The sequence below is a fragment of the Carassius carassius genome, chromosome 13, assembly GCF_963082965.1.
Source record: "Carassius carassius chromosome 13, fCarCar2.1, whole genome shotgun sequence".
Taxonomy (NCBI): domain Eukaryota; kingdom Metazoa; phylum Chordata; class Actinopteri; order Cypriniformes; family Cyprinidae; genus Carassius; species Carassius carassius.
The window spans coordinates 4,774,492-4,918,670 of record NC_081767.1 but is presented as its reverse complement, the minus strand read 5'-3'; the positions used below and the strand labels follow the sequence as shown (position 1 = coordinate 4,918,670).

Here is a 144,179-nt window from a genome sequence, read left to right as displayed (position 1 = left end):
TCTAATGTTGTAAAGTATCTACCACCTGCCAATGACGCAAACAGGTCCTGCGGTTTTGGCAAAGGATATTTATCCACCACTAACCAGGGGTTAATGTTAACCTTGTAATCGCCACAAATACGTACGTCACCATTTGTCTATGGTATACACACACGATGGGTGCTGCCCATTCAGTGTACTCAATCGGCGTAATAATACCCTGATTTTCCAACAGATGTAACTGTTTGTCCACTGTGTCTTTTATGGCATTAGGAGCTGTTCTGCACTTGAATAATTTTGGAATGGCATTTTCAACAATTTACAATTTGGCACATACCTCTGAAATTACTCCTTGATCAGAGTTAGGGTTATGGTTAGGGTTAGGCCTCTTACCCTTACCCTAACCCTAAACATGGATGAGTATTTCTCAGACAATTCACTAACTGGATCTGCCATATAATTCATTCTAGACCAGTGTAGTGGTAAGCACTGAATCCAGTTTCTTCCCATGAGGCTTGGCCCTTTACCCTAAGACACCAGTAAGACCAGTTTTTTCTGACTGTTCCTTACATGTCACTGTAACCATGAATTGACCTAACAGTGTAATTTGCTCTGAGGAGTAGGTCCTTAAGGTTACATCACAAGGCAGAAATTTAATTTTTTTTAACCTTTTTTCTGTATAAAGTAGCTGCTCCTCTAGCAACCTCCATCTTTACCTTGACACCATTTCATCGGATCATTACCATGTATGGTTTTACATACTCACTGTTCCCTTTTAATGCAAACAGTCCACAGTCCTTATCCATATCTGACTGCTGCCACGCAGCCTCCACGATGGGCTGATTCAAACCCTTACTGGAGTCTGAGTCCAGTGGTTGTACTAACTGATCTGCGCTCCATTCATCCTTTGAAGTATTGGGCGTAATCTTCATTCTGTCACAGACACGCCAGGCTCCAACACCATTCAATCACAACGCACTCCCACACCTGAGTACTGATCACACACACCTGCCCCTCGTCAGCACCCTAATCTACTGGCACATAAAAGACACTCATACACACACAGCCACTGTCTGGTCTTGTTCGCATCTAGGGCTTGCCTACCTGCTTACTTCAAGGACTACCAGTGTATACTTACATGTCTCCAGCGATTCCACTCGCGTGTGTGCGTTCGTTCATGTTCGTTCATCCTTCAATGACTACGTTTACATGCTGTTAAAATTCGGGTTATGGTCGGGTTAAGGTCACTATTTGGGTTTCTGAAACATTCGGGATAACCCGTTTACATGCGTGAGCAGAGAGAGTTACTCCTGTATGCATGGAATGTGTAATCAGTCGCCAATCCCGATGTAAACGGCGACGCACGGTTAGCGTCTGGACGTGTGGACAGCAAGACGCAATATGCGTCATTTCCGAATCTTCTTCCTGTATCCAAAGACAACAACAACAGCAGCAGCAGCAGGCGGATAATGAATAGTTTGGGGCAGATAGCGATAGTCTTTGTTTGCGCTTTGGCGCTGGTACTAATCCACCAGCAGCACATGACACTACTGTGCCTCTATACTGCACGCGGGGTTTTTTTATGCGCCGTCTCTACTCAAAAGACCAAGATTCCTTGCGAATGGAACATGCGCAGAACACACATTTTGATGGGGATATGCCGAAACGCGTTTACAAGACCAAATATTTGGGTTAGAAAAGGGGTACCCTAGGTATAATATCCCGGTTTTTAAAAACCGGAATGGCATTTTCAACAATTTACAATTTGGCACATACCTCTGAAATTACTCCTTGATCAGAGTTAGGGTTATGGTTAGGGTTAGGCCTCTTACCCTTACCCTAACCCTAAACATGGATGAGTATTTCTCAGACAATTCACTAACTGGATCTGCCATATAATTCATTCTAGACCAGTGTAGTGGTAAGCACTGAATCCAGTTTCTTCCCATGAGGCTTGGCCCTTTACCCTAAGACACCAGTAAGACCAGTTTTTTCTGACTGTTCCTTACATGTCACTGTAACCATGAATTGACCTAACAGTGTAATTTGCTCTGAGGAGTAGGTCCTTAAGGTTACATCACAAGGCAGAAATTTAATTTTTTTTAACCTTTTTTCTGTATAAAGTAGCTGCTCCTCTAGCAACCTCCATCTTTACCTTGACACCATTTCATCGGATCATTACCATGTATGGTTTTACATACTCACTGTTCCCTTTTAATGCAAACAGTCCACAGTCCTTATCCATATCTGACTGCTGCCACGCAGCCTCCACGATGGGCTGATTCAAACCCTTACTGGAGTCTGAGTCCAGTGGTTGTACTAACTGATCTGCGCTCCATTCATCCTTTGAAGTATTGGGCGTAATCTTCATTCTGTCACAGACACGCCAGGCTCCAACACCATTCAATCACAACGCACTCCCACACCTGAGTACTGATCACACACACCTGCCCCTCGTCAGCACCCTAATCTACTGGCACATAAAAGACACTCATACACACACAGCCACTGTCTGGTCTTGTTCGCATCTAGGGCTTGCCTACCTGCTTACTTCAAGGACTACCAGTGTATACTTACATGTCTCCAGCGATTCCACTCGCGTGTGTGCGTTCGTTCATGTTCGTTCATCCTTCAATGACTACGTTTACATGCTGTTAAAATTCGGGTTATGGTCGGGTTAAGGTCACTATTTGGGTTTCTGAAACATTCGGGATAACCCGTTTACATGCGTGAGCAGAGAGAGTTACTCCTGTATGCATGGAATGTGTAATCAGTCGCCAATCCCGATGTAAACGGCGACGCACGGTTAGCGTCTGGACGTGTGGACAGCAAGACGCAATATGCGTCATTTCCGAATCTTCTTCCTGTATCCAAAGACAACAACAACAGCAGCAGCAGCAGGCGGATAATGAATAGTTTGGGGCAGATAGCGATAGTCTTTGTTTGCGCTTTGGCGCTGGTACTAATCCACCAGCAGCACATGACACTACTGTGCCTCTATACTGCACGCGGGGTTTTTTTTATGCGCCGTCTCTACTCAAAAGACCAAGATTCCTTGCGAATGGAACATGCGCAGAACACACATTTTGATGGGGATATGCCGAAACGCGTTTACAAGACCAAATATTTGGGTTAGAAAAGGGGTACCCTAGGTATAATATCCCGGTTTTTAAAAACCGGGATATGAGCATATCCGGGTTTTTGCCGGTGTTTACATGGCCGTGCGCGACTGGGTTATTGCTAATATCCCGGTTTTGAACGGGTTATTGGCTGCATGTAAACGCAGTCAATGTCTCAACTCCTCTAATGCCACTTGGATCTCTACTCTGCTCAATTCAAAGGACAGTATCATTGCACTATCACTCATCAGTCACCATTGCCACTGCTATTTAACTCACCTGTTTTCACTATCCCATCTGCTTGTGTCAATAAACCACCTTACCTGTGATCTCCCGTCTCCGACCCATCTGTACTGTAACACCATCTTGACCACATCACAATTTCTCCTTCATTGACTCCTTCAGTAGAAGTTTATTTCGTCTTGCTTTCCCAAAATGGCTTATTCACGGCTTGTGACTTGGTGAAACAGGTTCTGTTTTTCTCTGGTCCTTTCTGTGGCATGGCATTTTTAAAGGCACGCTCCAGATGTCCTTTTTTTTTCCACAGGCTCGGCATTGAAAGTCTTTGTATTTGCAACTGGATTCCCCATTCAGCTGTTTTTGTGCACTAAAACTATATCTTTCAAGACATTTTTCTTAGGTATATAGAAGTCTCTGAGCACTTTCAAAATGTCATCTAATGATGATTCTGATGGTCTTTTCGGTGCCAATAAATCCTTGAGCAACGAAAATTTCTTTTCACTGCACAGACAGAAAAACAGCGTATTTCCAGTCTTCCTCAATTATGTTGGCCTCCACAAACTGTGCAAAACGCTCTTCATAATCCGCGGAGCTCTCGGCAACTTTTATGAAACAAAGGCCCGATTCCGTGATAATCACTGCCATCTTTGCTGACTTCAAGTCCTTCTCTTTCATTAATGATCTCATCCTCATCAGCAAATTGTTGTGGCTGAGCAGCCACCTGTGGGATTTCGAAGAAGCAGAAAGGTCATTTTTAAGGACTCATTGAAGCCACGGTTAAGAGAAAGACAAAAGTTTAATAACGTCTTGGTGGCTATGCACCCAAACATCAACAAGCTAGCCAGCTCAAAAGTAAATATCCACCAGCAGTTGGCACTAGTGCTCTTCTTTGTTTAACACATACTGTGATACGTGTCCCGAGCTCTCATCAGCGTCGCCCTGGAAACTGAGCAGTCACACCTGCACCTGCTCGTCACGGGCTGAGTGGCCACACCTGCGCCCCATCAAGCTCTGGCTACATAAACCCAGCAAACTAACGCAGATGTGAGAGATGTCTCCGCAAGACTCGCCTAACCCGATCTTCTATTGTTTCTACAGAGAGCAGTGTGTGGCCGCCAGCCCCACCGCACAGAGCACCAGTTGAAGAGGAAGTCGAGCACAGAGCACCAAACCGCCTCACGCCAACCCCCTTTCACCGCCTTTTCATTAATAAAATCCACCCTTCGGGGAAATTCCCTGCATCCTCGCGTTGTGTCCTTCTTCACCCCACCACACTGGTGGAGAATGTGGGCAGGACAGTGAAGAAGTCATCAACGGCCCCTCCACACGCAGTGTTACCCCTTTTGGACTGGTTTGGATTTTTATTTTTATTTGTCTCCTTTCCCCTGTGGCTCACGTGCCTTCTCTGTTTCCCCCAGGTGGCGCTCCTCCCCCAAGGATGGAAGAGCTGCTGAAACACCTCACCGAGGTGAACATCCGCCAGCAGCAAATTATGGGGCCCATGGCCTCCCGGCAAGGGGAAACTGAATGTGAGCTCGCCGCGCTCCATCTGGCCACTGCCCCGAGAACTCCACTACCTGACTCCCGTGTCCAGGCAACGCAGTTGCTGCCCAAAATGTGCACGGTTACGTAACGATGTATCTCCAGACGTCAGAGACTATGGCCAAACGAGAGGTTTTGCCCAAGGATGAGTAGGCACGGATCGTTGCCCTGCTGTTAACAGGAGGGGCACAACGGTCATACTTTGCGCTTCCTCCGGAACAAAGCGCTTCCTACGAGGAGTTGAGGAAGGAGATACTGGGCCGGATGGGGCTATCGCCGATCAGCGCCGCCCAACTCTTCAATGAGTGGACCTTCGACCCACAGCACCCCACTCTCTGGGACGACCTTGGCTGGCAGGCTGCGCCGTGCACATGGAGAATGCGGGTGGAAGTGAAAGTAAATGGCCGCCCGTTCCTCGCCCTTCTTGACTCCAGCAGTGTGGTCAGCCTGGTCAAGATGTCGGTCCTACTTCCGCGAGCTGAAGCCAAAACGAAGCTGCCCATCACCTGTGTGCATGGTGACACCCGAGAAGTACCTGCGTGGTGGGTTACCATCGCTGTGCAAGAGGAAGCCGAGAACTGCGCACCAAGCTGCCTAACGCCAACCCCCTTTCACAGCCTTTTCATTAATAAAATCCACCCTTCGGGGAACTTCCCTGCATCCTTGCGTCGTGTCCTTCTTCGCCCCGACACAATATATAACAGATCTTCCTGAAAAACTATCTATGCCATATGGTCCTTATACAACTCAATAATCCCCAAAACATAATTTTGATATGTTCTTAACATTAAATACACCACACTGTAGGCCTAATATGTTCAGAACTTCCTGGCCATACTTTCATTTTATATAACATACAGATGTATTCTACACCCTATGAGCTCTAGAGGCAGCAGGAAGGAAATTTGTTTGCTAGACGTTCCTATATGATGTAGTGTACAATTCTTACTGGATAAACTACTACACCACCCTTTGCAATGCAACTATATAATGTGTGAATGTAATAATAAACTTCATTATGCTCTAATGATTCAAGTGCAGACTGCCCCAGATAGCATGTAGTAATCGGCCTGAGCTCTCCTGCTCTGTGGCACCCTCGGCTCAGACTCGGCATCGGCGAGTGTTATCTAGGCCGAGTGTTTTAAATGTGACTTAATACCTTTACTGTATCTTATAATGCTAAAGCGTTAGTTCACCCAAAAATGAAAATTATGTCATTAATAACTCACCCTCATGTCGTTCCAAACCAGTAAGACCTACATTTATTTTCGGAACACAGTGTAAGATATTTTAGATTTAGTCTGAGAGCTCTCAGTCCCCGAGAAGAGTCCGTCTGCAGACTGCAAGACAGGGGCGTTAACTTGAAGTTGGCGTACCTTAACGAAAGAGGCGTAACTTGATGTTGTTCAAATCACACAGAACCACGCGAGATGTCAAAACGAGATTTTGTCGGGATGCGTTCGAAACCGCATACCATTTAATTAGGCACTTAATTTCAAGTACTAACTTAACGAGCGCTAAAAGAGTACATACTCTACAGCCTAAATGAGTATGTATGAAGTATGAATGCAATTTGTATATCATCATCCGCTATGTTGATCATGTGACCTACAAAGTTAAAACAAGCACAAAAAACTTAAAAGATATAAGTGACAGGTTTAATTAATGTATTTGTAAGTATCTTGATAATGAAGAACATTGCCCATGTTGTAGTCTTGTTGAAGAAACGGCTGCCTTTTTATTTTGTGATTGTAGTATAGCCAATACTGTTGATTTAAATTTTTTATATTTTTTAACTCCACTAATGTGATCAAGTGTTATCCTTAAAGCATTTTTTGATTATTAGAGAAAACCCAAATTCGTTATCTCTTGAATATTTTTTTCAATTATTTTACGTGAAAAAATGTCTTGTATAGTATCTCATACTTTGATGAAAATCATTATTATGATTGTTAATTGTTAGATACAACCGTCTTACCATGATCTTTTATGTAATAATTTGGCAATAACAATAAAAAAGAGGGTCAGGTGCACAAACACCACACAGCGACTCTGCAATATCTGCACCAAGGGTACTTGGATCAGCTGCTCGAAGATCTCACCTTTGGAGAAGACTGTTGATTTGATTAGTTGATTAGTTGATTAGTTAAACTAATGCAGTTGATGTGAATACATCAATTTTCAGTCAAGCAATTAATACATGAGTGGATAAAATATTTAGATTTTATTTACTGAGAACAAAAAAACATGCCTAAATGATTAAAACAATGTATAAAAGTTAGCATGACAATAAATGCATAGATGTACAAGTCAACAACACATGAAACAAAGCGTCATTCAAACTTATTGTTCTAACAATCATGTATTTACAGATGGTGAACCCAACATCCTCCTGCCATCTGAACACAGCTGATACAGTTCTGCTGCTGCACTTCACAATCTCACTCTTCTCAATGGGGATGTCGTTGAGCAACAGGATGAGGAAGACCTTGATGATGGCTCTCTGAACCACACAACCTTGAAGCTAGAGCAGGGGAACACTTGCAGGACAATCTGACTGCTGTGTCTGCTCCAAACTTTCGTGTGTCTGCACCCCATGAGCACGACTACCTGAAAAACATTTACACAGAGTTTACAAGTACATGCATTGATTTAGTACTTTTGTAGTGGGCTAAACCACTGAAGTAGTTCAAATTTATAAATACATTATAAATTTATCCAAAGTGACTTATAGTGCATTCAGACTAACAGTTTTTACCTAACATGTGTTCCCTGGTATTCAAACTGAGGATGAAGACACCACAGTAGCATCTGGTCCTGATGAGGCAGAAAAGGGCAGGTGGAGTGAGGGAGCATCTCATCTGTGACTCTCGATCATTTCCAGGATGATGCTGTGGTCTTCTCCATCCTCAGTGCACACACCAGTCTACGGACATTTTCATGTCCTACAAAAATACACATACACAATACAAAAAGTCATTACATTATTCTTTTGTTTCAGGTTTTCCCTTTTTTCACCTTTCCTTGCAGGTCCTGCTCCACCACAAAAGATCTGCAGCAAATGCACAGAAATCAACAATAAGAAAAGAGGTTTAATAGTTGTTTAAAATTACATTAAAATAAAATAAAACTAAAAAGATTTAAAATGTTTCATTTATTTTTGTAGTGTAGCTACTTACACAAATCCTTTGATGGCAGCATTCCTTCATCAGTTTCTCTGCAGCAGGTAAACACACGTGTCTCATCTGTCTCTGTAACATCCAGACAAGAGTCAGTCTCCTCTGTCATGTATCTGTGATATACTGCATTTACATGTTGAGTTAATAACTGATGTAACTCACTTTTTATCCAACACAAATGTTCCTTAAATTATCAATTTTGCAAATGGACAAATAAAATAGATAACTTATGTTTAGTTACTTTACGTAGATTTGTTTAGTTACATGACTTACACTCATCTAAAGCAGTGTTGACAAAAGTGAATTCTACACAATGTCACACACACACATCGCTCAGACACCTGTTTCATGTCTGTTAGATGTGCTCATCTACAATACTTATCAAATGTTATCCAGTCAGATGATAAATAGACGTTTAGATTAAGCCTGTGAATCCTGGGGATAACGTCTTTAGACCTTTTGCTTATATGTTGCTTACTTTACGCCTTAGTTTTAATAAATTATAAACTCCAAAAACAATACCACTGTATGAAAATGACTTATACACTTCAATTTAAATAATTATTTCTGGGGAAAAAAATATTCTCACCGTTGTCTCTCACAGACAAACAAAAAAATAACAAAAACAACAACCTATCAATGACACTACTCATGTGTTTCCTGGTGATTGTACAGTACGTTACTAGAGTAACAGAGATACGTTTAAGACTCCGTTTGGATGACTGCGCTGTCAATCACGGTATGGCGCAGCCTGCTATTCTCAAAGATAATTAACTGAGTGCGCTGAATATGCCATGCAAAGGGACAGACAATTACGCAAAAAGCGTAACAGTTTTTCCGCCTATTGCGTAACACGCTCTCACTCGGTCCATTCAGTACTTTCTGTTTGTGTTCCTGACGCCGTCAACAGGAGTGCATTCATCAGCCTCAGCAGCAACTGGAGCTGGGAGGAGTTGGCAGGTACGGTGTTGTCTGACCTTATTTAGGCCATAACAACATCATACACGACAGCGTGTTGAATAATAACCGCCGTCTCGTTTTTTTGCCCACGGGAAAAGTCGATTTTGAAACCCACGGCCACTGTTAGCGGCTTGCTGATTCACTTGTTTTCCTGCATTTGCTGGACAGGTTAAAAAACGGGACAGGTGGACTTTAGGTCGTAAACCACGAACCCACTTTAGCGATGGACATTACCGTGGTTTTGGGCTGCTCTCTGGGTGCTGTACTTGGGGCTGTGATCCTTGCATCTTATAAACTGGGCTTACTTTACCAGCTGTTTCATAAGGTATGGGACATTGTGACAAATCTGCATTATAATATATAAACATTTCACAACGTAGTTTGACATCTATCTATCTATCTAGTAGTGACTTTCACAATAATAATAACATGCATGTTTAATAACTATAAAATAATTGTAAATTACCAGGTGAAGAAGCACAGTTTTGCACAAGGGTGTGTGTCAGGTGTACAAGAGTATGGCTACTCTTGCGTAACAACAAAAGCAGGACTTGGGTTATTGTTGATTTATTTATGTATTTTCACCAACAACAAAAAAAAGGTGCTGTAATGCTCTAATAACAGGCCTGCTGTCACCTGGCCAGACTCCCAACACTAACCAATTTTTCACCTATTTTAAACATTTGTATTGCATTGCCAGAAATGTATATCACCGCTTATGGTTTTGTTTGTAAGGAATAAGTAAACAAGTAAAACCGGTAATGAGTGTCTGGAGAAACCCTGTCTAGTTTATTTTTTTGGAAGAACAAAGGAACAAAATAAGATTTGACTGGCATTATTTTTTTTTAAACATTTCCAAAGTCAAATGACAGCTTTGTGTGAAAACAGATTGAATTGAACTTTGTTAGTAGTTTTTACTTACTGATGATTTTCAGCTCCAGTGAGCTGCTAACTGCTCTGATTGGATCGTGTGAGTTGAATTCAAATATCAAATCAGTCTGTTTCGGGAACAAATTATTCATAGTATTTGTAAATGTACAAATAATAAATGATCGACTGATCCATTAAGAAAGATCTGACAAATGATGCATTAATTATTAAAAGTTGGCATGATTTTTTTTTTATAAATGCATGCTTTAGGTCTTCTTGTGATCTTTTTGACCTCACAATGTTTAATCAAAATGTCATAACTGGACCTAGACTTCTTTTCCAATCATTTAGTCCCTTAAAACTGCTCCTGCAAGCTCACGTTCATCTGCCTCCCGTTCTCAACATCCAATCAGCAACTGATTCATAGAACCAAGTCCGGCCCTAATGTTTTCCGTCACACTTGGAAGCATTGAAAATAAAAAAAAATGGTGTATAAAGATTTCACTCAGAAATTAGTAGTAAATTTCACAAAAAACAACAATTTGAGCAAGTAACATTGCATTAAATATGACATTTTGTAGTAGAAAGACTACAATAGTATTTTATCGTAAAATGTACTACAATAATCTTTGTTTTATTTACAACTTCTGCAATCTTTTTTTCCCCATAAGTTACATTATGAATGAAAGTATCTGTTGCTACATCTGTTTCATTGCAACTTTAATATTCATCATTCCCAGACTGAGACACAGAGCCCTCGACATGGAGGAGAGAGCGTGGCGGAGGTTTTGCGAGCTCATGGGGTCAAATTTGTCTTCACGTTGGTAGGAGGACACATCTCACCCATCCTGGTGGCCTGTGAGAAACTGGGCATCCGCATTGTTGACACACGCCACGAGGCCACAGCTGTGTTTGCTGCTGATGCCGTAGCAAGACTTTCCGGTAAGACTGAATCAAACGACAGAAAAGCGGACACATCATGTTAGAAGAAGTAGGAGAAGCTGATAATCGTTGGTTTTGCTGCTATAGGTACAGTTGGTGTGGCTGCGGTGACGGCGGGGCCAGGACTGACGAACACAGTGACTGCGGTGAAGAACGCTCAGATGGCCGAATCACCGCTGCTTCTGATTGGTGGTGCCGCTGCTACTCTCTTACAGGTCAGGAAGTGCTGTACAGACTGTGAGTCACGTGCACTTCATGTGCATGTCACCTGCATGTTTGCTCTGTGCTCTGGTTGGCTTATACTTCTATACCTTGATTTTCGGGGAACTAGCCTTGAAACATGATAGCAAGGATTTGATTTTTAAAATTAAACCTGTATGACTGTTTGGTAGTTAACAAGTTTGATATCCATTTTATGGAAGCACCCAAAAGTCGCAGACAATGAAAAATATGATTATGACAATTATTACAATTTCAAGTCATTGGTGTGGAAAGGCTTTTAATGATTTGAATTTCAGTGTAATAATTGTTGGGTGTCAGCTGCATCATACTCTTTATTCATTGGTCATCAGTATTATGTCTGATGGTTTCTTTGCAGGGAAGAGGTGCACTTCAAGATATTGACCAAATGTCCCTCTTCAAGCCTCTCTGTAAGTTCTGTGCATCAGTGAGGACCGTGAGAGAAATTGTTCCCACTGTCAGAAAAGCCTTGGCCATCGCACAGTCTGGCACACCAGGTACATCTGCGTACATTTGTGCAAATCCAAGGAAATTTAGTTTTTTGGTGGGTAACTTTATGAATTGAACTATATATATATAATAATTTTTTCTTCTTTTTTTTCATTCAATTCATATAATGTTACCCAGCAAAAACATAAATATGAATTTAATTATATATAATAATTATTATTATTTTTATTTATTATTTCAGTTTAATTCCTATGAAAACAAAAAATCCTTGGATTTGCACAAATCATATTAATAGAATGTTTCAATGTCAAAATAGCAAATTTCATACATGTACTTTATACATTCATACATGTTTTTTTGTTTCATCTCATTGAGCAACTTGAATTGCATTTCTAAGTTATATAATTATATGTAAATGAGTGCTGTTTGTAATTCTGTAGTATAATTCTACAGTGTTTTTTCTTTTCTTTTCCACAGGCCCAGTGTTTATAGAGTTTCCCATAGACACACTGTACCCTTACCATGTGGTGGAGAAAGAGTCTGCCCCTAAAAACACTCCCAAAGGTCTGATGGGGAGAATCATTGCATGGTATAATCATTTCTCACTATCGGCTTGCTGTGATAGTCGGTGCTGACGGTGATACAGCTGCAACACCAGTTACGTCACTTGCCCACTGCCGCACTGGCCCCCGCCATTTTTTTATAGTAATGGCAATCATTTAGTTAAGTTAGAGAACAGACACTACAGTTAAAAACTGAACGTGGCTGCTCAATGCAGTGAACCGAATGACAGTCGTATCACAGATCAGCAGCAGCAGTCAGATTTCATTTATCACGCGAGCTGACTGACAAGAAGAGTGAGATGAGACAGGCAAAACCATGGCAGAAGATTTAGTTTCAAACAAAATGCAAAAGCACCTAGCTGTTTGGCTATATATATACAGTACAGACCAAAAGATTGGAAACATTACTATTTTTAATGTTTTTGAAAGAAGTTTCTTCTGCTCATCAAGCCTGCATTTATTTGATCAAAAATACAGAAAAAAATGTAATATTGTGATATATTATTACAATTTAAAATAATTGTTTTTAAATTTATTATACTTTAAATTATAATTTATTTCTGTGATGCAAAGCTGAATTTTTAGGATCATTATCACATGATCCTTTAGAAATCATTCTAATATGATGATTCATTATCAAAGTTGGAAACAGTTCTGCTGCTTAATATTTTTTCAGAACATGTGATACTTTTTTATGATACTTTGATGAATAAAAAGTAAAAAAAGAAGAAGCTATGTTTTTAAAATATAAATATTTTGTAATAACAATATACACTACTGGTCAGTAATTTTTTTTTCTCTTTTTTTAATAAAATCAATACTTTTATTCAGCAAGGATGTGTTAAATTAATAAAAAGTGATAGTAAAGAAAATATATTATTAGAATATATATTATTCGAATTTTTATTTTATTTTGAATAAATGCAGTTCTTTTTAACCTTTTATTCATCAAATATATTAGATAGCAGAATTGTTTCCAACACCCATAATAAATCAGAATATTAGAATGATTTCTAAATGATCATGTGATAGACTGGATGTTACATGTGACACTGAAGACTGAAGGCTATTTTTTTTAAAGTATATTCGAATAGAAAACTATTATTTTAAGTTGTAATAATAATTCACAATATTACTGTTTTTTTCTGTATTTTTGATCAAATAAATGCAGGCTTGATGAGCAGAAGAAACTTCTTTCAAAAACATTAAAAATAGTAATGTTTCCAAACTTTTGGTCTGTACTGTATATATATATATTTGCCATTTATCTAAAGTGATTTTGTAAGTTGTTTCTTATTTATAAGGTTCCACAGTGTAAGCTGATTTTTTTTACTGTATTTAATCTTTATGTAATTTATTTATTTTTATTTATCAAAGTGTATGCCGTGCCTCCAAGCTTTCTTGTACGTTTTGCTAATAAATGTTTTGTTTCTTATTTATTTGGTTGCGCAGTGTTTGCTTATTTTTATTTATTAAATTTTTTTTTTACATTTAAACTTTGTGTAAGTTATTTATATTATATTAAGCCTAGAGCATGGTGTATTTTTGTTCGGTTAGTTAACAAAAGTTCTATGTTTAATATAAGTGAGTTTGTTGTTGTCCTTTCAAGCAACTGACTCCGAATTGCCTCTAAAGTGAAAGTAAAATGCGCGCGGGCATTTAGAAGCTGTTTAAAAGTGAAGGAAAGTCCCCACCCCACGGTGATACCATTATTACCGGTATTGCCACACGTTAATTAAATTTCTTCTCTGTCACAACCCTACTATTCACATACTGTTATTCCTGCACTTGATGTTGTTATTAAATGACAAATGATGTTTTTTAATAACTTTCTTTAGCATGACTGAAACAGCTGTCATTCTTGTCATCCCATAGGTATCTCCAGAATCATTTATCAAACTTGTTTGCTGGAGCATGGGAGACATGTGATCTGTCCCCACTTCCTGTTCACATCCCACATGCCACAGAGGATGAGGTGAAACTTCTCTACCCTGTGTGGCATATATAGTATTGGAAGATAGACAGTAGATGCAACTGATCATGTTAATGATAATGACACAAGATTTTATCATCATCATCATCAAGTCTCAATATAACACATAACATAAACTAGATAGATCACTAACTTGTAAGAGTAGTCTAAATATTTTATGTAACCGACCCCAGTAAAGAAACCTCAAGAAATCTAAAGGGGAAATGTTGAAATGTTGACTTCTGCACCAAATACAGAAGATAAGATCACATTGCACTTGAGTGGCTCTTCACCCTTTACTCTTCCCAGGTCCAAAGGTGTGTGGAATTGGTGAGCAGAGCCAAGAAACCCGTCATACTGTTAGGCAGTCAGGCGACATTGCCCCCTACACCAGCAGATGATGTCAGGTAAATGGAGTAGCCTTCTCTTCAGATGTTCATTGAACAGTTCACGGGTCACATTGTCAAGTCTGTAAAACTCTGACCTTTGGGTCACTAGTCCAGATTTACCCACTACAACACCTCCTGTAAATTACAGTAATGTTGACATATTACACGAATCCATAAATTGCCAGTCAAAAATGTGGGCACACCTGCTCAATGTATGAGATAAAGTGTGAAGAATAAGATTTTGTAGTGAACAAAAATTCTAAATACATCAATACCATCCATGTTTCTTCTTCTTTAGTATCACTCACAATATTTTATCTAGATTCATGAAACCAGTCCTGGGACGCTTTAAAACAGTACTGAAAACAGTCATGTATGGTGACTTCACCTTCCACTGTCCATTTTATCCATTCATTTTTTTTATTTTTGTCTATGTAAATGCACAGGCACATCTGTGTAAAAGTTATTTACAAATGACATTTGACCAAAATCATTTCTAAGAAACATAAATTGAGTATGTGTGTCCAGAATTTCCAAACCAAACCAACAACAACCACTGATTTACATCATTATTCAAAAGCACCCATAACCTATGACTGAAGTCAATTTTTTTGATATTTTTTGCCCTCTATGCTTCTGTCACAGAAAGGCCTTAGAATCTTTAGGCATTCCCTGCTTCCTGGGTGGAATGTCCCGAGGGATGCTGGGAAAGAACAGTCCACTTCACATTAGACAGAACAGGAGAGATGCCTTGAAAGAGGCTGACCTTGTGCTGCTGGCAGGTGGGCAACATCACCACTCACTGAACAGTTGGAATATGTGCAGGACCCTGGGTTTTGCATAGTTAGGGCCCGAGCACCGCGGTGCAAAGACCCTACCGGTATTGCTTAGTTTAATAGTTCTTGTTCCTGAATGTGTTTGTTTTGGTGCATAGGCACGGTGTGTGATTTCAGACTGAGTTACGGTAGAGTACTGAACAGACGGAGCAAAATCATCGCCGTCAACAGAGACAGGAGTCAGCTACTGAAGAACTCAGACATGTTCTGGAAGCCAACAGTGGCTATTCAAGGTGAACAACTACATTTTTCTTTTACATAATATATTAAAACACATAAAAATGTAACTATAACATAAGGAGATAAAATACATTTTTACAAAACAGTGACAAAATACATTTGCATTAAAGTGCTCATATTATACTAATTTACAACATTCTAATATTTTGGGGTGTGCTAGAATAAAATACATTATGTTTCTCACACTGTGCTCTTTTCACCCTCTTCCTGAAATGCACTTACCCAACTGAGTGGGCCAGAGTAACTAGTGTGCAGACATAATGCAAATGTATAAAATGGTGACATAGCTATTTCATGTAAATAATGGTAGGACTACAACAAAGTGTTTTCCTATTGGAGAGATACTTTTAACACTAAAGAAACACTAAATTAAAGCATATTAGATACCTTAATACTAATAACTCTGTAAGCAGTTAATCAACTAATTCACTAAAATGAAACTATATCATGTATCCTGTTATTTAACAAGGTTTCCTTTTCCAACTTATTTAGGCGATGCTGGTTCTTTCCTCCTGCGTCTCTCAAAAGCCCTGAAGGGACACAGATGTCCAGAGGAATGGCCTAGGAGCCTGAAAGAGGGAGATGCCATCAAAGAGAAAGCTAACAGGTGATCTTACCTCTCCTGCTTGGATTCTCAGTCTCTAGAGAAAGAATCAGGCCTACACTGCATGGCCGAAAACATACAATCAAATATTTGCCAGTATTCCCTCCTGTTAATTAGAAGCGATGTCTGTCCATATTCTTTTGGCTACGTTTGATGTCTTCTACCCGTTTAGTTTCTCATAATGCCCATGTTTGCCTTCAGAGCAAAAGCGGATGAGAAGACAGAGAGGCATGTGAACCCTCTGAGTGTTTTGCATCGTGTGGATGAGCTCTTGGCTGAGGACAGCATCATAGTGGCTGATGGGGGTGATTTTGTCGGCAGCGCTGCATATATCATGAGACCACGGGGCCCGATCCGCTGGCTGGACCCAGGTTAGCCGTCACACACGAAACCAGTGTTAAGTCTGTAGACTGTGAACATTTGAACAACTTTAAAAGAATCCACAAAACAATTCTGATTCTATAGAATATAATTATCCATAGAATAGAATCATCCTCTATTATTTCTGAACTCTTATGGAAGTTTTTTTTTTAATGTTCACAGTTCTAAGCTGACTCAGGCTTCTTTGAATTTACAAACCCCCACACATACTGTACATTCATTACACACACTTATCCATTTTTTTCATTTAAAACAAACAAAACCTAAAAATATTATCCCCAGCGGTTCTCAATTCCAGTCCTCGTGCAAACCCTAGTATAAAAAGAAGTAACTTATATAATTTTAAATCAAGACATGATCATTATTATTTCTTTCATGTAAAGTGATTTGTGCTGCGCAGCGTCTTTAAACACGGACAACTGTGACATCATATACCTCTGTAAATTAATACAATTTAAATTCACGTCTCGCACACTTCAGTGCACTTTGATTGGAACATATACGGTCGCTTCGAACTGGAATCATGCTGCAATATCATGTGATGTCCACTTCGCAGGGCACTTACGTTCTGATAGAACAAACGTCTGAAGCGCTAAGAGAAACGTACAAAATTTGCAGAGCAGAGGGGCGCGAGGACTGGAATTGAGAACCGCTGAGTTAAAGCAATACCAGATTATTTTTAGGCACTGCGTAATATCACTGTGCCTGCTGCACCCATGGTACGGCCACAAAGTTCATTGATTATTACGTCGGAATGAGAGTATAGTTCCTAGCCATATCGGCCTAGAAAAATTACATTTTCCATTTTCAGTCCATCTTAGTACACGATATAACTACAAAAGAGTTCGATTTTAAATAGGAAAAATATAGAAACTCCTTGGTCATTTTTGAGCGAGATGCTAGCGGTCTAATCAGATTCAATGATCTATGCTAAGCTAAGCTAAAAGTGCTACTGCTAGACCCGGAGATCGGCTGAATGGATTCGAAAATTGTAAAACTCAACTGTTTAACTCTAGGTGACTTGGAAAATGAGCCTATTTTCAAAAATAGTGGAGGGTTCCTTTCAGAGTCCAGCTGTGAAGGGAGATGATGCTGATGACGACGTTTCGAAAAAGTAGTTATACGTATAAGACTACCCAAACCTTAAATATTAATTACTAATACACAAACAATCAGTTCCACTAAAAAAGAAAAGAGAACCACATTCAGATCACTTTCCATAATTCGCACCACTGTAGTCTCTACTTTCAGGTCAGGTTGCTGTCCATCCAAATCTCACTAGCCAATGAGAGTAGACTGTTTTTAAGCCCGCCCACGTGAGATTTTTGTGCCATTATGGTTAGGGTGACCATATGCGCCATTTATACGAGACACGTCCCAGCCAGGATTTTAATAATGCCTAAAACATCCAGAGCAGTTTGACCAATAGCATGCAGGTATTGTACATAATCGACCAATCGTGGGGCTGCGTGTGAGAAGGTGAGATCTAGAGGGGATGCAAATATGCGCACGTGTTTGTTCGTTCGATTGACTTGAAGTGTTGCTGCACACAAATCCAAAAAAAAAAAGTGCGCCACAATGCTTCAAGTCAAACGAACGAACAATCATGTGAAAGGAATTCGAAAGCATGAGGAGCCGTCTGCTCTGCTCTTTATAGCATTCATGAATGTTACACAACGATCAACCTGCACAGTGCAAATAGCCAAAACCTGGATATTTTAGGCAATATTAAAATCCTGGCTGGGATGTGTCCCCTATGAACGGCGTATATGGTCACCCTAATTATGGTGCATGAAACGTTGCAGAGCATAAAAACTTCAAAGTGTACTAGAATTGTGGCAGCATATTCATAATCCACGATTTTGCCATTTTATTTGAATAACATGTTTCAGTGTTTTCATTTTCAGAGTGTTATTATAGTTTTGGAAATTTCTTGAAAAGTCAAATTTAGTTTTGGTACAAATCTAATTCCACAACAATTTCTAGCTCTGACAATCCACTCAAAGTGTTTGTGTTCATCATGACTTGTGGCTTGTCTTTGCACCAGGGGCCTTTGGGACTCTGGGTGTTGGAGGAGGGTTTGCTCTTGGAGCAAAGCTTTGTCGTCCTGAGTCTGAGGTAAGGTCTTAATCTCAGCGTGAAATAATTTTTTTTTTTTTCAGAGCACCAATTTAGTCACAATTCAACCCTAGTCACATTATTGGGGTGAAAAACAGCTAATATCTTGTTGACAGGTATGGATCGTTTACGGCGATGGTTCCCTCGGATATAGCGTGGCTGAATTTGATACCTTCACACGTCACAAGGTTAGCAACTTTAACAAACATAACAAGCCTTTAAAGCACTGATTGCAACTTTTACAACATCAAGTTCAGAATGTATTCAAAAATGTATTAATCTATGCATACCTCGTCTAGGTCTTCCAAATTACAAATTAAGATGCCTGAAATGACTAAATTAAAAGATTTCTTGCACTGAAAGTCCATTGAAACTTTGGCTTTGCACTTTCAATGGAGGGAATGATAAAATAAGAGAATATTATAAATATTTTCATTTGTGTTCTGATAAACAAAATGTATATTGTAACTTTGTTTGTTATAACCAACTTTAATATTTTTTGTGGAAACTGATGCTGGAATATGGCTTCAAAAACATCCTCGCTGTGGCTTCCACCTGCTTTTCTCTTGAAAACTTGTATTGACTCCCTTGTCGTCTCACGTCAGACCCCAGTGATCGCTCTGGTGGGAAATGATGCATGCTGGAGTCAGATCTCCAGAGAACAAGTGCCTATGCTCGGGAGCAACGTGGCCTGCGGTCTTGCCTTTACAGGTGAGAGAGGCTTTGGCACCTTCATTAAATGGTTATTTACTGCATGTTTAAATGTCAATGCTATGTTTAGAATCTGCAGTAAAACGTTGTCTTCCGATCAACAAAAATGTTTCATATTATGATCAAGCTCTTTTCTAAAGTGAAATATTGTATGTTGAACATTCATAGTGATGAGTTGCATCATGTGCTGTTCTGTTCCATTTCCTACTTGCAGATTATCATATTGTAGCCGACGGTTATGGGGGCAAAGGTTACCTGATTGGCCGAGAGGATGAGTCGCAACTTGATGACATCATTAAAAAGGCGCAGAAGGAGTCTAGAGAGGGAAAGGCCATTCTGCTGAATGTTCTGATTGGAAAGACCAGCTTTAGGGAAGGTTCAATCTCAGTTTAGAGAGAAACACTGTGCACCATCCTGCCTAGATACCCAAAGTCTTTCTTGTGTTGTAATGCTTAAAATATGCCACAGGACACACCCCTTATATGGATTCAGCAGCTTTTTAAAAAGAGATCAAAGCAAAATATCAGATGTTCGAAAAAGTTTCGTCCGTTATGTTGTGACTAATACAATGTTCAAAGCAAAACTCTAAAGAACAAGTCTCGGTCATAGTTCATCCCAAAACCAAAATAAGTAAATGATATGATGTAAAAAAAAAAAAAGAATCTTGTGTTTTGGATCATTAAGAATTTTTTTCAAGTACGACATTACATATTCCCCCAACTCTCATTACCTTAAAGCAAAAAAGGGAAAAAATAATGATATATCATTGAAATTGTATTTTAAAAAGAATTTGTATACAATGGTAGTATTTCTTGTTCTTTAATTTATGCAACAAAAAAAAATTTAAATGACGTACTGGGCAGTATGTAATATTACATTGTACAGTAATAAAAATATATATTCATAAATATTGTCATTACTGTACTATTTCGGGCTGAAATGTGAGCTTGGACATGTTTTGCAAGTACTTTTTTCATTGAGCTGAAAAGGAACAAGCACAGTGCCTTTACTATGTACAATATTTTGTAAAATACTAGTAAAATCTGAATCCATTTCAAGATTTACAGTGTGATGGTCCAGTAAATTTTATATATATATATATATATATATATATATATATATATATATATATACAGTATATATCACTTTATATATGACTTTATTGACATAATAATAATAATGCAACAACGGAATACTTGCGTGTGTTATGTGAAGGTTTCTGCTTTATATAGTGGAGAACCGGTAATTACTGAATGTTAAACTGGTCTTGTTCAGAATAATTTTTGCTAGAAATAATTTTCCAAAAACAGCATCTGCTGCTATTTTGGACATTAATATTTCACTAAGTAATGAATCAAATGGATCTGTGTTTGTTTATCTAGAAATATCAATCTAAACCAAAGTAATATCCTAACAAATACTTGGAAATGCAGTCCTGTTTTTGCTGCAGTATCACACCTGGATATACCATAATAACTCTCCTCGGTTTGTGTTTGATCACTGCAGCATCACCTACAAAATGACCATTTGGATATGGCTACATAATTTATCAACATTTAATAAATGTAATAAAATCCCTAAAGAACAGTCTTACAATTGTTTTTGCTTTTTTTCCTCAAAACACGAGCCACTAGATGTCAGACAGACTATGCATCTACTAACCCATGAGGAATCATTCATCAGCTAGTAGTAAATACTACCTGTGTTAAATAAATTCTGAAGAATTTGGTAAAAAAAAAAAAAAAGTCTGATAAGACCGTAAGAATGTACCTCCAAATCCTTAAAAAACAAAAAACAACATCACTTTTGCATCTGCTCATACCCAGAAATCACTTAAAATTTAAAAAGATTCTTGACTTGTCTGAGGGTACAAAACATACACACTTTCACCTAATCTCATGTTAATCTTGAGTACCTATAGAGTAGTACTGCATCCTTCATATCTCCAAAAAGTCTTTAGTTTTATCATATTTATAAAAGAAAAATACAGCTTTCAGATTCTCTCCGGAAAAGCTGAGCTCCTGGAGGCGTGCTGTGGGCGGAGCTATAATACTGATGTTTCGTGTTGTTTCCATTAATATGTATTCACTTATGTGCTGATTTCCAACAAAAGACAGAAATATGATGCAATTGTACTTTCATGAATGGGGTCTTTTATCACAGGGACGGCTCCATGTTTTAATAGCAAACGATGTGCAAATCCAGCGTCGACTTGGGCCTTGTTTATAAAACATTCGTCACTCAAATGACCAGAACACACAAACACACTTGATACACTTGCTGCCCCCGGAAAAACTAACTGCATCCACTGTTCATTTAACTCTGGCTTCTTGGGGAAGCTGAACAGGGTAAACTTTCCCTCACATCCAAAAACACACTTATTTGGAGACATTCTCGAACAAATCCTATACAGTGCTGCAGACGATTTCCAGATGAAGCGTGTTGATGTGCGCGGTCTCGCTCTCATCTGGTCAATGTGTGCGTGGGTGCGCTTTTCCGAGAGAAATGCTCATATAAGTAGTTCCACTCTCATCTACGTCATTAAATCCACGATAGAAAAAAAAAAAACTGCCGAAACTTGTATCAACCCGGAAGTAAGATTTTCAGCACAGAAATTCTGTGTTATTCTTCTGAATTATTTTTTAAAACTTTGGCCATGTTTAGCATGAGAACCCATCTCTTTAACACTGTGAACAACTCTGAATACATAAAACACCATTGCACCCCCCCCCCCCCCTTTAATGAATTACCAAAAAATATTCATATCAAAGAAATATGTGGATAATAGCTACTTTGAACAAAACCCACTTTTATCTTATGACAAAGTATGTGAATTAGTGGTCATAATACAGGAATTTCTAACTTCAGTACCTTGAAAAATATCAGTGTCAAGGTACCTGTGAACCGGAAATTGCAACTGACTTCAGTGTTGTGATGTATTTCCAAGTGAAACGACATATTGAATAAAGAGCAGGGTTTTATTGTGGTACACCTCCAGTCTACCTCTTGCTCATAGCAGATTCACGGTTGGATAGAAGTAGCTAAAGGGGTCCTATTATGCTGTTTTATAAAGACTTGATTTTGTTTTGGGGATGTAGTACAAGAACATGCTCTCATGCTTGGTGGTTCGATAAACACATTATTTCTCACATAATTTACATAATTACAGTACCTTTTCCCCAACAAACGTCTCAATTAGTACCGGGTTCGATGAAGGTCCGCCTTCCGAAAAACAAAATGTGCTGTGATTGGCGAACAGCTTAAACTGTGTTTCAGTACTGCCCCGCCCCTTGCCAAAGCAGTCACACTGGACTTTTCATTCCATTGACTTCCATTCATACGCATGCGAATGCATTTCGCTGTGTTCCAAATTTCAAGTTTGGTGAACTCTTACCTGCGAATTCACATTACGCGAAGACATGTGACCAGTAGAAGATCGATACGTCACTGCGTGACCTCTCTGCACAGAAATTAAAAAATGCTTATTTTAGCTGTAGCGCAGCGTCCTATTTTATATAATACATATTTAAAAGATTACAAAAAAAAAAAAAAAGGAGGCTGCATGATTCACAGTGTCAATGGAAACAAGAGCAGATGGTACATTTGAATGAGGACACTTCTTATAATTTTTTCTCTCTTAGTGTGTATATATTTATATAGAGAGAGCTACAGAAAGTGCAATATAATAAGACGCATTCGACACCGTCGCAAAAGACACAGTACAAGCACATATTAATCCATGTTGTGATAACTGAGGGGAAACCGTTATTTCTTGCTCCCGCCCATGTTCGCAGCAGCGTCCGAAATAATTTAGCACGTTCAAAGTCTAGTGTGACCACCTCTTAAGGATGGCATCAATATTTCCATAACATTTAGAGCCAGATTCAGACCCTGAGATGTTGCAGTTTGCTAATCGCAAAGCCTGCGATGTGGACGCGATATTACTATTATATATTATTATATAGCACATGCATGACTGCAGCCTTACTAACCAATAGAGTGAGCACACCTACATTTTCCCCAATCAGCACTGCTCTAGCCAACGGCGTAAACACCATAGACTGTTTAAAAACATGTCCGTGACTTCATCCGTAGACTCCTGAAGAGCGTTTTTGAAGCTTAAAGTGTGCAGAGCGGGCCGTTGCCATCTTGGCAGCGTGTCACCGCACGACTCTCCCGGACAATCGAAAACAAAACAAAAACAAAGCAGATGAGAGAGAGAAGCCGCATTTCCCCCGCAGGAACTTTACCCAGGAACTAGGGACTCTGGGCTAGTACTCGGTGTGTTTCCACCGCAGGAACCAGGAACTAAAAAAAGTTCCGGGTAAAAAAATGCCCCTCAGAAAGTCCCAGCTGGCAAGGTATTACTTTTTCAAAGCACCCTCACCTCGGACCTTCTGATATGTGCCGCTGGCTCTGATGTCTCTTTAGTGGTTAAACATAAAGTATAATTTGTTTTAGGTAAATCTAACTTGTAATCTTTGGTCTGTATTCAATTTATCTATATGTTAAAATAAAAATAAAAAGAAACAATTGACATAATATTTTGTTTTATTGTAATGGCTGTATATATACACATTTCCCTGAGCTAAGTACATTTCTGCTGCTATTATTATTTTTAAATGAAAAAAGAAGGAGGCAGTGGTATTTGATATTCATTTCGTTTTATTGTAAATATATACAGTGAGGAAAATTCCAGTAGCCATGGCGAGCATAGTAGGGATGTTATCAAGCACGCTGCTGTTTGCAGTTTTAACAGATTTGCATCGTCGCGGACATCACGCTCCCTAGTCGAATGCGCAAAGTCTGAACTACCGAGGATGCAAGTCCAAAATTTGCGTACTTTCTATTGAGAAACGCACACAGACCTACGTCACCAGACTATTTGCCTAATCTTTCTAGTACTTTATGCTGCGTTCCAGGCAGATTTTTGAGCCTGTAAATCACGACTTCAAACCACGACTCATGACTTTGTAGCGTTCCAGGCAAGTCATGCCAAACTTCCTGGGCGCAATGAATTGTTGTAGATTATTTATTTTATTGCAATGTTTTATTGTCCTAAAATAATTTTTTCAATGTGTACCACTTGCATAAACACTGCATCCGTAGGCAATATTATCCGTAGGGGATGCCATTGTTGTTTCACGGGTAATGTGACGTCAGCGTTTATGCAAGTGGTACACGTAAAAACAAAAAAAAAAAGGTTTTAGGACAATGTAACGTTGCAATAAAATTAATAATAATCTAGCTACAATTCCTTGCGCCCAGGGAGTTTGGCATGACTTGCCTGAAACGGTACAAAGTCATTAGTCGTGGTTTGAAATCGTGACTTACGAGCTCAAAAACCTGCCTGGAATGCAGCAATAGTTCCTGGGGAAAAAAAATACTGGTACAATTGTTTCGGATAATTCTGGTGGATATGCGGCAATAGAAAACTTATCTTTGTGTCGCGGCTGACACAGAAGAGTGTACGCTGCTTGTGTTCAGCGGATATTCTCCAAAATGGTGCTACGGTGATGCTGAGAGAAACAGAGGAGATATTTGAATAAAATCTTTGTTTTTGTTTTCTTCACATACAAAAAATATTCTCGCCCCTTCATAATGTTTCAGGACCTTGACAGTGTATGGATTCCAGTCCTTCAGCATTCAGTCTGAAGGTCTGGCTACACGAGACTTCTACTCTGGTCAACTATAAGGGTTTAAATGTTTGTGTGATTGTATCAGTCTGGCAGAATTAAACCTTCCTATAGTTACTAGAACTAAAACGTCCTAGTTCCTGCAGTGCAAACAAGCCAAAAAGCTTCCGCCAATAGTTCTAGGAACAATGAAAGATTCCTCTGGTGCAAAGCTCCTATAGACACCAGTGATGCAAAGTTTGATTTATTTCTGCGAAATTTCTGGTTCTTTTCGGATAGATCGGCTCATTAAGCCAGTTTAAAAAGGCGATACATCGGTTCCTGATGTCAACAATAACGTCTCTATGCATTTCTTTTCTAACATCTCAACTCATAACAAATGTTCTATCAATGAAAAAATCAAATAAGTAATTTGTGTCAACACACATCGAAACATTAAAAAATACAGTTATTTGTGTGAAAAATATGGCTGATTATTGCCATATATTCAGGGGTGGGTCTACATGGTGGCCAGGGGTGGTCCTTGAAATTTGGCTGACCACCCTTTTGGTGCGAATGAAGACATTTTTTTGGTAGATGCCTTTTGTGGTATTCCTGTTGCAAAACTCACTTGTGCACTTGTACAGTATATGCAGAAATGAGAAAGCAGGGCCGGGCCAGTGTTGCCAGGTCTCGCGAGACAAATAAGCAACCAGGCATGGTTTTACAATTCGTGGGGACGGATTTTAAACTGTAGGTACAGACTGTCAATTTACATCCATGTGGACAGATTGGTAAACTGTGCGCAGTCTTACAAAACTGCACACAAGGTACAGTTTATTTATTTTTCTCCCCCCTGAGCTTCAGGACAATGAACACAAGAGGGAGTTAAACCACCTTTTAACATTATTTAACATTAGAAAACTGATGGGATATCAAATATAGACTGATGTACCGAGTACATTATATACACAGTAAACACCGATAATTAAAAAGTCCAGTCAGTCACCATCAGTCGCAACTCGTAACCTATTTAAAGTTTACGTCACTCAATGACGTTTTCCTAACCAGAAAAAAAAAACAGATTGCCCTGCTCTGCCTCTGATTGGCTAGTACTCGTTGCCATCTCGGTCAGAGCCAATTAGAAGCAGGATGTGGGTGGGAAAAAACTCAGCTGTCTCCTGTGTGTATGGGGGAAAGGGAGGGACAGAGAGAACAGGCTAGAACTACGTTTAAATAACATATAGAAAATATCTGCTTGATAACTTATTATGGAGCTGGGAACAAGCCCAAATAAGCAACTACACTTTAGAAACAAGCCCAAAAAAATGCGACCCGCGACTACCAATATTTTTTAGCGACTTTACAGAAAAACAAGCCCAAATTCGCTTATAATAAAAGGACTTGGCAACACTGGGCCGGGCGTGGGGCTTTGGTGCGAATGAAGACATCTTATTGGTCAAAGTACGACCAATGAACAACGCCAGCTATCGCGACTTGCCAAGAAAGAAATTTGTGTTTTATGCATATGTATCAGTTATTTGTAAAACACTATTTTCACTGAATATTCGTAGCTTTTACAGGATTTTAAGACATTTTATTCATTTTGTCATTCAGGTATTATATGGTAGACAAATAATGCAACATTTTTCATACGTATATCCTGTTGCATATTCCAGAATAAACTCGCTGTACCAGAGCAGCTGAGAAACAGTCGTGACATGCTTTGAACTCGGCGCACCGCGGTCACGTGGTTCATGGAGCTATCAATAGTGCTAAACAAATCCCGCTGTCAATATGTTTGAATGGGATTAATCGGGACAGACAGCAGTTTCACTATATTTGCAGTGATTTCTAGTAATTATTAACACATATGCATTGATTGTGCATGGGTAAATACGATTACTATGCTTTACAATAGCTTTTTATTCTGGGGTATAAAACAGCATTATGTTCTCATACTCCTTGGCAGTCAAATGTGATCAAACACCTTAAGTGTAACTTTTTAACTAATAAATGTTCTACATTTTAGCTCAGTCCTGTTTAGTTCATTTGAAGAGATTATGGTACTAAAGAGATCATGATCCATAAATGACCATTTAAAATATAACATTTTCTAAAATGCTTATTATTTAAATTACAATAAGTCTGGTATTTAATTGTAAAATAGAGAAAATGTTTTTAAATTCCAGCGCAGAGGCAAATTAGAGGCATTTGGTGGCCAGAAAGATAATATATGTAATGCCATTGTTTAACCACTAGATGGCCTTATCGATGTTTAATAAATACCGTACATGTATTCAGCTCCACTCTAGTTGCTCAAAACAGTATTGCTGGTCATAACCTTTTTCTTTTTTTAGGTTTTGCTTTTTAATGTACGTTTAGACATTATCAAACACTAATTATTTTTTTTTTATGTTGCATTTAAAAAGGTTCATTATTGACATGCATATTAGGAATTTAACCCAATAAAGAAGTTTAAATTCTTTTTACAAAACATAAAAATAATAAAAACCACAGAGTTATGATGCAACTCTGGTACAGTGATATGCAGTGGGATATACATATGAAAGATGTTGCATTATTTGTCTACCAGATAATACCTGAATGACAAGATGAATCCAGTATTGTAAAACCCTGTAAAAGCTAAGAATATTCAGTGAAAATAGTTTGCAGTGTTTTACAAATAACTGATACATATGCATAAAACACAAATTTATTTCTTGGCAAGTCGTGATAGCTGGCGTTGTTCATTGGTCGGACATTGACCAATAAGATGTCTTCATTCGCACCAAAGCCCCTCCCCCAGCTCCCCTCTCTCACTTCTGCATATACAAGTGCACAAGTGAGTTTTGCAACAGGAATACCACAAAAGGAGTAGCAGAAGTCAAAGCACTAGGACTTGAACTTGTACTGCCAGATCTGAGAGGTTGTAAGGGCCGACTTGACGTTGTGCAGCAAACCTGAAGTCAAGTGCAAAAGTAAATATGTCGTAAACATTTGTGTATGTCATTTTCTTTTTGTGAATGTCATTCAAGACATTTGTAACTATCAATCTACAACTTCCAATTCAAAACACGGGTGTTTTGTTCATTATCTGTGTGTGCAAATTTAAAGATTTAGCTTTTCACATCAGAGCTGTGAGTGTAAATTTCAACTAACAAATAGATATATTTTAACATGGCAAGTTCTCACTTTCAGATTTTCAACCTCTCGAGTTTAGCTACTGATTTACCTCCATACTATTTCCAGTACGCGCGCCAGGCTTGCACAGTCAACTCACTCATTGGAATCTTCGGTAATTCTCGGCAAACTTCGCCACGGCTAATTCGCATCTTGTTGAGTAATCGGTAATCCTCGGCAAACTTCGACAGTTGGTTGAACCGGCTCAATGGCTTCTTTTTGAGTTGGACGTGCTACTTCGGCTGTGGGTCCGGTTTCATCAAACTGGAACTAAAGTTAACTTCGATTCAGTTCGATTTGTGAACCGTCAGAAAATAACTGATACCCTACTGATATTTAGATCTTATATAGGAAGAATTTGTTCGATAAAAAAGAGAGTTTGCTTGTAGTGTTTTGTTTTATCATTAGCAAACACCTCGAAAAAATTTAAGGGAGTAAGTTGCTTGGATCCTGATTTTTTCCTCTGTTCATCTGGGTAAGTCGTGTTTTTAAGATACCCGTTTTGTTTCTGTACTGTTGTCGTTACTTCATTTTAATTGTTTGATGTCATTTAACTTAGCGGATTGGTACGTTAAGACAATCTCCTCTTTCCCGTTATCTCGATTTGTAACTTTAAGCATACAATTTATTATCATTATTATTAATCGTGAAGTTTGGAGATTAAATAATATCTAAAAGGCAATAGTGTAATATTAACCTGCATGCTACAGCTGTATTGTATCACATATGGAACAAAAGCAACAGGTGACTTCAGGCTTCAAGTAAAGTAAACGCCCCCGCTAAAACAATCGAGAAATGTTATATGATAGTAATTACCTTATTAGTACTCGTGATGGATTGGATTCAAAGATTAACAGAAAATAAAGTTATTAGTTTATAATAATTCGATTATTAGGCGCTTAAAATAAAGCTGTAGCTAGCCTGTTAGCTCGAGGATGTCTGGTCAGTGTTTGTTGTTGTAGGTTATGCATATGATTTTTGGGCCCTTTATGTGTACCTGAATCTGTCTGGCATGATTTTCAAAAAAAAAATAAAGAGAAAACAGAAAGAAAAGAGAGATGCCCTGTCATCTGTTAGCTCCTGGGTGAAGTATATACAACAAAATCACTGCGGCATCTTCAGATTTCTTCCTTTTAAATACCCTGAAAAGCGTTCCTCCAGCCACAGGAGAATAAATCTCTTTCGGTGTCAAGATGGCAAAGGACAATTAGTTCAGTTAAGCTTAATTAACCTTCTAAATGAGCACTTGACATTGGTCTGATTCCTAACAAGACTAATCTTAAATTCACTAGGTTTATATAATGAAATTATGTTAAAAAAAACTGTGTAGTATTGCATATAAATGAATCTGTCTGTCTCTGTGTAGCCTTTTGGTCAATATTTGTTGTTTGTACTTGGGGATCTGTGTTTTTCAGGAGTCGAATGGCCTCTGTTGTTACAGTGAAGACAGAGAAGCGTCCTTCCCATGACTCTGAGGATGGAGACACATTGGCTAAGAAGGTCAGGTATGAAAACAACAGATGTTCGTGTCTTGCTGTGCTGCCAGCACATTCCCAGGGAGAGCCAAATATTCTTCATTGAAGTCAGCTCCTGTTTGCTGACTTGATCTGATGAAAGTGTGATTTTTCAAAGACCCGTACTCCCTGATAAGAAAGACTTCACCTTTTCCAATTCTTTGGAAAAAATGATAGTTCACCTTAACGTGAAACTTCTGTCATCATTTACACACCCTCGTGTCATTCTGTCTTTTGTGGAACTCAAAACAAGATATTTTAAAGATTGTTGGTAACCAAACAGTTTTGGTTCCCATTCATTTCCATTGTAGTTTTTGTCCATACTTTGGAAGTCAATGGGATTTGAAACCAACATTATGCAAAATATTTTCTTTTGTGATCCACAGAAAAATAACTTATTTTGTGTTCCCTTTTAAGCATAGAGGATTAGATGAGACAGATTTTGAAATAATTTTTGAAAAGAAGAGAGACATATCCCATGCCGTTTTTGTGAGACGATAAACTAGTATCTAACATACTTTTAAACACATAAAGTCACATACACCAGGGGCATTTTAATGGCATTTTAGACATGTCCAACAGTCTAGTAACAAATCACCAAGCTTATAAAAGAATAAATAGAAAACATCTCATGATGTCGACATTTTACTGATTGTTTAAAAGTTTTATTTCATATTTTTGAAATCTGTTTAAACCATGCTTTGCATGCAACTCTGTAGCATAGTTCCATTCGTATGCATGTTTCCTCTGACCTGTTTACAATTCCTCCTCCTTGGCTGAGTAGGAAGCTGTTGCCCAGCCTGAAGACGAAGCGTGCTCCTGAGCTGGTGCTGGTGATCGGCACGGGGGTGAGTTCAGCCGTAGCTCCTCAGGTGCCCGCGCTGCGCTCCTGGAAAGGTCTGATCCAGGCGCTGCTCGATGCTGCCAATGACTTTGATCTGCTTGAGGAGGAAGAGAGCCGCCGCTTCCAGAAAAGTCTGCAAGAGGACAAGAACCTGGTGCATGTTGCTCATGACCTTATCCAGAAACTTTCACCGGTAAGAGTTTTTTTTTTTTTTTTTTTTTTACCACTAATCGCACATAAGGCAGTTTCTACTCCAGTCCGTTGCTCTTTAATAATATAAAACAACAACTGGAAATATTGGAATGTTAATTAATCTTGAATCACTGATTGAGCAATTACAAGAAACATTTCAGTATGTTGTACTGTTTCTTTTAACATACCTTCTCATGTTTGCTTATTCTGTGTAATAACCAGTAGCAAAGAGGAAGAAATGGTTGGTTCGTGTGCTGATGCTGATGGGCTATAGTGATCTGTTATGCCAATGTTTCAGTTTCTGTGTTAAAGGAAAAGTTTGTAGGGCAAGGAAAAACCTTGAAAAAAAAAAATCTGTATTGTTGATCCCTAATAAACATGTGGATCATTAGGACAATGCTGGGCAATGCACGGACCGCAGAGCACAACAATGAGTTTGTCCATCATTAGTCCCTTTCTTTCTCTCCAGCCAAAACGGGGCGTAGAAGCACGTGCCACCAGTGTTGTTGTTTTTGTCGCCCCGTCAAAACAGCACTCAGTGATTTATCCCTGTTTTTCATTGACAGGCCCCAGTATCATTTGCATCCAAACCCATCAGTGTCACTAGAGGATTTAGAAGGCATTAGGCCTGTGAAAGGGAGTTAGGTAATGAATTTCAGCTCCAGTGCTGTGGTTTCATTGCCTGGTCATAGCTGAACAAAACACATCAACAGAACAACTCTGCTAGAAAAACACCAAGCCTGCTGTCTGTCTCGATCCCAGTGAATCTCCGAGCTCGGTTTGTTTGATGTTGTTAGTGTGAGGTCTTTCATTGATTTAACCTACGTGTGTGTGTTTTGAGTCTCACATGAGCAGCGCAGACCCCGGTGACACAAAAAAATAGGCTAATCTGAACATGCGTCTAGGATTCCCTCATGCTGCGGCTAGAAGTTAGTCCTTTCTGCTTCTACATTACAGATTTCTTTAGTTATGCATTCTTTGTAATGTTCGCAGGAAGTCAGTGGATACCAAAATAAATTGGCACTTTGAAGTGTTTGGGAATGAATATATAAGTCATGCTTGAAACACTCAGACTGTTTTTTTGATCATTGTGCTACTTTGTTGATGAGCACGAAAAAAGTCCACACCCTTCCAAGAATGATTGCATGTTCATCTAGTTTCTGAATGCTTGTTGTTCAGTGCTGTTATTTTTCACGTGGGCCCAATCAGGACTCCAGACAAAAAAATAAAAACATCAGTAGACCTTAGGGAGGGTGACACAATATTGAATTTGGCACAGATGATAACAAGCCTGTAAGGGATAAACTAATAGTCTAAAGGTCCTATTTTGTCATGTTCACAATTTTTGTTGTTGTCTGATTTGTTGTTGTCCCATCAGAATGAGAGTATAAATAGCTGATAAAAACATCACAGTAATCAACAAGTAACTATCATTACTCCAGTCCATCATATAATGTCCTGTGAAGTGAAAAGCTGCATGTTTGTAGGAAACAGTTAGCTATTTCACTTTGACGGCACCCATTCACAGCAGAGGATCCACTGGTAAGCAGGCGATGTAATGCTAAATTTCTTTTGTTAAGAAACATACGCATTTTGGATGACCAGAGGGTGGGTAGATTTTAATCAAATTTTCATTTTTAAGTGAACTTTACCTTTAACTATTCCTCTACACATTTTCATTTGTGTGTCTACTTTCCTTTTACAGCATTATCATTTTCATTATTTTTTCTCCACTGAAACTTTCATGCTCATCGTCTCATTTTATTGCATCAAACACATCAAATTATATAATAGATTACTCCTCACAGAACATACAATTAAAAAGAAATGACATGCATTTTTTCAAATCATATTTTCACCAATGGTAATTTTGAATATGCATATTTGTATTCTCAAAACAACTGTTTTAGGTGCAGTCTGGAGCCCCGATAAAATGTTATTTGAGTGGTTTGATACAAAAAAGTTCTGGACCCCTTTTACATGTGTATTTAATGCTGAGCGCATATGATCAAAATGCTGAGACGGAGGTGAATAGCAGGTGTAAACAGTTGTAAGACATTTACACCACTGAGATCAGAGGCATTAGTGCACATCATAACTGCTGATAATTAGCCTCTTCCTAAGTAAGTGGATTCTGCAAGCTTCACTGCCTCTCTCTCTCTCTCTCTCTCTCTCTCTCTGGTTTTCCATGTGCCTCTGCCAAGCTCAGAGAATGAAATCAGCTCAGTGTAATGAGATTGACTCTGAGCAGGACAAGGGCACTGCTGTCAAAACTCCTCTATTCTCAGCGCTCTCTCCATACTACTACTAATTACCTACTGTTAGCCTAAATATTAGTATTCCATTTCTTATGAGATTTCTATTATCAGGGTTAAAGTTTGCATTGGCGAACATCACCTTGTATAAAAATCAAGATAATTTAATTTCCTATAAGACTAAATATGAAATTAGGGTGCTTTATTCCCTTTGATGTGTTCCATGGAGAACATTTCAAGGCCTGTGAAGAAGATAAAACTTATTTTCCCTTTCAGGAAGCCTGCTTTGGTTCACTTTTGTAACTTTGCATTCCCATAAGAGTTATTTGAATACTCCTTTAGTTGATTTGTTCTTCCCTACATCTCAAATTTGTTTGTAGCGCACGGGAAATGTTCGCTCCACCTTTTTTAAAGACTGCCTCTACGAGGTGTTTGATGACCTGGAGAGTAAGATGGAGAACGCTGGGAAGCATCTGCTTCGCTCCGTGCTGCAGTTGATGGAGAGCGGCGCTCTGGTCCTCACCATCAACTTTGACAATCTGCTAGAGATCTACGCTGCTCACCAAGGGACCAAACTGGAGTCTCTGGATCTCACAGATGAGAAGAAGGTACTACTTATGTTTGCATTATGTAGCATTGCAGTGTTATTATCCATTTGAATAGTGAAGGAGGTCTAATTTTGGTCTGTGCAGAAAATGTAGCGTTGATGAAAGAAAATACTTCAATAATCTGTCATTTATTCTCCATGACATTTATTTTCTGATGTAACAATATTAAATAAGATATATATTTTTTTATAATCCTAAATTCTATAAATATGCTTGTCAAAATCATATGATTAATAGTATAAAAAGTAACCCTAATAATCTTGATTATTATTATTATTATTGTTCTTGTGTAATTTTGTAAGTAGTTTATTACTTAATCTATCTAATGTTTTTATAGATTAAAAGGTTAACATTTTTCACATTTTTAGTGTGTTTTTTTTAAGTTATATAGCGAATAACTGCTTTCTTTTTAAATGTATTTTCAAAAGTATTATATTCCTATGATGCAAAGCTGAATTTTCTGCATTATCACTCCAGTCTTCACAGATATATATATACAATATAACACACTTCAAAATTTTAGTGTTTTTGTCGGCAGGTCATTGGGATCTGAAAGTCCATCAGCGATGTGATGTCTCATAGAGCACAATTATTTCATGCATTATGTCACTGATACATAACAGATACAAAAAGCATCTGAAGAAGAGACCACGAGAACCCATCGTCATATCATCAGTTGCTTTAAGCCTAAACTAAAAACAATGTGAAATAAAGCTGTGAAACGCTGTTCCTCAGATGTTCAGTGCATTTGGGTTCATCTCTGTTTGCTTTTGGCCATAAATTTCCTTGAGCACAAAGCAGTGAAAGCTTCAGCCATCAGCCATAAAATCAGCCTTATGGTCTCAGGCCAAGCGTCATGTAGTGCATGAGTGCATGTCTGCTCTGCAGCAGCTCACCTGAAGAGCCCTCGGAAACACAAGTGACCGCATGTTCAGTTCCCTGTGTCTTTATTCATCAGGCTGTGTGTGGTTTCCAGCATGGCCTTTAGATGGGTGTTTATGCACCTTTTCCATCAAATGCCTCTTGATTAGAACCTGCAGTCATTAAAAGCAGCTGGATGCTCCTATTGGGAGCCAGATTGGGAGCAGTTGAGTATGAAATGCCGCTGTGTGTGCAGGTTCTGGAGTGGGCTCAGGAGAAGAGAAGACTGAGCGTGCTTCATATTCACGGTGTTTACACCAACCCCAGCGGCATCGTACTGCATCCTGCTGGCTACCAGAATGTTCTGAGGAACACAGAAGTCATGGTGAGTGAATGTTTTCTGCTCTCACCGAGGTTGAAGAACTGTGTTTTTAAAAGTGTGGCACTGTGCTTATTAAGGGCTATAATAATTATAATGATAATAATAATAAATGACCAATAATAATAAAATGTAAAATATTATGTATATGTATTATTATTATTTTATATTAGAATATTTTATAGTCTTACTGACATATAATCCCTTAACTTTACAAATTATGAAGATGGAATTTTTAAAATAGTGCTTTAAATCACAATTGGGATTTTTAGCAGAAATTAAGACCCCCCCCCCCCCCCCCAATCATGTAGCTTTACAATTGTTGTGATATCAAAATTAAGAAAAAATAATAATAATTATTCATTAAATGTATTTTAGCATAATTCTTTATTAAAATAATTAAAAATATTATTTGTAACTTTTGCATTTGCTACTAATATTTGAATAAATTCTGTTCACCAAATCAAAGTCACGTGGTGAGACTAGCATACAGAATAAAATTATATTACAGAGACCCCTGCATGATTGTCAATATTAAGAAATCTGTCAAAATATCAGATAATCGGATCCTTCCTGCACACCATTAACATTTTGTAAAAGCATATGTTTAATAAAAACAAATCTTTAAATTAAAAAAAAAAAAAAACCTGATAATCTGAAAGATTATTGATATTTCTAAATGAATAAATCATGATATAGGCCTACGTAAAGATCATTTTTACTTTGAAAAGTACATTTCAATTTTAAGTATTTTTTTTGTGAGATGAGTAGACTCAAAAATCATATCAGCCCATAACTTCAGTTATTACATTGTTGTGTGTTTTTGCAGAGGGAGATCCAGAAGCTCTATGAAACCAAGTCTTTTGTGTTCCTGGGCTGCGGGAGGACAGTGGATGACACCACCTTCCAGGCACTGTTTCTCGAGGCGGTCAAACACAAGTCTGACCTTGAGCATTTCATGCTGGTGCGGCGAGAGGATGTGGGCGAATTCAAGAAGCTCCGAGACAACATGCTGGACAAGGGCATTAAGGTCATCTCGTACGGCAACGAATACACCGACCTGCCGGAGTACTTCGAACGACTGGCCAATGAGATTTGCAACCGGGATGTGGACCGGGATGTGGTGACCAATGGCTGGGGTAAGTTGTCTTCACTTTTCACATACATTACATACAACTGATGTTTTTGTTTTTCACCGATTCATTTGCTGGATTGATTCAGGATCTCCCATCTCACAAGGTGAAGAAAGTCAAAATGGCTTTATGACTCAGAAAAACCTCCTGCAAGGTTAGGACAGCTTTTGTGTTGGCACCTCAACCAGCTTGCATGCATTTGACTGGAGCATGACGACGCATTTTTTCCTTTTCCCTTCTTTCCTGCAATGCATGCTTCTAGAACGATAGAAACATGAATGCAGCACAAAGGCTTCTGTTGCTGTTTTATACTCCCCTTCCCGTGATGAAATCGGCTGATGCACACTGTTGTAATGAGATCTTCATTGCAGATCTTCCTCTCTCCCTGTCCAGACTACCACTCGTGACACAGGTGGCAGTCTAGGAACGTTTCCACAGCTCCGTTGGCCACTTCCGCTCAGATCTGGTATGACTAGATCTTCACGCACAACAGACTCATTTCTCATAATTAAACAGAGTGCCGCCAGTACTGGGTCGCTTCACAAGGGAAAGGTGTCAGTAAAAGCACCACCAAGCAAACTGTGAACTTCTGCAACTCAGAAAATGCGAAGTTGTGGACCAAGAATGATGTTCAGGACCAGTCTGATCTTAAACATGAGCTGTCAGGAGTGTTTTAGCAATGCAGTCTCACTTCCCGTTTTTCACATCAGTAAATACACCAGCAATATTTAAATGGTCATTAACCTCACAAAATTATCATGAAATGTCATATTTCACCTCTAAATAAGTGTGTGCTTGTTTTTGTGTCATATCAGGACTCAACTCTGTATAATGACATGGGTATGACACAGGCATTACAAGGAGAGGGTGACTTATGATGACATAACCCATGTCCCCATTTTTCAAAACACTTATAAATCATACAGAATGAGTTTTTTTGAGAAAGTAAAAATACACAAAGTTTCCTGTGAGGGTTAGGGTTAGGTGTAGGGTTGGTGTAGGGCCATAGAATATACAGTTTGTACAGTATAAAAACCATTACGCCTATGGGATGTCCCCACTTTTCACAAAAACAAACGTGTGTGTGTGTGTATTTATTTTTTTATACATTTTGTGCATTTTTATTACAATTAAACGCTTCCCACCTTCAAATTCTGATTACGGTAAAAAAATCCCTAATTTCTATGAAAAAAAAAAAAGATTTGTACTGTTTACAGTACAGTACAATTCTGTTTAATTTGCATTTGCTGTACTGAATAATTAAAATACAGATTTTAATAAAATGTAGTTTTCATTACATCATTTTTCAAAGGTAATGCTGTATATACACACTCAAACAAAATCTAATTGTTACTTTTTGTCTCACAGTATCTTTTTTTTCCTGACAAATTTAAGAAAAAGTCAGAATTGCAAGATAAAACCTCAAAATTGATAAAAAATATATAGGCTTGTTATTCTAAGAAAAGTCTGAAATGTTAGATATAAACTTGCAAATGCAAGAAAATAAGTCAGAATTGCAAGATTTTTTTATTTATTTAATTGATTAATTTGATTTAATTTTTTTAATTCTTTGGCTGAAACAAGCTTCCATAATACAGTATTGTAAGAATAACAGCAACAGCATACAGAAATATGATGTTAACTTAGGATTCTAAAAAAAATAAAGTCAGATTAGTTATAAAAAAACTTGCCTTTTTATTTTATTGTGGAAGCTCCCATATACATTATATATATAACACACACACACACTGTTTTTATTGGTTGAAAGATGATTAAGAACATTTCTTTAATTACTAAATCTGTCCTGTAAGGAGGAGGAAATTAAATAAACACCTCGTTTAGCCCGTGTTATACTTTACGCGTGAGCAATCCGGACAATTGCTCAGAATTATTGCACATCTGGCTGTCTTTATTATTGTATCGACGGATTGTACAGGTTCGAGCAGCAGCGGGCTTCTTCACACAGCCTGCACATGTGCAGTTGGTGCTTTTGAAGCCTACTGACCGCGCTGTCACAAAAAATAGGAGGCTCGCGGATGTCCGCGCGCACTCCGATGACGAGTTTTACGTCACTCGCGACCGCGAGGTACGAATTAAAATTTATGTGATTTCTCAGGCTTTAATTACAAAAGCGTCTAAGCTTCCATGAATCTACTTGAACTTGTCAAGAGACTAATAATGAGGATAATGATATAATGCCATCATTCCTTTCAAGCTACACAGCTTTCAATACATTTTATTGCACTTTTGACGGTTAGTCCCTATTTCTAGTTGTAAATGCTTTGTCCGTAAAAAGTTATGTAAACAATTGTTTATAAACCCTTTGTATTTTAACTAGTGGTATCATCTCTGTCCATAAATGTCTTTTTAGGTATTTATAATGCGGTTGTAAAATAAAGCTTCTGTTTGAATACCAAATGTGCAGTGAATATGTTTTCAGGAATCTACCCCCACCTTATTCTTAAAGGGGTCATATGATGTTGCTAAAAAGAACATTATTTTGTGTATGTGGTGTAATGCAATGTGTTAATGCGGTTTAAGGTAAAAAAAAATTTTCCATATACTGTAGATTATCTTTCCTCCTCTATGCATTGCCTTTCTGAAAAGGTTTTTTTTTTTTTTTTTACAAAGCTCATCTTCTGAAAAGCGAGGTGTGCTCTGATTGGTCAGCTATCTAGTGCTTTGTGATTGGCCGAATGCCTCAAGCACGTGACGGAAATGTTATGCCCCTCGTCATACTTTGATTCTTGTCCTCGTCAGAACACCGGCGAGACAGGACTAAAACAATAAAACTCATTTCAAACGAGCCATTTATTGCATCCAGTGGGGACATAATTACTGATAATAATGACTTCTACTGTCATCGCGCCGTGTACACATAAAACCACGTCTGCATTTGTGATCAGAGAAATGGCAAACAACAAGCTCTACTCCCAGCAGTTCTCAATTACAGTCCTCGCGCCCCACTTCTCTGCACATATTGTATGTCTCTCTTTGTTAACGAACCTGATTCAGATAATCAGCTCATTAGAAGCTAGCTCTGTGCATGAACTGTGTTCCCATTGACATGGTCTCTACGCAGTGTTTATTGCTCCCTACTCCCCGAGCAGGGAAAATCTGTTGAAGTTTACCTCACTTCAAACGTTCATTCATAATTTTGCACTGCGCAACGTCTTCACACACGGACAAGTGTGACATCATATACATCTGTTAATAAATACAATTTAAATTCACCTCTCACACACTTCAATGCACTTTAAATGGAACATATACGTTTGCTTCGAACTGGAATATCCTGTGATGTCCACTTCGCAGGGCACTTACATTTGAATAGAACAAGCATCTGAAGCCGTAAGAGAAACATACAAAATGTGCAGAGTAGGAGAGCACAAGGACTGGAATTGAGAACCGCTGCTCTGTTTGAATCTTCAGTGGCAAAACCTTTACACATGTTAATATTACATACTGTGAGTCAGAAAAGCCGGCATTGTAGTCTACTCTCCCAGGATCAGGAAAAAGTCCTCCATAAAATGTACTGCACACTAAATATTTGGTTTGAACTGTTCTGGAACAGTGTTGTAAATACAACTTAACTGCTGATTTCTAGTTGTGTCCTGGTTCTGGAAGAACAAACAAAGTATTTTCGCTTTTACAATGAAACAACGTCTCCAAGGCATGGCGCAGGTGGCAACAACAAGACTCAAAGTTACACCCTTTTGTTTGCGTGAACATTTGGGTGGTTATGAAAATCTTCCCACATCGTGACATAGACATGTGGGGCATGTTTAAACGAGGCATTTTAGGAGGGTGTGGATGACCTGCCTATAAAAGTCAGGATTTCAGAGAATCAGACTACACCTATGAGGTTATGTTTGTTTTTGCAAAACAACAGACATGTCTATTTGAATTACTTCAGTAGGAATGATACATGGAATGTCAATTCTATGGAAGTCTGTTTCGCCATGGAATTCAAGTTTCTGAATTTTTGGATACAATTCAATTCTATTAATGAGTTTATTTCTCTCGGTTATACATCTTTTCCTCACAACTGTGAATATAAATGAACAGGATTGCTAGAAGGAAAAGAGAATTAAGAGGGTAAAAAAAAAATTGAGAATTGAGATGGAAACTTGGAATTGTGAGGAAAAAAAGACAGAATTCTTGAGATTGTCATGTCATTTTGATATTGTTAATGATAAAAACTCAGAATTTTGAGATAAAAAGTAACAGTTACATTTTTTTCCCCTTATGGCAGAAAAATGGGCTTCCACAGAATTGCTGAGAATAGCAGTATAGGAACCAATTACAAACTACGAGTACCAAACATGACGTCATTACAAGCTATTATAGCATTTTTATTTAAGAAATATTACACATTCTCGACTCAAAATACAACAAATCTTCTCTATGAAGCTCTCCAGTCTTGCCACTGTGCTAGTGCTAATTAACATGAGGTGAAAGAGAATTAAGACCTGAATCTGTTTTAAGAAAACGGGATCTGAAAGAAAAGAGTGGCAGCACAGTCACTAATGAATTAAACCAAATATGTAACTTCGCAGGGCTTCAGACAGTTTGGTATACGCAGCATTTTAGAACTCTTTGCTGAGGCGCCTTTAAACCTCAAGCACCAAACCATACAAAACCTAACAACAACGTAATGAGTTTTGAGGCACTATGGTATTGAATTTCACGAGACCGTTTGGGTTGCAGGCCATCATCTGAATGACCCACACTAATCAAATGAAAATCAGACAAAATACATTTAGAATATATTATATATCTTTTATAACATTTGAGTAACACCTCAGTCCATCTTTTTTTGGGGGGTGGGCAGAAAGTACAAGAACAATTGATCGTAGAGAACAGTTGTTCTCATTACATAAATGAAAACCAAACCAATGCTGTCTGATTGGCTGTGTTGCATGTCAATCAAAAATGGTTGTGGAGGTGAGATCAAGTCAAATGATATTCCTTCCACTCATTAAACTGAAACACTATTTTTTTTTCCTGGAACAAAACACAAAGGAGGATCCTAAATAAGAACTGAATTTCAGTTGAACCTGTAGGAAAAGCATGTCTGCATTCACAGGAAGCTGAGAGGGTCTCATATCTAGCTTTAGCGAAACCGTCGCTGGAGCAGCAGAGGAAGGTCATGTGGGTGGTGTATCTCAGGCCTTCATGAGCGCGCTGACCACAGCCCTGGCGTTGAGGCTGCGCAGATCACTGTACGTCTGCCCGGTGCCCACAAACACGATGGGCTGACCGGTGATGTAGGTCATGGAAATGGCAGCGCCCACCTACAGGAAACAATGTGGAGTTTCTCTTAACCAAAATCCATTTCATATAAACGGTTACAAAGCCATGAAAAAGGATCCTGGAGTCATACCTTGTCATCAATGGTGTCAAACTTGGTGAGAACGATGCCATCGATGAGCCTGGGTTTGTCAGTCTTGGAATGATCAGCCAGCGCTTGATTAAATTTAACCTAAAACAGCAGCAAACATCCTCTACATCAACAGTGATGTGGAATATTTCTGAGAAGCTCAGGACTGGGTTTCAGATAGCAGTTTCCCACATGCAAATGGATACAATAGAAACAGAACAAGTCAGAGAGTGGAAACCATCATGGATATCCTGTGCAGCCCAGATACGGAGTTATACAGCATTAACTTCTCCTTGTGTATGTTTGATTTCATGTCTCTCAGTGTTCTTATACATAGATGTTGCCATGTTGTACCTGTTACTCTTCTCAAAGTAGTTAAAACTGACCAATCCATTTTTGTAATTACATATCTTGGGGTCTGTCTGATTATTTATTTATTCTGTTTGTTTTTGATGCTTGGTTACCATGGCTGCATTTATCCGAGCAAAAATACAATAAAACAACAACAACGACAAAAAGTTATATTGTGAAATATCATTACAATTTAAAATAATAGTTTTCTATAAAAAAAAAAAAAACTTATCGACGAAAAATGTTAAGAGTAAAAAACAGGTTTTTACGTCTTGATATTTCTGTGCAAACCATGATACACTTTTAGGATTCTTTGCACATTAAGTTAAAAAGATCAAGCCACAACGCACACTGGAATATTGAGGAAGCATCACACCGTGCAGATAAATTTAATGCATCCTTGTTAAATAAAGGTGTCAATTTCTACTTAAAAAAAAAAAAAAAAAATCTTCCATCATGATTTATGGACTTTAACGGCATTCTTTCGATCTTCCTTGAAAGACTCAAGTGTAAATCTTTGAACAATATCCTGTCCACAATTTTCAAATGAATATAAAGGTAGAATTTACTGAAAAAAAATATATATATTTGTAACAGCGTATTATTTTAGTGCATTAATGCTCTCCGAGACATCAAGCACTCTGCAGTTCAAAGGCACTTTTTATTTTCTAGAAATAGGCTGTGCGATTTAAAAAAAAAAAAAAAAAAAAAAAACGATTCGCGAACGCGATTTCTTTTATCATTTTTGCGATTTCGATTTTAATCACGATTTTGACAGAAACAGACATGCTTTACAGTCATAAATGCATTCAGTGTGAATATAAAACATATTTCCAAAAGAAAACCAATAAGAGCTTTATCAAAAAGTTGTAACATATCTCTAAAACAGACATATGGCAAAATAATCACTAAGTAAAGGTGTGACAAAATGTCCAGCCATATCCTTATATTGCCTTGTTTATCTAAAAATGCACTTTTCCTAGTTTTGAATCTAGCCTTGACTGTGAAACAGTAAATATTAATTATATGCATTTATAATGTAATACATGTCAATTTTTACCATGGACAATTCGCGTGTGCAGCACAGCAGAAATAAACTCCATGCGGAAACGATCGCTGCATGACTGCTGCAGACGTATCACTCCTGGACCACACTGCCGGACCACAACCGTGTGCAGTGAACACTCTGATCCGTTAACATGGGTGTGGAAAAAATATGCACCGCATACTCAACACAGACGGAGTGTGTTAACCTGGCGTTATATCTATATGCCAGGTCTGTTCTGTTCTCGCGCTCCATTTAGTCACAATGTATTCGGATTGGTTCGGACAGCATACTTTGGGAAAATTGTGCTATAAAGCAATTTAAAAACAGCGCACGCTCAAATCGGGATTTTATGACGATTACGATAAATCACAAAGCCCTATCCAGAAACATTTGAAGATGGATAATTCATATGACACATTATGAAGCAGTGGCGTCTACAGGCCATATGCACCTACCAGCTGATCCACAGCCTCATTCCCCACCAGCGCTTCTCCCACAAACAGCACCAGGTCTGGGGTGTTGACCGCGATCAGCTTCGCCAGAGCCGTCATCAGAGGGGCGTTATCCTGCATACGGCCGGCGGTATCGATCAGCACCACGTCAAAGCCCTGGTTACGAGCTGCAAGAGAGGAGACGTGTTAACAGAAGAATCCTGGTGAAGTTTACTTTCTTCTATAATCACACGGTCTTTTACCAAAGGCGATAGCTTCCATGGCGATCCCAGCAGCGTCCTTGCCATAGCCCTTCTCGAAGAGCTGTACGGCCGGCTGCCCTCCGTGCTTCTCGGGGGGGTGCAGAGAGTTCAGACGGCGCTGATGAGTCCTCAGCTGCTCCACGGCTCCCGCACGGAACGTGTCACAGGCCGCGATGAGCACCGTGAAGCCATTCTCGATCAGCCAATAAGAGATCTGTACCAAAAAAAAAAAAAAGTCACATGACCTCTATATTATATTCAATATACCGTACTGAATTGCTGATCATGAAACATTTCTTATTATCAAGTTATAATCATTATCAATGTTGTTAATTTTTTTTTTAAAAGAGAGAAATACTTTTGATTTAGTAAAGGCGCATTAAATTCATGATGTTACAAATGTTTATTTCTGAATGTTAGAATTCTGAAAATGCTAAGCAGCAAAAACGGTCTTCAACATTGATAATAATGAGAACTATTATTAATAATTGAGCAACAATAATAATTTATCATAATTCATTCAAATCCTATTAAAACGATTTCTGAGGGATAATGTGACAGTGAAGACTAGAGAAATGATGCTGACAATTCAGCTTTGCATCTCAGGAATAAATTACATCTTAAAGGTCCCATGACATGGATTATTTTCTTTTCTTTAAATGCTTTTTAATGTTTCCTTAGGTGTACTTATATTGTTAGTATGATTTTTACATTTAAAGTTTAGAAATAAAAAGCATTTTTTATATCCTGATATTAGCCCTCTGGCTTGAATGCTCTGTTTGAAGGGGCGTGTCTGCTGTGAGACTCCGAGGAAACGACAACTGTTGTAATTGGCTGACATCTTTGCATTTGAAATGTGTATTACATGTGGACCCCTCTCAAATATAAATAAATATATATATATATATATATATATATATATATATACTACAGCTGTCGAGATTAACGAATCGTGGATTTGTTGATTATATAATTATTTTTTCGATCTTGTCCCATTACATGAAAGGCTGCAGTGATGAGCATTGAGTAGACAGAGTCTGTTTATCGCGTGAATGCAGTCATCTCGTCATTATTGCAACACGTTTTCTCTCACAAAATGCTTTCACAACAACTAACAGCAAACACATGAATACAGTAAGAGCTTTGTTGTGCAGCATAACAGCGTCATTCATTGTAACGGCAGTTTGGGCAAGAGTGCAGATATACTCGCAATGTGTGACAGCTCTGAAAAAAAAGGGAGCGTTCTTTGATCGCTCTCTATAGTTAAATCACAAATTAAATAACAGATTTCTTTCATGCTACTAAGAGAAACAACGTAAAGTTGATCTATTAGTCACTGGCTTGATTCACTGATGCATAAACAGTATTAAACGATTTATAAAGAAAGTCTGTGTGAACTTGAATGATTAACTACACATGAGAAATCGCCGATCACAGATCAGGCAGTAATGAACACTGTTACTCACTGTTTGTGCCGGTGCTGTCGAATCCATATCATAAAAGTGTGTTTGTTACGCCTGTGCTGACATTGCGACTGAATTATATGTAAATATTTGGGTGGGCAAAGCAGAGAAAGAGAAGGTAACATTTCTCCTTATAACGTCACCAGGAGGAGATTCCAGATCAGTCCGTTTGAGCTTCCATCTTCTCAAAGACAGAGAAAGATAGTAAAATCTCGATTTACACCGATTAGAATTTCTAGAAACTTGGGGACCATATACAGGGTGGGGAACTCATATTAATGTTAAAAAACCTCAGAAAGTGAAATTTTCATGTCATGGGACCTTTAAAATGTATTTAAATAAGAAAGATTTCTTTGAAATTGTAACAATATTATTTCACAGTATATTCACAGTTTTTACAGTATTTTTGATTTAATAAAATATTTTATAATATTGATTTAATACTAATTTAATAATTGAATAATATTTTTGGATAGGTAAAAACTGATAGCCTGAATGCACGCTTTGAATAAAAGCGTCTGCTAAATGCATAAATAAAATTTTCATTTAATTTAATTTTAATTTAATAAATACAGCCTTTTTTTATGAAACCAGAATACATTAAAATTCTCAATTGCATAATAATTTTTCAAGCACTTCTTAACAAAAGTCTATTTTAAGTTATTCCAGACCGTAAATTTCTATTGGGTAATTTCAAGAAATGTAAGGACCTTTTGAGGTGTTTTTTTTTTTTTACCTTGGCGAGGTTGGTGGACTTGCCGACACCGTTCACCCCACAGAAGGTGATGACGAAGGGTTTGCGCTGAGAACGAGCCTCTAGCACGTCTCTCAAGATGTCCACGCGGCGCTTGGGCTGCAGGATCTGCACCAGAGAGTCCTGCAGAGCCTGCTTTACTGTAGAGGCCACAGCTGGAGAGAGAACGCAAGGAGAAGACTTACATTAGCAGAAGGCCAGAAAGCAAGACACAAGACAAACAGGTGTGTGAAAGCTCTGTTCACTCACTGGTGAAGGTGCCCATGACTTTGCCTTCCAGCTTCTTGGCCACAGAGTTACAGAGCTGCGAGGCGATTTCAGCGGCTACATTCTTGGCTAGAGAAACAAGAAAAGACAAACTGCAATTAGTTTGACCAAGCTATAATGTAGACTGTATAAACAGTTCCTTGATTAATTAAATCTTGAAGCATTATTTTGATCAGGTAAAATTCATATAGACTTATTTTTGATCTTTTCAATAATTTCATTAAAAAGAACAGACTGAAAAAAGAACAATTTAGTCATGAATCAAAAACCTGTATTGCTCACAAGCAAGTTTTATCAGGATCAATAACTAGCTGTGGGGTTTTTAATCCATAAATATGATCATCTATATGTGAGAGAACGTGTCTTAAAATTTAAAAGGCAATATACATTTTCCATGTATAAAGACCCAATTTATACAGTGGAAAATTAATATTCTAAATGCATAAAATATTATCAAGATAATATTTAGTTTCGGTTATGCTTTTTTAATCCTATATCACTGTACTGTTAGACATTTGATATGTTTTTACTTAATTTAATAAAATTTTCATTATTTGAATTATTTTATTTTATAAAAATAGTGTAATTATTACTTTGTTTACACCTACAGTACTGTACTGTTCGATGCACTTATTTATCTAATCAAATTAGTCCTTATTTTAATCAGATCATTTTTTTTCTACATATACTGTGCTGTAAGATGTATTATTTATTCATAAAATAGATTAAAAAAAGATTGCAATTAATAATTTTAAACAATTTTATTTTAATCAATTTTGTTACATGTATTAATTTATCATTTTTATGCATTTTAATCTATTTTAGTTTTACTCATTTTTTATTTTATCCACAACATTATGCTTCTCTTTACTGTACTGTTAAATTTAGTATGCATTTATATCAATTTTAACATTTAAGACATTTTTATTTTACTCAATTGTTTTTACACAAAGATTTATTACATTTTCAACTACAGTATCTTATTTTAAGATGCCTTATATATATATATCTCTATATCAGTGGTTCCCAACCTTTTTCAACTCGCGGCCCACACAACCAAACACATGTTTGCGCGGCCCACTGCAAAAAATAATAATAATTTAACTGGCCCCGCTATTGTTGGATTAATAACTTAGTATTCAGAAGCTAGATTGTTAACTGTATTTATTGGATGAACTAGGGCTGTGCGATATGAAAAAAAAAATGAAAAAAAAAACTACTATTGCGATTTCATTGATCACTTTTGCGATTTCGATTTTAATCAAGATTTTGACAAACACAAATGCTTTAAAGTCATGAAAGCATTCAGGATGAATTTGAAACATATTTCCAGAACAGACATTAGTCAAAATAATCACTAAGTTAAGGTGTAACAAAATGTATAGACTTATGGCAAAAATATAAATAAATCCCGTGTGCAGGAAAAAATTTTTTTATTTTTTTGCCATGCATTGTTCATAGAGCCCATTAATTGTAGCGGTGCCTCAGGTGTTGAAATAGATTTGTTATACATTATACAGGTTCACATGTACTCCGTCTGGAGTGCGTAACAGTATGTGTATGCAGTACAGAACACGATTTATTGTAACGCGAAAACACATTAAAATAACGCGCGAGCACGAATCTCTCTGCTTGCATGCAGATTTCCTTTGCTCTGTCACAAAACCAGCGTTAAACCTGTCTCCTCTCACTCAAACTGCATCCTGTGCACTCACAACTCTCTCTATGCTCATGTGCTAGATATTAATTATTTTTGCACATTTTTATTTTACCGTGTGCAGTGTGAACGCTCTGATCCGTTAACATGGGCTCGGAAAAAAGACGCATCACAGACAGTGTGTGAACCTGGAGTTATGTAGGCATATGCCCACAGTCTGTTCTGTTCTCGCCCTAGGCGCGTTGCATTGATCAGATAGCATACTGCGGGAGGTCGGGGCCGCGGAAAAAATTGTGCTAAAAAGCTATTTATAAATCGTGCACACTCAAATCGTGATTTTATGACGATTTCAATTCAATCGCACAGACCTAGAATGAACTGGAAATGAACAAAACAACAGTTACAGTTTAATAGTTATTTTTTGTTATTTAATTACATGTATGAAATGATGTTATGACTTAGAGATTTTTACATATGTTAACAATATTATTTATTTTAATAGTAATTGGCGGTCCACCTGCACTACCAACGCGGCCCACAGGTTGAAAACCACTGAGATATATATATATATATATATATATATATATATATATATATATATATATATATATATATATACATATATAAAATTTACAGTTTAATTAATCTATTCTAATCCATTTTAACAATTTAATCATTTAGCAGATGCTTTTAACCAAAATGACTTACAAATGAGGGTAAGAGAAACAAAGTCAAAGTTAATTTTGATGAATTTTCCTGGTCTAGAAAACGCCATATAACAATTTGTCACAGGTTTTCCATGACTAAACTGTAATCGTTTTAAAAACATGTAAACAAAATTATTTTTGAATGATGTGCAATTTTCATACCGATGAGGTGATCCTTCATCTTGTCCAGGACTGGCTCCATGTCCTCCTGAGTCAGATTTTTAGCTCCCACCAGGCCTTTCAGCATCCCAAACATTCCCCCGAAACCACCCTTTTTGCCTCTGCAGGGAAACCACATAGAATGCACATTCAATATCAATTGTAGACACAGAAACAGCGAGTAGAGATGAAGAAATACAACATTTGGAGGCCGTGTTGAATAGAATGTTACCCTTTCTTGTTAGTGTCTGCCACCATAACCTTGTCCTCTTCTTGCACTTCTTCATCTTCATCATCTGAGGACTCATAATCGACACCTCGCAGGTCACCCTTCATTGAATCCACCTGGATCAGCTGGGAGGAACACAGTTACTTGACAGTTTCATCTGCAAAGTTTTGAGTTTGAGACCGTTTGTCAGGAGTAATGATGGACTGCTCACCGGTTCAGCTGTGGCATCGGGGTCTTGGTTCTGTGCATCACTGGAGTATCCATTGGTTCCACTGTAATCCAGCTCTGCAATCCTCTTCCCGCTCATATCCCACACCCGGTTCATCTTCCCCTTTGGCTTCTGCGGTTTAGGGGACTTACTGTACGATACAGTTACATTTAATCAGTTTTTACCCAAAGCGACTTACAAATTAAACACAACAAAATAAAAACTTGTGAACGATACTAAAATGTTATACTATTATATTGTTTGTTAATATTTAGATTTTTTATATTTCACTTGAATTTTATTTAAAGTTTTAAAATGTATTTTGTTGTGTTTTTGACTTTTTTTTTTAGATTAATTTTTTATTTTTTTATTAGATTTAATAATTTTAGTATTTTAACTTAACCGAAAATGAGAAATATATACCTGCACTTTTCTGGTTTTCCTCCACCCAGCTGCTTACTGATGAACTTGGCACGGTTCCTCTCGATAATCTCCTCTTGGGTCAGGCCCTCGTTTCCATTCTCCATAGCTTTCTTCGAGGCAGTCTGCGGGGCAGCTTTAGCCTGATCCCCTCCTGATTCAGCTGAAGAGAAGAAATGAAAAACGGTTGCATTAACAACCTGTCGCTTCGGAAGAGCCACTGGTTTCCTTCATTAATCGTCTCTCACCCTCCTTTTTGGCATTTTTACTTTTCTTGCCTACTTGCTCCTTGCTTTTGTCTCCATCTTTTGTCTCAATCATAGACTTCACAGTTTTCTGGGATTTCTGGGACTCATTGAAAGTCCTCATAGAGACGGGGGGCTTGGCTTTGCTGCTCCCCTCTGCCTCTCTGCAAATCACACACATCATATAATGAAGATGCCTAGAGTTTAAGTGCTGAAAATAAAATAACAATGTGTACACAGCTCTGCTGGTAAAGCTTAAGTGTGTAAAATTATTTTTTTTAAGTCAAAAATATGCTTTTTTTGACAAATATTTATATTTATTGACCCAGGAAAAGGTCTAGCTCACCGCAGAAGTATGTGGAAGTCATCTCCAAATTCAAAATGATTGAGCAGAAACTTTAGTGCACCTCTCTTCTCCAGCTCATTCTTGTATTGATCTCTGAAGTGCAGCTGGACATCATCTATGAACTTGTCCACATACGTCAGCGTCAGGATCTTTTGAAAACCCACCTGAGACAGCAGAGGCACACCATCAGACACACGGACAGCTGTGACTGATCTGAAAAATTAGATTGTTTGCATTGAAAAGAGTAAAATCTATACTCACCACAAACACGAGCTCGAACTCATTGTCCAGCTTGTATTTGAGACTGAGGGCATTGTGGGTGAAGGAGTTATTCCCACTCCTCTCCTGCAAAAGAAGAGGCAAAAACATTCAGCTTCAAATATGTTTTAACACACGTTGCTATAATCTAAATTGACATTTTTATGATGAATCTTTCATCAAAATAAAGGCTGTACTTGGCTAAAAAGGCGGAATAAGTGTGGATTGCATTATAGACGATATTGATTAATTTGAAGTTAGATAATAGTTGATCAACAGATCTAATATCTGTGGATTGTTTGTTTTTACTAGTGGTTTTCTATTCTTTGAGTAAGCAGCTACTGCTGTTTACAATAAAAGCCTGTTTCTGCCACCGGATAAAATGTGTTTTGTTTTTTTTGTTTGTTCTTCTTGCAATTCATAGATTATATCTCACAATTTGGGCACAAATCTCACAATTCTGAGAACAAAAAGGGCAGAGATCTGAGATATAAACTGAAAATTATGACTATGTAGCAATTAAAGTTTACATCTAGCAACTTGCAATTCTGTTTTTTCTTTCCTGCCACAGAATAAAAAAATAAAAAAAGATAACTGTGACCTTTTTATTTCACAATCATTTTTCACAAATGTCAAAATTGCAAGTTTGTATCTAACAAGCTTTACGCAACACTTATGTATGTCCAACAGGCACAAACTCCGACTCAAATGCACCTGTAAGTCAATAATATTCGAGTTATTTAACATCCTCCTGCACACAGCTGACAGCGGCGGGCTTCACCTGCAGGATGACGGAGCGGAGGAGCGCGTTGACGGCTCCGCTGAAGGGTTCGGTGACTCCGGCTCCCTGGAAGCACCACAACACGATCCCGCCTTTACTGAAGATGGCGAAGAAGTCCAGCATCTCTGCCAAACACCAGTGAACCCGATACTACGAGCAACCGAACAAACACCATTAAACAAAAACGTATATATAAAATAAATAAATATGTGCTTCAAAAGTTGGCCTGCACCTGACTTAACGTGCCGTCAGAATGAAGCCTCACGCTCAGACACGTCAGAGGCACAACGAGAAAGTGACGCAACTTCCGGTGGAGCTGCTGAGGTTGCGTTAATATTATTTATTTATTTATTTATTCATTATTATTATTATTATTATTTAGATCTATCCCATATGTAATTTTGATCCATTAACATCAAGTTAAGAAAATTCAGATTTTTGTAATGAATAATTTATTCATACTTAATCAGTATTTGATTTATAAATGCAGATTTATGTTTCTTAAAAATAAAAAAAACCTCCAGCTTCAAATGTCTAAAAAGTAGCTTTTACTAATATAACAATAACATAGTTTATTAGTTTACCGTGTTATATATTATATAAATATATAACAGGGAAGCAAGACAAATACACTCCAACAAGAAACAATCATACAATAAAAACAAACATTCTTGATTTGCATATCAAATTATAGTATTATGGATACATAAACGTGCAAAAATAAACCTACATTCTTTTGTAAAAGTTGTCATAATAAATCAACAACTTTATTCTAGATATAAATATACATAGAGACCTGTATTTTCCACCAACATCACTTCCGGTCGGTCTGTTTGATCCTCTCTGGTTTCTGTTTCCGCTCTGCTCAGTTGGCATTTAGGCAAGATGGCGTCGGAACCGAACAAGACAGAAATTCTCACCATTTTTAAACGTTTGCGCTCCATACCTACAAACAAGGTAACACACCAGATCTTATTGAAACCTATCTGTGAATGTTTATAGTATCGTTCTAGTCTGTTCAGAGACATCCATGTGAGTGTTTCCGGTGGGATTACGTGTCATCTGTGTGTCGCTAAACCGGTGTTTGATGAGGCCCCGGTCCCAAATAACACATCATGTTTACTTCCAGTATCACACCTGTAAAACAGACCTGTTACAAGCTGTCAAACACTAATGACTTGATATTAACAAGTTATTAGGTCTCAATGAGCTGTCTTGAAGGAAATCACTCGTTTGCCGGCTGTCTGTTACACGAGGATGACGCAACGGCGATGAAAAATAGAAAATTATTCTGTAATAATGTAACTTTAGCTCAAAACCCGCGGAGATGCCTGTCTAGAATGTCCGAAGATGGATCGAAGTCATTCATATTTGTAAAATATGTATATTAGGGCATGAAATAGAGGATTAATGTGCTTTCAGATCAGTTGGACGTATTTTGAAACATTTATTGTCATAATTTATATTATATAAACATAAACATGGAACATCTGTCTGTCTATAGTCTTCAAGTGCATTTCAACCATTTAGTACCATGGAGCCCATGTTATTAACCTGTAGAGGACATATGAAGACTTAAGTCAGTTTGAGTTTTTATGAGTCAGTTTTATTAAAGTGGTGTGTTTGTTTAAGGCCTGCTTTGACTGTGCTGCTAAGAACCCGAGCTGGGCCAGTATCTCGTATGGAGTGTTTCTGTGCATCGACTGTTCTGGGATACATCGCTCCTTGGGAGTGCACTTGAGCTTTATCAGGTCAGTCTGGAACTCTGTTGTCTTCTCTACTTGTTAAATTATGCCGTCAAATTCATATCTTCGTTCGTGAGAGTTAGAGGGTGAGTTAAAGTGTAGAATATTGTCTTTTCAGATCCACAGAACTGGATTCCAACTGGAGCTGGTTTCAGCTGAGATGTATGCAGGTTGGAGGAAATGCCAACGCGGTTAGTCCCTTTATCCCTGAAGCATGTTTTATTAGATTGTGCTGGTTTTAACCCTGTGAGAAAATGTATTTATTTAAACAGAGTTAAGTCATATACAGTTTAAGAGTTTAAGCAAAAAAATAAATTGTGAAAACCTAATTTGGCTTGGCATGGTGTTTAATACAAACAAACCAACGTGGTTTGTTCTTCTTTTTCTTACTATATAGTATACATGCAGTTCTGCCTTTAAAACTTAGCCTGTAAACACTGTGCATGTCACATCACTTCATCACTCCCATGTTTTCTTTGTGCTCAGATGGGTTTTTTCCGCCAGCATGGCTGTACCACCAATGACACCAATGCGAAGTATAACAGTCGTGCGGCTCAGATGTACAGAGAGAAGATTCGACAGCTTGCTAACGCTGCTCTCTCCAAGTATGGCACTGATGTGAGTATACCAATCTCATGCTGTTCCAGCATTATCGCTGCATAGAAAATGAACTATGACCTGTGGAGTTGTTGTCAGCATTGGAAATTTAAAGATATTTTTGTGTCATGCTATTGACATGCGGTAAAATCAGAATCTTTCAAACTGGCTGTGCTCCAAGATTTTACTTTGGACATCATGTGTGTCAGTTTTATTACAACAGGCCTGTGTTTATAAGTTACCTGATTGTTTAGTGTCTAAACCCCAATAATTCAGAGAACTACACATTTCTGGGTATCAAAAACCATGTTTATGCTTGTTGCAAGTGAACTTGTAGTCTGGGTCATATATTCTTTTGCCTTAATTAGTGTTTTTGTGGAAGAGTTTGATTGAATGTATGATTTTTGATGTTGAAAACAGACATGCAACCTACTAATTGTGAACCACTTGCACTTTAACTTATTGTTTATGTGATTGACACTTTTTTTTATATATTAATATATTATTTCTTCATATGTTTTAATATGTCGCTGTTTAGATATGTAATGTAATGCAAAGATGTATTCGGATTTCATCTCTTTTTTTATATGCAGCTGTGGTGTTTGTGATATTGAATACACTTTGAACTTGAGTCTCTGAACAAACTCCATGTTACATAGCTTTCCTCCCAGACTCACTAGTTCTGAAAGCACAGCAGACAACCAGTGAGTATTTGAGGAGCTGCATTTAGGACATTTATTTAGTTTTTTTTTTTTCCTCTTTCTTTCACTATGTAGCTGTGGATTGACAACTCAAGCTGTGCTCAGGCATCACCTACAGAGAAGAGAGAGACTGACTTCTTTGACGAGCACACACTGGTAGGACACAGAGAGTTGTGGATTTTTAAATTGAATTTGAGTTTTGATGTCTAAAGGAGTACTTATTTAAAAAAAAAAAAAACTACTTTGTGATCAACAAACAAGGGCTGCATGATAAATCATATGTGGTTTGTCATATGTGCATCTTATCATTAAAGCCGGTTCTGTGATTAATAGTACCAGTAAATCTCCATGTGCTTTCTGATGGAAATTATTCAGATGCATTTAATACACACTATATCGCGTTCAATAGATGAATCGCATTCGATTATGAATGTGATATTGCATGTATTTATGTTTTTGTTAATACAGCACATAGCACTAGTCAACTAAATGAATGTAACATGGCAAAGATTAATGCACTTTTGGAAGTTTAATGTAAGGGAAATGTAATTTTGGAATTTCTGTGGTCTAATGTGATATTGTTCTTGTTCATGATGAAATTGAAAGTTCAGAGGCTGTCATATGCGGATCAACTTACTATGTTGTGTATTTTCATCAGTTTCAATATGAAAAATAACTCTCATATTGATTCAATGGATTTATTGCATTTTGAAAAATTTTTATATAAAATGTTTCATGGATTTATTGCATTTGGGAGAAAAATAATTTTGTAATAAATCTTTGATAATCAAAATCTGGATTTGAATTTTTTATGTCATTATATCGTAAAGATGCTATGTGAAAGTTTGAAACAGAAAATAGTGGTTTTCATCTCGCCACTTTCTTGGTAAAGAAAACACAATTTTACTCAAATAATCAAAATGGATTTAGTGCATTCTGGTATTATGAATGACTGAAAATGACAATGATGTTCAGTTTAGGGTGGACTATCTCTTTAAGATTGTGCTCATGCAGATATGCCTTTATTATTATTATGGGTTAAATGTAATAATTGTTCTCTTTCCTGCAGCCTGCCAGCAGTTGGAACATGGCGTCCCCGTCCCTAACAGATCAGAATGGAGCTGTAACCCCTCAACTGGAGCAGAACAGTCCTAAGAGTTCAGAGACCAGCACTCGTGAGTGGACCACATTACATATCAAATCGCATGCATTTCATCGTCGGTACTTTTATATTTAATAATTTCTTGTCCGTGTGAACCAGAACCTGAAGAGGGTCCAAGCATTGAAGGACTGAGCACAAGTCCTAAAGCCACAATAGGTGAGTGTTTCCCAGAATGCATGCTCAGAGCGCTCAGGCAGAATGTACATTACATCACAACCCCCAATGTTTCAGTTTCTCCCTTCACCACCCAATTCCCCATATTATTTTGGAAGTATTTTCTCACCAAACATTGGTAAATCACTAAGTCAAGCTCCAGGACCTGTTTGGAAAACTAATGAAGTATCCCATGCTATGGAATGAAGTAAAAAAAGTGCTATGGTACTTGTAAAATTGCATGGTTTATAAAATATTTTATAAATATGACAGAAACACATAACTATGTACTTAAGGTTCTTAAAATCATGTGTATGTGTAATAGCAAGCCAACAAATGTAGTTCTGCAACATTCTTTGCAAATGAATTGAAAGCCTGTTGTCTGTTCTGTTACTGTAGACGACTCAATGAGATTGATGTCTGCAGATTCTCCAGAAGGTGATATGAATGATTTTGAAATGGCAGGATGCCTATTGGCTGTTCAGAATGAAGCAGCATGGTTCTGCGCTTGACTGAGACTTAATTTGAGTGTGTGTGTGCCGCTTTGGCTCCACCCCTTCCTCTTTATCATATTACTGCAAAACTGCTCATATTTTAAAAGCTTGATGTTAACGTAGAAATAGTCTTTACTGCTTTTAAATAATTATGCATTTTCTTACCAATTCAAATCTGTCCAGGGTGTCATCAGGGACAGTGTATTTATTGCACTGACACAGTTGTTGACTGGGACTTCATTTAAAATTGAGAAATTCAGTGCTGATCAACATTATGAAATATATGCTGTTAATAGATCTTAAAGCCCAAAGTATAATTCATTTTTGACACAAACACACACGAAATACAGCTGAAATCATAGCCTTTTGGGCTATATGTGCAAAATTTGGCTGTGCTTATAAAGTTCACACATAATATGCTGATGATAAACTTTATGCACTTTATTCATACCTTGGTTTACACATAAAAACTGAAGTATATTTTGGGCTTATTAAACTATTAAACCTGGAACATTACTTTCAAATTGATCATTTTAATGATTATCAACTACAAACATTTCTACTATTATTGACGACGACGTCCCTATTATATGTATGTATACATATCTATATGCTATGTAATTATTCTTACTCACTGAGTGTTTGCCAGTTCTGACTCTTTACGTGGGGCAAGTTGTCACTGAACCACTTTTTGTGACCTGTGTTTGTTTCTTCATTTGAACAGATACAGAGAAAGTAATCACTCACCAGTGGATCCTCTGCAGTGAATGGGTGCCATCAGAATGAGAGTCTAAACAGCTGATTAAAAACATCACAATAATCCACACCACTCCAGTCCATCAATTAAAGCTGCAGGCTTATAAGAAACAAATCCATCAAGCTATCTTTTTTCCACCTTTTCTGAATCAGGAGCGAAATATGCACAAATCAAGCAGTGTTTACAAGCAGAAACAGTTCAGTACAATCGTGTAGATTGAGATGTTTTTATCAGCTGGTTGAACTCAACAATTTCTGTTTTTGGGTGAACTATTCCTTCCTATTCCACTCAAAAGTGGCATATCTTATCCCACTTTCCCATAGTTGGTGTGTAAACTTGCTCGCTGACCAAAAGAAGAAGTGTAATGTAGGGTTTTCTGATCTTTCATGCACTTTCCAGACTGGACACAGAGCTCTGCTGTGTTTTTTCCTGGTCTGGATTGAGATTAGAGCGGCTTTTCATTGTTGATCAGGATGCAGTGGATGTAAATCTGAAGACCAATTTCAGCATTCGTCTTATCACAAAGCTTCAAGACACTAGATTTATGGCTAATTTATGTAACCCATTGAATCAATATGCAATAGTAATGCTGCATGGATGTTCCCAGTGTTCATGTATACACTTTAAACGCACTCTTGCTCGAATGAAAATCGAATTGATTATGTGAGGTGTGACCTCTTTTCTTTCCTCAGGCTTTGCCAGCATGATATTTCTCAGGGCACCGTTGGCTCTATCGCCATGCACTAATGATCCTTGTCTGGAGCAGTTGTGTTCTCTGGAATAATCTAGGAGAAAATGGTTTCCTGTTTACCTTTCTCTGACTATGCTGTCTGTTTTCAGAAGTGAAACCCTCCATTATTGGAAAGAAGAAGCCAGCCACTGCAAAGAAAGGGGTAGGTGAACAATCAGTGCCCACAGTCACTTCCTGTTGAGGGAATTGTGCTTCCTGATCTTGCAGTGTTCAGTGTTAGTCAGTAGGTGTCAGTCTTGCAGCACTATACAGAAACTAGAACAGTAGCTCTGCCTAAAAAAATATTTAAATATTTTAAATAGAGGTTCCTCAATTCTCTTTATTAAAGCAGGAGATATAAAAACAGATTTTTAATGAAGTTCACAAAATCTGTCAACAACATGTCTGGGTCATATTTAATCTCAAAATCAAATTATATTTTACTCCGAATTGTACCGAATTAACAAGTAAGCATAATTCTCTAGTTCTCATTCATGAGAATGACTTTTAATATTATGGTACTCCAATGATTAAACTAAATGTATTGTAATAAAAATGTTACTGTATTTATATGCACTATAATTGCAACTGTAAAAACACAATTCTCTTCTCATTCATGAGAAGGATGTTTATTGTAATATTATGGTACTGAGATATTTAAATTAAAATGTATTAAATTACACTAAATATTAAGTACTTTTTGCTTTTATAAAATTAATCAAAAACAACAGCAATGATATATAAGTGCTATAACAAGTCTCATTTAGCTTAACACAATACACGTAGCAAGGGCTTTTAAGTAATATAATAAATAAAAAGAAAACAGATAGAATAGAAAAAAATAGAGCAAGATAGTGTTAGAGGTCTTAAAGAATTAGAATAGTGAGTGTTAAAGTTAGAGGGTCAAATAAAGATGGAAGAGATGTGTTTTAAGCCGATTCTTGAAGATGGCTAAGGACTCAGCTGCTCGGATTGAGTTGGGAGGTCATTCCACCTGGAGGGAACATCTAATATAAAAGTCCGTGAAAGTGACTTTGTGTTTCTTTGGGATGGCACAATCAAGCGTTGTTCATCTTTTTTATGACTGAAGGCGAGTATCACTGATACCGATACTACTGATGTCTCTATGAATTTTTTTCCTCCTAACATTACCCATTGACTAGTCATTCAAGATTACAGTATGATTGAGAGCTATCAATTTGAACATTTATTAGACTTTTAAAAATAACAACTTCTAATTTAAGTGAACTTAAAACCATCTTCACATAAACCCATTATAATGTCATATTTATCTACATGAGCCCTTCAGCAAGTAGGAATTATATAGAACTTGAATTAAATTATCAAACACTATTCTAATTTAAATAAAGATGAACCCTTTAAGATACAAAAGTCATCGATTTGCTCTTGTTTTTTTTTTTGTTCTTTGATGAACAGACATCAAAGCAGCTAATTATTAGGTTATTTTGGCTGCTATTACTTTAAGAGCTGCCGCTGCTGAACATGACGCAGATCTGCTATGCATTGAAATTTCTCTCTTTTCCTTTTCTGACCCTCTTCAGGTCTTAAAGTCTCTACTAATGAGCTGATGGGTTGAATCGGGTCTGTTAGATGTTTTGAAAACCACTGCATTTAACAAATACTTGCATGAACAGTTTTAAGGCAGGGCAGCTTTAATCATCTTTTTGTTAACTTCATGACTTACCTGATGACATCACTTCGTCAAAAGAAGTGCATGCTCATAGTTTCTTTTGCGCTTGTGATACAGGTTATAGCACGAGGTGCCGCATTTGTGGGTGCAATTGAAGAGCAGGTTCTACAAGCACAGTATAAGAGTTGACAGGACAGGAAAATTCATTTTTACTGACATGTCCTGACAACGCTGTTGTTCTACTGAAGCTCCCTCATCACCTGTACCTTTTCTGAACTCTTTTGACTAACGCCTGGCACTGAGGCGACGTTGGAGTCCACATTTGAAAAGTCTCCCATTTTATGTGGTCATAAATACATTTTGCGTCTAAATAAACTCAATTCTTGTCAAGGAAAAGAAAAGAGACAGAAGCAGCAGTTGTGAGTGGAGTGGCCAACCCTAGAAAAAAAGAATACCCTGCATTTAACACATTAATTTTGACACTAATTTATATATATATGGATGGAACAAAATATGTTCAGTATGTGTTTTGTACTTTTATGAATAAATATACATGAATTCTAAACCATCTATAGAAGCATATATTGTAGTTTAACCTCAAAATTCATGGTTATGTTTACAGGTGCTACTTTTTTCAGAATGTAATAAATAAATGTCTTTACACTGTTACCATTTTTTAATTTCAGCTTGGCGCTAAAAAGGGTCTTGGTGCCCAGAAGGTGAGCAGCAAGAGCTTCACTGAGGTGGAAAAACAAGCCCAGGTGGCCGAGAAAATGAGAGAGGAACAGACCACTGAGACCAAAAAACAAGCCGAAGAGTCCATGTGAGTCTCCAGATGCCACAAATTCAACATTTCTTGGACATGTGCAGATGCTGTGAAACAGATTATTTTTTGTTAAAAGATTTTGATTAGAGTCTATTGAATGGTAAAGTGTATGTCTGAGTAAGACGATGACTCCTCTAACCGTGCACTCAGAGCTATAGCCTCAGCATTCCCTCTTTTCTCACAGAGTGGCCTCGATGCGACTGGCCTACAAAGAGCTGGAGATTGACCGGAAGATGGAGGAGAAGAAACTGAAGAACCTTGAGGGCAAGAAGAAGGAACAGGCGGAGAGGCTGGGCATGGGATTCGGCAACAGGAGGTAAAGACACGGCGACAGCCTCGATTTAACCACTGTCACATTAATCACATCACTCCCCTCCAGCATGACATCACTGTCTGCAGCAGATGAATAGCCCAGGATGCTGAGCGATGTGTCTGTTTGTTCATTTTATTGTACGTTCGGCTTAATGGCTGATATGATGTGACTTTGATCATCTGCAGTGCCGTGTCTCATTCCGTGATGGCGGAGATGCAGGTGATCGAGCAGGAGACCCCGGTCGGAGTCAAATCCTCTTCTCGCTCTAAGCTGGACATGTTTGATGAGCCCGGGTTCACCTCTGGACCGCCCAAGTATGTTTGTGACAGACAGCATTTGTGAATGTGAGTGTATGCATGTGTCATTTGTATCAATCATTGTGATCTCAGGTACAAGGACAACCCCTTCACTTCAGGAGACAGCTTTGGTTCACGATGGGACAATGATGGAGGATCATCATTCTCTTCCTGGGCTCTGGAGAAGGAGGAGCCTAAAGACAGTGAGGTCACCATCTCTAGCATCCAGCCAATCGGAGAAAGGTCTGTTGAATAACCTCCTGATCCAGTAGAGGGTAATTTGATTTGTGGCTGTTTTATGACTGTTGACACGATGTGTTTCAGGCTGCCCAGCCGACGGAAACCTGAGGCGTCTGTGCCTGTCACAGAGTCCAGCGAAGCACGACAGAAGTTTGCCAATGCTAAAGCAATCTCGTCTGACATGTTCTTCGGCCGTGAGAGCAACCCAGAGGTACAGTGAGCCCATTACAGCTTGAGTTCTGAGTCTCTGACGTGGTTTTGACACTAATTTTTCAATTTTAGTAACTTAAATTTTTTTTTTTTATATTTAATCTGTAATTATATATTGTAAAAGATGTACAAATGCACGCACAAACACACACACACACACACACACATATATATATATATAATATACTTTTATGTGTTTTGTTAATATAGTGATACATATACATAATTTCAATTTAGAACATTTTAATATAGATGCATTTTAGTATATTTGAATTGTATAAAATTTTACCTTTTTGTTTATACACACACATACGTATTTTACATAATGTTTAATACATTATATAAAATATTTTGTAGTACATTACTAAAATATTTATATTGTTTAACAATTATTTGTAATATATGGATTAAATACATCTTTTATATTATAAATGGTCATTTTTTTAAATAAGATAATATACTGCAAGTTTTAGGTGATTAGTATTTTTGTGGATTAGTAGTTTGTGTAATACTTCAAGATGAACAAAAAACTTTTTTTTCAGCCTTCTTAGATGAATAGAAGGTTCCAAAGTACATAATTTCAGAATTTATGAATGTCTTTATCACTTTTGATCAATTTAATTTGTCCTTGATGAATAAAATTTATAAAATCTTTCCCCAAACATTTGAATGGTAGTGTAACATGGTTTCTACAAAAATGTCCACAAATTTGTAATCATTTAAATGTATACATTTGTCTTGTTTTTTATATATATATATTAGTATTTTTAAATCTTAAATATTCATTTACAGTTTTATGTAAATAGTTAATTTTGTAATTTTTCCTCCCTAGTATGAAGCAAAGACTCGTCTAGAAGGCATGTCTGGAAGCACCTCCATCAGCTCCGCTGATCTGTTTGGAGATGGCAGTGTCCATTCCTCTGGTAAACACTTCTGTCTTCAGCAATATTGTTTATAATTAGATTATAAAATGGACAAAAGTCTTCGATCTGTTGATGTATTATATAAGAAGACTGTGGAACCCTCTCGGTTTCATTCGTGTACATCTCTGTAGGCTCATCAGGATTTGACAACGTGCTTCCCTCCGGTCCGGACATCGCTCAGTTCAAGCAAGGTGTGAAGACTGTCGCAGGGAAGATGGCAGTGCTGGCTAACGGAGTTATGAATACCATTCAGGTGAACACACACATTTCAGTCTATTCTCTCACACACACACACACACACAAATACACACTTCCACATCAGCTGTATTAACTCCATCTGATCGTGTGTGTTCAGGATCGCTATGGATCTTACTGAAAGGACTGCATTAGATTGAAACGGAAGTTGTATTAAACAGGATGCACATCATTGATTGGCTCTGGTGTGTCTTTCATACATGAACCCACATCTGAGCGAGAGAGAGAGAGAGAAAGACCAAGACCCGGGAGCTTCCAGTCTCTCCCCAGACCACTGTAGACACTCTTGCTGACAGTATTTTAATTTCTATTTGAAGCACTGGAAAGAGTGTAAAGTTTGTCTTCAGAATCACAGTGCTTTCTGTTTGAACCAACAGTCCTGTTTTCTCTGCCATGTACTGGTCTTTGATTTCAAATAAGTATGGTTTTGAAAAGTATTTTGTCTGGAATTAAATGCATAATTGGAGTGCTAGTATGTTCTTATGGCTTTCTTTTTTTATTTTAACGGTATCCGAAGACATCAGTGCATTCAGTAAACAAGGAAAGGGAACCCCATATTGTGTATTTATACATTTTGAATATTTTGAGCCCATTTCCTAAATGCAGTCTATTCGATTTTGATGCATTTGACATTATTAGTTAAGCTGACAAAGTTTAAGTGATAAAATAACCGTTATATATTGTGCAATATATTCTGGCATGTCAAGGACGAGTTCTTGAGGCTTTTTGTGGATGTGTGAGTGATTGATTCCTGGGACTTTGAGTTGTTAGGAGGACCGATGATTTTAAACTGAACCGTGTTTGTTTTGCATGCAAGCATAAGCCGAAGACACTGGTGCTGGATCTGATATCCAGCATTCACTCGTTTTCACAGAGAAAATGCTCAAGAAACCAAGCGGACTGAGGAGGTTAACAGTGACGTGATATAATCAACGACAATTTAATAAGACGCCCTCAGTTTAGGTGATTGACAGCTGTCAAAATAGTCGATTTAAAATTGACCCACTGTTGTCTGTTTTCTGGTTATGTGCATGTGCAGTTCTGTTCTCTAGTACATGCATTAAAGCTTTTCTTTCCTTTTCTTTTGGGTTAATGCCAGACCGGGAGCTGGGGAATGGTATTTGTCTGCCTGTCCGTTTGTATCCCAGTGCTAAATTTGAAAATAAAGAACTACAATCCAACTGCAGTCTGAAATAAAAGCTATTTAATGTAGCCTGTTGAGAAGAATCTATTGAGATTTGTGAGAATAAAGATTGAAATCCCCCACAACAGCTGTTTAAGACTTTAATTCAATAAACCCAACAATCATTTTATGACAAGGATTATAGATAAAGTGCAAAATGAACAAGAGTGGTAATGGAATAATTAATGCACACAAAGTGCGTGTTTACAGTTTAACCTTAATAAAAAATAAAATGAGTAGAGGATTGGCCTCGCCGACGTTAACCTTGTAAAGCTTCTGTGTCATAATTGCCTCTAAATTGATCAGTTTGAGTCTCTGAATAAAACAGGTGTTTCTTTTTGGAGTATGAGCTAAATATTTTCATGTATCATGTATTTGTTCAAAATGTTCAGATTGTCTAAACATTAAATAAACTTCCAAAAAAAAAAAATCATATTTTTGCACTTATTTAATATGTCAGGCTTTACAGGGTTAAAAAGGAGTCTGTATGTGGGTCAGGGCTTTCTTGTGCTCTTTTTCAATGGATGTCTTTCGTCCTGTTGCACAGGAGCGGAACGACCTCCGACCTCTGCATTCATTCAGCCGTGCCAGAGAAATGGGGCTGTTATAAAAACACAACAGTTCCCGGTTCAGATTGTATGTGATAGTGCTCAAGACTTAACGATGTTCCTGACTCTTAAGTCTGCTCAGGAGTGCTAAAAGACCCTTTGATCACAGGTACAAAAACACACATAAATGTCACCTTCTGTTAATGCATCTACATACAAACAAAAGATCAATGTAAGCGTAAATCCTCCTTCAGTCTTTTTTGCACAGCAGTTAAATTAAAAGTGGGTGATAAGAGAGTCGCATTATCCCTTTGTATCCCTGGCTTCCCCTCCATGTCAAAGCTTTAGATTTACTTAGTCACACAATCAAAGAATTACAGGTTTAGAAACAGCAGACTGGCTATATTCGGTAAATGGAGCCGATTAGTGTTACAAACAAACAAGAAAAATCCTGAATAATAGATATATGGACAAAACACATTTTGGTGAAGAATCCCTTTATCCGCTTTCAGTTTGTCTCGGATGTTTATCCCAAGAAAAATGAGCTACAAAATAGCTCTGATAATTTGATCTTGGAAAAAAATAGATATGTAACTTTATAGACTTTCAACATTAGATGGATCAGAGTCTCTGTTTGCGGTCTAGGAGAAACTATTGAGACACAAGGGATCTCTGTGATTTCCTTTCCTATAGAAACTGACCTATTTTTCTGTAGGTGCAAACAACTGTGCAAAATACATTCTATACTCTGCAAAGTCTTCTCAGATATTTCAGTGCTGAATAATCACGCAGTAAAGCTTGGCTGGTGTCACGCTGTCAGATGAAAATGCAGTGGATGAATTGATGTAACCAGTGATGTGGCTCAGTTGATCCAGGCGTACGAGTAGAAGCCATTCTTTTCCCAGAGGTCACACCTCTCGCGAGAGTAGCTTGTTACGAAGGAAATGTTCTTGTTCAGCAGGGCGACGTGTGAGGGGAACTCCGGCCACTCCTCGGGCATCCTACCTGTGAGGTTAGCAAGAGTTTTGGAAAGTTATGGGCGAGATTTAATCACAGTGATCACATATGATTTCAACCAGCTTAGGTTCCAGAAGTACTTTTTATTAGTTTCTTATTTTGGTATTTCAGCTTAAACTACAGGAAATATTGTCTTGGCAACTACCTGAAATAATAATAATAAAAAATATATATACTTAATTTGAGTTAACATTTACTTTAGTTTTAGTTCATATGAACTTTGGTGATGAATAATATCAACATTTGAATAATAATAATAATTGTGGGTGTTAGAAGAGTTAGCTGATGACTGATTTGGATATCAGACAAAATGCAGTGTTAACTGATTTATCCAATATCAGAAAACTAGTTCATGATAGCAGACAAAATCTTCTGGTGGGATCTGATCCAACTTTTCTGGTCTTGGCAGTGGCATCCTGATGTGTTGGTGGGATCTAACAGAAAGAAACTACACATCCCATGATGCACTGCAAACTACCAATTAATCAGAATCAAGTGTATGACATAAATCATTTAACTACAAATCATTATAATAAAAGTATAATAAGCATACTGGATTTCTTACAGATTGTGGCTTAACAAAAAGGTTTCATCAAAAAGAGTTTATGGGAGGTTTTTCTTAAAATGTTTATATTGGTTTAGTAAAAAAATGTTCTTTAATGGGAAAAAATTAAGATTTGTTTTTATTTTCATTGATGAAAACAATGTTGAATAATAGATGCACAACAACTCTTAATAATAATAATAATAGATTCTTAATAATAATTATGCTCATCATAGTTGCATAGTTATTTGATCAAAAATACAGTAAATACAATAATACTGTGAAATAATATTAAGATAACTGTTTTCTATGACAATATATTGTAAAATGTGAAGCGCAGCTGTATTTTCAGCATCATTCCTCCAGTCTTCAGTGTCACATGATCTTCAGAAATCATTCTAATATGTTGATTTGCTGCTCAAGAAACATTTATTATTATTATTATTTTCAATGTTGAAAACAGTTGTGCTGCTTCATTTTTTTTATAGTATTATTTTGTTATATTGCAAATGTTTTGCTGACACATTTGATCAATGTAATGCTTGCTTGTTGAATAAAAGATTAGTTTTCATTCAGCAACTACAAACTTTTGTATAGTAGCAAATGAACTCAAAACATTAAACCTTAAAAAACAGGGTCAAGCATTTGCTATTGATTTAAATTGTTTTATTATTAGTATGGGAACTCTCACATTAAACTTACCCTCTTTGGCAAAATGTACAAAATACTTGGTGATCATTTCCTGGAAGCTGATATCAGCCGGTGACAGGGTCCCCAGCACCATTTCAAGACCCCCGAAGAAGGCCAGGCTGTCTAGAAGATGAAAGGCAAAGCGACTGGGGAAGGGAAGAAAGCTGGAGGCGTTTGCCTGTTTTGATGGAGTGTAAGTCACCAGATAACGGTACACTGGACTCTTTAAGGCTCCTGAAATACATGATTGAGGTTTAAACTGAGCATGGATCACAAACGTAAGCATAATGTACACTCAATAGCAAAACCAGCTCACTGTTCATTATCCTGCTTATTATACAGCCACTCACTGAAATATTTATAGACACTCACAAAAGCTAAGATATTCAGAGTACTGATAAAGCTCAATTCCTTTTTAATTGTGAACTGTGCAATGAAAAATTCATTTGAACCTGCAGCTCTCTTAGCCATGTCGTTCCTGGGGCAGGTGGCCCTCATGTCAGAGACCATGGTGGTGAAGAGTCTCTCTGGACATCGGTCAGAGGTTGGACATGGAGCTGAGCTATTGTACAGCCCCAGTGCCTGATTGGTCAGGGCCTCTCCGAAAGGAGTCAGTTTATCTGAGTGAACAATCAACACAGAGAAAAAACATGTAGACTTCACTAATACCAATCTTAATACCAATTTCTCTATGAATTTTTTTTCCTTAACCAATTTTCCTTTTTTTAACAGTTTTACTTTTTTAACCATTCAACATTTCAGTATAATTGAGAGCTATCAATTTGAACATTTATTAGACTTAACTAAAATAAAATAACAACCTCTAATTTAAGTGAACTTAAAAGGTTAGTTCACCCAAAAATCCCGTAAGGCCTCTGTTCATCTTTGGAACACAGTTTAAGATATTTTAGATTTAGTTCGAGAGCTCTCAGTCCCTCCTTTGAAACTCGTGAACGAGTCAATCTTTTGTTAGTTATCTGGCTCGGCTCGGTGTTCATCTTCAGTTCTCTCTTCACAGCAGTTCAGTCAGTGTACTGTTTGAGTAAATGAATTACTCCGGGATATTGGTTTGTTTTAACTCAGAGGGAGTGTCAGCCACATTAAAAAAGTTAAAAGCCTAAGTCATTTGTGGATTAATGCTTATTGGAGATGTGAACCGTTTCAAATGATTCAGTTCGATTTGGTGAACTGGTTCAAAAAGATCCGGTTACATCGAGTGATTCGTTCGTGAACCGGATATCACAAACTGCTTTGTTTTGAACTGTCTTACAACAGAAACGGAAGAGAAGACAATGCTGAATAAAGTCATAGTTTTTTATATTTTTTGACCAAAATGTATTTTCGATGCTTCAACAAATTTTAACTGACCCTCTGATGTCACATGGACTACTTTGATGATGTTTTTATTACATTTCTGGACAGGGACAGTATACCGTACATACACTTTCAATGGAGGGAAAGAAAGCTCTCGAACTAAATCTAAAATATCTTAAACTGTGTTCCGAAGATGAACGGAGGTCTCAAGGGTTTGGAACGACATGAGGGTGAGTCATTAATAACATAATTTTGATTTTTGGGTGAACTAACCCTTTAAAACAATCTTCACATAAACCCATTAAATGTCATATTTAGCTACATGTGCCCTTCAGCAAGTAGGAAATTTAACACCAAATTCTAAATTAAATATAGATTAATGCTTAAAGCTACAAAAGTAATTGATTTCCTCTTTTTTTCTTTTGTTCTTTGATGAACAGACATCAAAGCAGCTAATTATTAGGTTATTTTGGCTGCTATTACTTTAAGAGCTGCCGCTGCTGAACATGACGCAGATCTGCTATGCATTGAATTTTCTCTCTTTACCTTTTCTGACCCTCTTCAGGTCTTAAAGTCTCTACTAATGAGCTGATGGGTTGAATCGGGTCTGTTAACCCTCTGGAGTCTAAGGGTATTTTTGGGGCCTGGAGAAGTTTTGTCATGCCCTGACATTTGTGCTTTTTTCAGTTTCTTATAAATGTCTAAATGGGTAAAGTCTAATCTCACTGTAATCAGCACAAACTGGGCTATAATAATATGTGAAATGCATGCATGTACATGATTGTATTTTTGAGAAAAAAAAAGTTATGCGTGGTTAGTGAAAAACTAAAAATGTTAAAACACATGAATAAGGCAAAAAAACACATAAAGAACATTGGTTCCCGGGATTTTTGAGAACTGGAGCTTGTCGCCTAGAATTTTTCTTTCTAAATGATGTGAAAATCATCTTGTTTACTCACTCACAGAAAACAATATATTGATTTAAATTTTCTAAGACACTTTTTGTTGGTAAAAGTCATATGCGAGTAGGCGTCAACTATCATGAATATAATTGTGATTTACACCTGAGAAGACAAAGGGCCGCATAATGAGCTGCATAATGAGCCTCTCAGTCATCTGTGCCACTGAGAGGGAAGAGTTACAAGAGAGAATGTGAGAACAAAATAAATCTATATAATTTTATGTTTGTAGTTTATTTAGAATATATTTAATTATCCCACAACATAATTTAATATCCACTTGGGGGAGCAGTTAAACAGTTTATTAGGAACAATCAAATCTGACTTTCAAACTAATTTTTTTGCATCATTACTCCAGTCACACAATCCTTCAGAAATCCTTTAAACAATCTTATTTTCTACAAAAAAAAAACATTTATTGTTGTTATTATTTTCATTATTATTATTATTATTATTAATGTTGAAAAGAACTGAGAATATTTTTTAGGTTTTTTAGGGGGAATACATTGAAAGAACAGCATTGTTTTTACATTTGTTACAGTTATTTATTTGTTACATTTATATTATTTACATCAAGCTTTTGAATGGTATAGTATTGTATATTGTTATTGAAACTTCATAATGTTAAACTTGATTATATATTTAGTCAGAAATTATAGTTTGGAAAAAGTCTTTGGAAAAAGTCTAACTAGTAAAATGTTTACACGTTATGTGAAAACTAGTACAAGTATATAAATAAATAAAAAGAGACCTACTCATGTTTATGATCTCTGCTGAATGAAGTGCTTCATTCTTTTTTTCTGAGGTAATCCATTTCTCAAATCCTCAACCATATCACATCTTTTTGGGGTGAATTATGTCTTATTCCTCTCATCGCGAAGCAAACAGTAAAATAAAAACTTGAAGAACAGTCTGGCTGCTTTTTCTTCTGTTATGGGCGTATTCAAGCCACGCGCTTCAGTTTGAATCTGAATAGCGCGTGCAGCGCGGGGGCGTGGTCACATTAGATATAATGAAGGGAGACATGAAAAACAGACATCGCGTTGTTTTCATATGGATTACTTTATTACAGAATATCTGTTTTAGGCGGCACTTGTTTAGTTTAAAAGTAGACATGTCAAGCTTTCTATAGATATCTCTCTCATGTCTCTTCGTTGAGTATTCACGGAGTTACAGTTCATTTTAACGACGCGTTTGTAAATGAAGATCAGCGCAGACAAAGGCTGCAGACAGCACACCTTGTTTGTTATCTTTATTTTATAAGTGCACAAAGTTTTGTTGTTATTATGTCTGTATCCAAAAAAAAGTAGACCCTTTACAGATTCGATTGATGTATTGCTCTTATCTGTACGATTAAAACTGAAAGTGTAATTTAAGTTCTCTTCGGGGTTATCAGGAGAAAATGACTCAAAACGCGTATCCGCGTTAATCGACTCCAGAGGGCTGCAGCACATTTTTGAAAACCACTGCATTTCAGAGACAAGTTCTTAATTCTGACTCATATAACAGATATTTGCATGCACATTTTTAAGGCAGCTTTAATCACCTTATTGGAAACTTCATATAAGACTTGACAACATCACTATGACATACTGTTATATGAGTCATACTTGACAGGACAGGAAAATTCATTTTTACTGACATATGTCCTGACAACATCTCATGAGCGCAGTTCACTGTTGCTCTACTGAAGCTCCCTTGTCACCTGTACCTTTTCTAAACTCATTTGACTAGTGTCTGTTATGACTTACTTGTCACAATCCACCGATAGTCTCCCCAAGTCCATGTTGAGATGTTTTCATATGGAGGACTAAAGTAAACAGACAAAATCAGAATGCAGTGAATTGGCCGCACTCCACAGGATGTGAAAATCTGAATTTAAGTATTAAAGACAGGAAGAGGGAATTAACTGAATTGATTTGAAGGAATTTCATTAGTCTAATAAAAATTTTGTGACAAAACATTAAAAATGGCAACATAGTATACGCATACGTATATGTAATAGAGATGTGCATTTTAAGCAAAAGTAATAGTTGATAATCGCTGGGTATTATTCGATTAGTAGTCGAGAATCGCACCCCTCCCACACATGCACCCACGCACTCATGCAAGCATGAACACACACCCATAAAAAGAGAGAGAGGGAAAGAGACTATTCAGGCTTTCAATCTGTATGATAACAAACTGTTTAATATATTAGAGAAAGGTCTATTCTAACCCAAGCCAATTGATGGCTGTATGATTGCTGAAACATACTAATATATCATAACCGAATGATGGCACTTATTAACATAACAGTCTGTCGATTATCAACTGCTCACAAGGCTGTAGGAGCCTATGACATTTGTATTTTAAAAATGAGTTTGAACATTAATAGCATTAAAAAAAAGTCAACAGATTAATTAAGATTAGAACAGATTAATTCAGCCATGAATATAGGCTTAAAACACAGTATGCGTCTGAATGACGGCACTTACGTGAACAGGAATTTTAATGTCTGTAACAATAACCTATTTCATATTTTTATTCAGAAAAATGAGCATGTCCACATGCTCGGGAAGAAGACGGGAGCGCAATCTGTTAGTCCAGCCGCTCTGCTGTCACAGCCATTATAATAGTTTAGTTTTGGTTATTAATGGCATAATGGTCATAGTTCGTTTAGATTCTTTATTCATTTAATTCAGAAATATGATTAGAACATTTTGTGTTTGTTAAATTCAAGTTTGTTTGTTTTTTAAATAGCCTACAAAGCGGCCAGCGCAAGACGGTGAGTTGAGCATTTTTGATCAGTTTATCCTTCTCAAAGAAAAGAAAAAATAAATAAGATTAGTGTCATAATATTTTAGAAATAAAGTCAAAATTCCGATAATAAAATCACGTTTCATTGCGTGAAGTAAAAGTGAATATTTACACCTGTATACTCCACCAAATAAAATAATTTAAAAAAAGTATGTGGCTCCTCATGCACTCAGTATATAAATAAAATATTATTTATTATTTGATTATAATATGTATTATGTACATAATATACATTATATATATATATATATATATATATATATATATATATATATATATATATGTTTCTAGCACGATTAGGATGTTACTAGCATGTTTCTAACATGGTTAGCATGTTACTAGCATGTTACTAGCATGTTGTTATCATAATTGGCAAGTTACTAACATGTTGCTAGCATTATTATAGCATGATTAGCATGTTACTAGCATGGTGTCAGCTTGTTTCTAGCACATTTAACAATTTTTTTTACATATTTCTAACATGATTAGCATGTTACTAGCATGGTGTCAGCTTGTTTCTAGCACATTTAACAAATTTCTAACATATTTCTAACATGATTAGCATGTTACTAGCATGGTGATAACTTGTTTCTAGCATGATTAGCAAGTCATTAGCATGTTGTTAACATTATTCTAAAGTGATTAGCAAGTCACTAGCATGTTGCTAACATAATTAGCAAGTTACTAACATTTTGTTAACAAGATTAACAAATTAATAATGTTGCTAACATGATTCTAGCATGATTAGCATGATTCTTGCATGATTAACATGTTACAAGCATGATGCTAGCATGTTTCTAAAATGTTTCTAACATGTTTAATAAGTTGTTAGAATTTAATTAGCAGGTTACTAACGTGGTGTTAGCATGTTTCTAGCATGAATAGCAGTACTAGCATGTTTCTAGAATGATTAGCATGTTGCTAGCATTATTCTAGCATGATTAACAAGTTACTAACATTTTGTTAGCATGTTTAGCAAGTTAATAGCATGTTGTTAACAAGATTAATAAATTATAGTATAATTATTTACAGAATTCTAGAATGATGCTAGCATGTTTATAGCATGATTAACATGTTACTAGCATGTTGTTAGCATGATTAACTAGTTACTAGCATTTTGTTAACATGTTTCTAGCATGATTAACAAGTTACCAGCATGTTGTTAGCATATTTCTATGCGAATCCAGCTAAAACCAGTTGATTCAGTAAAAAAAAAAAACAGCTAAAAAAACAGCTAAGACCAGACTGGCATGCTAAAAAAGTGGCCAAAACCACTTTAAAACTAGCTTGGGAGACTTGGCAGACAATGGTTTTAGTTGTTTTTTCATAAGTTAAGCTTTGCTATATCAGTAGACAGCTTACATCACACCATAAGTCTTACTGTATAAAAGTTTTCACCCCCTCAATGAAAGTCTATGGGATTTTAGGTGGTTTGATAGTCGGGTTTACATAAACCGTAAACTGGATCAGTTAGAAAAGATATAGCAACCCGAGTCAGACCAGTCTGAAGATCTGACCCAAGTTTGGTGGCTGTAGCTTTAAAAGTCTAGGAGGAGATAAATTCAAAAAATTGGTCTCAGAAGAAGAAGAAGATGGTTCTAGAAATAATCCAAATGTTTTATAAGATAATATTAAAAAAAAGAGTCTATTTCTTCATTTGTTGAATGAAAATCCAAATTACAAATCTGCATCCTCCTTGCAAACTCAACTAAAATTCATGAACTTTAAAGCTTTTCTCAATTCAATTCTAAATGGTGAACAATCCTGACAGTTTTTTCATTTTAAAACTAATAACTGAAAACCGAACAAAGCTGGTTACCTAAAATCAGTCTCCTGTTCAGTTGTTCCAACCACAAATGGTACGTCATTATAGGCTCCGGCTCCACCCTTCTCCCAGGATTCAAACGGAGGAGCTTTGAGTACATAGTTGTCAACTACTGCTACCGGGCCAAGAAAAACACCTTTGACTGGAAGATCGGCTAATTCATCGGCTGCCCATGATGGGTACTGCTGCCACGGGATTGCCTGAGTCAGATACAAATCACTGACATTAATTCAACCACAGACCCATTTCTGATATATTACTACCATTTAGAGAAATTAAACCTCATTGGCAGATTTTCATTGGGATTTCATGAGCGTTCACTGAGATCTGGCAGGCGGTCGAGGTTTGATGATTTATCAAAGAGAGTTTACGAACACAGGGGCCGATAGGTTGAGGCTGTTGTTAGTCAGCCATGACTCTGCTGCTGCCCTGCTCTGGAAGGTTACAAACTCAGCCATTCATTTCTCACCTGAAGGACTTGAGCGATATGTAGTTCTCTCAGGCAGATGGCGTTCTTGCAGCCAGTTCTCTTCAGGAATTCTAAGTTGTCTTTTTCTGCTGACTCCAGGGAAGCATTATACACATACGAGCCGCTCATGTCAATTGCGCGATGAAAGAGTCCCTTGGCAAGTGGAGACATCATCAAGGTCCAAACCGAGGTTCCTCCTTATGATCACACAAGGAGAGAAAAACTTAAAGGGGTGCTATTATGCTTTTTCACTTTTTCAACTTTAGTTAGTCTGTAATGTTTTTTTTTTTGCACATAACAATATCTGTATCATAAAGCTCAAAGTCCAATTCAAAAAGAGATATTTTATCTAACATAAATCCCTTAAATAAACTAAACTTAAACTTAAAAACTACAAAGAAACAACACGTTTGGACTACAACGCATATTTTCAGGGATTTGTGATATCACAAAGATCAACGAATGGGATGAGACCTGGTGGAGCTGCACTAGAGAAGACAACAAGTGTTATCATTATGTCGGAGAGACCCGCGTTTAAATCGCGCTCAAAATTATTATATTTTTTAACACAATATTTAAACTGAAGCTCGAAGCAGGTAGCTTTGGTAAGAGACAGGGCAATTCCCAACCAGGCACCGAGTGCTGTCAATCACAGCACACACTGGCCCAGCTAACCAATCACAGCACATCTCGTATTCCAGAAGGTGGGCCTTAAAGGGATAGTTTACCCAAAAATGAAAATTATGTCATTAATGACTCCGTTCATCTTCGGAACACAGTTTAAGATATTTTAGATTTAGTTCGAGAGCTTACTGTCCCTCCATTGAAAGTGTATGTACGGTATACTGTCCCTGTCCAGAAAGGTAATAAAAACATCTTCAGAGTAGTCCATGTGACATCAGAGATTCAGTTAGAATTTGTTGAAGCATCGAAAATACATTTTGGTCAAAAAATAACAAAAACTATGACTTTATTCAGCATTGTCATTCGATTTAACCAGTTCTTCTTAGTGAACCGGTTGAACCAGTTCACCAAATCGAACTGAATCGTTTGAAATGGTTTGCGTCTCCAATAAGCATTCATGCACAAATGACTTAAGCTGTTAACTTTTTTATCGTTGCAGACACTCCCTCTGAGTTAAAACAAACCAATATCCCGGAGTAATTCATTTACTCAAACAGTACACTGACTGAACTGCTGTGAAGAGAGAACTGAAGATGAACACCGAGCAGAGCCAGATAACGAACAAAAGATTGACTCGTTCTCGAGTCAAGAACCGTTTCTGTCAGACGTGTCCGATTCAAGAACGAGGAGCTGATGATACTGCGCATGCGTGATTCAGCGTGAAGCAGACTGACACACAGAGCGTCTGAACCGAACTGATTCTTTTGGTGATTGATTCTGAACTGATTCTGTGCTAATGTTATGAGCGCGGGTAAACCGAAGGCTGGAATCAAGGGCAATCATCGCAAATGACGCCATTACGTTGAGCGCAAAAGAACTGGTGAACCTTTTTTTTTTCAACCGGTTTATTGAATCGAATTGTCTGAAAGAACCGGTTTGCCGAAAAGAACCGAACTTCCCATCACTACTGGTGATCCGAAAACCGATACAACCGGTTCTTGACTCGAGAACGAGTCAATCTTTCGCTCATTATCTGGTTCGGCTCGGTGTTCATCTTCAGTTCTCTCTTCACAGCAGTTCAGTCAGTGTACTGTTTGAGTGCATGCATTACTCCGGGATATTGGTTTATTTTGACTCAGAGGGAGTGTCAGCCACGTTAAAAAAGTTAAAAGCTTAAGTCATTTGTGCATTAATGCTTATTGGAGACGCAAACCGTTTCAAACGATTCAGTTCGATTTGGTAAACTGGTTCAAGAAGATCCGGTTACATCGAGTGATTCTTTCGCGAACCAGATATCACTACACTGCTGTGAACGCGCTCACAACAGACCCGGAAGAGAAGACCATGCCCAATAAAGTCGTAGTTTTTGCAATTTTTTGACCAAAATGTATTTTCAATGCTTCAAGAAATTCTAACTGACCCTCTGATGTCACATGGACTACTTTGATGATGTTTTTATTACCTTTCTGGACAGGGACAGTATACCGTACATACACTTTCAATGGAGGGAAAGAAAGCTCTCGAACTAAATCTTAAATATCTTAAACTCTGTTCCAAAGATGAACGGAGGTCTCACAGGTTTGGAATGACATGAGGGTGAGTCATCAATGGCATAATTTTCATTAACTATCCCTTTAAGTAGACATTAAAAAAGTGCACATTGTAATAATGTCAAATTAATAAATAAAAAATCTATTTAAATCATTATGTTTAAAAGATTTTTTGTTGATTTTAAAAGTACATTTATTTTTATGTGTTTACTAACATACTCAAGAAGATGTACTTTCATATAATTTAACTGAAACTTCATTATTTTATAACTGTAGTGATAATACATTTACATAATACAAGTATATCATTTAAATGACCTGTGTGCAACATCATTAATGTGTATTTACAAATATATTTAAATACATGACATACAAGTTTCAGTACAAATGACATTAAAAATATATTTTATGTTTACCATAAATGGTATGCTTGTCAGTGCATTCAGCAATACACTTTAATCATATTTCAAAGACAATAGAAGCAATTATGAAATTACATATAAAGATGTACTTAAGTCCTACTTAAATGGTTCAAAAATAGTACTCTTAAGTTCAACTAGCTGCATTTAATATACATTTTAACTATAATACATTTTTAACATCCAAAAATCTCACATTCAGTTCACAAAAACTATTTCTAAAGTATATGAAATGTATTTATTTTCACAAGGGAAGATTTCACATGCATTAGCAGTGCAAATGTATTTTGCCGGCCATATAAACAGGTTACAGTATTCACCCTTTATGCATCACCCTTGTATGCATGTGCAAAGAAGAGTTTTGGTGCTGATTTATTGCATGTGTGACATCTGCATAACGAATACATTGTAGTACTTTGTTTTTTCTCCACGATTTGCTTGCCATGAATCTTTTTCTTTTTTTTTCTTGACAACATTAACACAATCAGTCAGATTGCCTTGCAAAGGAATGCATTAATAAATCATGGGAACAAATTGTTAATCCATTGCCATGATATTTCCCATGTTTTTACTCTGCATGTAAATGGGTAAAAAAAAAAAAAACCAGAATATGGTCTTGGTGAGTAATTAGGTAAAAACAGTTTGTTATGTCTTAAGTGAATGTAACCAGTTGAGAAAATCAGAAATAATTCAGTACATTGCATATGTGCATTAGGTCTTAAAGTGACAGCAGCATAATATACCTACAACTATCTGTGACATTAATGTAAATCAAACAGCTCACTGTTCTTGACTGAAAACCCTTTTAGTAGCTTTAATATCAACAACTGTGTATTTAATTCATACAGTGAAGACTTTGCAGTGTTATTTTAAAATTTTATTTAGCACAGTTTATTTAAATTGAATCTTTGCATGACACTGATTTGTTATCTTGTATTCAGTAAGCTTGAGAATTTTTTATTTATATGATTTATAGCTAGTATAAGTTGTTGTGGGGACATCAAAATTGGCAAATGTAAAAACCATATTGCCAGCAAAAATAACTATATTGTGATACCAGATTTTGGTTGTATCACCCACCAACATCAATGTTTAGCATTTTAGCATAGCAGTTTTAACACATTTAATGAATCTTTATGGTCAGGATTGAGACTAGATCATAATTATTTTGTTGTATTACATTGACAGTACATTTAACAGTTAGAAATAAATATGATTTTATATAATATGTACTGTCCAATTAAAAATTACATTATAAATGTCTAACTAATTAGAAAGTAAATATTTTCTAGATATTTTAGTTTGAAGTTTGCAAAACCCTGACTTATGCATTGACAATTAGACATGTCAAGTGTTCAAATACTTTTAGATGTCACTGTATGTTGTACCTGAGCTTTGACCAAATATGGTGACCCTTCCAGCATCACCACCGAAGTTATGGATATTTCTCTGGACCCACTGAAGTGCTTGGATCTGGTCCATGAAGCCATAATTCCCTTTGACAGCAAACAGAAAGACGCCAGTAAATGAATTACTATCGAGTACCATGCACATGCAGTGACGTTTTCTGAATTTCAATATGCTGTAGTGACAAGCAGAGAACTAATGAGATGGACAGCAGGCCTGAGTGAATGGGACAGGTACAGGTCTTACCTGAGGAATTGGTGGGAGATCCTTCCCTAAGTACCTCCAGGGCCATGAAGCCGAAAGCATTGAGCCTGTAATTCAGACTGATGTACACTGTCTGCGTGCGGGCCGCCAGCTCTTCAGTGGGCGAGTATCCTCTCTCCTGGCCACTCAGCATGTGAAGGTACCCTCCGTGGATCCATACCATGACAGGCAGTGGTTTGGTGGGCTTTAGACTCGGCGTCCACACGCTGAGATGCAGACAGTCCTCCTGTCCCATGACCTTTCCGTCTTTTCGGAGGGGCTGCACCTGCGCACAGACGCTACGAAATTGAGTTGCATCGTACATGCCCTTCCAACACTGTCCCGCCTCCATTAGGTCTGCCGGGGGTCGCCAGCGACGTTCACCCACAGGGGGTACGGCATATGGGATGCCTTTAAAAGAATAAGCACCACCTTTCCAGCTTCCACGCAGCCAACCACACTCCGCCTTCACCTCTGCCACTTTTGGAGGCGGAGTCACAGCCACGTAAGCCAGGTATCCCGCAAGAGAGAGGAGAGCGATCACACCACAGCCGATGAAGAACATGCACCTGCGCGACACCACCAAGAATGGACTGACATAGTGGCGACGGACATACTGTATCTGTTCCTCTTCTTCGTCCTGCACTAGATAACGATACTCCACCCCCTCAGGGACCTCATATACATCCTCACTCATTTTATCTGCTGTGTGAGAGAGAGAGAGAGAGAGAGAGAGACAACACAAGTGCAATTCAATTCCCTGTTCATCCAGACAGAACAAACTGCATTTTTTCCACAACTGCCATATTTTTTTGGGTCAACATTCTTTTTACTATATATAGAGAGGTCTAAATGCATAAACATGGAAATAAGCACAAAGGATTAAGAAAAATAAAACTCATGTTTATAAATTATCATTTCAGATTATAAACTAATAAAATAAGTAAATTTGCAACATTAATTATGTGAACTCCTTTGTACAGATGGTCCTATTTTATTTTAATTGTTATACTGATTATATAATTTGTAATAAAACATCAATTATAAAAAATATTTATTTGATCAAAACCACAATTAATAAAAAATACAATATTTAGAGAATTTACAATTTAAAATAACTTTTTGTTCTATTTTAATATATTGGAATGATTTATAAAGGATCTTGTAACATTCAAAACGTCTGAAAATGCAACATTTTAAAAATCAAATAAATACTGCCTTGGTGTGTATAATACATTTATTTCAATAACATTTCAAATATATTAATTATTAATTAAAAGTCCTAGCTTTTGGCTGGTATGTTACTTTACATATTAATAACAGTAAATGTCATAATTATAAGAACCAACCCAAAAGTTGTTCATTAACAATGCTCAGTACTTATTTTTGTAATTACACTGTTACAAGGTCACCTCTTCAAATAAAATGTAACTGCATTTTCTTCATGGCTAGAAAGTGATCTTATACTATCATCAGATTTGACGAAAAACATGAAAACATTTTCTGTGAAGCCTGTATTTATAATGCATTCTAAAGACAATCATAATCCTTTATAATTCACATTGCAATCCATATATTGTTAATTACAAATACAATGCAATTCATATATTTTAATAAATATCTACAATTGCCTTATAATGTACAAAAGTCAAAAGTACAGTGTATGACCTATAATGACAATAACCTTATATTCATTATTGCACCTGTAGAGCATAGGTCCGTATTGTATCCTAACACATAATAACTAATGAAATGTAATGTTCTGTTTTAATGCACTCAATCAGTAGTGTGCATATTGTCTAACAGACTGCAGTATATGCAAACCAATAGTATTGTGAATATATATGTAATGTATTATAATGTGTCGTGCATGCCTGTGGTTACCACCATAACTTTAAAGCATAATAATGCCTTAGACACAGGTTTTACTGTGTATGGTTTGTGTTAGTGTAGGTCTAAGTCTCAGCATGAAGTCTGTGTGCTGTTGTGACAGACGCAGGATGAAGCGAATAATCAGCGGAAACCACAAAATGACCACCGAGAAGCAACACTTTCCCGCTTTCATTGCATTACGAGTTAAATGTTAAAATTACCTCACAAATGAGCACATTCCACGAAATAATGCAACAAACACAATCCTTACTTGTTAAAACTTGTCTGAGGAGGAAATGATTTCAACAACAGATTTAGAACTCGAAGAACTCCTTTAAGCACAGTATATATCGCATGTATTTGTACTAAACCGTAAAAACCATAACAAAAATAACAAATCTACGCTAAAAACGTTTTGCCCCGCTAACGTCGATACAAAGTTACTTGAAATAGCGCAACGACGACGCAAGCACTCAGAGAGACTTTTTCATTTTTATTTACCAAACCATAATCACTTGCTCCTGTTTCAAAGCCTGAATTTAATATGAAAAGTTAAAAAAGGTCACAAAATCACGCATGTAATGTACTTACTGTGACATTAGAGCTCGTGCACGCACGTAGTTACAGACAAAACAGCTTCTGGCTCCGCCCACAACTCCAGTTTTACATGGCTGCTTTACCAAACATTTCAATGTCACAAAAACAAAAATTTAAACTAAAAAAGAAAACCCATTAATAAAAAATAGAATACTTTTAAGAGATTGTAAAAAATGTTTTTATTTCTTTTCTTGTATTTCTTTTCTTGTGGAAATTAAATTAAAATAATTTTTAACCATTTTCATATATTTCATTTTCTACATAGATATACATTATAGATAGATAGATAGATAGATAGATAGATAGATAGATAGATAGATAGATTTTTTTTTATATATGTTTTTGCCTTCAATACCTTTAACTTATGGAATGTTCAACCCCCAAAAATCTTGAATGTAACAGCCTAATTTAAAGGACTGAAATATGCAATTTATTATAGATCTTTTATTTTTTTATGGTTTTATTTTCGTTTATAATACATGAAAAATATATATACACATAACATTACAATCTTTCTTTTTCTTATACAAAACAGAAAACAAAAAACTCAACTAAACCTAATTTAAAAAAGAAAAAAAAAACAAAACAAGGCAACAGATGATTGCAGTAAGAGAAGGTAAATGCTCCAAAAAGGAGCCCCAGATTTTTTTCATAGATTTCTGATATAAGATATTTTTGTTCTGGCCCATTTAGCAAAGTATTTATAATATACTGTACACTGGACAAAGCCTATGGGTTACTTTACATGTATTAATTTGTGTCTTTTTTTTTTTTTTTAAGAACTCCACAAATGCAAATGCATTTTATTCATGAAATCAATTTTAGGCGTGATTAATGAATTCTAGAAAGGTTTAATTGTTTTTAAATTGATTTAGATATTGATCCCTTCCCAACACTTGAGGTAATTTGCTAGTAGTGAAAAGGCTTTTGAATTTATTAAACTAATTGCATTATGTCTAGGTTAGACTGATTACTTGACTATGTTATGTGTAATCTCACAAAACCACTGGTGGATTCAGCAAAAGTGATAGATGCATTGCCATGTGGAGCTAGTGAATGTCTAGGGGCACAATTCAAGAGAGATATCTTTTAACCCCACAGGGATGTATAACGGATAGCTTGGCTGTTCCTAACTCTGAGGTCCAGGAGGACCTTTTTTTTTTTGCCTTCCTTAAAGAAGCAGTTTATCATCTTCGGCATTGCTGATACTGTAGTTCAGGGCTTTTTTTCATGAGCATATACACTACAGCACAGCGAGGGGTTGCTGGGACATAAATCACATTTATGTTTAATTCAAACATTGATTTGAAAAGCTGAATGAAAACATTGTGAGATCAGACCTTGAGTTATGTCTCAGATGTACGAGCAGTTCATAGCAGCATTATAAATTCTGCTCTCTGGTAGAAAACACATGAGGCCTTGTATTATTTAAAGATTTATTAAATGCATATAAGTATATACAAAACCAATTATCCAATTTTACACTTTCAGCATTTTAAAACCGGCATGCTTTAAATTTTTGCTTCAGGTCTTTCAATCAAATTAATGATGGGTTTTAAAACAGACTCGAATGAGTTTATTTCACACACAGTGAAAAAACACGCTCATAATGTTGCTTTAGAAACAAAAGCCTCATTGGAGTCCTGTGAAATGATGGGGGACCTTTATATTTGATAGACCATTCCATTTAATGACCAACTGTAGCTGCAATTAAAAGTATCACATTCAGCTTCATCTCATCTGAGGCACAAAACAGAACAAACAAAAAACAAAACATCTGTCTAATTGACTTCATTTCAGCCAGTTGATTATTGTGTTCAATAAAACTATCCTCCTTGGAAATAAACATCTAAATTAAAAGGAAGGCATTCGTGCTGAGGGATAGATTATGGTACAGGAGAGCTTGAAGTTTAACAAGATAACAGATGTTTAAAAGTGCACAAAAAAAGGCTCAGATGCATAAAATTGTAAGAGCTAAAAGATAAACAAAACCGCATTCGAAAATTATCCAGATATATATTCTCATATGCCAGCAGTGTATCTGTGACTCCCTGACTGCTAAACTCCTCAATAAATGTGGTAATGTTCTGGCACAGGTGTGATTTGAGTCCTTGTGTCGCTGTCGCATCCTCTAAATGGCTTCCTCTCATTCTTCTAACATTTGGGCGCCGCTGTCCTGTGAACGATTCACTTTCAGGTCAACCCCAGTTATAAAAGTAGATCTTCTGCCAAATGGGCAAGTACTCCATCAGCGGACCTGAGAGGACAGGAAAAATCCTGTCAGCACATAACTCAAGAGCTTTTAGTGTGACAGCATTGAACATCCGTTGTGTGAGATGGATACAGCACTTACGTGCAACCAAACCGACTCCGGGAACATAATCTGCCAAAAAGTGAAGGAGGAAAAGGATCTTCGTCCTGCGAGTATAAAAGAGACATTAGATCTGGGAACAAAAAGTACCATTACGCAATAAAACTGTGCATTGTTAAATCTAAATAGATATTTTGTAAAACTCAATTTGTATATTTTCTGGAGAAAATGCCAGGAGATTTTATTGTCTGGCAGGTGCAAACTGTAACTGATAAGTTGAGATTGTTTCTGTGTTGGGACAGATTCTGAGAAATGTAGCACTCCATCACTTGCTCACCAATGGATCCTCTGCAGTAATTGGGTGCCGTCAGAATGACAGTCTAAGCATCTGATAAAAACATCACAATAATCCACACCACTCCAGCCTTGTGAAGAGAAAAGTTGTGTTTGCAATAAACAAATACAATAAGGCATTTTAACTTAAAACAGTTGCTTCTGCCGAAAAATACCAGTCTGTAATCCATAATTGCGCTCTCCAATGAAAAGGAGGATTCACTGCTTGATCTGCCTGTGTGTATTTCTCTCCTGATTCAGACTACAGAACTTTTTCACCGGAGAGAGCAAATATTATGACTTGAATTTTGCCCAGAAACAATAGTTTAAAATTCTAACTGACATGCAGCTTCATCAATTGATGGATTATTGTGATGTTTTTATCAGCTGTTTGGACTCTCATTCTGACGGCACCCATTCACTACAGAGGATCCACTGGCGAGCAAGTGATGTAACGCTTAATTTTTCCAAATCTCTTCTGATGAAGAAACAAACTCATCTACATCTTAGATGGCCTGAGAGTGAGTACTGTACATTTTTAGCAAATATTCATATTGCATGAACTATTTTAAACTTAAGGATTTGAACATAAAAATACCAGAAGTGCATCACATGAGAAGACTACACTAATGCAACAGATGCAATGAAAGAGACACTGACTCAGAATATCGGTCATAGAAGGGGGAGCGGAGCAGGTAGTAGAGGAGAAGGAAGGCCCGTCTCCTCATCTCAGCCCTCTCTCTGCGGTTCAGCGTCTTGAAGTCGCTCAACAAACTGAAACTGTACAGAAAGCAGCATCAGACTGAACTTTAAATCTTCAGAGACAGACTGAGGACTGAGAGAGAGAGAGAAAGAGAGAAGCAAAGCACTCTGTACCTGGTTATCTCTAAGAGACCAGAGATGATCCAAGGTTTCCAGGAACGTTTTCTGCAAATCCCAAGACTGGCCACTAGCAAATGTTAAGGGTAATGGATGGCAAAATGTTTAAATGACTTAAAAATAAAAAAAATCGTATCAACTTGGGCTGGGTGTCATCCAGCTATTTCGTCTTCAAATTTCAGGAAAAAAAAAAATTGGTTAGTTTGATTTTCATATACATTTCAGATCAGAACATTCATGGTAGACTCTATTGAATGGTTATGGCATCAAGCAAACTTCTAAGGAGGCCTCAATATGACTTATATGATAAGCTAAAAGTAAAAATCAAGATATTTCTCATATTAATTCACCCCCCTAAGCAACTTGGAAAACCTGGATATAGGAGGTAACCCAATGACATCTTAAAACTTCAAAGGGATTTCATAATAAACACACATTTTGGCATAATTACAAAGCTACTAAATATTTTATTGGGAAAAATCCATATCCTTAATCCTTAACCAGTAATTCACGATTAAAAAAATCTACATAAAGTCACTGGTTAAAAAGAGTGGGAACCTTGAAAAACATTCAACTCTTAAAACTCCTGGAATCCGGAAATCTATTTACAGAAACTAGAAGCGTTGACCTTCAAACATTGTTTTGGACAATAGGAGGCCTTGGAGACAAAATAGTTGAGAATCACTGCACTAGAACATTATTATTACTTTTTTTTTTTTAAATAATCATTGTATTTCATTTTATTTTAAGAGTTTGTTTGACCATGTTGTGAAGAAAAAGATGCAAGTAAACTTATTAGGGATGTAATGATTCACTCAACTCACAATGTGATGTTCATGATACTGATTTCACGATACGATTTTCTCACAATTTCTTGAACAAATGAGTTTTAAGACAAAATGTCCTTTTATTATTTCTCAGACAAAATGCTGCACATTACTTTGCAAAACTGAAATGTCAAATAATTAAACGATATTTTAAAACAAATAATAAATACAAATGAAAGTAATCTCTCTGAAATCTCAAACTAAGGCTTTGCCTGTGCTCTTGTATATTTAAAATTAGAGGCAAACACTGTATTTTAATCACAATCCAAACAAATTATTATTTAAATTAGACAGTATCATTTCAAATTTGTAGGAAAAACAGAATGTTCTGACTTTAGCTTTGTTAAATTATACTACACATCTGAACGAAACAAACAGCGGACAGGCTGAATAAAAATGCAAAAGTCTCTCTCTGACAGCAGGTGGCGCTTATGGAACAGCAGCAATAGAGTGTTTTCTTGGTTACCACTGGGCTTATAAATATTACTTTGATATGCTTTATACAAAGGCAAAATGAAAAGAAAATACCATCTAAACTATTAGTAGATCTCCTCAGAGATCCATTCATATAAACCCCCACCCACAAATGTGATCGCTATTCATTTAACATTTTAACGACTTGAATCATCACATATTCTTAACGATTTTCAACTCACTCAAAGTGCATTGTTCTCTCCCTAAAACGTATTATAGCTGACTCCCACTTATCGGAGTTTTCAGATTGTTCCTACACCCTTGAGAATAATGAACTATTATGGCTATCCTAGGATAATATCCCACTGATATTGTGACAATTGTCATAAAACAGAAAATTAGCAGAAAGGATACAATGAACAAGCGGTCTTGCGATGTACAGGGATTCTGCGATGGTTTCCTGCAGACCCAGAGGTGTGGGGCTTGAGTGAAGCTCCTCTTCTCGATTCCTATTTTTTGTGTTTTTCCGAGGGAGACCCCAAAGACGAGACTGTAACGATGGTGCTAGGAAAAAAAAAAGGGACACAATATAACTTTCCATCGACAGAACTTTTTGGTACACTGGGTTTGTATCGTCAAGTCTTACCGCTTCCCAGTGGTCTCACCACTCTTCCTGAACGCTGGCCCACGAAAGAAGTGTCCCCATCATCTTCTTCTGCATTGTTCTCTGTGAAGGGAGATCATTGTATGAGCAGTGCACAGGAAATCACTTTTCCACATAAAGAATGCACAGCACATTGATTGCAGGGACAGAAAGTTCCTTTTGAGTCTCCCGATGCCTCGCTTTAAGGGCACTTCGCAGAAACTCCACGGGCTCTGGCTCAACCGAACTACACAATCACAGCTTATCTGCACAGGCCATATACTGTACTTATTGTCTCACACAGTGTTTATTTATTGTCATCAGTGGGAATGTTTTTGTACATATTGCTGTGCGTTAATTGTTTGTTGTGACTTTGCTAAATGTCCTGCATGGTGGTTTCCAGAGACACTTTGGTTTGTTTCACTTCCTGTCATGCAGTGGAAAAAAAGCAATACATTAACTTTGACTTCTGAGTTTGAAACCTTTGTGTTAGTATAATTACATTTATGCATTTGGCAGACTATTCAAAGAGACTTACATTGCATTGAAGGTATACATTTAATCACTTCTTCGTTCTTTGGGAAACAAACCCATGACCTTGGCATTGCTAGATTCTGACTCTACTGTTTGAGCTACAGGAACATGCAGTAGCCAAGATCACTAAAGGTGATGTGTGATTTTATCAATAAAAAAAAATCTAGTTACAAATAATGAAGGCATGATCTCCAAACTCTTTTTTCACTTAACTTAATATGTATATGCACCATTTATATGTACATAAAAAAATGCATATTTTAAAATCCATTTTAGACATGATCAAAGATCATACAAAAAAAGTAAAATTTTTCGGTCTAAAATGACCAGAACACCAGAGGGTTAAACTTTCAGAAAAGGCTTAATTAAGACAACATTCCATTGTTTGTTTTCTAGTTATTTTTGCAAACCTCTTTTCAAATATGAATACACTTGTGATTCTTCTCGATGACATCTCACCTTGACTACAGAGCTGAGAATCCCTGTCCAGAGGAATTATAGGAGGTGACGTCTGGATGCCTGATTTGTACCAGAAAAGCAAAAGACAACGCAGGATCGCTCTAAAAACACAAGAGAGAATGGAAAAATGGGAAATCAGATATTAAAATACTGCAATGATTATCAGCTTAACTATTAGTTCAACTGAACATGACAGCAGAGTCATCACTGAAAGCTACAGCAGAGGGGAAGATTAAAAAAAAACAACAACTTGGTTGTGTTATTCACACAAAGCTATTGTGTAATCTTAGAAAATGATGCAGGAGTCATATGGACTTTTATTTTGCCCTTGCGCTTTTGTGCCCATCTTTTATTGTGAACGCCTGCATTCACTTTAACCGTATAGAAAAGAGCACCCAGAACATTCTTCAAAACATCTCCTTTATGTCCTACAGAACAAAATCATACAGGTTTGAAACTACATGAAACTACATGAGGATATATGTAAGGATATGTTAAGTATACTCAAACAGGTTTCTTACTTGGCAATCTGAATAAGAACAATAACTAGCCAGCGTCCAGCTTCTCCCCACAGCTTGGCAGCCCCCATCTCAGTGAAAACCTCCACATACTCCAGTACAGACAACCAGGTTAACAGTCTCTGCTGAGAGAGAGTCTACACACAAACACACACACAGTGATAGATAGAGATAGAGAAGCATAAGATCAGGACAAAACATATTCAATTTGTTCAATATTTGAAATGTTCAATATTATTCTGAATGCTTCAATCAAAATGAAAGAGGTTAGCCGTATTGTAACCTCAGTCATCACCTTCATAACCTAATTTAATGATGAGAAGATGATGCTCAAATGTGCATGCGAGAACCAATGAGGTCTGTTCTAGTGCATTACACACACGATCCAGCTTCTGTGTTTATTGTATTTGATCAAGTCATTTACTTACAGTTTACTTGGTTCTGCCGTCAGACTGTCTGGGACATCTTGTCATAACGCATTGCTATGGTTGCATCTTGCTTTGGACTTGACTGACACTTCAAGAAGTGTATTATTTCTTAATTGTGACCACACAGTCTGTAGTTAATGTGTGCACCAAGCAAGTGGAAAATACAAGTATGGGATCAGCATCAGCAGAACCGTAATATTCAATGACTCGGACTGGATCAGGGGCAGAAAAAACCTGATCAGTACATTTCTGATATAAACTGTGATTGGGCCCTTTACATATCAGTCAGATGGTCTATTTTAGTCTAAATGGCAGTTCTTGGCTAGAATAAGCTTCAATGAGGACTAGACTTTATGCCGTTTAGTCTGGCTGGAGACTAGTTGAACTATCACTCAATATAAAGTCAAACAGCCTTTGAGGAGCTCCATTAAGCTCATGGCTCAAATGCCCAAAGCTGTAAATGCAAACTCATTCTTCCTGTCCCCATGCTAAGCCACTCTGAAAGTAAAGATAAATATGTTTCACAAGCACAAACATAAAAGGAAAAAACAATGAAGGAGCTTTGTAAACTGTGCTTGCTCCCAAAAATTGAGTGTGTTTGTCTGCAGGGGGTCAGACGCATTTTCACATACAGCCCATTTCAAAGCCGTTTTGAGCAATAAGAGGCCGCCATCAACGGGACAAAAAGGTGGATAACAACAAGTCTGTTGCAGAACAGTGACAGAGTTGGGACAAAATAAATTTTTTGATGATGTGCAGTCAAAGAAAGCAGCAGGCTGTGACTTTGAACACATAAAGCTTGCCACAACGTTGAATCATCTCTCTTGAAGCAGAAACAGACTGTGCTGTCTCTAAAGTTTCACAATAGAAAACTCTCATTCGTAGATAATTTTATGGTGGTTGCCATGCCAACTGCACATGCACATATCAGTCCTTGGAATTAAAAGAGAAAGAATGGGTCATCTTATGGAAAAACAGCTCCATGTTTCCTGGACCTTTTAATAGATAAAAGAGCTTGATGTACCATGAAAACATAAAGTAACTGTCAGAACTCTCTACCTTAAAAATAGCATTTCAAACTATGCTAAATGGAAGTTTTCTGATGTCAAAGAGTGGTTGAAGTTTACTTTGAAATAAGTCCCTGATCATTTCAGTCTAATTGTTTGCATGATGCAATACAAGGTTTTATTTTTTGTGTCAGTGAAGATAGTGCTTCCTAAAGGCACAAGAGCATAACAATGCCTGTAAGGAAGTGGAAAATGAAACAAATAAGCATTTACTAATAGTATAAGATAAAAAAAAAAAGTATTTACCATAGGCAATGTCCGAGAGAGATTCTTCCTCAAGATACCATCGTTCAGCAGCACTAGAAGGTTAGATGCTGAGTAGACTGCAAATCAAAGTGAGAAACACATAATTCCCAGCAGAATTCATAGAGAGACATGCTCTCAGATTAATACAAACACATACAACATTAATACAAAAGAAGATGACATAAAGCAGTGAATCCTACCCAACTCTGAGATCTCATGAGAGTCTGAGAAGCGACCTGTAATGAGAGAAGTCATAACTTTATATAATATCAAAATAATGAAAGCTTGCAATGGAGTGATAAATTCAGTTAAAGTATTGAATAAATACTTTTTAGAGAGCAGACCTTTCTTGCACTTGTATTTAAAAAAAATAATATATATTTTTTTTTTTTGGGGGGGGGGGGTAATTTGTATTGGTCTTGCCACCTAATTAGCTAAAAGAGTGTGATTATTGCAATGACTAGTCAGTGTAAAGATTCAATACTTCAGTTTAAGTTATTTCGAAGTTTTCATTTTTGTTTATTTATTTGTTTTTTCTAAAATGTGAACAGTAGCTAATGATAAAAAATGTGTAGGTGTGTCCAAACTAATAAAGAACTCACTGCACAATAAACAGTGACAGCCATGTGGCTTTTACAATGCCATGCTAATTAGGCTACATGAAATATTTGTACGTGTAACGTAAGAAATGTATGAAAACTGCAAAAACAATGCATGCAAAAATCCACCTCCCGCATACATTTTATATGGATGTTGTTGAAAAAAAAAAAAAACAAGTAACGTTAACCAGACCAGACACAGAAGATAACAACATAATACAGAAATGTGCATACTGAATAAACATAGATCTAAGTTTAGTGTTGCAGGACACTGTTGTATAAGATGTGAGTGATTAAGTTTACTTTCACTTTGAGACGCAGACTTTCTCACCTGCGATCAGGTAACTCAGCGCGCGGACTGCGCTCTCCACGTGAGACGCGGCTGCTGGGTTCGACCTCACATACTCCTGATAGCGCTCATAAATACGACTTAATTTATCCATGTAAAGCACCGACATCACAGCCAAATTAATAAATTCCCAATCACACACAACACACCACAGGAAACACACGGAGAACACCACTTCCGCGAATGCAGACGGCTTCCTCTGACACCACTTCCTGTACTTTGAGCGAGCGTGCGCGACATTTAAAGTCGCAGTAACCTGCTTAAATTCTATTTTCTCTTGCGTTTGTAATGCATCCATTCAAATTGGTTATTGAAGATGAACAGACATAAGTGTGCTTAAATATGTCTATATACCCGGAGAACGGTGGCTGTTGGCATTCTCAATAGCATGATGGCTGGAACACTGCAAAATACGTGTTTTATTTTTTAAATCAATGCCAATCACCTGACCCGTGTAATCACTCTGGAGCAGCAGGAAAAATAGGCTTTAAAATTCCTAGACATTTTTGCACCCTTGATGGGAATGCGGGAAGGATATGTGGACGTGTTATTCCGTATGTTATGTTCCCACAAGGATAGTAATACCAGTTTGGAAATGTAAACTGATATTTATTGACACACTATGCTACAACAAAAGATAGAAATAACTGACTTAAGACCATTTTTTGTTGGTGGTGAAAATGCTAATGGCCTTTTGCATAGTAGTAGTAGTAGTAGTAGTAGTAGTGTGTGTGTGTATATATATATATATATATATATATATATATATAATTAACTGGTATTTTGGATTTCACCACATTATTTTTGTAGAATTTATTTATTTGTGTAATTTTTGCAGGAACAATTGCGGTGTTCAGAATATGCATGAAATACCCTTATGATCTGCTACAAAATATGCTGACAAAAGAGCATACCACACTGAGTACTATCATGAATATGGTACTGAGTACTATCATTTTGAATTGAAATGTTTATCATTTCATGATACAAACTGTATCACATTATATTTTTAAGAAAACAGAAGTTTGTTTTACGGGTTCACTAAGCAGTATGCTTGTCTGAACATGTTCTCTCTTTGAACCGCTAATCTTTTTAAAACCTCTTCAATGGGTCAACAGCGCAGACAGGGATTACAAAACCTCTAGATGCATGACCCAAAAGTTAAATATACCCCACAACCATAATCAGCGCTTTCAAATGAACTGGAATTAATTGATTATATGCGTTTATAGAAGCAATCCACTTTCATTTCTTTAAAAGGTTGATGATCCATTTCTCACTTTATGTTAATAACTGAACACTAGAGGCTGCGAAAACTCACAATTAGGTTCAAGCATCACCGGAGTGTGGCCCGTGTTTATTGGCAGAACAACAGAATGCTGGCATTGCTGGGAATCTAGAGATGGACAGAAGGCATATAGACCATTAGATCAGCTGATGGATGAAAGAGGATAACATCAGGAAAGTGAAAAAGGGGTGCTGACAAACTGCCTGGGAGCTCCTCAGTGGTGAAACTCCTCCTCCTTCAATCAGTGGTGAACCAGGTGGAACAAATCTTCCAGGTAATCTGAGCGTGCCAGTACCTGGCTCTGTTGTTGTCTTTAGACCGCAGTGAAAGGAGCATTTAAAGCACCACAAGACCAAGGAAACCATCTTTGTCATCAAGGTGACTGTGCAAGACCAAGCCAAAGCCAAAACAATACTGTGAAGGACAGCCGGTAAGCGCCATATTGGCCATGTTTGGCTAGACTGACTTAAGCAGTGCAGTGCTAATGGTACTCTGGAAAACACAAATTCTTAACCCTTGTTGATTTTGATAGGACTTTTTTGCAGTGGTATTTGTAAATTCAAATGTTGTTTGTGGGGTATAAAGGAAAAGTAAGAAAAGCCAAATTCATTGTTTGACAAAGAATGTGTTTGAAATGGTTAAAGGCAATTTAAACTTTGTAGAAATCTTAATAAACCAAGTTCTTCATCCAGTTAAAAATGTATAGTCTAAAATTTATTTGGCTAAAGATACTTGGTTAAAAGATAAGAAAATTCTGAAAATTAAAATACCAATTGATTGTTTTGTTGTGTGGCTACAATGATGGTTTAGAATAATTCTTTACTATGAAAATACTGCTTAAAAGTGGAAACCTTGTATTTTAAAATGACATTTATTGTGTTTATCTGAGGTGAATGTGAAGAATTGTTTAATTTGGCTGTCAACTCAAATAATAACTTGTATTTGTCATCTCTTTTGAGGTTTTTCACCTGTTTACCGCTATCAAGGAATGGTAAATAAAAGACAAACAACTGTTCCCAGGGCTGTTTATTGAGTGAAATCCAGTTAAAAGCTTCATGTGAAGGGATTGTCCTTTTCAAGTGGCGAATTGCACAAGAGATAGATCAAAACTTGACAGTGAAAAACCGTCACTGAAGACTGGAGAAGGACCAGAAAAGTGACTACACGTGTCCAAAGAGACAAATAAAGACTGTTCCCGCACTGTTGCTGTGATTTGAAATGGCTGATTCATTACTGTTAGAGCAGCTAAAGACCGCAAGGACATCAGCGAAACGTCAGTTTTCCCGGTTGGCCAATAATGTGCTACGAATGCATACAATGATGACAGAAGATGAGCTCAGAGACCATTTTAAGAAGATCTCTGAAGAAGCTGGAAAAGTCCTGGAAGCCAATGATGATGTAGAGGGGCAATGTATTGAAGAAAGCTCTGATGCAGAGGAGTTGAGTGAGCAGCAAAAGAGGGACTTGGTCAAAACCGCTAATGAGTGTGAGAAGAAATTGCAAGAGCTAAAGGACCTCATACAAAAGACATTGTGGGCCAACTTCGGGGAATATGAACTGACACAATCAATTACAACAGCAGAGTCGCAAGCAGAAAATGTGGGAGCTGTGGACCCAAGTAGAAACCCAGATGCATATCTCTTCATGATCAGACAACTAGAGAAATTTGTGAAGGCTGCGAAGGAGGTGCATAAACGTTGGAAGTGCTGGGCCCCCCCAGCAGAGCAACAACAGTTCCAGGGTCGTATTCAAGGCCTTGAGACTATCCTGCCAAAACTCTCAATAAGACAAGCAGACTTTACAGGGGCACACGTCAGAGAAGAAACCAGCAAATTGAGTACTACTTCAATCAGTTGTGTGGCCACACCAGCAATTAAATTAATCCCAGCTGCCCTCCCAAAGTTTTCTGGCATCCGCCGAGAGTTTCACCGGTGGGAAAAAAGATTGGGAAGCGCTCCAGATGCAGGGAGTACCTACTGGATCCAAAGAGGTTAAAAAGTTCCAACTTCTCGACAGTGTGGATGAGAGAATAATTCGAGACCTCCGCCTTACAACTTGCATAACTGCTGAGGACATGTTCCGGGTCTTGGAGAACCGCTTTGGGAATAAGACAACTATAGCCCTTGATATAGTAGAAGAGCTCCAAAGACTCCAAGCAGTTAAAGGTAACCAGCCTAGGTGGATTGTTGAGCTAATTCAATCTGTAGAAAAAGCCCTGGTCGATCTGAACGAGCTTGGCAAGACCGGAGCAACAAAGAACCCTCTTGTAACAAAAACGATAGAGAGTAAACTTCCTGATGGTCTGAAGAAGGAATGGCTTCTTCATGTAGCTAGCAAAGATGATGAAGCGGAGGAAGACAAGCGATTTGACTACCTCCTCAAGTTTCTTCAAGGTCAAGAAGCCATCTATGAGAAGCTGGACCAACTGAGAGAGGAGGAACCAAAACCAAAATCTGAACCTCTGCAAGCTCAAACCAGAACCTCCACACAACTAAGCAGCCAGGCTCAAGGATGTGTGGTCTGCGGAGATGGCAAGCATAAGAAAAGGCTATATTTCTGCCAAAAGTTTCACACTCTTAAGCTGTCAGAGAAAAGAAATGCTGTCAGGAAGCTGGGAGCCTGCAAAAAATGCCTGGAAATTCACAATGAAGGTGACTACTGTAAATCAGAGTTTCTGTGCAGGAGGCCAGACTGCATAGAACAGCGTGCTGCAGAACACCACTATTACCTTTGCCCGTGAGCTGGTATGTTCAAAGGGAATGTTGTCCAGGGGTCCAATAACAACGGCAAAGTGGGAGGTGACCCAAGAGAGTGTTATACCCAAGCTCAAGAAGAGTTTGTTAAAAGTCTCTCACCAGAACTCGCAGAGAAGTTCCGCAATGCCTTTTGCAACACTGTAGTCAGTACCTCTCATTTGTCCAACCAAAGCAGTCTTCTAGCAGAGAATGGAATCGTGGAGTGGCCAGTCATCATGATGCTCTTAGAGGTCACGGCCAATGCAGGACAAAAAGTTGGGACTTTGATCGACCTGGCATCGGATACAAACTACATAACTCATGATGCAGCTAATCGTTTGAACCTTAGAAGTGAAGCCATAACTCTTGTTGTCCACGGCGTGGGAGGAATGAAAGTTCAAGTTACCACAAAACGGTACCTCCTAAAGATCCGGATCCGCACAGAGCAGGGCAACTTCAGATCTCACCAACTCCTCTGCTATGGTTTGGACAGCATTGCAGATATTCACAAACATGTGACAGCCAAAAGACTCCAAAAGTTCTTTCCAGATGTCCCAAAAATGAACTTGTGAGACCAAGACAGATACAGCTATTGATAAGCCATAAGGAAGGGCGACTGGTCCCACAGAAAATACGCACCGTTGGGGACCTTGTACTATGGGATGGGCCATTGGGAAAGACAATTGCAGGGACACACCCTGGTCTGTTTGAAGAGGTTACAGTTACAGCACACCAGTCCAGAGCGCACTTCACCAGGTCTATGAGAACAGCAGCATTGATGTATGAAGAACATATCTGCACCAAACCTACCATCAAGTCTTCTTATTCTGCTATTACCACTCATGATTTTATTGAGTGGTGGAGATGGGATAGCATTGGCACCCCCTGCACTCCAAAATGTGGAGGATATCGCTGCGGCAGTTGTCAACCTGGTGGCAAAGAAATTACTCTGGCTGAAGAAAGGGAGCTGGAAGTTGTAAGGGGTGGCCTTACTTATGTTGGTGCTGATGATCACAGTGATAGTCCACACTGGCATGCAAGATATCCTTGGCTCATGGACCCATCTACATTGCCAAACAACAAAAAAGCAGTGGAGGCAACCTTCCTCAGAACAGAGAGACAGCTCACCAAAGAACCGCAGTGGAAAAAAGCCTATGGAGCTCAAGTCCACGAAATGGTTGACCGCCGGGCTGCAAAGAAGTTGACCAAGGAGGATCTAACCAACTGGAATGGACCTGTCTGGTATATTAGTCATCTTATCGCACCCAACCCCCACTCTGTTACAACTCCGGTAAGACTTGTCTGGAACAACAGTCAGAAGTACAAAGGCCAAAGTCTTAATGACCTTTTGATGAAAGGTCCTGATGTTCTCAACTCGATTCGAGCTGTCCTCATCAAGTTCCGCCAAGGCTCCTTCGCCGCTCTAGGAGATGTCAGAAAGATGTATAATTCTGTGTGGCTCGAGGAGAGGGAAGTCCATCTACACCGGTTCTTGTGGCGTGATTCAGAGGGCGATGAGCTAGAACAATACGCCATAACCAGAGTGAATATCGGGGACAAGCCAGCAGGATGCATAGCGCAACTTGCTATGAGGGAGACGGCTAAACTGCCTCAATTCAGCCACCTCACAGATGAATGTCAAGTATTACATGAGCACAGCTACGTCGATGACATCTTGACATCCCACAACTGCCGTGAAAGACTCAAAGTCATTACAAAGAATGTGGAGCTGATTCTAAAAGCAGGAGGGTTTGCATTGAAGCCTTGGGTCTTCTCAGGCCAAAGTAAAGGAGAAAGAGAAAAGGCATCACCAAATATTGTTGTCCTGCCGAACCAGCTTAAGGAGGAAGACAACAAGGCGCTAGGTCTCGGCTACAATGTGGAAGACATGTTGCATGTCATGGTGAGGGTCAACTTCTCCAGGCGGAGGAAAAAGATGAGACTTGGACAAGACTTGCTGCTAGAAGAAGTACGAGCACAGACACCAGACCCGCTGACAAGACGTGAACTGCTGAGTCAACTGCTGCTGGCTTGTACGACCCAGTTGGCCTGACAACACCATTAAAGCAAAAAGGGGCTATCTTGGTCCGAAGGGCATTTCAAGAGGCAAAACCAAAGTGCAGCATGGTCAAGGACCCATGGGACCTTCCCCTGTCGGATGAGCTCCGCAAAGATGCAATTGGAATTTGAGGAGTACGTCCAGCTAAGCAAAGTAATGTTCCCAAGAGCCCTTACTCCACCAAAGGCAACAAATGAACCAGTGGCTGTCGCTTTTTCAGATGGCAGTGAAAGCTCCTATGGTGCTGTCCTCTACCTGCGGTGGAACTGCAACAAACAATTAACAATTCGACTAGTGGAGTCAAAAGCAAAGCTGACCCCTCTAGACCAGAAGGGGGATGCGGTCAAAGCAGAACTTTGCGGTGCAGTTTTTGCAAGTCGCCTGAAAAAGTACTTTGAACAGCATACCCAGATCCAGATAAAAAGGTGGTACCATTTGTTGGACAGTCAGACTGTTCTTGGAGCTATCCAGCGTGAAAGCTATGGATTTCAGACTTTCTTCGCTAATAGAGTTGGAGAGATCCAAGAGAGCACACAGCTACAGGACTGGTGGTGGGTCCCTGGACCACTCAACATAACCGACATTATCACTCGAGGAGCTGGGCCCAAGGAACTTGATGCGCATTCAGAGTGGCAGCAAGGGCCAGAGTTTCTACATCTTCCAGAGAGCAAGTGGCCAATTATGTCGGCAAAAGATGTGTCTGTAACCGCTCGAGAAAGCATTAACAATATGCAAAAGAAGTCATTTGTAGCTGCACTCACCAGAGCTCAAGCGAAAAGTCTTCCAAGTCTTGCGGGATGACTTCCTGCTGGTGCCGCTGTCCTAAACTTAGTAGATGAGAGGCGCTTTAGTAGTCTAAAGTGTCTAATCAAGACTGTTGCTTTTATCTGGAGAGCCGCCAAAAGGTTTACATCTGCAACAAAGTCCATTGAGACCCCAAAGTGGGAGGCGATTCCCACAAAAGGAGTGATCACCGCCACAGAACATCAAGAGGCAATAAGAGACATCTATCTTGCTGCTCAAGAAGGGGTAACCTTTCCAGCCACCACTACGGACCGCTTGGTTGTGTACAGAGAGCCAGAATCTGGGCTATTAGTCTGTGGTGGGAGAATCCATGGCTTCAGGGAGGATGGTGCTGCAGTTCCCCTTCTGCCTTTCAATGCATGGGTCTCTACTTTAGTGGCACGGGAGGCGCACGATGAGGGTCATGAAGGTGTGGCTGCAACCTTGCTGAAAATGAGAAGGAAAGCCTGGGTCATCCAAGGGAGGAAAATTGCCCAAAACGTAGTGGAGAACTGCCTTTTCTGCAAAAAGTCAAGAGCAAGAAGGTGCAAACAGGTAATGGCTGACCTACCTCCTGAAAGGACCACACCTGCAGCTCCGTTCGAGTTCACTACAGTCGACCTCTTTGGACCGTACCTTGTCAAAGATGACATCAAGAAACGGGTCTCAATGAAAATGTGGGGTGTCGTCTTCAGTTGTATGGCCAGCAGAGCAATTCATGCAGACCTGGTCAACACAATGTCGACAGAGAGCTTCTTGATGGCTTACCAACGCTTTACTGCAATAAGAGGGCACCCAAGAAAGATCTGGTCCGACCCGGGGACAAACTTTATCGGCGCCAAACCTGTCCTAAGAGAGCTGTACCAGTTCCTGGATGCTCAGAATAGAACTTCAATAGAAGAGATGTGGGCTCAAAAAGGTACCAAATGGGAGTGGACAATTCACCCTGCTGAGTCACCTCACCGCAATGGGGCTGCTGAAGCCGCTGTCCGCATTCTCAAGAAGGCACTGCAGAGCCTGGGCAACAACACTGGCCTCAGCTACAGCGAGCTTCAGACAACACTACAACTTGCTGCAAACCTTGCCAACGAATGCCCAATAGATGCCAGGGTGCAGAGCCATGAAGGAAGTGTGCAGTATGTGTCACCCAACACACTTCTCCTGGGCCAAGCCTCTTCAAGCGGTGAGATCAGAACATTTGACTTTGCAAACTACCCTTACAAGAGACTCCGAGAGATGCAGAACAAGTTCTGGAGGTCTTTGAGCCAACTTGCCGGCCCAAACTTATTTCTGAGAAGTAAATGGCGCACTTCGCATCGCCATGTTGCTGTCGGAGATATTGTCTGGTTGTGCGACCAAAATGCAGTGAGGGGCCAATTCAAGCTAGGACGGGTGGTGAGCGTCAATCCAGATGCTAAGGGCATTGTTCGAGACGTGATCGTCAAAGTGGTCCAAAGCTCCTGCCTTCCTGTTACAAAACCCACACTAAACCGGCCATCAGTCAAAGTCCTGAAAGAAGCTATCCAAACCACAGTCCTGCACAGAGATGTTTGACACCTGGTTGTCTTGCTACCAGTTGAGGACCAAACTCGGAGCTGACTGGCAGTAAGCAGGTGCTGATTTACGATCATTCCATCAGTTCCTGTGGGAAGATCGAGTGGGAGGTGTGCTGACAAACTGCCTGGGAGCTCCTCAGTGGTGAAACTCCTCCTCCTTCAATCAGTGCTGAACAAGGTGGAACAAATCTTCCAGGTAATCTGAGCGTGCCAGTACCTGGCTCTGTTGTTGTCTTTAGACCGCAGTGAAAGGAGCATTTAAAGTACCACAAGACCAAGGAAACCATCTTTGTCATCAAGGTGACTGCAAGACCAAGCCTTCCACAATACTGTGAAGGACAGCCGGTAAGCGCCATATTGGCCATGTTTGGCTAGACTGACTTAAGCAGTGCAGTGCTAATGGTACTCTGGAAAACACAAATTCTTAAGCCTTGTTGACTTTGATAGGACTTTTTTGCAGTGGTATTTATAAATTCAAATGTTGTTTGTGGGGTATAAAGGAAAAGTAAGAAAAACCAAATTCATTGTTTGACAAAGAATGTGTTTGAAATGGTTAAAGGTAATTTAAACTTTGTAGAAATCTTAATAAACCAAGTTCTTCATCCAGTTAAAAATGTATAGTCTAAAATTTATTTGGCTAAAGATACTTGGTTAAAAGATAAGAAAATTCTGAAAATTAAAATACCAATTGATTGTTTTGTTGTGTGGCTACAATGATGGTTTAGAATAATTCTTTACTATGAAAATACTGCTTAAAAGTGGAAACCTTGTATTTTAAAATGACATTTATTGTGTTTATCTGAGGTGAATGTGAAGAATTGTTTAATTTGGCTGTCAACTCAAATAATAACTTGTATTTGTCATCTCTTTTGAGGTTTTTCACCTGTTTACCGCTATCAAGGAATGGTAAATAAAAGACAAACAACTGTTCCCAGGGCTGTTCATTGAGTGAAATCCAGTTAAAAAGCTTCATGTGGAGGGATTGTCCTTTTCAAGTGGGGAATTGCACAAGAGATAGATCAAAACTTGTTTATTTGATATTGTGAGAGAGAACGAAGCCTCATCTTATTTATAGGCAGGAATTAGTTTTGAATAGATCAAATCTGCATTACCCCCTGACTTGACAAATCATTATATATATTGAATTGAGTTCTGGTAACATCTTTTAAGGGAATGTTAAAGGCATATTTTTCTTCCACCGTTATATGCCTCATAATATATTAACTGTTAAAGGAATAGACATGAAATGTGACTTTTATTTCCAGTTCATCTTGTCAATTTAAACTGTTTTTTTTTTTTTTGTGAAAATAAGAAAATTATTTTCTATACAGTGACTTCATGTTTATAGAATAGACTATCAAAGGTTGGGAATATTTAAAATATTTTTTATGTTTTTGAAAGAAGCCTCTTATGCTCACCAAGGGTGCTTTTATTTGATGAAAAATACAGCAAAACAGCAATATTATGAAATATTAATAAGAGCAGTAAACTCAATTATTAATTATAAGAACCATTATTAATAATTGAGCATGAATAATAATTGAGCAGAAAATCAGCACATGATGATTTCTAAAGAATCATGTGACACCGAAGACTGGAAAATTCAGCTTTGCAACACATATTTAAAATATAGGTCTAAATAGAACACAGATCTTTTTATATGTAATAATATTTTACAATATTGCTGTTTTTACTGTTTTCTATATTTTCATCGAATATATGCACACACACACACACACACAATGACAGAACCTTAATCTGTGGGAGAAATCATGTTTATTAGGTCACTGTGTAAAAATAGTTTGAATCAATATTTACTAAAGGATATTTTTTGTCCTTTTAACAGATTCTTGAACCATGTTTCTGAATCACAGGGTTAATTAGAAGTGTTTACAATATATTGAAGGCACTATGAGAATAACATGATTTGACAGGACGCAGTTAGAGCTGATTCACTTTTCACAAGTACATTGGTGATGTTGTTGTTTAATTAGCAAGGCTCTCTTTTTTTCTTTCTCTTTAAACCTCTAAGATAGAGTTCAGAGTGTGTTTTTCAAATAATTCCTCTCTGAATTAAATTGTAATATCTTAAGTCTTCTTGGTGGAATTTAAATTTGATTGGCACACGGTTCATCACTGTCCTGCGATGATTAATTCAGTCTTAATCAAAACTACAGATTTAATTTAATATTTGCTCCCTCATGCATACTGAGAGAATGAATATGACATGCTTAGTGATTGAGCAGGATGATTTTTTTTTTAAATGGATGTACAATGTCAAAATCCTGGTATGCCAAAATTTTACAATTGTAAAACTCTAACCGTAACAACAGTTTACATGTTTTCACTTAGATGACTAACGTCAAGGTTAGATTTTGATTCAAATTCAAAATTTTTTATTATTTTTGAATAACCTGCACCATGAATCAATGAATATATAGACAATAAGGCCATGTGTAAAGAAAGAAAAATAGTTGAATTTGATTTCATGTGTACTTTAAAAAAGATCATGAGGAATACAATCTTTTCAGAAAAACATGATATACAAAAATATTTTTTTAAATCAGTATTGTGCATTTATTGTGCATGCTCATTTCTTCTTCTTCTCCTCTTTTTTTTACATGTCTATTTGCTTTTACTTAAACAGCAATACATGTATTCTTTAGCAGATATTAAAATAAATGTCAAATTGTCATACTGTATGTTATAATTTTGTGATGCCTGAATTCATGAGTGTCACACAATTCATATGATTGTCTAAATTCTAAACTAAACTGAACTTAAACTACTTGATCAGGATTCAAAACTTATTTTTAAAAGTACAAAAAGAACATTTATTAGAAGTTAGAAATTTAAAATATATGATTCGACCTCTTGAAATGTCACTGAATGACCTGGCTGCAGATTTTCAATGAAAAGACTGGATTTAAATCTAAAAGCTGTCTGATTCTCTGTTGAAATAAATTGCTACAGTCTATCTTTAGATCAGATGAAAGGGCCAGGTTCATCATTACCTCTAGCAGGGAAAGGATACACTTTAATAGATGCTTCCCTTGAAGATTAGAGGGGTCAAAAATCTAATTTTTCTTATCTAAAATAGTGAAGCCATGAAGCCAGGGCTTTCCCCCTGGAGCTCCTGTTAGCCTGTGGTCTGCAGATTTGAAGGTGAGCGATGGTGTTCATGATTTAGCACAGCAGTTTGATGACATCTCTGCCCCCCCGGCGCTCCACTGAGGGTCATTCGTCAGACATGAGTGATGCTTATGAAGGGAACGAGTGTAGATTAGACATCCATTTCTCCACTCAGTGCTTCCCTGGATCTTTTCTGTCTTTGGTGTGGGCGAGCGCTCCTTACGATTTCTTCAGAAAATGTCAGTGTGGTTCTTTACTTTAATCTCAGTCTTCTTTGCCAACTTCATGGTTTTGCATTGATCTTTGAGAACTGTCAACCGATGAATTCAAAACAGAAGGAAAAAATGGAGTGCAAATCAGTGTCCCAATACTTATCTTTAGTTTTAACACAGACAACGCTTTTTGAGGAGCTTTCCTTAAGTAAACAATCATGCTGATAATTTAATTATCAAAAAAGCATGTTTTAAGTGCTACTGTGACGATTTAATCAGTAAAATAGTTAAGCAACTTAAAAGTTGCATGACATTTCTTAAGAGAGACGTATACAGTGCTGTTATTGAAGCAGATTAAGTTACAATTTTGCAATTAGAAGAGACTGTGCTGCCGAACACTGAACACAGAGACGCACAGATTCAGGTTATTCACACACACTTCATCTCTCTCTCTCTTTAATAACTTAATTAATAATTAGTTAATTAAGGCAGTCTAAAGTATTCTGATTGATTGAATTAATTTGTTAAATTTAAGAATTTAACAAAAGACAACACAGATACATTTAATAAGGTGATAATAATTTTTTTTCTTATAAAGGTAAAAAAAAAAAAAAATCCAAACAATGCCCCTTAAAGGAACACTCCACTTTTTTTTTTTTTTTTGAAAATAGGCTCATTTTCCAACTCCCCTAGAGTTAAAGAGTTGACTTTAACCGTTTTCGAATCCATTCAGTCGATCTCAGGGTCTGGTGGTAGCATTTTAGCTTAGCTTAGCATAGATCATTGAATCTGATTAGACCGTTAGCATCTTGCTCAAAAATTCCCAAAAAGTTTCTATATTTTTCTTGTTTAAAACTTGACTCTTCTGTAGTTACATCATGTACTAAGACTGACGGAAAATGAAAATTTGCGATTTTCTAGGCCAATACAGCTAGGAACTATACTCTCATTCTGGCGTAATAATCAATTAACTTCGCTGTCGTACAATGGGTGCAGCAGGTGCAGTAATATTAGACAGTGCCTGAAAATAGTCCCCAGCTAGTTTGTGTAGTTGCAGCAATAGCAGAGTATCTATTGCAACTCTGCTATTGTTGCAACTACACAAACTAGCTGGGGACTATTTTCAGGCACTGCGTAATATCACTGTTCTGTATTGTACACTGTCTTTTCTATGAGATGTCAACAGTCACTGACTGTCAAAGTTATACTTAAAGCTTGTGGTGGTTTTTCATTGTGAGCTGTGACAGAGTCAAGGTGCATGTACCCTAGATAAACTAGACAGAGGTTTATATGAATCATTTTGGGTGTATAAATACATCCAGTGGATTATAAAAAAATGAATTGAAACATCACTCTCTGAGGAACTGTTATAAAGCTCTCATAAAACACGGCTGTAGTGGTGTGTAAATTTCCATAAGCATCCATGGAGTCCCGACAGCCATATTGTTGATCTACAGCTGGCAGCCGAGGATGTTGAAGATTTTTTTGTAGCGTGACTTCAAAGAGGATGCCGCCCATCCCACCATGGGAGTCCACTGATTGACAGGAGACATAATTTGTATACGCCCCTTTTGTGAATAATTCATCAAATAAGTCTAAGTAACTGTAGTGATTAAATATTAACCACAAAACAGACTGGTCTATTTTTAAATGCACCTCTAGACAGCATAATCAATGTTTAGGGGCAAAACAACACAGAATATGTGTGTGTCTGCAATGAATTGATGTTCTCCCTCTCTGTCTTTCTTTTGCTATCTTTCTGTAATAGGGATATTGTTCAGTATACTACTCTCTCCTCTCTTTCTCATTTCTCATACAGATAGTCGTCTGTGTTGGTTGTATCCTGCATCTCTTTCGCAATAGAAATAGAGATGGAAAACTCTTCGGATCATTGGGACAACCACAGCTGCGCGCTTCTTCTTCTTCTCCCTTTCCCATCTGCCATGTCTGTGTGTGTGTGTCTCAGAAAGCAATCTCACGGTAATGAAATGGCGCGCGCACACATCCACCTGTCCAATCTTGGTGTAATGAAGGCTGCTCGCACACACACCTGGGCCAAGGAGGATGGAGATGGGCCCGGACACAACAATGTTGGCAGGCCGTAGAGGAGCTGATGCAAGGCGCAACTTCCCCCGCAGGTGTCTTCTTAATTTAAACGAAGACAGAGACGCCTGTTCTGGCCAATCAGCTGATTGGCTGACAGGAGGGATTCTATCAGACTGCAGCGTTTAATAAAGGTACAGCCATAAAATTGAACCATGAGCCATCAGCTGTGCTGGAAATCTTTTCATTTTTCCTCAGTAATTAGCATTTTATATTAAAAGGGACTTTTAATAGTTGTATATTTATTTTCCTATACTTATCAATGATATTTTAATAGTTATGATAGTCTATGATAGTATATGTTTCGGTTATATGCATATATAATTTCATATATACAATATTTCATATATATTTCATATATCAATATAAAGTTCACATTTATAATTAGTAAACAGCAACTTGAAGCAGGTGCATGTTTCACTTGTAGGTGTATGTAGGTGATGTAGGTTTTTTTCACCCGGCCCCTCCTCCTCAGACTTGATGTAGGTTGCCAGATTGATGACACCAACAAGAACAAGCACACTTGACGATGAATGAAATGAAATATGCTGTATTTTCCGCCAACTGGCAATTGGGCAGGTTTCACAAAAACTTACATTTATAAATGAGAATAACTGACTGTAGCATTGTTTGTTAGATAAACAAGTATGTTAACTTAGCATGTTTCTTAAATATCTGCAAACATATTATGGTATTTTTACCATAGTCAAAAACTTACAAACATCACCTTTAACTGTGAGTAAAAGAAATGGAGATACTTGGAAAAGGATAGCACTGTGGTTTCAATAATGGCATAACAGCTGCATCAACAGGTTTTTATAATTTTCAGAAAAGGTTGTTTCATCACTCTGATGTATCCATGCACAGAAGTAGTTTCTATAATGCAGAGGCCATACTAGCTGTTATCTACCCAGGGTAATTATCCCAAAAGTAATAATGTTATCAGGGTGTTGAGAGCCACCCGTCAAAATGATTTATATGGGCCACCGTTCTTATTCTTCCTCCGCTTATTTTATCACACACTTCAGAAATCACACACACACACACGCACGCGCACACACACACACTCACTCCCTCACTCATTCACAAAGGCTTTTACAGACTATTCAGCCCTGCTCGACACTTAAATTCATCAAATTGCTGAGATGGGCCATCTAAGGCCTGTTGTTAATTATCCAAACATTGCAGTCTCAGACTCAGTTTGCCCTTCGCATCACAGACTGTCCCTCGTGTTTGTTTAAAACAGATGTCTTGAGGTGTCTGAGTTTTACTGGGATCAGAACTGTAATGAAAATTGTAAATGAATTGTAAATGCCGCCTGTCATTAATGTATACAAGAGCACCAGTCAACGTCCAAATCCTTTAGTTGAGAATGGTGAGCTACAAAAAAATTGCTTACATTTCCAACACCCTGCCACAAAGGAAAGTTTGTAAATCAATAGAAATGTATACGAAGATGCCTTTATAACATCTGTTTATATGGGCTGCTATATCTAAGCCGCCTGCCCAACCCAGTCTCACGGCAGTTCGTCATTGAGGACACAAAATTTAATCTATTGAATTGTCTTTATGGACACGAATTTCCCTTTTTTTCGTGTCATACAGAACGACCTTCAATCTAATGTATTTCAATGGGACGTTTTTTTTTCGTGGCTGCACCTCGTTTTTCTTTCGAGAGCACAGTATTGTTTTTTTCTCAATTGTTATTCATTTTGCAAACTTTAAGGGCTACACTACCCAACATTTAATCAGGAGATTTTAAGCCTTTTTGTATTGCTTTATATTTGATAGGCTACTCAAAATGAATATATTTATTCGTGTCCATGGGGATGTCTTTCAATCTAATCTATTTGATGCACCTCGTTTTTCTTTTGAGAGTACAGTATTGTTTTTTTTTCTCATTTGATATTCATTTTGCAAACTTTAAGGGCTACATTAATCTACATTTATTAAGGAGATTTTAATCCTTATTTTATTGCTTTATAATCTGTAGGCTACTCAACATTGTAAACCATCGTCAGGGCTCCTAACAGTCAAAATATAGTAAATATATTCTTCCTGAATGCGACTGCAGAGTTGAGTTACGGCTATCGCTGGTTTCTTTATAGAAGTACCGGGTTTCCATTGGTTTAATGTGTCAAATCTTAGAGTAGCCTAACTACATTTCCCACGAGCCTTATCGACCATTACTATGGTGAAGACGACAGATAAAACTGAATTAAAACGAATTAAAACCCGTCCATGGTTTCCTCATTATCAGAAAAGAAACCTGTGAAATTAGGCTTGCTAAATGGCTAGCCAACTTTAACATAAGCTAACAATTCCAGTTATCTAGATGATGTCATTTTATTTCGATAATCGTGGTTCACACACAACGCCACTGTAATGTGTCAGTAACAACAATATTATAACTTGATCTAACGTTATACAACACATAACGCTGCCTTTAAATCTGGGATGACGAACCCCAGACCCATGTTAGGGGCTTAAAAAAAAATTACGCACCTTTTCACAGTCGCAAAGGAAATATAGGAACAACGTGAATATGTAGATCCTCCCTGCAGATCCTGTCAAACTCATCACCTGTCCTATAGCTACACCTGATTTTTAAAACCCAACGGCACTTTTAAGAGCCAACCTCTATCTCTTTATTTTCTATATCTTACATCCTCTCTGTTCTCAATATCTATATTTCTGTCCATCTCTTCAGTCTTTATCAGTCTCACATCTATTGCTCTTTCTTTTATCCCTGTCTGTCTTTGTCTACCTGTCTTACCCATCTTTGTCAGTCTGTCTGTCTGTATCTGACTGCATTGCAATGGCCACCAAGACAACTTGATTCAAAGGATCCCCACTACAAAGAGGGGAGACGCATGGCTCTGGAGCTGAAACATGGACACATTTTAGCTGAAGCCAAGGTTAGAGTTTTTGTACACCTCAATCATTATATACTTGAACATAACAAATTAAAGTAAAACGTGATGAGGAATGTGTAAGAATGATGAGTGCAGAAGATTTAATACAGGTATATTGCATGATGCATCCTACCATGCTCTGTGACGTGTTAATAAGGGAATATAATAATAATAATAGTATATGCAGTTCCACCCCCCTGAGTTACAGAGACTTGGAGAATCTATTCCCAGGCTCAAAGCTGTTCAACACCTTACTAACACACTATGTTGTGTTTTCCTTTCACTAGTTACCTGCCTTTTGGTTACAGTCCTTTTAAAAACATCAGTCTTACAAGAAATATTCACTCCAATACACAGAGAGCAGCTGATGAGAGAAAACGTGTACGAGACCCTCCACACACCTCTAAAAGGGACTCTGTAGGACATGGTAAGCCGAGGGGAAGGCGAGGAGGGCGACGCCATGCCTCCGCTACAGGTTATATCTGAATTATTTGACATTTGTAAGAATTTACTATGACAATGTTGGACCAACTCAAATAAGAACAATGTAATTGTTTATTGAGAGTTAAAAAAATTCAAATCTCTTAAAAGACATTAAAAAGTAGATAAGCCTTTCAGTGACACTATCGTAGAAGACACTACCAAGTACTTAACAAACATATGTCTGATTTCATAAATTGTTCAGTATATAGGTTGAAAAGAAGAACAAGAATGGAGTGTGATAGCCTTTACTTGTTCTTATTCTTCTATGTGTTGTTTTACAGCCACATATCCCACGTTTGAGTGCTCCCTGTCATCCAGTGTTGAGGTTCCTTTTACTGCAACCTCAACAAAACTAAATCCTCAAGAGGAATTTGGTAATTCACAGTGATGAATTTATGCATGTACAGTATATAAAAAAGTGTTAATTCTAATACTGATCAGTTGACTTTTAATTGTTTCTTATCTACAGTAAATTATCCCTCACCGCTTTATTTTTGTATTTTCTTTACAGAAAAAAATATGGAGAGGCTCTCTGATATTTTGGCGTCATGTCCTTCTGCTGCTCAGCCTCAAAGTAGCTCTGCATCATCATGGTCTTTTCGGCAGCAGAAAGCCTCAGAGCGCTGGAAAGAAGCAAGACCATACCACCTAAAATGCCTTATTTCAAAAGAGGCTGTTGGTCATCCCGTGTGGCCTTTGCAACAAGCCTGCTGTTATTAGGTTGGTTTTCATTAATACCAAACTTCAATTACCCAGGGTAGGTGACATGTCTTTTGGGATGGGAGAAGACTTACATACCCAGATGAAAAACACATTAATGAGAAAAGTAAATCTAGGACCTTCTTGCTGTGAGGTGACAGTGCTAAACATTGAGGCACTATGCAATCCTATACAATAAAATCAAACCTAGTAAAAGTGAAGTAGCTTAAATAGAGTGTACAGTACTTTATATGAGTTATTCACCTGAAATAATGTATTATATTATAATATTGTTTTCTTTTCTCCCTAGGTGCAGAGAGTCTTCCTGAGGAGTGGTTCTGTGGGGACTGTGATGTATTGCATCACAAAAAACAGCCACTCCACAACAGGGAGTGCGTGATTTGTGTTTTTTTTGAAGCCATTCCTCCAACCACATGCATCATCAAAGGGGAAGATGGATATTGCACCCATGAGCAAGGTATGTTCTCACGAATGCTTTAATTTTGCTGTTCACTGTGTGTCTGCAGACAGTTACAGATAATCTAAATTATTGGTTTTCCTTCTTTTTGCCAGCTTGCATTTTGCCAACTGTGAAGATGCCAGGCTGCTCCTGTGGAGGCACAAACTTCACTGTGTTACCAGGCAAACCAGTGATTTTAATTACCATCAATGGTAAATATATATATATATTACAATTTTTATTGCAGATTTGATGTTTTTCACACTAGTGTGCTGTGGCATTGTGCTTACAATTGCAGAAGTGTCAAAACATATGGAATAGCACATGCTATTGTTATTAACTGAAACAGATTTTTTTTTTTGTCCTACACAAAGAAAAAAAATATTACCATCTTTCCAGCATGATGTCCAATCAACACAGCAGTGTGGAATTTAGTGAATTAGAAAATATGTATATATTATAAAATGTTATAATATAATGTGGGATTATAGGAACTCTCAACCATTCACAATGTGCAGAATTAACTAAGTGTTGTAAAATTAAGTATGTGGTAAATGTGTATTATATTCTTAATCCATTTTTTGTTCCAAGGGCGTTTTGACTTGCATCAGCCACTGTATGAATGTCAAACATGCCAGCAGCAATGGACCCCTGACTTTAAAGACCTCCTAAGAAGTGGATATTGGCCAGCCTCCATCACCAATTCCACACTTTATACACTGGACCTCTTGAGCTCCCTTCAGGAACTCAAGATCATATCTCCAGGATTCTCCAGACAAGCCTTCGCAAAGCTGCTGGAGCATCGCACTAAGTGTGGAGGAAGAGTAAGTGTAAATGTTATTACCATTTTATAAAAAAAAAAAATCCATAAGACAATATCACAAATAATATTTCATTCTATATATTTTCCAGTCTGGACCTATCAACGGCGATGCACTGCAGCGCAGTTTTTTAGAGCTTTCATATGCATCATTTGAGGAAGACCAGCTCTGCTGTAGTGCTCCTTTCACCTTCTCAGCCTGCACACCAGAAATGTTGGCTGTTTCAGCAGATGGAAAATAGAAAGCTATATCGCTTTCGCCGAAACGGAAGGTGATCTTTCTTCCAGTCTTTTTATTGATTTATTTTCTTACTTCATATATTTCATGAAAGGATTTTCTATTTTTCTTTCTTCCTTAGCTCTGATGATCCTGGCTTTTTTGAGGGGCTCTTTGTGGCTGAAGACAGTGTGGTGTCTAGATTTGTCGACACCATACAGAAAGCAGTGAAAAATGCAAGTTGACAAAATAGTTGTTACAATAATAACTGTAACCCCCACTTCAATTACTTCTGCCTACCAATTACAAAATCAAATTGAGAGAATAAATGCCATATATAGAATGACACCATTGCTTTTATTTGATTTGTCATGTTTGTTTTGTGTGTCAGACACAGGGTAGAGGCACATGTGGGGACTCCCAATGGACAGCAGCGAGGGAAACTTCAAGGAGGGCTTCAAAATTGGACGAAGAGGGGATGGAGGTTGCTGTGCGTCGCCATGGGTTCCTTTTGAAAGCCCTTAATATGTACAGGGGAGAGATATTTGCCTACCCTCTGTACCTTCAAAAGGAGCTCATGCCAGCCAAGGCACAATTCTTCGCAATGGATGTGGCATGCAAATACTGGCCATACCTGGAGAAAGTTGCTAGTGTCCTTCCTGCTCTTCAGGAGCTGACCACTCTGAAACCCTTTCTCAGTGTAATGCATGCTCGAGCCCATGCTACTAAGTGTGAGGTGTGTATAATATTTTAATATTTACATCATATGTATATTTGTAATATTTACATGCACATTAATAATATGAAATTGAAGTTAAGCTACACTATATTATCTTGTCTTTATGCATAACCATTCCTTTGATGCAGATTGTGTTTTGTGATATTGTCCTATATAAATTAAATTAAATTAAATTAAATTTCTTTCACCCTTTACTAACAGATTAATTGGAGTGGCAGGAACCAGGAAGGAGCAGGGACAACCGCTGGTGAGGAGGTGGAGCAAGTGAACAGTTATCTTTCACGTTGTGCCCTGATGATCAAATACATGTCAAAAGCAGGTGATCGGAGTTTGCAATATTCCTGTATACTTTTTTTAGATTAATTATCATAACCTCATTATTTGCTTTAAACAGCACGGGTGGACATGCTTACATTGCATGTAATGGGGTGGAACGAGAAAAAAATCTCTCTTTACATCAGGCACTTTCCACAAGATATGTGAAGGTAAGTCTCTTTTTAATTGTTTTGTGTGTCCTTTTGTTGTGTTTACTTGGCCTGTTGTTAATCATACGAAGTTGTAATCCTGATTATTGTATAATTATTGTATATTGTACTGATCATCAGACTTGTCAGAGACTCTATGATGAGACTGCAAGGCTAGCTGACCTAAAAACAAAGCTAGATTGCACAGATGAATTGGTATAACTGTGGCTATCTGATGTAAAGGAATGGGCAGCTGGTGGTAAGCATGACGAGATAAAAGAAACAACGAACATCCCTTTCTACCATCTACATTTTATGTTTGATATTAAAGAGCAGCAAAAATAGTAGGCGGATCATCATCTAATGTGATGCCACATTTATGTCAGGTTTATTAGAATATTCCAGTTCCTTGCAGGAAGTGCACATACCAAGTTTAAATAAGTTTGATTACAAGGTTTTACATAAAATTCAAACAGAGAAATGGTTTTGTGTTGTTTTAACAGTGAATTTGCTTTCACTATTTCTTCTACAGAGACACCTGATACATCTCGTGCCAGTCAAGGCATAACACACAGAGGAATTCAGCAATCAATTGAGGGGCTCTACCTTAGTGTGAGGCACCGGAAGCGAACCCTCTACCGTCAGAATGGTATAACTCTACAATATAATAGGTTGATAAATTCAAGCTACTGTATGCATCCTACTCCACCAACATGGAATTAGCAAATAATGTAGTAGCACAGTTCAGCTCAATCATTGAATTCTGTTCTTTAAATGACCAGTCTGTAGGATTTAGTGGTATCGATCATTGAGATTTGACGATTGCAACCAGCTTCCCTCACTTCTATCTTTCCAAGCTACGGTAGCCGACGAGAAAATGTGTGAGGTACTATCTAAACCCAGTGTTTGTTTGTCCGTTGTGGGCTACTGTAGGAACATGGAGGTGCAACATTAGTAGCTCGGGTTTTGCACCTACATTGATAAGATTATGTAACCATTGTTTAACTGGACAATGACAATCTAAAGATTTATTAAAAATAAAGGCAGAACCTTAGTGATTACGTGACCAAATGGGTTAATGCTCCCCAAAATTACAGTTGACGCATTCACATTTTAAAGTGCTTTGAGTAGTACAGCATGAATGCAGTTCATGTGTTATTTCTCATCCACTCGATAAGAAAGTTTGATTATTAAATTGCCCCTGTAATTCTGTCATAATGCATGCCTTTATATGTTATGAACTCAAGAATTCCTGAGTTTCAATTATATTTGCTGTGTGTTCAAATTTTGCTCTGGTAGATCATTTAGGTATGTGATGTATTACGGTGAAGATGTGATAACTTTATGGTTGCATTACCACCACTAAAATAACAACTAGAAATCACAATTACGGTAAGTGTTCCTTCAAAGTTAATAGTTAAATTATACTTTTAAAGTGGTTCTGATGACACAGGGAGGACAAAGTATAATTGAAAAAAATGATTCAACTTTATCTATACTGGCAAAAAATAATGCCTTTCTGACCTTGCGCTGGCATGCTCACCTAATAACAAATGGTACCACTGAATGTACCTAGATGATCTGGACAGTTTACTGTCATGTATGAAATTGTACGTACCATGACATTGGCTTCATCCTTGATTGGATGCAGAGTTGTGGTTTTTCTTACGACCAACCACCCATTCCTCTCGCTTCTCATCAAACCTCTGAAGCTTCTTCTTGAGGCGCTGCTTCAGAGGCTGCTCATTTTTGCAATGTGAGCAGACCTTTTGTGCACAATATAAAATCCCCTGACAAAAGGGGCAGATCTTTTTTATACACTGAAAACCCTAATAAGTTGACTGAACTAAATTGATTGAGTAAACTTGTTGCCTCAATTTAATTGAGTAATGGAGTCTCCCAAAACTTACATATTTAAGTTTATTTAACTTGACGCTTTTGTAGACTCTACCTAAATCACTCAGAGGTTTTAAATGTTGATACTTGATTCATTTGAAGTCACCATTGTGGTGGAAAGTGTTTGGTTTAGTTGGGATCTTGGTCCAGTTGCTGCTGGGTTGGTGTATTTTAAAACGCTGTTTTTGTGGTGAAAAAAGACAAATTTAAATGAGTTCAGGTATTATCAGATGTTTTTTGTTGATGAGAAAGTCATCACATAATACGTATTTGAGATCATAAAATAAGTTTTGTTTGATATTTTTAACAGGCACCAAGAGCAAAATACTTATTTTGAAGATGGACAAAATGAATGCATTTGAAATATTTTGAGTAAAAGAATCAAGTACTCACACACACAGACTTTTAGATTTAGCAGATGCATCACAACAACGGTGACAAACAAAAGAGCTCCATAGCACAAACTCATCCTTATTTTACAGCCTTTTTTGTTCTGATTGGCACCATTGATGTGATGCATATCCAAAATCTTGATGTCTGTTTGTGACGATGTGATCTGTTTTCAAAAAGTAAGTACATTATTTTATCTACTAGGTTTCTATCCATAAAAGTGAATCCACAGTTGCAGCAATACATTTTATTTTAACTTGTCACCATTACAAGCAAGATGTGCATGTCTGATCTCAACTCTCATTGCCACAATAACAGTGTTTTACAACACACAAGTTACAGCAGTAAGAGACAAGCTAACACCAATAAAGAGCTGATGACACCTGAGCTCATTTAAGTTTGTCCTTCTTCGCCACAAAAACAGTGTTTTAAAATACACTGTTACAGCAGCAAAAGACAAGCTTACACAAGAAGTAACTGGACCAAGATCCCAACTAAACCAAACACTTTCCACCACAATGGTGACTTCAAATGTATAAAGTATCAACATTTAAACCTCTGTTAATTCTCAATAAGAGCTTCTCTAGATGTCTGACAGAAATAAAGTCACAGAAAACCTTGTAAGGAGGATCTGTAAACGTCTATATCGGACGTACAGAAGACATAAAAAACATTTTAAAAAAGACATCATAAAACATTCTGCCTCCTCAGTGGACATCTTTTCAACGTCTGCAAAGACATAAAAAGATGTCCACTGGACGTAACTTTGCCCAATGGATTAGGTTGATGTTAAAATACGCAAACATAGTAATTTTTTGTTAAGTTTACTCAAAAAAGCGCTAGCGATAAGTTGCCTTATTTTTTTAAGTTGACACAACATTTTTTTTTTTACAGTGCAGTATAGGGTTTACTGTATTTTCATAAATATTGTGACATTTTGTCAAAAGGTCAAAGTTTAAATATGCTGTTATTTGTTTTACTTCAGTGTGCAAAAAGTGTGCGGTCAAAAATAAGAACATAATTTTCAGTTAAATTTACATGTTGAGTTAACTTAAATATATAAGTACACTTGAAATTAATACCAAGTTAAGTGAACATAATCGTTTAAGTACATTAAATAAGCACCAAGTTTGGTGAACTGAGTGATTTAAGTACAATCTACAAAACCGTCAAGTTAAATAAACTTAAATATGTACGTTTTGGGAAACTCCATTACTCAATTAAATTGAGGCAACGAGTTTACTCAATCAATTTAGTTCAGTCAACTTATTAGGGTTTTCTACAAAAGCGTCAAGTTAAATAAACTTAAATATGTAAGTTTTGGGAGACTCCATTACTCAATTAAATTGAGGCAATGAGTTTACTCAATCAATTTAGTTCAGTCAACTTATTAGGGTTTCCAGTGTATTGGTTTAACGAGTTAAGCAGTAACGTTAGCTGCCATGTTCTTTCTCTCAAAGGAAAACGATTGGGACACTTCATCAAATACTATAAGTTGTCGTTTCAATAATCATACCATATCAAAATCACGTACCACAAGGATAACATATTTCACTAGTAGAAATCATGCAAAACAACTTTATATCTACATAACTTTACTCACCTAACATAATACACTAAAAAAAAAACGTCATCTTGAAATGTAGTTCAGCAAACCAAACAGACCAAAAGGACGAATTTTGTAATCCACCAATCAGTGCTTTTGTTCTCTTGTTGCTAGGCAGAATTCCTCCCATGGCCAATCACATTAAAGGAAGAACAGAGTGACTTTGAGTTTTTCCAAAGGATTACTCATGATTTTGAGCTCACAACACTTGAAATCTTAAGTTTATGCATTTTGAAGGTAAATTAGTTAAATTAACTCATATTTTTAAGTGGCAGGGCCAAAACGCAAAATTTTAAGTAATGTTTAGTCAACATTACTTGATTTTTTAAGTCAAGACAACATTAGGGTTTACAGTGTAGACCCCCCTGGCATTATAGCAAACTGATACAGACAGACAGACTGACAAAGATGGGTAAGACAGGTAGACAAAGACAGACAGGGAGAAATGAAAGAGCAATAGATGTGAGATTGAAGAGATGGACAGAAATATAGATGTTGAGAACAGCGAGGATGTAAGATATAGAAAATAAAGAGATAGAGGTTGGCTATTAAAAGTGCCGTTGGGGTTTTAAAAATCAGGTGTAGCTATAGGACTGGTGATGAGTTTGACAGGATCTGCAGGGAGAACAACAGAAAATGTTAATTATGTAGTATTATGTTGATATAATCATTTAAAAAGTGTACACTAATAGTGAGTGATTCTCATTTTATTATAAATAAATGGATACATATTCACGTTGTTCCTATTTCCTTTGCCACTGTGAAAAGGTGCATAATTTTTTTTGAAGCCCCTAACATGTGTCTGGGGTTCGTCATCCCAGATTTAAAGGCAGCGTTATGTGCTGTATAACGTTAGATCAAGTTATAATTTTGTTATTACTGACACATTACAGTGACGTTGTGTGTGAACCACGATGATCGAAATAAAATCACATCATCTAGATAACTGGAATTGTTAGCTTATGTTAAAGTTGGCTAGCCATTTAGCAAGCCTAATTTCACAGGTTTCTTTTCTGATAATGAGGAAACCATGGACGGGTTTTAATTCCTTGCCCTAACGTGTAAACAATGTGAATCTATAATGGCAAAGAAAGACACCAATTTGTATAGCATTTAAGCAAAACGTGATTGTTACGTCATATGACTCTACGAGCCTCATAACTTAACTTACCTGGAAAGTGGTTTGAGCGCAATGAGAACTCACCGAAGAAATCACCCAATTGCAAAGCAGGCCGGCTCTGTCTCCATAGCAACGGAAATTGATGATCATGGGTAATGCTGGAAACAAATAAAACTGATGGCCATAACATAGTATTGTTGAATTATCAAGCACAATTTTGCGTTTGTGTTGAAAAAAGATGAGGATATCATTAAAAAAGAGGATCGGCGGCGCGTCCGCAGTTTTATCTGTCGTCTTCACCATAGTAATGGTCGATAAGGCTCGTGGGAAATGTAGTTAGGTTACTCTAAGATTTGACACATTAAACCAATGGAAACCCGGTACTTCTATAAAGAAACCAGCGATAGCCGTAACTCAACTCTGCAGTCGCAGTCAGGAAGAATATATTTACTATATTTTGACTGTTAGGAGCACTGACGATGGTTTACAATGTTGAGTAGCGTACAGATTATAAAGCAATAAAACAAGGATTAAAATCTCCTTAATAAATGTAGATTAATGTAGCCCTTAAAGTTTGCAAAATGAATATCAAATGAGAAAAAAAAACAATACTGTACTCTCAAAAGAAAAACGAGGTGCATCAAATAGATTAGATTGAAAGACATCCCCATGGACACAAATAAATATATTCATTTTGAGTAGCCTATCGAATATAAAGCAATACAAAAAAGGCTTAAAATCTCCTGATTAAATGTTGGGTAGTGTAGCCCTTAAAGTTTGCAAAATGAATAACAATTGAGAAAAAACAATACTGTGCTCTCGAAAGAAAAACGAGGTGCAGCCGCGAAAAAAAACAACGTCCCATTGAAATACATTAGATTGAAGGTCGTTCTGTATGACACGAAAAAAAAGGGAAATTCGTGTCCATAAAGACAATTCAATTGATTAAATTTTGTGTCCTCAATGACGAACTGCCGTGAGACTGGGTTGGCCTGCCATATTTGAACAGTCAAAGCCGGTCTGTTAACATTTGAAGGCAAGTAGATTGTGCATCTGCAACTGTAGCTACTAGGGCTGTGAATCTTTGGATAGGCAGCGATTCGATTCGATTCACGATTCATAGGTTTTCGATTCGATTCAAGAACGATTTTTGCAAATTTAGAATGATTCAATTTGATTAGATTCACAATTAAATTAGTTTTGATTCGATTATAACGATTCGATTCTGCACTCTTTAAGTGCATTCACAGGATTATTTAAATGCTTTCCCTATATTCTAGAAATGCTTAGTCGGGGGAAAATTATTGTTTGAAAATTATTGGCCTTTATGGTTACAGAACCATAGGTTAGAAAAAAAACAAAAAAAAAAACTTTTTGTCCATTGTTAGATGCTAGTTTAATGATGCTATGGCATGACATGGCATACGTAAAAATGTATGAAGGGCAAGATAAAAAAAGAGCTTTAAAAGTATTATCTATAAGCTAACATTTTGTCACACCAGGGGCGTAGCCATCATTTCAGAAGTGACAGAAACATCAAATAAAATGATTTTATGTATGTAGCCTTTCACACCCCTGGACTCTTTATTTGTGTTTTTGCCCCTGTGACCCAGTTTCTGTCCCGTGTTTGATTTGATTAGTTCCCAGGTGTGTCTAGTTTTCTTACCCATAGGTACGTTCCATTCGACCTTAAGTGTACTGCGAATTGGACTTCACAGGGTATTCCGCCATCTTAAGTGAGATTCCAATCCGAAGGGAGCGAACATGTTCAGTTCGAAGGGCACTGCGCACGGCACAGGGAATAAGGGAACATTGATACATCACTTCACAGGAAGTGGAGAACGATTATCCCCCAACTGTCATTGCGCGCAGAACATCATCACCAGTCAGAACGGCCGTCTTTGCTGTCTTCGTTCATATTCATTACGGATTGTAAAAAGGTATAATAATGTAAAAGCGACTAGAAGCAGATGAGGCTCTGCCATTTTTCTTTATTTTACTTTATTTACCTCAGTGTTTACTATAAGGCTGTGCGCGGGAAGAAGGCACACGAGACCACTATGCAATTATATGTCCATTTATTAAAAACACATATATATATATATACACAGTTAACCAAATAAAAGTTTATTTTCATATTTGCATGACAGCAGGGCTTCAATTCTGTAATTAGTCAAGTAATAGTAGCAATAGTCAATTAAAGTGTATAATAAACATACGTTTTTCATTATATAGTACTCAATGTTTTTTCTTTTTTATTGTATAGTGTATATATTTAAATGTGATTGTAAATAAAAATTAAAATATGAATGTAGTCCTATATATTTATGTTATATCATAATCTGCGCGACCCCATCGTTGACTTTCTTTGATGACATTTGCAGGGCGTTCAAAATGAGCGGTTATTGTCAGTGAACATCTCGGTTACGTATGTAACCACGGTTCACTGAATAGGGAACGAGATGCTGCGGTGACGTCACCGTATGGGAACACCTCTCGGTGTGACGAATGTGTGAAGCCCTATACCATCCCGCCAATCCTATTTGCCAAATTGCGCTTGGCACCGCCCCACGCATGCGTAACCATCGTATACCTGGGTGCCGCGCGCTATTTCGCTCAGATTTCATGAACTGAAGAAGAATGCTATCAAGGTATGGAACGGCCGGGACCGCAGCATCTCGTTCCCTATTCAGGGAACCGTGGTTACATACATAACCGAGATGTTCCCTTTCATAGGTCACTCCGATGCTGCTGTGACGTCACCGTATGGGAACCCTATACCATAACGCCTGACGTACCTTATATCTGGGATCCAAGGAAGCATCTGCTCAAGCGGAGAGAACCCGGGAGCCAGGAGCCGTCCTCACATCCAGACTGTAAAACGTGATAAAAGTGTTCGGTGAGGACCATCCTGCCGCAGCACAGATATCATCCATAGAAGATCCACTGAGAAAAGCTTGTGAAGAAGCCACTGCTTTTGTGGAATGAGCTCTAACTCCTAAGGGCGAAGCGAGTCCGCGCGCCTCATAGGCTAAAGATATTGCCTCCACCAGCCAATGGGACATGCATTGTTTTGTGACAGCATGGCCTTTATTCTTGTGTCCGAAACAGACAAACAGCTGGTCAGACTCACGCCATGGGGCTGTTCGATCAACATAAGTCTTTAGCGCTCTGACAGGGCAAAGACTCAGATCTCCTGGCCCCGCCTCTGCAGGGGGTAAAGCCTCCAAGACCACTTGTTGAAAGTGGAAAGGGTTAGAAGCAACCTTAGGGACATAATTAGGCCTCGGTCGCAGCAATACCTTCACAGAGCCTGGTGCGAATTCCATGCACGAGGGTGAAACAGAAAGAGCCTGTAAATCCCCAACTCTCTTGAGGGAGGATAAAGCCACAAGAAGAACTGTCTTTAGAGTCAGGATTTTATCCGGTATAGTTTCCAAGGGCTCAAACGGATGCCCTGATAAACCTTGCAACACAATGGATAAATCCCATGAAGGAACTCGCACAGGGTGGAAAGGCCTAAGCCGTCACGCACCCTGTATAAAACGAGAAACCAGCGGATGACGGCCCACTGAAGCACCATCTATATATACGTGGTTAGCTGAAATTGCTGCCACATAAACTTTCAGAGTGGCTGGCGTTACTCCATCAGAGAAACGGTCCTGAAGGAACTCCAGTACTGAAGCCACTGGGCAGTAAACTGGATCCATATTACGAATTCCACACCAGGTCATAAACAGTTTCCATTTGAAAGCATATAAGCGTCTTGTAGAAGCTGCTCTAGAATTCATTATAGTCTTGGTGGTTTAAACAGAAAGACCGGGACATACTAACTCACTCCGCTCAGAGGCCACGCCCACAGCTTCCATAGATCTGGCCTTGGGTGCCAAATCATTCCCTGTGCTTGCGATAATAAATCCTGTCTGAGGGGAAACTCCCATGGAGAGCCCGCTAACAGACTGACCAGGTCCGCAAAGCACAGCTGTGTAGGCCACCACGGAGCCACCAGCAGCAGCTGCTCCCCTCTGTCCAGCCGTTTCCTGGATAACACAGCTGGAATTAGACGAATCGGGGGAAAGGCATACAAGCTGGTTCTGGGCCAATTGTGAGCTAACGCATCCAAGCCCAGGGGCGATGGAGGGCATAGGGAGAACCACAGCGGGCAATGCGTAGTCATGCTCGACGCAAATAAGTCCACTCTTGCTTCTCCAAAAATCTGCCATAAGAGGCTCACCGTTTGGGGGTGCAACCTCCATTCCCCCCGCTCCAGAGTCTGTCTGGATAGCATATCCGCTCCGAAGTTCAAACGTCCGGGGACATGAACCGCTCGGATTGACAGAAATCTGTTCTGAGACCAACTAAGATTAAGACCAACTATTTCTCGCCAGACAAACAGCTCCCCAACCGGTCAAAGACGCGTCCGTCGTGACAGTCTCTCGGGAAGCACAAATCCCCAGCCGAACTCCGGCTAGAAGGAATTCGGTTGACATCCACTGTCTTATTGACATAACACACCTCCGTGTCACCGAAATCGTCCGATGCAGAAGACAACGGGGTGGAATGTTCCGACTTTTCGTCCACCACTGAAAAGGGCGCATATGAAGTAAGCCCAGACGGATTACAGGGGATGCCGCTGCCATTAGACCTAAAAGTCTGAGGCACAAGCTCACCGTCACTATGCGGCCCCGCTTTGAAGCAACGCACGCATGACGCGATAGACTGAGTGCGCGGGAGAGATAGTCTTGATGTCATCGCGCGAGGGTCCATGTCTATTCCCAGAAAGGTTATTCGTTGAGAGGGAATTAAAACACTCTTCTGGAAATTTGTGCATAAGCCCAGGCTGTTTAGATGATTCAGCACAAGATCCTGGTGAGAGTGTGCTTGAGTCTGCGATTGTGCTAACACCAGCCAATCGTCTAAGTAGTTCAACACGCGAACGCCCTGGAGCCGCAATGGGGCCAGAGCTGCGTCCATGCATTTTGAAAAAGTTCGGGGAGCCAGAGCTAAGCCAAAGGGAAGAACGCGGTATTGATACGCTTTGCCCTCTAAAGCGAATCTGAGGAACTTCCTGTGTCTCTTGATGGTCTGAATATGAAAATTTATTTGGTTGAATCTGAGACAAAATAGACTTTACCGTTTACATCTTGAATTTGCTCGTCCTGAGTGCAAGATTAAAACGCCGTAAATCCAAAATGGGTCGCAACCCACCGTCTTTTTTTGGCACAACAAAACTCCATCTGAGAGGGGTGTACTTCCTCTATAGCCCCTTTGCTCAGCAGAGCTGACATCGCCTGTCGCAGCACCACTATTTCCTTTGGCTTCACAACCGTGGGAAAAATTCCACGGAAAGGAGGCGGGCCTTTTCAAAACTGAATGGTGTATCCGTGACGAATTGTGCGTAACACCCATTGTGAAATGCCGGGCAATCGTTCCCACGCGGCTCGAAACAACATTACCGGTTTCAAGATTTCCGCCTTCTGCGACGTTTTCATACGCGTTAAAATGTCCGGGCACGAAAAGCTTGCGGCGTTCATAAGCAGGGGAAGCGCATGCATCAAAGTCGTTGCGTCTCGTTGTGTATAATCCTGAAACGTGTCCACGGCAGGAATTAATCCAACAAGATGAACATCGGGCTCTGCCGCTAGCGAAAAAGCGGCGGCTGTGTGAGCCGTCATAAACGGGCCGTCTTTGCCAGACCCTTGAACCGTCTCTCGGATTCTGAAAGCTAAATTGCGCAGAGTGTCTGAGGGAACGCTCGGCATGATAACTCGATCCAATGCTGCTCGAAGCGCCCTTTGCGGCGAGACAGTCAATGTTTGAGTGTGGGGACTGCAGCGAGGGGGTTGACTGCCCAAAAGCAGTCCAACAGCGCTCTCTAGTGGAGGGCACAGTCCCTGGCAAGCAGCGAGAGTATCAGGAGCTGCTATTCGGGGCCCGAGAACGAGAGGCATTAGCCGTCGAGCTCAGTTCTAACCTCTTTCATTGTCGCTGGCGAGCCGGTTTAAAAACCTTAGGACCACAGTCCTTACAAGGGGGCGCCATAGGTGAAGGCTCTTCTCGTGAGGCAACTCGTTGGCGGTGAGAGGAGGTTCAGGGAGAACGCGCGGGCGCCTGCCGGCGTTCAATCTCCCTGGGCCTGCGAGGAATCAGCTGGCAGAAGGCGGCTGATTGCTGTTTCACTGCCCTAAATTTATCCACCACCGAAGTGACCGCCTCTCCAAACAAACCGTCCTTAGAAACAGGGGTGTCCATAAGAATAGATTTGTCCTTTTCCTTGATATCGGTGAGATTAAGCCAGAGGTGGTGCTCGACCGTAATCAATCCAGCCATAGAACGGCCCACTGCTCGAGCAGTATGTTTGGTAGAACAAATCCGTTGCTCGCCGCAGCTCTTTCACGGCCTCGGGTGTGATACCCTCCCCCTCATCGAGTTCCTTTAAGAGCTCCGCTTGGTAGGCCTGAAGGACCGCCATAGAGTGGAGCGAAGCGTCGGGAAATGTAGGATTTCCCAACGAGGCTGGACATGACTCGACACGCCTTAGAAGGAAGAAGGGGTCGAGATTTCCATGCCATGGGCGAATTAGGCGTGAGATGTTCGGCGAGAATCTCTTCCACCGGAGGCATCGCTGCATAGCCATGGTTCGCCATGTCAGAAATGGTGGCGAAATCTGCAGCCGCAGCGTTAGTAATGCGCGCTGAGTACGGCTGTTTCCAGGACCTCGAAACCTCCTGGTGGAGGTCCGGGAAAAAAGGCAAGGGCCACAGGTTCCTTCGTACAATCGGTTCATCAGCATTGTTAAAACACATTTATCATTTAATGGAACTGTGTGTGTGCTTTAGACACTTACATTTCTGCTCTGTCCATGCAATAAATACACAGCTTTCGACTGCTCAGGTAACGCCGTCGGTAAGATGTAGAGAGCCATTGAAAAACTACAGAAAAGTAAAACTACTTCACTTTAGTATTACTGGCCACGAGTTCTAAGGAGAGATCTCACATCAGCTGCGTCAGAGACGAACGGAGCACGGGTGCAATCCTGTGACAATCTTGGGCAGTAATAGTGGAGCACTTGAAGGAGAGATAAGAGGCACGAACACTGTTCAAGGTCTCCATTAATTCGTGCTTGTAGTAATTTAATGTGTATGTATTTTGAAAGCATTGAATTAGCTATAGAAATCGCGATTCATTCAATTCTTAGCGTTTTAAATCGATTACTGTCCGAGATCGACGATTCACTATTCAAAAATCATGTATCAAGATCGATGCATATGAACCGTCAGGGTTTGTAATCGAAGCATCGAGAAAACGAGTGAATCTTTACACCCTAGTAGCTACGCATGTATGAAAATCTACATTTGCAGTAGTCTTCAGGTGAAATGCTAAAATACAATCCAAGAAGAAAAATTAAAAAGTTAACATTAAAAACATTAAACAGTTTTACATTAAAAAGTTACCTTAGTTTAAAACCTGTAATATTGAGTTAATACATATTAAAAACACAAGCCAAGACATTTCCACTTGTGAAAGTGAATCCCATTTCTTTGGGAATTTAAATTACAGCTGTGTAATGTTGTGGCATCTCGGAAAACTCCTTGCATGTTACTGAGTGATGACACATTGAACGTTTCAAGAAGGTGGATACGTCAACATGTCTGGAGTGATCGAATGTGGCATCTACGTACACCGCGTCCGCTAAGAACCTGTGTCGTTAAGCACTTTCCACATCAAAGACCGTTTTTATAAATATGAATGTTGGTGTGGATTTAAGTATATGCATATTCTATGAACAAATCTGTTTGTATGCAAGTTTTATAAATGAGGCCTCTGGCTTCAAATTGTCTTGCTTCAAATCAAGTCCGCAGCTGGATATGATTCAGAGTTCTCCCGTTATGCTGATGGAAAAGTCCATCATTGTTTTTAAAATCTGAATGTTTAATAAATCCTATATCCCCACACAATTACAGCACAAGCCTGAATCGCTTAACAAGAAATGAGAGATCCATGCTTTCATGTTGTTTACACCCAATTTTGTGAATATTGCAGCAGAAATCAAGACTTCCCCGTTGAAGAAAAAAACAGCAAAAAACTGCTGTTGTCCAATTTAGGTCGAACATGCAAATTTAGCCTCAGTTTCCTGTTTTTCTGCTGCTGTAGCCAGTGTGCTTCCAGGTATAACATGTCATCAGATGCATACCTACATGAAGTGGGGGCCCCAGGCAAAATTAATCAGGAAGCCCAGTTGCCTGCCTTATCTGCACCATTGCTACGCCTCTGTGTGTGAGAAGTATATTAATTCATCCTTCATATTAAAATTCCACAGTTACACAAAGACATGCAACTGCTGGATTTTTTTTTTTTTATGTTTGTGACAGGTTTTGCATCTTTATGCTTCTGTGTTACAGATTCTGGTGCCCTGTATGTCAGCCATTTGTTTGCTGACAGAAGCTGTGGAGATGTTTTCATCAATCACAAACTTCACCCAGCACCTTGACTCGATCCAGTAAATTACAGGGTGTTCTGGTTGTTGTCTTCAGGTTGTTTTGTTCTCTCTTTCACAGGGATGGAAGCAAACTGAACTGTTGTCTAGGTTTGTGGTGGCGTCATGCTTTGTTACACTGTGTCTTTTTTCTTCTCCTTTGTGCAGAGCATACTGAAGACCTTTTGTTTCTATGCCTCGGGTGGAGGCAAATTGTCACGGTTTAGTCAGATGCTGTCACATTCTCATCGCTTGGGTGAGAAAAGAGCCATTTTGGGCTTTTCTATTTACATAAGTTTGAAAATAGCTGATTTATGTGTTGTCAGAAGAAATGCTGTAAGCAGCCGTGCAAGGACTCGGCAAGTGTTTCAGAAAAATGCATTGTGTAAAGATTTGGGGGGGGGGGTATAGGTCAATATCTCTCATTAATGTGGACCAATACATTTTAGCAAAGACATTAGCCACTAGACTCAATACGCTTTTAGGAAAACTAGTGAATCCTGATCAGACTGTATTTGTTTCAGGCTGTATTTCTTTTAATAATCTTCGTGGCTTGTTTAATATTTTATACTCTTCCGAGACTAATCAATCTGATCTGGTGATTTTGTCCTTAAAATGCCCGAAAAGGATTTTGACGAAGTGGAGTGGCCTTACCTCTTCGCTCTGCTACCGAAATTCCAAGTAAGAATTGGCTCAAAATTCTATATAAAAACCCTAGGTCACGTATACTCACAAATATAATTTTATCACCATCTTCTGCTTTATTTAGGGGTACTCGACAAGGTTGCCCATTTTCTAAATCAAATTTCTTTATATGTAGACAATGTCTTATATGTGACTAAAGCCAGCGTCTAGTATCTCTGTAATTTTAAAAGTGATTGAACAATATGGCTCATTTTCAGGCTATAGAATTAATCTAAACAAAAGTGAACTCATGCCATTTGTGCACAAATTTTCCCAGTTTGTTTTAAAATAGCTAAAGACATTTGTTATAACCAGGAAATTTAGCTTGCTACGAGAAGCCAATGATGCCCCCCTTTTAGAAAAAGGGATCTGGAGGACTTTTCCTAATTCGTTAATAGGTAGAATAAATGCCATTAAGATGGTTTTTCTCTCGCAACTATTATATTTGTTACAAAACACCCCTCAAAGTCCTTTTTTAAGCAACTAGATTCAATTATTTTACCCTTTATTTGGAATGATAAAAACCATAGAATTAAACAACTACATCTCACCAAACCTAGAAATGTAGGGGGTCTTGCCTTTCCAGACTTCTACCGCTATTACTGGGCGGTTAACCTTTAGAACTGTATCAATAATTTTAATTGTTAAAAGCGGACAACTTGAATGGCTCAGATTAGAACAAGATGAATGTACCCCATACATTCTCGGTGCTGTGATTCTTTCACCAACAAGCTGTAAAAAATAAATTTACTGAAGCAGCCCTGTCATTAGCAGTTGTTATTCGTATTTGGAACCAAATTAAAATGCATTTTGGGGTGAATGAATACATTACCTTCACTTATTCCCATGGTTGACAACCCCTCTTTTATACCTTCCATACTAGATAAAGGTTTTCAGCAATGGAGAGATGCAGGAATTCACACAGTAAGCGATCTGTTTCAAGATGGTACCTTTATTTCCTTTGAAAGAATTTAGGAAAAATACAAACTACAAACTAATACAAACTAAAATACATTTTTTTAGGTTCTTGGAAGTCAGGAACTATGTACAATCCTATTTAAACAGGTTTGCAATCATTAGCCCTTCATGTCTTGACACCTGCCTTAAGGACTATTTTGGTAAAGGAAAAATTATGTCCTGTATTTATAATATTCTTCAGGCCTCCCAATTACCTACTACATCTTAAATCAAACGTTTATGGGAGGAAGAATTATGGTCAAAAATTTCCAATGAGTTAATAGATGTTCTATAAATTCCAGACAATGCCTTATCTAATTCAAAATCTTGCATAGACTAAACCACTCTAAGACAAAATTATTTAGAATATTTCCAGGTGTCTCTACAAAATGTGACAAATGCAGGACTGCTAATGTGTCCCTGCCTCACAGCTATGCATTATGTCCTAGTCTTCAAAGCTTTTGGTGCAAGATTTTTTGATGTCATATCTGAAATTACTAGCCAACATATTGAACCCCACTGTATACTTTATAATACAAATGATGCAAAACTCTTTTGGTGTCACCGGGTCCAGTCATCATTTTAATCATGCACTAAATTTAATTATATTTCATGTAATTTATCTTGCTGATATAAATATCTTACCCCAAAGTGATGATGTTACTCTCCATTTCCTTGTATCTTGCATGCTGCGTATCACTGATAATTAAATATACGGCTCAATGTTACTGTCTGGGCAAAAATATTGTTCCGGCCACCAAAGACAGATTTGCAAATAACCTGTCTGATTTATCTCAACTGCTATATGTACCCAAAAATACACATGAACTAGACGAAATGACTAGCATTATGGGCACTATTTTCTCTAATACATTAGAAGCTGTTGTCCCCATCAAATTGAAAAAGGTTAGAGAAAAACGTAATGTGCCATGGTATAACAGTAATACTCACTCTCTCAAGAAAAGAAACTTGTAGTCTTGATTGCAAATGGAGAAAAACTAACTTGGAAGTTTTTAGAATTGCGTGGAAAAACAGTATGTCCAGTTATAGACAGGCCCTAAAAACTGCCAGGGCCAAGCATATCCACAAACTCATTGAAAATAACCAGAACATTCCAAGGTTTTTATTTAGCACAATGGATAGATTAACATATAACCAGACGCCACCTGATTCAAATATTCCATCAATGTTTAATAGTAATGACATCATGAATTTCTTCACTGATAAAATAGATAACATCAGAAATACAATAACAAATGTAGATTCTACGGTGTCCAATACTTCAGTTTTATCCATCGCACCCAAAGATAAACTGCAGTGCTTTCCAACTACAGGACAGGAAGAGCTAAATAAACTTATCACTGTATCTAAACCAACAACATGTTTATTAGATCCTGTACCCACTAAATTACTGAAAGAGTTGTTACCAGTAGCAGAAGAACTGCTTCTAAATATTAACTCTTCGTTATCTTTAAGTCACTTCCCAAAACTATTCAAACTGGTAGTTATTAAGCCTCTTATTAAGAAACCAAAACTAGATCCTAGTGAACTGGCAAATTATAGGCCCATTTCAAGATCTCTATAAAGAATTTCAGTCAGGTTTCAGGCCCCACCATAGCAAAGAAACTGCACTTGTTAAAATTACAAATGACTTGCTTCTTTCGTCAGATCAAGGCTGCATCTCATTGCTAGTTTTACTTGATCTTAGTGCTGCGTTCGATACCATAGATCATGACATACTCCTAGATCGATTACAAAACTATACAGGTATTCAAGGGCAGGCTCTAAGATGGTTTAGATCCTACCTGTACGATTGCTACCATTTTGTTTATTTAAATGGGAAGTAATCTCATTTATAACCATTAAAATATGGAGTGCCACAAGGATCTGTCCTAGGTCCTCTGCTTTTTTCAATATACATGTTGCCCCTTGGTAATATTATTAGAAAATACAGGATTAGTTTCCACTGTTATGCTGATGATACTCAACTATATATCTCAACGAGACCAGAAGAAACTTCTAAATTATCTAAACAGAGTATGTTAAAAATGTAAAAGATTGGATGACCAATAATTTTCTCCTATTAAATTCGGATAAGATATTAATTATTGGACCAAAAAAACAGTACTAGTAGACTACAGTTTGCAACTAGACGGATGTACTGTTACTTCCTCTACAGTCAAAACTCTGGGTGTTATATTAGACAGCAACTTGTCTTTTGAAAACCATGTTTCCCATGTTACAAAAACAGCATTCTTCCATCTTAGAAACATTGCCAAGCTACGAAACATGTTACTTATTTCTGATGCAGAAAAGCTAGTTCATGCATTCATGACCTCTAGACTGGAATATTGTAATGCACTTCTAGTTGGTTGTCCTGCATCTTTAATAAACAAGCTACAGGTAGTCCAATATGCAGTGGCTAGAGTCCTTACCAGGTCAAGAAAATATGATCATATTGATACAAATTATTATTACTTGCCTATAAGGTCCTAAATGGTTTAGCTCCTGCGTACCTAACTATCCCTATACCACGCTATCGTAAGGTGACAAAATGCTGGACTTTTGGTAGTTCCTAGGATAGCAAAGTCCACTAAAGGAGGTAGAGTTTTTTCGCATTTGACTCCCAAACTCTGGAATAGCCTTCCTGTTAATGTTTGTGGGTTCTGACACACTCTCTCTGTTTAAATCTAGATTAAAAACACATCTCTTTCGCCAAGCATTCAAATAATGCATCTCATAATTTGTGATTGCGGTTGTATCTGATCAAAAGTTACTCTTTAGCTTGGGTTAAACTAATTAATTGTACTTGGTTGGAACAGCAGCTATGCTAATGATGTCTCTATTTGTTTCTCTGTTTTGTCACAAGCTCACGTCTGGATCCAGAACACCTGAGAAGAGATGATGCCATCCCCTCAGAGGACCCCAGATGATGCTAACTCTGAAACAACATACAGAACTAACAAATATTGCTACAAGTGTGATTGCATCATATAATAATTGCTGTTAATAGTGTTCATTGTCTGGTTGACTACATCTTGTATTAATTTTTCTAAAAAAATCCTTTCATATGCACATAAACTGATAGTCATCACTGATAAGCTACTACTAATTTACTGTAAAGTTGCTTTGCAATGATTTGTATCGTAAAAAGCGATTTACAAATAAACTTGAATTGAATAAGAGACTACAGTTTTCTAAAATTGGTAACCCTTTATAAGGTATTAAGGGGAAGAAGGCAGAAGAGACTTAGAAGAAAGGGATGTTGACTTAATTTGAGTTGGATCTAAGATCCAATCCAGCCCTGGCATTTTATTTATTTATTTATTTATTTGTATTAGTATTCCTCACTTATGTGGCGTGTACCAGGCAGACAGTGTGGGTTTGTGGTTGGGTGGGTAGGTTAATGATCTGGCGGGTGTGTGGAGAGTTGTCTTGTTTCAAGACTTTCTGTATAGTATGTTAGAATACATGTGCATATGTCTGCATGTACATAGTATACTTAGATTGTATGTGCATGTACAGGTGCATCTCAATAAATTAGAATGTCGTGGAAAAGTTAATTTATTTCAGTAATTCAACTCAAATTGTAAAACTTGTGCATTAAATAAACTCAGTAGACACAGACTGAAGTAGTTAAAGTCTTTGGTTCTTTTAATTGTGATGATTTTGGCTCACATTTAACAAATGTGAAAAAATAAAACTCCTTCAGATTTAGAGTAGAGATGTTCCGATACCCTTTTTCTCTTCCCGATACCGATTCCGATACCTGGGCTCAGGGTATCGGCCGATACCGAGTACTGATCCGATACCTGGGTGTGTATCTGTATATACAGCTGTATATACTACTAGCCCTGTGTAAATTTCTAGAATTATTTTATGGTGTGCTCCAGACTTATCCCTTGATAAAACATGAACAAATACATGGTTAACTACTGTATTTATTACAGTATTTTTATTATCTGACATGAATTTGACAGTAATATTATTTAATTTCTTAAGCGAAAAAGAACTTCAAATGCAGCCAAAAATCTAACACCGCAAACTAAAAAAGGTATTTTAGTATTTTAGTTTTACAATATTAGTGTATAAAAAACTGCAACAAATAAGTCTAGGAATATAAAAAATTCTATATTAATCAGATAATCTCTTTACAACAAAACAAGTAAAAAACAAGCAACCGTCTAGGCATAATTATTATTATTAATAGAGACGTATTATTACTACATAGAGACGTAGCTAAATCTACTGTAGGCTACAACAGTAGCTTAATATATTGTCAATTTACTCGCCATGAAGATCTTTGAGTGTCTGTGTTTATGATATGACAGTTTTCTCAAATGAAACGTTAAATTCTCATGAAGTGACGGCTTATGCGTTCATGTCCTCATATAGTGACACACGGCAGAGGCCACAAAACAGCGAGCTCCCGTGCATCTGCGCCCGTCTCCTACAGAGATGTAGACTTTGCAGGAGTAATATTTAAATAGTATTTTGCAGTTTAATATTCACAGACACTAGTATATATATTCGGCTACAGTCTGGAGCCCTGCGCTTAGACTAACACGGAAGCGACTGAACGCAGCTGCGGGTAACGAATATACTCAAACTTACTACCGGTTCTACAGAGACGCTGGTATCATCACATTTAAAAATTTTCAGCACCGTCTTGGTCCCTAGTCGCCGTTTTACTGTCTGGTTGGTCCAGTCTGAAATACTGCTAAACAGCGGACATACTGCTAACCACTGATCTATAATATAGAAGCGGCTTCACTGTCTGTTGGCAGTTTAGAACGCGATGAGCGATCCAGTCATATATAGATCAGTGCTGCTAACGCGTTTTCATTTCTTCTTCGCTGCTCTACACAGGGGTTGCTTGTGGCATTACAGCACAACGTCCTGTGTTTGCAATGCATTCTGAGCAGCGAAGAAGAACCGTGCAGCGGTTAGGCAAAGCTAGTGTTCATAACTAGGTCTTGAAAATGGTATCGGATCGGTATATGGGTTTATGTACTCGCCGATGCCAGAATTTGTTGTGGTATCGGAGATATTTCCGATACTAGTATCGGAATCGGAACAACTCTAATTTAGAGTAATGTGTAATATCTGTGCTGGATTGCGGCAATAAACAAATGCTTTACCCTCCAAAATATTCAATTTTAGTTAAGGTTGGATAGATAGATGGATGGATGGAGTCAAACTCAGTTCCTGGAGGGTCGCAGCCCTGCGGAGTTTAGTTCCCTGCTCCCACCGTGTAGTTTCCAAATAATTCTGAAGGACTTGAATAGAATTAGGATGGGAGGTGTTTAATTAGTCTTCTCTGCAGGACTGTAGCCCTCCAGAGTTTGACATCCCTACTCTAGGTGGAAAAAACAGCCCTGCCATTTCCTGCTATCACAAGGCTTTAAATCAAGCATTCACTTTTAATGGTCTTCGTTTTGCATTAACTTGCTGTACCATCTACACCAGCCTGCTTTTGTCCTCTGTTCGAGCTGCAGAAACCATGACCTTAGATTGGGTCCGTAGTAATCCTGTAAAGTGTCACCTATCTCAGTGATGTGAATTATAAAGGCAGCTCTTCTTTTCTGACCCACTGTCACTGGAGAGGGGAGATCGATGAGCTACGGGCCACTGTAATTGGGTAATATGCCTCTTTTGGGAGAGTGTCTATGAATCAATGAGATTGCATTACAGAAGCTGTAAAACAGCTCTTGAATGGACTGTAAATACTGGAGAAGTGGGAAGCACCTCATACGCCGCACTGAGGTAGTGCTTATCTAAAGTGCCCATATACTTTCCCGCCGGCTGAGTCCACAGAACTGTTGTATAGGGCTTTTGTTCTTGTACACGACTAACAATAGAAAAGACAGAGACAAATAATTCCTCTCTGGCTGAACTGTATTCCTCAGCAAAGATATTTTAAGAATGAGTCGCTTGAGTAAAAACTTCTGTGATACCATGAGAGCCCTCGGAGTGCATCAGCCAATTGTCTAGCCCATCTCACACCTGCATTGTCAGTGCGGCTCTCTATCTGCCAGCAATTCTGAGCACTGTACAGGGAATTCCCTTCTCACTTCAGGCCGCTGCTCTGGGACCGTGGGGCCGACCAAGGCACGTCAAGTGTTTCATCTACAGTCAGTGAATAGAGAGCAGTAGGGGAAGAGAAGGAGCAGTGAGATGTGGGTATCACATGTAAGAGAGGGTAATGTGCGGCTTGTCTCAAAAAATTGGATTGATGAGGGTCATAAAAGCCATCTGTTCTGGACACCTGTTTGTACACACCCTCCTTCCCTCCCTGTACACCCCAGTGACCTAAATATGAACTTATGAACCTGAGAAGGAATTTCGGTGGGAGTTGTGTTGGGATCTATGTGCTTTTTAAACTCTGAAATGTGAAATTGTGAAAATGGTATAAGGGAAGTTTTTTTATTAAGGTTTTAAATACACAGTGCATTTCAAGAAAAAGGTTATAAACACAGACAGAAATGGAAACAATGTAATGATCGTTTTCGTAGTTGGAAAAGTGTAAAAACGTTGTTAAAGTTGTAACAAATTAAATAAAAAGAAAACTAGGTTACTGGATATTTATGTAAAACGACTATACAAGTCAAAAACTATCAGATACATTTCATTAAGCAACACGTGAAAAAGCTGTGAGAGCTTGTAGCATTACAATTTAAAAACTTAAGGTTTGTTACCAGTTAGAAACCAGTTAGTTACAGAGTTTTATAGCATGTGTACTTCACCTCAAACTGAAAAAAGAAGCGAATGTAAAGAAGCGATACAAATCAGAAAAGTTGGCATTTGTCACGATGTTAGAAAAAGTTAAAACAAAAGAAAAAAGAGGTATGCATTTACGCGGATCTAAAATAAAATACATCAGACAAGATATTTGTCAAATCTATGCAGTACTTTACCACTAACTACCATTTTAAAAATCGAGACGGTTACTGACAGAGAGTTAAACAAAAGAAAAAAAGATCTCACAGCAAAGTGTTACGACGTCTCCGGCAACGTTAGATCGACTCAAACTAAAAAAAGAAGCTAACGTAAAGCAATGTTACAAACCAAGAAAGTAGGCATTTGTCACGTCGGGTGAAAAGTTAAAATAAAAGAAAAAAAAAGGTATGCATTTACGCTGATCTCAAAGAAAAAACATCGGACCCCGTCTTTAAAACATCAGCACAAGATACTTGTCAAAACTATGCTGTACTTTACCACTAACTACCATTTTAAAAATCGAGACTGTTACTGACAGAGAGTTAAACGAAAGAAAATAAAAAGATCTCCCAGCAGAATTTGCGAAGTCTCCGGTAAAAAAACCTCACAGCAACGCAGACACACTCAGAATGCTTAGGTCCGGTCCCACTCAAACCACTTCTTCTTCCTCTTTCACGCGAGGCTTTAGGTGCATTTACCGCCACCTACAGGGCAGGAGTGTGGAGCATTGACCTTAATGAAAACTAACTCAAACATAAGAGATAAAAGAAATACAAAAAAATAAAATGAATGATAATAATAAACTTAGTAGTGATTCTTTAAATCCTGTTTATCAACTCTTTGAGATACTTAATCATTGAAACATTTCTATAGTCACATCTTTATTTAACATTTTCTAAAATGAGATCAGATTTATTTCTATAATAAGTGCTTGTGTAAGTTGTAATCTTTCGTTGTCATATCTTTTACATTTTATTAAAATAGGTTCAACTGATTCAGAAAGATCACATTTAACACAAAGTCCGGACACATGTTTTTCCTCTTATAAATAATGACTGATTGTGGCGAGTGGGGCGGGGCCGAGGGACGTGGGAACAAGGAGGGAGGCCGGCAATGATTGGGAAATCAGTGGCACCTGCGCCCCACTGCCGGTCTCGAGTCCCACGTAGGAGATGGAAGGATATAAAACTGGAGCGACGACAGTGAAGGACGAGAGAGGACCAGGCCTGGGATTTTAGTTGTGTTTTGGTTTTTATTTGAGCGCACCAGTCGTCCGTGAGGGGCTGGTGCGCTGTTTTGTGTTTATTTTTGAATTATTAAATGTCGTTTGATTGTCCGCCGGTTCCCGCCTCCTTCTTGCCGATGACTAGGATGTTTTAATTCGTTACAGTGATTAAGTGCAATGGGTCCAATTCTATGGCGAGATCTTCCTTTCTATCCCCAAAATTCTCCTTTCATTTCCAACTGTTCTTTGAATATTATATAAATGCCATCCTTTATGCTCACCATCCCATTTAATTTGTCATGTATCTTTTTATTTTTTTTTATTTTTTAATTAATCCTTTTATTTCTAATTTACTCATTGGAGTATTAAATACGATGTCTGACATTTTAATGCTTTTATCTGAACCACTATTCATTACCTTCTATTCCTATATGTGCAGGTATCTATACAAAATAAATCTTTGTTTTTGCTTGTATTCTGAACAAACTCTGTAAAATGACTGACAAAATGTCTTGTCTAGTTGAAGATTCGCCACTCTTTAAACTTGATAGTGCTGAAAATGAGTCTGAACATATGACTACTTTAGGTATATTAATGTGTTCAACCCACTGAAGAGCCAAAAATATGACAATCATTTCTGTAGTATAAACATATGGATGATTAGATGTTCTTTCTGGTATTCTATACCTAACCCTTGGAACATATATAGCTGCGGCTGTTGTATGGACTGTTTCAGGATCTTTAGATACATCTATGTATATGAGTTACTTTAAAACTAGGTTAGCCTATATGCTCTTTATTTTTAATATAAACAAAAGTCCTTGATGTTTTATTTTATTTTAATAAGCCACTCACACTTACTTTAGTAGCCTAAATCATTGAATATGTCTTTTATTTTGTTAATATTAACTTCTGACACTAAATTCTACATTCATAAATGTATGTTTTTCAAAATTCCCCCACGTTTAGTGGCGTTTAAAGAGGAATTTGTGATGTATTTGGAGACGTTAAAAGGAATGAAAAGTCCCAAAGCAAGATTTTTGTATTCTTCATTAGAGGACTTTGGTTTCTTAATGTGAAAATCTGTTACTCCCCTACTTTTTCGTTCTTTATCTTTATATATATTTTTTATTTTTATTTTTTTCTTCAGTGTTGTTTTATTTATTTATTTTACATTTATTTTGTTTTATGATGTACAGAGTGTGAACAAACATTTAGTGTAATCTCAGATCGTATTTGTAAATCTACCAGTAATGTATGTCTTTCTGTATTAATGTTCAAAGCAACCGATGTTTTTACTTTAAAATTAGGTTAACCTATACGATTTAATTTTTTCATCTCAACAAAAATTCCTTGTTGGAAAAAAGTGTTGTTTTATTTAATTTTATTAAGTCACACATACTTTAGTAGTCTAAATCCTTGAATACATCTTTTATGTTGACAATATTAACTTCTATCATTGCTATATCGTTGATATGTCAATTAAAACATGCGTTTAGACATACAAATATTAAACAGGAATGAATGTGGTAAGTCAAGATGGGCTTTTCTTGCCAAAGAAACTTTTACAACATTACAGGAAAGGCTAAATATTTCATCTCAAGTAGTGCGTAGAAATGCGTCTGGTGTCTGGCATCTGATGTCTTTGTGTTTACTGTTATGACCATGTCAGCGAAGATTGTAAAACATCTAAAGGTTTTCGGGGTTTGCAACTCAACTGTAATCGAATTAGTTTTCCGGGGTTCTGGTGTTGTAAATGGTGTGCTGCAGGTCAGCTAAAGTAAAAAAAAATTTTTTTTTTTTGTGTATTCAGTGATCAAAGGGTGACAATTTCAACTTTATTGCTTAGGCCTGTGATCGCGAGGTTAGCTGAAAGTTCATTCACTGGTCAAAAGGATGTGAAATCTTTTAACAAGTCAGACCATATAGGAAAATGTAGTTTAATTCGAGTTAATTTAGTTTATTTTAGTTACATTTATAATTTTTATTAACCCCTAGATCTTTCAACCTCAACATAAACGTACTGAGAATGCAAACAAGTACACAAACACAAGCATAATCACAAACAAAAGTAAACACACGCACACACACGCACACACACACACACACACACACACACACAAACACACACACACAGACGTAAACATACAGAAAACATGAACATGCAAACAAAATAGATACAAATATACACTCAAACAAGTACATAAATACACAAACAAACAAAATAGGTCACAAACACGAAAATACCTATATTAGATTGAAAATGAGTTTTCTTTGAAACGTACTCGGTTACTAACGTAACCTCGGTTCTCTCTAGAAGAGGGAACGAGTACTGCGTCTTAGCTAAGACGCTACGGGAAAAGTCTCTTTTCAAGAAATACTGAAGCAAAAAATTATCCTTAATTTTGAATTTTTGTAAAGCGCATTTACAGCAGCACACAGCCATAGGCGAGACGGCTCGCTCGCTCGCTCATTGGCTGTTCTGCGGCAACTGCACAGCCTATCGAGCGCAGGCTGATGCAACATCAGACCAATAAGGGCGCTTCGCGCCCTTCATGCCACTTCCCGCCGAAATGGGTGTGGCCCAAACCTATAAAAGGAGCTCGAAAAGGCTGACTCACCTGTTTTATTTCATCGCCGAAGCGAACCAGAGTGAATCGTACGCACGGCAGAGAACGCAGTACTCGTTCCCTCTTCTAGAGAGAACTGAGGTTACGTTAGTAACCGAGTACGTTCTCATACGAGAGTTCTTTCGTACTGCGTCTTAGCTAAGACGCTACGGGAACCCCATGTAAAGCGCCGTGCGTGCAGGGATCACACACCAATAAACCTGAAAGCAACGCCCAGGATTTACAGTGCACAGTCACCCGAGGGACTCACAGAGAGTCCAGGACAGGAGGGGGGGGGCCCTCCGTCCCATATCTAGCAGCACCCGTAGATGCGGCAATATGACATCACACAGTCGAGGCAAAGCCTGACCAATGTGGCAATGCGGGTCTTACGCAATACTGCCCATATAACAGTCGGCAGCGCATAACGCTCACGAACTCGGAGTTCCCATCAGGGCCCTGATTGACTATACCGACAGCAGCCTTGCTTGCAAGGCGGGAACCTCCAGGCTATAGAACCTGATAAATGTAGACGGCGAGGCCCAACCTGCCGCCATACATATATCCTGCAAGGAGATCCCCGTAGACCACGCCCACGACGAGGCGACGCCCCTTGCGTAGTGTTCTCTAACACCCAGTGGGCACTGAAGGCCCCTGGAAGTGTAAGCTAACGCTATGGCGTCAACTATCCATCTGGATAGAGTCTGCCTCGAAAAGCCATTCCCTTGGAACGTCCACTGAACGAGACAAACAGCTACTCAGTCTGTCTAAAGACAGCGGAGCGAGACACACAAGCTCTTAAAGCCCTCACAGGGCAAAGAAGACTCGAGTCTCCATCCTCTCCTGACACCGACAGGGCAGACAGGGCCATAACCTGAGCCCAAAACGGCGTGTTGAGGGACTTCGGCACATAACCGTGCCTAGGTTTGAGTATGACCCTCGAGTCATTAGGCCCAAACTCCAAGCACGACTGGCTCACCGAGAGCGCGTGCAGGTCACCCACACGCTTCACTGAAGCGAGAGCCAACAAGAATACTGTCTTGAACGACAGATGCTGGAGGCTAATCGATTGGATAAGCTCAAAAGGGGGACCCTTCATGGCCTCCAAAACCGCCGCGAGGTCCCACATAGGGACTGACGGAGGTCTGGGAGGATTCAGCCTCCTAGCTCCTCTAAGGAAGCGGACGACCAAATCGTTCCTTCCTATTGACTGACCGAGCGCTGTTTCAGAAAATGCTGCGATGGCCGCCACATAAACTTTGAGCGTGGATGGGGCTCTGCCCTTATCCAACAGCTCCTGTTGGAAGGAGAGAACCTCCGTCACCTCACAACTAAGGGGTGAACATCCCCGAGCTGTGCACCAGCTGGAGAACACCGACCACTTCGAGGCATACAGCCGTCGTGTCGACGGAGCTCTAGCCTGAGTGATGGTATTTAGCACTCCCACTGAGAGATCAGCGGGTAACCGTTGAGTGCCCACACATGGAGGGACCACAACTCCGGTTGAGGGTGCCAAATCGAGCCCCCGGCCTGCGAGAGGAGATCCCTCCTCAACGGCACTTGCCACGGGGCATTGTCTGCTAACTGCATCAAATCTGGGAACCATGGTTGGTTCTTCCAAAATGGTGCTACAAGCAGTATTGAACATCCCGTTTCCCTCACCCGTTCTATCACCTGCGGAAGGAGGGAGACGGGGGGAAAAACATAAAGCGGGCAACAGTCACGTCTGATTGGGGTTCAGTGAACTCTTCGTCCAGTTAACACTGAGACCGAGTTTCTCGAGGTGATCGAGTAAAATGGCCCCGTGTTCCACAAGCTCCGCTCGTGATTGAGCCAGGATCAGCCAGTCGTCCAAATAGTTCAGCACTCGCATGCCTCTGAGTCTGAGAGGAGCGAGCGCTGCGTCCACGCACCTCGTAAACGTACGAGGAGCCACGGACGAGCCGAACGGCAGGACTGTAAACTGGTATGCCTGGCCCTCGAAGGCGAATCTCAAGTATCGCCTGTGACGTGACGCTATCTGTATTTGAAAATATGCGTCCTTCATATATATTGACATGAACCAGTGTCCTCTGCGAATATGCGCGAGGAGTTTCCTGGTTGTAAGCATTTTGAAACCGCGTTTCGCCAATGCTTTGCTCAGCTGTCTTAGATCCAGTATGGGTCTGAGACCCCTGTCTTTCTTGGGCACTAGAAAGTATCTGCTGTACAGCCCCCCCTCGCTTTGTGCTTGAGAAACAGGCTCCACAGCCCCTCTGCTCAACAGTTTTGATATTTCGGCTCGAAGTAGGTGTGCTACTTCTGAAAAAAGCGCGGAGGGCGTCGAAAAAACTGTAGCGAGTAGCCTCCCTTTATAATGTCTAGCACCCACTCCGAAACCCCTGAAGCACTGACCATGCGTCTGCATGAATGGCTAGGGGTTGGATGCGAAGCGTGCTCTGTTGGCTGGGCAACGGCAGTGCTTCGATGTGCTCTAACATGGGCGTTAAGCCTGTGACATTTGAGGCGGGGAGCACGCTGATCACAGCGGGCAGATCGCTCGTCCTCTACCCCCCACAGTGCTTAACCGAGTGAGGGAGGGCTGAGCGGGTCCCGTGGGACTCGTGCTGTCTGTGAGTAATTGTGGACTGTAAGCGTGCACATTTACTGCTTTAGACTCGCTGTCTGCCTGGGCAGAATGAACGTGCACGGGTTTCATTTTTACAGAAACCACATGACACGTGTGACATAGTGTTTGTGGGCACTGAGGAGTGGGCACGTTTACTATGCAGTGCACGCGATCGACTTGAGTCGCTTTTATGGGCGCGAGCCCTGTGTGAAGGGCTGTGCTTATATGTGGAGATGGGCACTGAGCAGTGGGCATCGTCACTACATTTATAGCACCATCGGCCGTGGCCGGGACACCAGAAATTACACGTTTTTCGGGAAATATCTTGGTAGCAGTGATAACGGTTTTTGTGTACAGGCTTGCGCATCGCAAAAGACGCTGAAACAGTCACAATCCCTGGAACTGAAACAGCGGCGCGCTTAGGTGAGAGTTCGGCCGCGGCGACTCGTACACCGGCGCTTTCCTAGGATGGCTTCGGGGCTTCCGGCCTCACTGTAATCCTCTGCCGTGGTCCCCGCAGCGCGGGGCGACGGCCGGAAGAGCGAGAACGGGGTCTCGAGCTGCGTTGCTGAAGCTGTTGTGATAACGGCTTTTGTGTGCAGGCAAGCTGGCAACTGTGCAGGCTTGCTCGTTGCAGAAAATGCTGAGACAGTCACAATTCCTGGAACTGAAACAGCGGCACGCTTGGGTGAGAGCTCGGCCACAGCGGAACTCGTACACCGGCGCTTCGATGAAGCAGCAGGAGGCGGGGGGTGTGGCTGAGAGCTTTGCGAGGCTGGTCTAGCACGACTCGCTGCAGAACCGGAGCGCTTGCCATGTCTGAGAGCGTCAGCCCTAGATGCCTCTCAGCCACCGTAGCGGAAGCCATAACTCGTCCCATGGCTTGTGCAGCGGATTTAGTAGCGAAGCACTCCTAAAATCCGTGAGACAGATAGCCTCAGGTTCCATCTCGTCCCGTTTACAGAGGAGATCACCCTGGAATATCTGCAGCCATCGTGTGTAGTGCAGACGCAGCCTGCTCAGCAGCAGAAAAGATTCGCGCGAGCAGAGGTGACGTCATGCGGCAGGCTTTAGATGGCAACACCGCTTTCGTCCGCCGTCCAGCAGAGGGCGGACAAAGGTGCGTCGCTATCGCCTGTTCCACCGGCGGAAGTGACTGGTAGTTCCTGTTTTTAGCATCATCCAGTGTGGAGAATGCTAGTGAGACAGGCGAACGAGTTCGCGCTGAATATGGAGCGTTCCAAGCCTTTGCCTCCTCTTCGTGAAGCTCAGGAAGAAATGAGGCGGGCTTTGAGAAGTACGCACATCCAAAAGGAAACTACCATCCAGCCGGGAATGAGAGGGGGGCGCTGGTGGATACCACTCGAGGTCGAGACTCATCGCGGCCAGCGTGAGCACTCGCCTCGGCTCCTTCTCGATGTCAGCTCGTTTGCTGGGCTTCTGAGCAGAAGGCGCGAGATCCCCGGAGCTCGCCCAGCCCTCACTGCCCGAAGCTAGCAGAGAGCATATGTCCTCTTCCCCCGACGCGGCCCTGAGATCGACTTCCTCGGATGACGCGGCGGCAAACAGCGGGCGCTGCCCATCGGGAAGCGATGTAGGGGAGGCCGGTGAAGCAGGGCGAACCGGCGAGCTCGGTTGAGCTGAAGACGGTTCCGGAATCCGCTGGAAGCGGCGCTTTTACGGCGCCTCAGCGCAGCGGAGAATGCAGGCTCAGAGAAAAAGGCCAAGCGAGTCCTCAGAGTCACCATTGGCAACAGCTCGCAGTGAGGGCATCCGCCGTCAGCGAGCGCGAGCGCTGCATGATCTTCACCCAGGCAGGAGACACAGATGACGTACCGGTCTCCCTCGCTGAGTGGGGCTCTGACGAGCCACAGGAAGGCATCTTAAAAAAGACGCAAGCTCTTTTACGAGTGTGTGTCGCAGGGCGAACACACACACACGCATAAAGAACAGTTGGATATAACAGAATTGAAAGGATATGTGCGCCAGAAACGCGCAGCAGGAACGGCAGTGGAAGGCGGCGTTGGCCAGCGGCTTCAGGAATAGCTCGTCCCGCTGAGATGCCTATCAGACGGCGCTTGCTTCCTTCGTGATCCAGCTATGCGTGAGCTTCGATGAAGAGATGAAAAATCAGGTGAGTCAGCCTTTTCGAGCTCATTTTATAGGGTTGGGCCACACCCGTTTCGGCGGGAAGTGGCATGAAGGCATTATTGGTCTGATGTTGCATCAGCCTGCGCTCGATAGGCTGTGCAGTTGCCGCAGAACAGCCAATGAGCGAGCGAGCCTTCTCGCCTATGGCTGTGTGCTGCTGCAAATGCGCTTTACAAAAATTCAAAATTAAGGATAATTTTTTGCTTCAGTGTTTCGTGAAAAGAGACTTTTCATGTAGCGTCTTAGCTAAGACGCAGTACGAGAGAACTCTCGTAAGAGAACCAAAAGTGTTTGTTGCTACAAACGTCTCACAGAACTTTATACAATAGATTAGACGTCCTTTCTCACTTTCCAAATGGTGTTGTTAACCATGATGTTTAAAATAGTTTAAAAAAAGTATTATTTTTTAGCTTTCATGTAGGATTCATGTCAGCACTCAAATGTTTTTAGCAAGAGTCCATAGAGAGATGAAAATAGATGCGTGAAGAAAAAAATTTAAGAGTTTTTTAATGACAGACTAAATGGTTTAGATCAGTGGTTCCCAACCTTTTTCATCTCGCGGCCCACACACATATGTTTGCTCGGCCCACTTCAAAAAAATTAACTGACCCCGCTATTGTTGGGTTAATAACTTAGTACTCAGAAGCTAGATTGTTAACTGTCTTTATTGAATGAACTAGGGCTGTGCGATATGGACAAAAAAAAAAACTATCGCGATTTCTTTGATCAATTTTGCGATTGTGACAAACACCGATATGCTTTTACAATCATAAATGCATTCAGGATTAATTTGAAACATATTTCCAAAAGAAAACCAATTAGAGCTTTATCAAAAAGTTGTAACGTCTCTAGAACAGACATAAGTCAAAACTATCACTATAGTAAAGATGTAACAAAATGTATAGACTTATGCCAAAAAAAAAAAAAATCCCGTGTACAGGGACATGCATTGTTCATAGAGCTCATTAATTGTAGCGGTGCCTCAGGTGTTTGCAGTGTGTATATAATATGTGTATGCGGTCAGCAGCGAGAGCGCATAAATATAACGCGAAAGCACATTAAAATAATGCACGAGTGTGAATCTCTCTGTTCGCTTGCAGATTTCCTTTGCGCTGTCACAAAACCAGGCGTACTTGCTCTGCGCGGAGAGAGTGTGCGCACTTAAAACGTGTCTCCTCTCACTTAAACTGCGTCCTGTGCACTCACAATTCTCTCTATGCTCATGTGTTAGATATTAATTATTTTTGCACGTTTTTATTTCTAGCCTTTTACCGCGTGCAGTGTGAACGCTCTGGTCCGTTAACATGGGCTCAGAAAAAAGGCGCATCACAGACAGTGTGTGAACCTGGAGTTAGGCATATGCCCAGTCTGTTCTGTTCTCACGCTAGGCGCAATGCATTCTCATTCGGATTTAGAAATCGCGCTCAAATTGTGATTTTATGACGATTTCTTTTAATCGCACAGCCCTAGAATGGACTGGAAATGAACAGAAAATAATTGGCGGCCCACCTGCAATACCACCGCGACCCACTAGGGGGCCGCGGACCACAGGTTGACAACCACTGGTTTAGATTGTTTAAAACAATTGAGTTTATGCATTTCTCTTGAATGTGTGTACGGTAACCGTTGCATACATGAAGCAAAAGAAATACATAACCTCATAAACGCATTGTGGTTGATGTTAAACAATAAAAAATTATTATTTATATATCATAACTTACTTTCTTTTCAAAACACAATAAACATTCTTATGACTTTTTTAACTGCGAACAACCGGTTTGGTTGGAAAATAAAAAATGTATAAAAACATATTATGTTTCTTAGTTAGAATACTTATAGTTTGTAGTAAAATCACATATATAAGCTAAAACATTTTTCTTTCAAACCATACGGTTTTCACACACACACACACACACACACACACACACACACACACACACACACACACACACACACACACACACACACACACACACACACACACACACACAGTTTTGGGGAGGTTACTATGAACTTTGTAATAGGTTATAGATCACAAATTACCCTATTTAAAATATAAAAGGTTGTGCAACTATATCAATTTCTTTAAAAAAGTAATGTAACTGATAACATTTGATTACATGTTTTAAGACTTGTAATGTTTTCAACCGTTAATCTTTTGAAACATGTAAACAGGACGGGGTTAACATTAGAGTGCTCAACAACTAATGACCGTCAGACATTTCAAATTCCTTCATCACTTAAATTAGGATTGTGATAATTTAATTTTAAAGCACAACCACCACAAAATCAGATTTGATAGGAGATTAAATACATATTTAAAAACACAACAAGTAAGTTTAACAGCTATGATACTGTTTTGAAATCAAGTTTTTGCACACCTATGAAGGGAAATGCCACGGCATCTAACAACGGGTTTGGTAAAACGGTTCAATTTAACAAATAAATATACATCGGCCAAATAGGAAATAAGCATACGTCTTTAACTCCTGAAACATCTGACTTATATTTTAGAGTAGTTAAGGTGGTTTATGAAATATATCAATTAAATCTGTACATGTGTGAAAAAATATTCAGATGTAACATCATAATTAACCGCAATTTAATTATTTTTTCTCAGTGACTGTAACTGATTACATTTATTTTTGTAATCAAATGATATAATTTAGCTATATGTAACTAGTTGACCCCTAACACTGATTATGCATTCTAACAATAATAGATGGTGAAAGAGTTCATTAACCTCTTTAACTTTAAAAATGCGTAAATGTGTATTTTTCTAAAGATAAAGACAATTATTTGGTTTCAGGACACACGAATCCTAACGGTTCACAAGATAACATAACAGCGGTTGCTCCATTACAGCATAGCCAACCCTATTTTAGCCTGTTTTAGTACATGTATATCGTATTATTACTGTTGAATATAGTCGTTTAGTCTAAATATGTGTTAACAGTTATTTTATTGTTGTTATATGTATTATATGTTTTTGTTTTACAAAGGGGTTAAATTTAATATGTTTAACTAATACCTCATTCAAGCTATGTAGATCTTCAGGTCAGGGAACTACAATACCCATCACACACCTCAGGCTTCAAACATGGCCGTCGTGGATACGTACTCATATTGTATGTGGCAACGCTCTAAATCATTGGACATCTGATTAAACGCATGCGCAGATAACCTAAATAAAAAGACGCACATTTCTACGCTGTTTGTGAAGTATAAGCTCCTTCCATGTTGTGATGTTAAAAACCCTCTTTTTTGTGATCTGTTTTAGTGATGCAAAGTTCGATTCACTTCTGAAAAATGATTCATTTGGACAGTTTGGTTCAATGAACCGATTCATAGGGACCTTAAGGCATTTTCGCAGTTACGTCAGTACACATTTTTATAAAACTAATACCAAGGCCGCTGAAAAGGTTGAAAATAGTGAATACTGTCAAAATCAAAGCTACTGAAA

General features: G+C 38.4%; 6 protein-coding genes and 2 long non-coding RNA genes across 9 annotated transcripts; 4 read left to right on the top strand and 4 right to left on the bottom strand.

The window, feature by feature from the left end:
- Nucleotides 1-7,189: 7,189 nt before the first annotated feature.
- On the bottom strand, nucleotides 7,190-9,304 carry LOC132155880 (uncharacterized). Its single transcript, XR_009437357.1, has 5 exons — nucleotides 9,198-9,304; nucleotides 8,649-9,031; nucleotides 8,060-8,129; nucleotides 7,639-7,932; nucleotides 7,190-7,490 (listed from the first exon to the last, which is right to left on the bottom strand). It is a non-coding gene; the product is annotated as an uncharacterized LOC132155880 (long non-coding RNA).
- Nucleotides 9,209-20,441, top strand: LOC132155879 (2-hydroxyacyl-CoA lyase 2-like). Its single transcript, XM_059564630.1, has 15 exons — nucleotides 9,209-9,344; nucleotides 10,630-10,831; nucleotides 10,919-11,046; nucleotides 11,430-11,568; nucleotides 11,999-12,110; nucleotides 13,960-14,059; nucleotides 14,366-14,463; nucleotides 15,091-15,227; nucleotides 15,380-15,514; nucleotides 16,014-16,128; nucleotides 16,327-16,496; nucleotides 18,554-18,624; nucleotides 18,741-18,812; nucleotides 19,230-19,335; nucleotides 19,550-20,441. Exons 1-15 carry the CDS (start codon nucleotides 9,243-9,245, stop codon nucleotides 19,726-19,728), a joined length of 1,866 nt encoding a protein of 621 aa, XP_059420613.1. The 5' UTR covers nucleotides 9,209-9,242; the 3' UTR covers nucleotides 19,729-20,441.
- Nucleotides 20,442-29,555: 9,114 nt separating this feature from the next.
- On the top strand, nucleotides 29,556-36,326 carry LOC132156425 (protein FAM118B-like). Its single transcript, XM_059565442.1, has 6 exons — nucleotides 29,556-29,638; nucleotides 30,432-30,684; nucleotides 33,319-33,546; nucleotides 34,664-34,792; nucleotides 35,616-35,925; nucleotides 36,313-36,326. Exons 1-6 carry the CDS (start codon nucleotides 29,556-29,558, stop codon nucleotides 36,324-36,326), a joined length of 1,017 nt encoding a protein of 338 aa, XP_059421425.1.
- Nucleotides 36,327-40,680: 4,354 nt separating this feature from the next.
- On the bottom strand, nucleotides 40,681-51,193 carry LOC132155878 (signal recognition particle receptor subunit alpha-like). Its single transcript, XM_059564629.1, has 15 exons — nucleotides 51,122-51,193; nucleotides 50,890-51,039; nucleotides 50,112-50,195; nucleotides 49,851-50,014; nucleotides 49,508-49,668; nucleotides 49,263-49,422; nucleotides 48,843-48,990; nucleotides 48,635-48,756; nucleotides 48,406-48,524; nucleotides 45,862-45,948; nucleotides 45,595-45,767; nucleotides 43,396-43,609; nucleotides 43,157-43,320; nucleotides 41,306-41,404; nucleotides 40,681-41,216 (listed from the first exon to the last, which is right to left on the bottom strand). The coding sequence occupies exons 2-15, from the start codon at nucleotides 51,010-51,012 to the stop codon at nucleotides 41,088-41,090; spliced, it is 1,947 nt and encodes a 648-aa protein (XP_059420612.1). The 5' UTR covers nucleotides 51,013-51,039; nucleotides 51,122-51,193; the 3' UTR covers nucleotides 40,681-41,087.
- Nucleotides 51,194-51,708: 515 nt separating this feature from the next.
- arfgap2 (ADP-ribosylation factor GTPase activating protein 2) lies at nucleotides 51,709-63,211 on the top strand. Of its 2 annotated transcripts, XM_059564627.1 has the most exons (17): nucleotides 51,709-51,846; nucleotides 52,522-52,640; nucleotides 52,753-52,825; nucleotides 53,121-53,252; nucleotides 54,008-54,088; nucleotides 55,002-55,107; nucleotides 55,194-55,250; nucleotides 55,647-55,685; nucleotides 57,339-57,391; nucleotides 59,566-59,702; nucleotides 59,890-60,021; nucleotides 60,204-60,332; nucleotides 60,408-60,557; nucleotides 60,639-60,765; nucleotides 61,597-61,687; nucleotides 61,819-61,940; nucleotides 62,043-63,211. In XM_059564627.1, the coding sequence occupies exons 1-17, from the start codon at nucleotides 51,775-51,777 to the stop codon at nucleotides 62,061-62,063; spliced, it is 1,641 nt and encodes a 546-aa protein (XP_059420610.1). In that variant the 5' UTR covers nucleotides 51,709-51,774; the 3' UTR covers nucleotides 62,064-63,211. The 2 variants fall into 2 exon arrangements, with proteins under 2 accessions (XP_059420610.1, XP_059420611.1); XM_059564628.1 differs by lacking the exon at nucleotides 55,647-55,685.
- Nucleotides 63,212-64,212: 1,001 nt separating this feature from the next.
- On the bottom strand, nucleotides 64,213-80,072 carry si:ch211-71n6.4 (para-nitrobenzyl esterase). Its single transcript, XM_059564626.1, has 9 exons — nucleotides 79,997-80,072; nucleotides 77,537-78,238; nucleotides 77,272-77,379; nucleotides 73,291-73,487; nucleotides 72,816-73,021; nucleotides 69,949-70,007; nucleotides 66,377-66,544; nucleotides 65,937-66,158; nucleotides 64,213-64,678 (listed from the first exon to the last, which is right to left on the bottom strand). The coding sequence occupies exons 2-9, from the start codon at nucleotides 78,228-78,230 to the stop codon at nucleotides 64,536-64,538; spliced, it is 1,797 nt and encodes a 598-aa protein (XP_059420609.1). The 5' UTR covers nucleotides 78,231-78,238; nucleotides 79,997-80,072; the 3' UTR covers nucleotides 64,213-64,535.
- Nucleotides 80,073-81,421: 1,349 nt separating this feature from the next.
- LOC132155874 (peroxisomal membrane protein PEX16) lies at nucleotides 81,422-89,839 on the bottom strand. The gene is made up of 11 exons (XM_059564625.1): nucleotides 89,592-89,839; nucleotides 88,862-88,897; nucleotides 88,662-88,738; nucleotides 86,924-87,057; nucleotides 86,403-86,503; nucleotides 85,413-85,493; nucleotides 85,181-85,330; nucleotides 83,523-83,595; nucleotides 83,307-83,426; nucleotides 82,356-82,420; nucleotides 81,422-82,259 (listed from the first exon to the last, which is right to left on the bottom strand). Exons 1-11 carry the CDS (start codon nucleotides 89,716-89,718, stop codon nucleotides 82,201-82,203), a joined length of 1,023 nt encoding a protein of 340 aa, XP_059420608.1. The 5' UTR covers nucleotides 89,719-89,839; the 3' UTR covers nucleotides 81,422-82,200.
- Nucleotides 89,840-106,044: 16,205 nt separating this feature from the next.
- LOC132155549 (uncharacterized) lies at nucleotides 106,045-111,055 on the top strand. Its single transcript, XR_009437270.1, has 13 exons — nucleotides 106,045-106,395; nucleotides 106,750-106,867; nucleotides 107,157-107,249; nucleotides 107,387-107,595; nucleotides 107,885-108,052; nucleotides 108,148-108,246; nucleotides 108,626-108,858; nucleotides 108,947-109,126; nucleotides 109,214-109,807; nucleotides 110,012-110,129; nucleotides 110,205-110,295; nucleotides 110,416-110,533; nucleotides 110,807-111,055. It is a non-coding gene; the product is annotated as an uncharacterized LOC132155549 (long non-coding RNA).
- Nucleotides 111,056-144,179: the final 33,124 nt, after the last annotated feature.

Coding starts and splice junctions, on each gene's coding strand:
- LOC132155879 (XM_059564630.1), top strand. CDS start 9,243: ATGGACATTACCGTGGTTTTGGGCTGCTCTCTGGGTGCTGTACTTGGG. Junction 12,111..13,959: donor ATGGGGAGAATCATTGCATG/GTATAATCATTT, acceptor GTCATCCCATAG/GTATCTCCAGAATCATTTAT. Junction 19,336..19,549: donor CTGCGGTCTTGCCTTTACAG/GTGAGAGAGGCT, acceptor TCCTACTTGCAG/ATTATCATATTGTAGCCGAC.
- LOC132156425 (XM_059565442.1), top strand. CDS start 29,556: ATGGCCTCTGTTGTTACAGTGAAGACAGAGAAGCGTCCTTCCCATGAC. Junction 33,547..34,663: donor ATCTCACAGATGAGAAGAAG/GTACTACTTATG, acceptor CTGTGTGTGCAG/GTTCTGGAGTGGGCTCAGGA. Junction 34,793..35,615: donor TGAGGAACACAGAAGTCATG/GTGAGTGAATGT, acceptor GTGTTTTTGCAG/AGGGAGATCCAGAAGCTCTA.
- LOC132155878 (XM_059564629.1), bottom strand. CDS start 51,012: ATGCTGGACTTCTTCGCCATCTTCAGTAAAGGCGGGATCGTGTTGTGG. Junction 48,757..48,842: donor CCGATGCCACAGCTGAACCG/GTGAGCAGTCCA, acceptor TGTTCCTCCCAG/CTGATCCAGGTGGATTCAAT. Junction 41,405..43,156: donor ATGAGGCTGTGGATCAGCTG/GTAGGTGCATAT, acceptor CTGCTGTTTTAG/GTTAAATTTAATCAAGCGCT.
- arfgap2 (XM_059564627.1), top strand. CDS start 51,775: ATGGCGTCGGAACCGAACAAGACAGAAATTCTCACCATTTTTAAACGT. Junction 55,108..55,193: donor GAGTTCAGAGACCAGCACTC/GTGAGTGGACCA, acceptor CGTGTGAACCAG/AACCTGAAGAGGGTCCAAGC. Junction 61,941..62,042: donor GAGTTATGAATACCATTCAG/GTGAACACACAC, acceptor GTGTGTGTTCAG/GATCGCTATGGATCTTACTG.
- si:ch211-71n6.4 (XM_059564626.1), bottom strand. CDS start 78,230: ATGAGTGAGGATGTATATGAGGTCCCTGAGGGGGTGGAGTATCGTTAT. Junction 77,380..77,536: donor ATCTCCCACCAATTCCTCAG/GTAAGACCTGTA, acceptor TTGCTGTCAAAG/GGAATTATGGCTTCATGGAC. Junction 66,545..69,948: donor CTATCGGTGGATTGTGACAA/GTAAGTCATAAC, acceptor TTGTTCACTCAG/ATAAACTGACTCCTTTCGGA.
- LOC132155874 (XM_059564625.1), bottom strand. CDS start 89,718: ATGTCGGTGCTTTACATGGATAAATTAAGTCGTATTTATGAGCGCTAT. Junction 85,331..85,412: donor GGTGAGACCACTGGGAAGCG/GTAAGACTTGAC, acceptor TTTTTTTCCTAG/CACCATCGTTACAGTCTCGT. Junction 83,596..85,180: donor CGCAAGACCGCTTGTTCATT/GTATCCTTTCTG, acceptor AACATTTGCTAG/TGGCCAGTCTTGGGATTTGC.